General features: G+C 37.7%; 6 protein-coding genes and 2 long non-coding RNA genes across 21 annotated transcripts in view; 6 read left to right on the forward strand and 2 right to left on the reverse strand.

Annotated features, from left to right (window-relative positions):
- Window positions 1-271: 271 nt before the first annotated feature.
- On the forward strand, window positions 272-6,661 carry ppp2cab (protein phosphatase 2 catalytic subunit alpha b). Its single transcript, XM_052588496.1, has 7 exons — window positions 272-591; window positions 1,946-2,155; window positions 3,373-3,546; window positions 4,091-4,180; window positions 4,268-4,429; window positions 5,208-5,326; window positions 6,109-6,661. The coding sequence occupies exons 1-7, from the start codon at window positions 490-492 to the stop codon at window positions 6,179-6,181; spliced, it is 930 nt and encodes a 309-aa protein (XP_052444456.1). The 5' UTR covers window positions 272-489; the 3' UTR covers window positions 6,182-6,661.
- A 1,318-nt stretch (window positions 6,662-7,979) lies between these two features.
- skp1 (S-phase kinase-associated protein 1) lies at window positions 7,980-12,215 on the forward strand. Its single transcript, XM_052587769.1, has 6 exons — window positions 7,980-8,133; window positions 8,544-8,640; window positions 8,713-8,786; window positions 9,482-9,625; window positions 11,081-11,221; window positions 11,695-12,215. Exons 2-6 carry the CDS (start codon window positions 8,544-8,546, stop codon window positions 11,728-11,730), a joined length of 492 nt encoding a protein of 163 aa, XP_052443729.1. The 5' UTR covers window positions 7,980-8,133; the 3' UTR covers window positions 11,731-12,215.
- A 912-nt stretch (window positions 12,216-13,127) lies between these two features.
- Window positions 13,128-63,890, reverse strand: LOC127985702 (transcription factor 7-like 2). Of its 8 annotated transcripts, none has more exons than XM_052587761.1 (12): window positions 63,530-63,889; window positions 63,329-63,395; window positions 62,569-62,672; window positions 38,826-38,940; window positions 34,416-34,494; window positions 32,666-32,752; window positions 30,467-30,583; window positions 28,999-29,161; window positions 22,730-22,837; window positions 17,778-17,826; window positions 16,511-16,583; window positions 13,128-14,511 (listed from the first exon to the last, which is right to left on the reverse strand). In XM_052587761.1, the coding sequence occupies exons 1-12, from the start codon at window positions 63,707-63,709 to the stop codon at window positions 14,283-14,285; spliced, it is 1,371 nt and encodes a 456-aa protein (XP_052443721.1). In that variant the 5' UTR covers window positions 63,710-63,889; the 3' UTR covers window positions 13,128-14,282. The 8 variants fall into 8 exon arrangements, with proteins under 8 accessions (XP_052443721.1, XP_052443722.1, XP_052443726.1 ...); XM_052587764.1 differs by having other exon boundaries at window positions 14,388-14,534; window positions 63,530-63,887; XM_052587762.1 differs by lacking the exon at window positions 32,666-32,752 and having other exon boundaries at window positions 63,530-63,890.
- Window positions 63,891-89,060: 25,170 nt separating this feature from the next.
- Window positions 89,061-99,650, forward strand: LOC127986097 (voltage-dependent anion-selective channel protein 1). Of its 3 annotated transcripts, none has more exons than XM_052588309.1 (9): window positions 89,061-89,212; window positions 89,777-89,915; window positions 91,448-91,497; window positions 93,188-93,340; window positions 93,429-93,481; window positions 96,533-96,760; window positions 97,819-97,969; window positions 98,555-98,612; window positions 98,847-99,650. In XM_052588309.1, exons 2-9 carry the CDS (start codon window positions 89,849-89,851, stop codon window positions 98,936-98,938), a joined length of 852 nt encoding a protein of 283 aa, XP_052444269.1. In that variant the 5' UTR covers window positions 89,061-89,212; window positions 89,777-89,848; the 3' UTR covers window positions 98,939-99,650. The 3 variants fall into 3 exon arrangements, with proteins under 3 accessions (XP_052444269.1, XP_052444270.1, XP_052444271.1); XM_052588310.1 differs by having other exon boundaries at window positions 89,128-89,212; window positions 89,846-89,915; XM_052588311.1 differs by lacking the exon at window positions 89,061-89,212 and adding an exon at window positions 89,492-89,725 and having other exon boundaries at window positions 89,846-89,915.
- Window positions 99,651-112,154: 12,504 nt separating this feature from the next.
- LOC127986099 (uncharacterized) lies at window positions 112,155-114,466 on the forward strand. Its single transcript, XR_008160770.1, has 5 exons — window positions 112,155-112,373; window positions 112,646-112,704; window positions 112,793-112,858; window positions 113,532-113,674; window positions 113,788-114,466. It is a non-coding gene; the product is annotated as an uncharacterized LOC127986099 (long non-coding RNA).
- A 647-nt stretch (window positions 114,467-115,113) lies between these two features.
- Window positions 115,114-136,931, forward strand: LOC127986096 (keratinocyte-associated transmembrane protein 2). 3 transcript variants are annotated; one of them, XM_052588307.1, is made up of 5 exons: window positions 115,116-115,265; window positions 116,742-116,852; window positions 116,883-117,499; window positions 118,361-118,450; window positions 135,938-136,931. In XM_052588307.1, the coding sequence occupies exons 1-5, from the start codon at window positions 115,142-115,144 to the stop codon at window positions 135,974-135,976; spliced, it is 981 nt and encodes a 326-aa protein (XP_052444267.1). In that variant the 5' UTR covers window positions 115,116-115,141; the 3' UTR covers window positions 135,977-136,931. The 3 variants fall into 3 exon arrangements, with proteins under 3 accessions (XP_052444268.1, XP_052444267.1, XP_052444266.1); XM_052588308.1 differs by lacking the exon at window positions 118,361-118,450 and having other exon boundaries at window positions 115,114-115,265; window positions 135,848-136,931; XM_052588306.1 differs by lacking the exon at window positions 135,938-136,931 and having other exon boundaries at window positions 115,117-115,265; window positions 116,742-117,499; window positions 118,361-118,899.
- Window positions 132,126-144,179, forward strand: part of LOC127986094 (cell surface glycoprotein 1) — a 16,751-nt gene continuing 4,697 nt past the window's right edge. For 2 of the 3 annotated variants that reach the window (XM_052588303.1, XM_052588305.1), the window contains exon 1: window positions 143,750-143,914. In XM_052588303.1, coding sequence (XP_052444263.1) covers window positions 143,791-143,914 — 124 coding nt within the window. In that variant the 5' untranslated portion in view covers window positions 143,750-143,790. Of the gene's footprint in view, window positions 132,283-134,104; window positions 134,135-143,749; window positions 143,915-144,179 lie in introns of those variants that run through there. The other variant, XM_052588304.1, reaches the window with a different exon arrangement.
- LOC127986098 (uncharacterized) overlaps window positions 132,281-144,179 on the reverse strand; it is a 13,807-nt gene continuing 1,908 nt past the window's right edge. The window contains exon 3 of the long non-coding RNA XR_008160769.1: window positions 132,281-134,134. This is a non-coding gene — a long non-coding RNA (uncharacterized LOC127986098). The remainder of the gene's footprint in view (window positions 134,135-144,179) is intronic.

A 144,179-nucleotide genomic window follows, 5' to 3' on the forward strand; every position in this document is an offset into this window, starting at 1 on the left:
TCAACAAAATGTATAGTTTCCTCACTGACCAATTATGAATGTAATATGTATCAATTATTATATATAGAAAATGATGACGTATCATTACAAAATAATCCAAAGTTTTACATGAACATTAATTTAGCCGTTGACGTATTAATGAGATCCTATTGCAGTAAAGGAAAACGCCCAACGATGTATTTGAGAACCAATCGGAAAGCAAGACGAGATCCTTGCGCCCAATCAGAGCGGGGCAGGAGCTTTGAGCGTCCAATCAGCGTCGAGCCGGCTGATGTGAGGAAGGCTGAAGTGAAAACAACTGTGGCTCAGGGAGGGATTCTGAAGGCCGACGGCTTCTCCTTTCCTCACAAGATTCTCTTAATTAATTATTTCAAGATCCCTGGCCACATGTACGTCTCAAAGTAATTTTTTCGATAAAAGGCGGATATTCGTTGAAAGGAGGGTGAAGTTAGAGCAGAAATCAGCGTGGAAAGCGAGTGTGAAGCAGACATGGACGAGAAGGCGTTTTCGAAAGAGCTCGATCAGTGGATTGAACAGCTAAATGAGTGCAAACAGCTCTCAGAAAACCAAGTCAAGAGTCTCTGCGAGAAGGTAAGTGGGTGAAACAGCATCAAGATCGAGTTTGTTTGTATGTGGTCGAGAGTTTCTTGTTTATTTGAAAGCGCGACGCCGCTTCCTCATCGCTCACGCGCTCTCAAAATGGCGCCCGCGTGACTCTCTCGCACACACACCTGTATTATCCGACTTTTAACACGCTTACTCACTCGTCTAAAAGTGTGCATGTAGGTGTGAGCCCAGAGTTTGTGTTTTTGAAGATTCATGTTGAGTCGCTGGTTGCTGCAGTGGTTTTGTTAATTTAGTTGTGCTCGGTTTGCTCATGAAAAACCTCTTTAGATAAAGTAAAATAGCTATTAAGTCTCTGCAACTAATTCCAATAAGTGTCACCCTTCTCTTGCAATCAGTTATAATCATGTGGATTAATAGAATCAGCCATTTTTAATAATTAAATAATATAGGATCTCTATGGGATGAGTGATGAATCACTTTTTTGTTACGTTGCCCTTCATTGATTAGTAAAAGCTGTTTAACTAAAGCACTTCCTGGAGGTTTATGCCCATTTCTTGTTTTTATGTGCACACCTATAATTTTTAATCTGTTTTATTGTAGGTATAACTCTCATTCAGTGTGATCTTATAAACCTCTGGTGGAGCATCCGACTCCTGTTGACTGCGTTAGTTTAGTTTACCCAAAAAATGAGAATTCTGTCACTAATCACATTGAAGGAATCAGTTGCATTTAACTAATGTTAAATAAACCGTTTTTCAATTCAAATATAATTTAAGTGTCTGCTTTGTGTGTAGTTGGGACAAATCCTCACATTAACAAGGAAAAGATGTCTTATATTTTACAAGATACCTTTTTAGTTAGGACTGAACTCACGGCTCAGAATGGTTGGTTGGTGTTCTTGGCTTTATTGCAGATCTGTGTCACTCTTATCTTGTAAGAGAATGAAATCATCAGCATGTATGGACACGTTACATAACCTCAAGTTTCCTCGTCATATAGATGAAAATGGACTACTTTAAGGGCTGTAGACTCCTAAGCACAATGCGAAGTACACTTGGGCCCAACTAGTTCACTGGAAAGCAGGGTTGGTGTGGTTTATAGACCCAGGATCAGCAATGCCTGAACTCAACCGATCAGAATTAGGGATGCATCGATGCGATACTCGTGATGGGTATCAGAAGAGACCGATCCCAATCCGTGTATATGTAGTAGATTGTGTTTAACGTAGTAGATTGTTGTTGATTTACTAAATGAAAAGGATGGAACGAAACTTTAATTGTGTAGTGTTTATGGTTTGAGGTCAGGAGTGTAGCTCCTCCAAACAGAGCGTCTCTTTATAACGAGAATAACGAGATCTTGTTCTGTACCGTCTCCGCAGGCTAAAGAGATCCTGACCAAGGAGTCTAATGTTCAGGAGGTGCGGTGTCCGGTCACCGTGTGTGGAGATGTACACGGACAGTTTCACGACCTGATGGAGCTCTTCAGGATCGGAGGGAAGTCGCCGGACACTAACTACCTGTTCATGGGAGACTATGTGGACCGAGGCTATTACTCTGTGGAGACCGTCTCGCTGCTCGTCGCTCTCAAGGTACGGCCTGCTTTGGCTCATGTTCAACCCAGATCTCAGAAATATTAAAGACGTAGTCCACCTAAGAGTAAACGTCAGTATCATTTACTCCCCGTCAAGTTGTTCCAAACCTGTATTGAGTTATTTCCTAGTTTCTCAGCGTGTCCTTCTGTTATTAGTTCCTGCGGTGCGAAAGCTTCTCAAGAGACCGCTGCTAATCAAACATCACCGCTCTAACAAAGATTAGTCTGTAGTTAGGCTAACTCATGCACAATTACTGTTGTTTTTCACTTAATTGTTACATTTATGCACCTAAATGATATCCTACAGTTACTTTGTTGTATTCATCGATTCTTGTAATTGTTCTTGTTTTATTTCTGACTTTATTGGTTAAGCTAATAGATTCTGCTGGGGGTATAGAACTACTTGAAGCTATCTTAAAAAAAAAAAACAATGTCGAAAAATGTCTTAATCATAACATAGAGGTCGGATAGTCATGTCACAAAATTTGGCAGGATTTAAAGAACTAATTCGCAAGCTAAAGTTAGTATTTGTGTGTAAAAGTTAAACACGTTTGTTTGTTTATAAATTAGCATCTCGTGTTGCTCTGAGGATTTTTTTTTTTTTATATCTTTGCATTATGTTCTGTTATTTCTCATATATATCATTGTTTAAAAATGACTAATTTCTATATGTATATATTTTTTATATATGGGGTGTATTTGTAGCAATAGCCAACAGTGCATTGTATGGATCTAGATTATAAATGTTTATTTTATGCCTAAAATCATTAGGATATTAAGTAAAGATCACGTTCCTGAATATATTTAAGGTATGAAATTTACAAAATATATCAACTTAGTTTTTGATTAGTAATCTGCATTGCTAAGAATTTCACTTTAAAGATGATTTTCTCAATATTTAGATTTTTTTTGCTCCTTCAGATTCCAGATTTTCAATAGTTTCATCTCAGACAAATATTGTATGATCATAACCAACCATGCATCAACAGAAGGCTGATTTTCAGCTTTTAGATGATATATACATCTCAATTTTGAGAAATGGACTCTCCTGACTGGTCGTGTGGTCACTAAAGGAACGTGAAAGCTGTACAAGTGTCCTGCAGTCTGTACTCATACTCAATCACCAGACCATCTCCAGTTAGTCTTTATGCAGTTTGATGGCCAATTTTCTTTCTGATTTTTGTAAATAATTTGATTCATGTCTTCAAACTCTAGGTAAGGTACCGTGAACGCATTACAATACTTCGAGGGAACCACGAGAGCAGACAGATCACACAAGTGTACGGCTTTTATGACGAATGCTTACGGAAGTACGGCAATGCAAACGTGTGGAAATACTTCACAGACCTCTTCGATTACCTTCCCCTCACTGCTCTGGTCGATGGTCAGGTGTGTGTGTCTCCAGACGGGTTTTCTGTTTGTCTGTCTGTATTCCTGCACTTCTGTTTGGTGTAAACTACAGCCCTGTCAATACTTGTTTTTTGTCTCTCCCAAACTCAGTTTTTTTTTATCTTGTTTGTTTTTGTTTTTTGGATTCCATTTAAATTGAATTTAGTGATCAGAAAGCATGTTTAATTAATTGAGATCATCATGAAACGTACACAATTTAACAATTACATTTTCATAGGGCGTTAATGGTTTATTTTTTTATTTTATTTTTACTGTTTGTTTTTCTCCTGGATTTCGTTTGAATGTTTAGGTTCAATTGATTATACTTTGATTTATTAAAATCAATTAAATTTATAAAATTATTGTTGTTTTTTTTAACACTAATAAGATAATGTTTTTTATAATTTTAAAGTTAATTAAATGAAGGCATGCAACATGAAAAGTTGAATCAAATTAAAATGATTAAAAGTCAAAGGGTCCTCAGTAAACCCTTCTGTGAAGGTTGCATCTCATTTTTTTTAATCTATTTATTTTCCTCTTGCAGATCTTTTGTCTTCACGGGGGATTGTCGCCGTCCATAGACACTCTGGATCACATCCGAGCGCTGGATCGTTTACAGGAAGTTCCTCACGAGGTACAGGACTTGAGTCTAAAGGCAAAATAAAGCTATAACCCATGCTTTAAGCAGCACTGATGGCTCTGTCTGTGTGGTTTTCCTCAGGGACCCATGTGTGATCTGTTGTGGTCTGACCCAGATGATCGTGGAGGGTGGGGTATTTCTCCGAGAGGTGCAGGCTACACCTTTGGGCAGGACATCTCTGAGACGTTCAACCACGCTAACGGCCTCACGCTGGTCTCTAGAGCTCACCAGCTCGTGATGGAGGTCAGCTCATACTCCTCTCTCATTAGAAGAGGGATCATGAACATCGCTGAGTGGGACACGTTATTGACTTTGCTGAAAGATCAGTCGTGTCACACATCTTCAGCTCTCTTAGGAGCATGCGTGTTCTTTAAAGATCTAAAAAGCTCAGTTTTACCAAAGTTAAGGTCATAGAAGATCCTAATTTGAAGTTAAGAGGCCTTAAATTTGGAGATGGAAAAAACTGATTATGATTACACTTACAGGCTAGGATTTTATGAAATGAATGAGCTGCGTGTTCAAAGTCATATAATCATCAGCATCATTACTCCAGTCCTCAGTGTCACATCAGAAATCCTTCTCATATGAATTATGAATGTTGGAAACCATTGTGCTGCTTAATATTTTTGTAACCTGTGATACTTTATTCAAAGCATTCTGAAAAAAAAAAAAAAACTGTTTTATAACAAATAAGTATCACTTCACTAATCAATTTAACACATCCGTGCTTCACAAAAGTATTAATTTCTTTAAAAAAAACAAAAGAAGAGAAAAACATCTACCGACTCAAGATTTCCGTTTGAAATAATCTGTATATTAGATGGATTTCTGACAGATTGTGTGACGCTAGCTTTTTGTTTGTCAGTTTTATTTTACAATTAACAAAGCGAGCTCAAAAAGGCTTCTTGTTTTAGCACATCATTACTCTGTTGTTGGTTTCGGTTGTTTCCATTGTTCTCGTGTGTGTAAGTTGTCTTTGCTAAATAACTAAATGTTAATGTAACACACTTCTCTGGTCTAGGGTTACAACTGGTGCCATGATCGCAACGTGGTGACTATCTTCAGCGCGCCGAACTACTGTTACCGCTGTGGGAACCAGGCGGCCATCATGGAGCTGGACGACACGCTCAAGTACTCTTTGTAAGTCCAGAAGCTTGACCGAAGCAGATTCAGTTGCTGGGGTCTTATGAACATGTGTGTGTGTATATATATATATATATATATATATATATATATATATATATATTTATATATTATATATTTTTATTTATTTATTTTTTGTTCAAAAAGCATTCAGGAATCAAAAATTCAGGAAGCTACTACATTTTCACATCTATTAAGTTTAACACAAATTACATGATAAGGGTCCTGTGAAACTTTTTATTGTTACCTAATTCTGTGTTTTAGCATGGCTAATTATTTAAATGCATTTAAACAACTTAAACTTTTTCTTACAGTAGCTTTTTGTTTTTTGCTCAGAAATCCTGTTTTAAACATTTCCTATTTATCAAATGAAGGCTTAAAACATTAATTTATTTTAATAACTGAAAATCAAGCAAATGTTATTTTTTGGTAAACAAAATTAAAATTAAGTCATGGAAGAAAGGATATCTGATTATTCCTTAAAAATAATGTTTGTTTCTTTTTAGTACTAGTAGACAATGTACATTCTGCTGAACAATAGTAATCCAGTTTTGGCCAATACTTGTCTTTAAACTAAACGGGACTTTTATTTTGACGGGTTGCCGTGAATATCTTCACAGTTCTGTGTATGTGATGCTAGTTTTACTCCAATCAAACCATGAAGTCGCTCTCAGAGCAGCTCTGGAGATGTTGCTCATGTGTTTCGTCCTCATTTAGTGAGACGACAGAAGCTGAAATCAGTGTGTGTGATCTGATCTGTTGTGATGTGTTGTTTCCAGTCTGCAGTTCGACCCGGCGCCGCGCAGAGGAGAGCCACACGTCACCCGCCGGACCCCTGACTACTTCCTGTGAACCCAGTATCACCATCATCTTATAATCCTCATTCAGTTTAACATAAAGGAGAAAGGAATGGGCAACAGTAGAGAAAAGAGAAAACTGATCCAATGAGAAATGTCTGTGGACCAAAAGGTGTGTGTGTCTGTGCCATATCCGAACCGATCCACGAGCTCCAGATATTCCCAGCTGCTCCTGCTTCTGTCCTGCGCTCTTCAGATGAACACACCGTCTCCTTCATCAACCCTGTTGTGTTATGGCCTTTTTTTTTTTTTTTTCTCAACAGAAGTCCGTTTACAGTTTATTTCCGTTTTCCAAGCTCTACGGGTGATTAATGCTCTTCTATCCCAACAAGCAGGTGATAGTGTTTCCTACACTGAACTAGTGATGTGTGCAGACTGAGAGGCATACAGTCGTCTGAATCCTGGAGTAGCTTCATGTGATGACTCTGTGTCTGTATAAAGGGTACCAGTTAAGAATAAAGATGGATCTCGCTCATGTAGTTTGTGTGCTGTTTCTGACACGGGAGGGACTGAGATACAGTTCAACAGATTGTTCTGTTTAACTAATTTTTTACAGGGAAAAAAAAAAGTATACAAAAACTAATGGTTTTAAAAGTCAAGAATTGTGAAGACCTTTTATACAGTCTTTTTTAATTTTATTTATTATTTTTTTTGTCTTTTATACTACACAAATTGTTTTAAAGCAAATTCACAGTAGCAGACGGTAATATTTCAACAATTATGAAATGAATTGAACATCAGTTACAGAAGACAATCGTGTCATTATTCAGTTCAGTTGAGCCAAGTTCACTCTTGGTATAAAATATAACAATATTTTTTTTAAATAAGAGATTGCTCAATTCAATCATTTGGTATTAAAAACTACATTTTATTTAATAAAAAGGAGAGTTGAGTGGTTGTCCAGTCTGTCATATTGGGGGATCCGCCCCTTTAAGAAAAGCCCACCCTCTATAGTGACGTCATGACAGCAACAGATTTTTGGCGGGAATGAGGTAAATTTGTTGGCGACTTTTTAAGTAACAAGTTTTCTTTTGTATGAGTTCCCTTTCTTTGCCAGATCTTAACATGTCCACCCTGTTATGTCAGAATTGATTAGAATACAGTATTTTCAAAATATATACCAAATTATCTTAAATAATCGGACTAACTACTAACTGAAGGACTGGAGTGCTGTGGATTTATTATGATTATTTTATCAGACTCATTCTGACGGCACCCATTCACTACAGAGCATCAATTGATGAGACACTGATGCAATGCTACAATTCTACAAACTTGACAATGACACAAACTCATCCTAAAATGAAATCATTATAATCTTGATTCAAGCATTGAATACTACCGAAAGGTTAACTTGTTTACAGGTTTAAAAAAAAATATCAGTTGAAAACATTAAAGATTTAGAAAAGTAATCCAAAACTAATCAAATGTAATCAGTTACGTTACCGTAATAAACTTTTCATCACTTGAATTCAGATAATAATAATTTAATATTACAGCACAGCCTCCACAAAATCAGTTTTGTTTAGTTTTTTTACTTTGAGATCATTCTGAGGTTAAATACAGGTTTAAAATCATAATTAGTTTAATAGCTATTTAACTGTTTTTGAATCAGATATTTGTCTAGCTGTGACAGGAAACACTTGCCTTGGGAAGAAAGTTAGGATTCATGATCTTCAACAATAAATCATATATATATATATAGCTATAAAATAAGTTATAAATCAGAAAAAAGAGACGTAGTGCCGTTTGTAATCGTTACTATTTTAATTTTTAACACATTGTATTTTTTTAGTAGCTGTAACTAATGACGTTTATTTTGTAATGTAATTACGTCATTCCGTTGCACGTGGGTGTGGTTTAGTTTGCGCACGCGCGTCACTAGAGCGCAGTCTCACTCGGGCCTTGTTGACGTTCGGTTTCGTACCTTTGCCGCTCTCAGTCACGGTAAGAACGGGACGAAATCTACCTCATCAGCGAGTCATATGTTATATTCTGACAGCGAAGAGACGCAGCATGTGTAATATTGTGTGAAATTAAGTTTTATCCCGGTTGACGTGATGAATGCAGCGGTTGCTAAGAGAGGCCTATATCCGCGCGGCTAACGATAGCTTAGCATCACAAACAGCCCTTTCTTTATGTCTCTGCGGTGTTTTTAAAAAGTATCTGAATAAGCTCTGGGACAGTCATAATCTGGATGCTTCGACTGTAGCGGGTTTCTTGTTTTCCTCTCTTCCATTATACGGCCGTCTCTTATTGATATGTAACATCGAGCTATCTGTAGTTCACCTCATGTGAGCTAACACAGCTAGCATGAGTCAGTATTCTGAAACACTGTGTTGTTATTGTTCATGTAGATGCCGACTATTAAACTGCAGAGCTCTGATGGAGAGATGTTTGAGGTGGATGTGGAAATCGCCAAGCAGTCTGTGACTATAAAGACCATGCTGGAAGGTAAGCTGAAGTGATGTGTGTGTGTGTGTGTGTGTGTGTGTGTGTGTTTAATCCCAGCTCTCTTCTGCTCAGATCTGGGGATGGATGATGAAGGAGATGATGATCCGGTTCCTCTGCCCAATGTGAACGCTGCCATCCTGAAGAAGGTCAGACTTGTACATTAGTTTAATTGGGAGTTTCACGTGATTTTAGTAAATAGATGGTAGATATCTATGTCTGATTTTACCCTCAGATGATGATAAATGATACTTTGCATGTGTGTCGTTCCGTGTGACCTCAACCGGAGATCTCGAATATTTTGGATGAATATTTGGATCAGTTTTGTTGAGGGAGGTCAAAATGACAATCTTAGATGGAAATTACAGGGGGTTGAGCTGACTTCAGAAAGATGGCAGGATCGTTATTGATTTTAGCAATCTTTGTCTCATTATATACTAATGATAACCTTTCTCCATTTGACAGACAAGCTATAATTCTAGTTCCAGCTGAATTTATTAATTGTGTTTTAAATACAGTAAGTATCGGGTGTGTACAAAGTGGCCAACATTTAGGTTTTGGGCCTTGATAAGTGTTCATTTTAACAATTTACTCTCTGAGCCATATTAAGGTTCCAGTATCTCTGGAACCAAACCACACAGGGCCTTTAAAATTATGTTGCCAAAAGGAAACCCCAACATCTAAAAGGGCGTTAAGATATCTTAAATACTTCTTGAGTTTCAGACATACAGACTTTGGAGAACAACACTTGGGCCTACCAATCTTTTGCACATTGGTTGTTTTAATATAAATACACGTGTCTTAGAAGGGACTGAGTCTTACAGTGTGTTTAATGTGTCCACAGGTGATTCAGTGGTGCACCCATCATAAAGACGACCCTCCTCCTCCTGAAGACGATGAGAATAAAGAGAAGAGGACGGATGACATCCCCGTGTGGGACCAGGAGTTCCTCAAAGTAGACCAGGGCACCCTCTTCGAACTCATTCTGGTGTGTTAAACTGCTTCTGCTGTGACTGTCTGCCAGCGTTTGTTATAATGCTACAGAACTGAGTCGCAGGTCTGATTTCATGGAGGGAAAACAAAACAAAATGCATCCTGTTGGTTTTTAGGACCGGTCAAGTGCTTGAAGTTGTAGGATAAACCAATGTGGCGCCCTGCGTTTAATGAAGTGAAACCAGCTCTGAGTGCTTCTGGTGCTTGAGACCGCTGTTTGGGCAAAATAACCCCGCGGTTGAACATTTATCAAAGATAAATCTGAGATACAACTATTTGAAAATCTGGAATCTGATCATGCAAAAAAAATTAAATATTGAGAAAATCATCTTTAAAGTTGTTCAAATAAAGTTCTTAGCAATGCATATCACCAATCAAAAATTAAGTTTTGATATATTTACTGTAGGAAATGTACAAAATATCTTCATGGAACTTGATCTTTACTTAATATCCTAATGATTTTTGACATAAAAGAAAAATGAATAATTTTGACCCATACAATGTATTATTTGGCTATTGCTACAAATATATCCCAGAAACTTCAGACTTTTGTGCTCCAGGGACACAGATGTGATGTAACTGTTTTAATAGTACTAATCACAAAAATTATTCATTATACAGTGTTCATTTTTAAAATGGGTTTATCCAAAACACAATGCATATCAGAATACTTGTATAAGACAAAAATAAATACTTTGAAAATGGAGCAGTCTGATGCAACCCACAAGGTTCATTTAAACATTATTTCCCATTGTAAGATGTGGGTGTTGTAGCTCATCCGTGCATCACTACAGTGCAGGCAAGTCCCATTATCTTCATCAGTCTAGCCGTAGCTTTCTTGCTGTATGGTGTAAAGTTGATGTCGTCCTCACGTGTTGACGTCATCAAATTGAGATCAGTTCGTGAGATCGAACAAGTTTAGTGAGCACCGATCGAGTCCTAAAATCTGATTATCGTCCGATCGATCGGAGAATCCCTATAAACTGCTTAACTTTTATTTATTTATACGAATGCATGTTCAATCACCTAAAGCTCAGAGCAGATGGAGTTCATGTGGATCATTTATTTACATGGATGCTGAAAACACTGAGCTGCTGATGTGTAAATAAAAACAGTGCTGCGCTTCACTCAGAAACTTGCACTTATATATTTGTAATCAAATTAAGCCATTTTTTGTCTGCAGGAGGATGCTAGTGCTAAGAATCTCTTTCCTTTCAATGACATTTACCAGTATTGATCTCTATCTGTCAAATGTCAGTATGCACTGGGGAAACCCCTCAGAAACCAACCTGAAACTGCTTCGAAGCCTTTAGAATCAAGTTCTGTGCTGTGTTTGGGGACACGTGTCTGAAAGGCTTCTTTCACACGTCTGAGCAGCACTGTGTCGTCTCTCCACACGAGGGCCACGTCTTCGTCTCATCACGCTCTTTCATCTCTTCTCTTTGTTTAGGCTGCAAATTACTTGGACATCAAAGGCTTGCTAGACGTTACTTGCAAGACGGTTGCTAACATGATCAAAGGCAAAACCCCAGAGGAGATCAGAAAGACTTTCAATATCAAAAATGATTTCACAGAGGAAGAGGAAGCCCAGGTAAAGCAAGAGCTCATTTCCTGTCTCTTCATGCTTAACTGTAGTATCACTGAGATACGCTCTCACAGTTTTCTTAATCGTTTTAATATTCTTATTACAATCAAATGTAGTAGTTTTGTTGTTTTTGTCATTTTTAGTAACTTTTAGTGTCCGTAAGAGATTTGAAGCCTCTTCTGCTCATCAAGGCTGAATTTATTTGATCAAAAATACAGAAAAAAACTTTTAATATCGTGCAATTTAAAACAGCTGTTTTCTATTTTAATGTACTTTAAAATATTATTTATTTCTGTGATGCACAGCTGCATTTTCAGCATGATCCGCAGAAATCAGAATATGATGATGATGTATCTGCTTAATATTTTTTTAGAAACTGTTACCGTTTCAGATGTTAAACATAAGATGAACTGACACAGTTTTAAGCAGTTGTTGTTAGTTTTGTTCAGTAATAACTCGCCGGATGTTGTGTGTTGCAGGTACGTAAGGAGAACCAGTGGTGTGAAGAGAAGTGAAGATCCTGACACTTTAATACTACTTTTTTGTTTTGTTTTTTGGAACAATATGTAATTAAAAAATTGCACTGCACTGTTCATATTTGTTAAGATTTAACATGAACCAACGGAAAGACTCCCTTGTGATTCGCTAGCATGGCCATCCTCTTTGCTTCTGTGCTGTAAAAGCCTTTTTTAATGCCCTCGGTCTTCACCCGTGTAGAGAAAACGCTCCTCTTTCTACCAGGCTTTATTTGATTTGACTGGCAGATTGTGTTTTGTGTTCTTGAGAAAGGAAGGTTTATCTCCAGGTTTTCTAGGCAGCGTGTCCGTGCTGATGAAAGCTCAGTGTTGAGATGTTGTGAACTTGAAGTGCTCGTGTCTGCTTCCACTTCATCTGCTCGCCTCGGTGTATAGGACTGAGTCTTTCACGCTTCTGCTCCTAAACGGCAGGCCATTAGGATCATCAGTCTTTTAGTTCAAAAAATAAAACCTGATTATTGTCAGCTGTCTGTGCGGTGTCGTGTTTCTCTTTCTTCATCTGTTCAGAGACTGTAGGATGGACCGTATGTATCTTCACATCTCAGCTTCTCTAATGAATTAGGGTTTGTGTGTTTGAGTTTGCAAAGGTTAACAGTCAACGTGATCCACTGCTTTAGTGTCTTTCAATACTAAATCACTTCACACCTGACAAACTTTAAACTTAAAGTGTGCTCTTGCTATCTTTCAGACATTGTGTGACAAGTGTCTATACATTTTGTACAAACCAGTAATCATTACACCTGCTCTGAAAAACTACAGTGACACACTTGGTTATATTAAATGTTATTTGTTAATAAAAATACAGCTATTGCTTTGTAGTTTATATCAGGCCTGGTCATTCAGATTACTCAATGGAGCGGAGTTAACATGAACTATTGCAGCTTTTCTTTCCTTATAATTTTTTTACTTATAATTTTGAGTTGATATTTGTAATTTGCTGTGAATTAATATTTCTTGATTCATAATTTAATACTGATTTTTTTTTTCCTCAATTGAGAGATATAAACAGTTAATTCTTTGAATAAAATGTTATGTTGAGAAAGATGCTGTAAACATTTTGTTTATACTTTTGTTTTTTGTTTCTTGCAAAAAAATGTGATTTGGAATTGTGGGAAAGGAAGTTAGAATTAGGAGTTTCTCACAATTCCATTTTTTTATTTGAATTTTAAAAAGTGTTGCAGCTACCGTTCATGCATTTTTTAAATGTACTGCTTCAGACAATTTTCATTGTTATTTTATTAAGTAGTGCAGTTTACAGGATTAATTGTATCAGTGGATGTGAAGGGACAGTATCTTACTAAATATACAGTCGATAAAACCAGACTGGACATGTGCTGGTGAATGCACACACAAATAACAGTATGAACTCCAGGAGACAGATTTTTCAAAATATTTTAATAAATCTAGAGAATGATTATCATTACATCAAAAGCAAAAGAGCGAGCGATGAGTTAACACTGAAGATGTGGGGCAGGAGGTCACAGATGACACGATCGCTTCAGAACAGACCTGAGTCAACACTGAAAGACTTCTACGAAGCACACACACACACACACACACACATCATTTCATTCTGTGACGTGTGGATGGATGACAGGCATAGCTGACTACTTCAGATCTACACAACAAAAGCGATTCAGACTGGAACTTGTATCATTAAAAGTAAACAGCCAAGGAATGTTTTTTTTCTTTTTTCTCTCTTTACATAAAAACATATAAAAGTTTAGTTATTTACGGCCTTTCAGTCTATAAAAGATGACGTTTAACAACACTTATTTGATTGTACAAGAGTTATCGTGAGAACGGATGCACTCACACCATCATTTCTCTCCACACACAGTGACTGAATCTCATGAAGAAACATCCAGCTCTTGCTTTAGCAGAAAAAAAAACATTTACCAAAAAAGAAAATTAAGTTAAGACCATTTCAGATTTGTGGGATTGTGTTGACAGTTGAGCACATCTCCCCCAAAATTCACATTACTGTAATGCACAAACACACACACACATTAATAATTTCCACTACTGTAAAGATGGCTAAACTGCTGCTACCAGACAAATAAAATCAGAATCAGCCAAATTTCACTGCATGTCGATGCACAAACTGTTTAATGAAACAGAGGTGGCATTCAAGATCAAAGTATTGATTGCAGAATCAGATAAAATCCCATTCTCAATCGTGCTGATATTTGGGAAAACGGCACTCTTGCTCGTGTAATCTTTCTTAACTACTTAACTGTATCGGGATCTAAAAGTGTAAACGTTGAACCCTGTTTATGTGTGCTTTATATATATATATACATATATTTTCCATACTACAGTAACAAAAATGATCTTTTTTGCATTATTGGTAATGAAAACGATATGCTTGATTGTCATTAAAATGAGGATTCTTCATGAGATTCATCCACATGGAAATCTAATTCCATGACTTCCTAAAAGATGAGAGGACACCCCATGTGAACTTGATCTTGTGTTTTTGTTTTTTTGTGAAGTGAACTTGAAGAAGGTGAGATCGGTCTCCGTCGTGATCAGTCTGGGTTATTGTGGCTCTCTGTTTTAATTCTGCTGAAGTCGAGCGAGAGTCTGGGCGAGTGGGCGGGGCGTTTGGCGCTCTGTGGGAGGGGACTGCTGGTGGGGGAGGCGGGGTTTGGCAGGTGATTGACAGGTGAAGGGGAGGAGTCTATAGCACTTCCATCGGAAGAATGGGGGCTGGTGCAGCGTCCTCTTTGAAGGTAGCGAATGCACTTCTTTTTCCTCCTAGGAACAGTCAAGAGAGTTATCTGTGAATAAAGCGTGGATGTGAAACGTCACAAAGATGAACTCTGGACAACAATGATAAAAAATAAATAAAGAGCACACAAAACAAACAGTTATGCCAGAATGAATTTAGTGAAAGCAGGACGGCTTTATTTGACACTCCTGACTTTCCTAAAAAACACCAGTCGAGATTACACAAACTCAAAGCATAAATTCAACCTAACAGCCACCGTAGCCAATTCAAGATTTAAAGAAAAATACATTAATAAATTAATATCAGTCCATTTACACAAGCAGGAATGATGTTTAGTCCTGCATAAGTTTGTAGAATCTTCAAGATGTTCTAATCTAAAATGCACTAATTTGCATTGCATTAAAAATCTAATGTTTCATTTTGTCACTGAAGAATAAAACTATCTAAATCAAGTGAATGATGACCAAAATCCTCTGTAAATAGACTTAGGAATAAAACCGCTTAGTAAAGTTAAAACCTCTGTGTATTTTGGATGTTTTCCATCTCAGAACTGACTGAGAAACCCTGCTTTTGTCTGCAGCGTGTTGCTCTGGAGATTCGTTCTGAATGTGAAAGTTGAAAGCGATCGAGACACGTAAACCGCAGCGAAAGCAAACCACAGTGCCAGCCCCGTCAGGAGCCGCTGGAGATCAGTCACTGCACACACAAATCACAGTCTCACACACGCTTTCTCTCGGCCGCATCAAAGTCTCAGGAGCAGAGAAACTCCACTCACACCAGATACTGATCGACAGCTACTGGGGACTCGTTCGGATGAAGGAGCGTTCCCGCACAGCCATGCCACAGAACAACCACTTCTGGATCCACAAACAAGCATTCAGTCAATCGCTTCTCTTCTCTTATAATCTGAAGAAGCTCTGTCACAAAGAAGCTTTGGTGAAGCAGAAAGGTTCTTCAGATGTTGAAGGTTCTTCTGTGACATCATCACTGTGAAGCTCCTTTATTTGTTGAATTTTAGTGTTGATTATTGTAAATGTAAACTAGTATTCTTGCATAACGCTCATCTTAAAATAGTCATGCATTTCATACTTTGCATTTTATTCTATTCGTAGCCATGTATTTATATTTCTTTTTAAATACTAAATGGTGTATTGTTTTTGTTTTAATTGACATTTTAGTACATTATCAAAACATTATTTAAAAAAAACAAAAAACTTTAGTGTTATTAAGTTTCAATAATACATTAAAAAGCGTATTTTTAGATGATACAGATTAAAGAGCTGCACTATTTAGGGAGAAAAAAATTATTACATTTTAATGTCTTGTTTTTTAAGGCTGCACAGTTTGGTCCAAAGTTTTCGATTTTATCAGTATGGATATAAAATAATGTCATCATCATTAATAATAATAATTATAATGATAACTGCAAATATTATTGCAAAATATTTAATAGAATAAAAAAAAAGGAATATTACTATTGGTCTAATGCACAATTTAATCCAAAAGTTTGAGATTATATCAATATGGCTATAAAATATTAATAAAACCTATTACTTAAAACACATTAAAATTATATATATATATATATATATATATATATATATATATATATATATATAAAGAAAATAAATATTACTATTGGACTAGTGCTGAATTATTTAATATGGCTATAAAATAACAACAATTATGATTAATAACTAAAAATATCACAATTATTGTATATTGTAATATTTCAGTGTAAAACAATATTTAAGAAAATAATAATAATACAACAATGAAATCCTAAATGTAAAATTACAATACTAATATTTATAGCTTTTTGCATCATTCCTCAGATGTCAAAGGTTAGACAAACAGCAGTGTTTGTGACTCTATAATCACCCCAAGCACTCATCTTTCTGACGGACGAGTGTAGGCTATATTACTAATAACCCAGTAGATTAAAAGCCCTTGGTCAGACAGGAGCAGGACTCAGTGTTTGTGATGGAAGCGGAGCAGAGCGCTGTTAGTGACAGACTCACACACCTGCAGGGACCGCACCAGTCCGTCTGATGCTGGAGGCCGAAGAGAGCGCGGCATTTCTTTGGCGAGCCGGGGTCTGAGCGACAGGCAGCATGCGTGCAGAGAAAGAGAGAAGAAGAGGAGAAGAGGAACAGCCGAGGCAGAGAGGTTAGAGGCGGAGAGAGAGAAGCAATCACAGTCAGGACGTAAACCAAGCACACTGCTAACACATCCATGACATCACCCAGCTGCTCCAGCATGCACACCGACAAAGAAGATTCTCCCAATGGGTTACACCTCAATTTAGACTTTGTTCTTACAATTGGGAGTTTACTTTTTTTTCTTCTTTTTTTTTCAGAACAGCATGATGATGTAAAATCACAACTGAAAATGTTTTTTTCCTTTACTTTACAACTCACAATGGCAAGATTATATCTAACAATTATGAGAAAAGAAGAGGTCAGAATTTTAGGATGCAAGCGTGCAATTCTGAAAAAAAAAAAAAAATTCAGAGAACAAAGAATTGCTAGATACAAACTCGGAATTTTCAAAAAAAAAGAAAGAAAAAAAAAAAAAAGAATGGTGAGATAAAAACTTGGAATTTTGATGAAAAAAGTCAGAATTGAATGAGATGAACTCAGAATTGCAAGAAAAAAAGAAAGATAAAATGTCTTAATACTTATAAAAAATCTAAATTGTGAGATACAGACAGGTCAGAATATTTAGATAATTGCAATGACCTTTTTTATTTTTTTATCTTGTGGTGGTTAATGAGCTTCCATACAAAACGTTTTGTTGTATTATTACTGTTTTACAAAAAATAAAACTTCAAGATTTCAGTTTTATTTCAGTGTTGTTACTTCATCATTTTATGTGAAAGTGTAAGTGAAGTATATATTACACATATGTGCATTATTTATTAGCCAGCATGCTCTTCCCAGAAGTTATGGCTGATCTGGACTCGTCTGAACGAGAGTTGTGTGCATCTCTAAATCTCCTCACACCAGTGCTATTCAAACATCAGTGTTATTTTATTGTCTAGAGGATTGGTTTCAATTAGTTTTAGGTAACGATAATAAACCTGGTGCATAAGAAATGTATAAAATCATGTTAGTTTACACAGATGTTCGTCAAAAGTGGAGAGTCTGAATGAATAGTTTGATGAGCAGAATCCTCTGACTGCTTCAGAAGAGTTCAGTCAGTTCCTCTGCGGAGTAAGACTGGTGTGTGTCGCAGGTGTGTGTGATCATCAGTGTGATCTGTGTGTGAAGCATGATCAGAGATGATGTACCTGTGCCTGAGTCCTGCTGCTTGTCTCGTTTCCTCCGCTTCTTCTTGCCCTGCGGTGATGAGAGATCAATTCAATTCAGTTCAGTTCAATAATGCTTTATTGGCATGAATGTAAATGATACAATATTGCCAAATCTTAGTGTACATATATAGAAAAATAAAATAAAATAAACAATAACAAAAAATATTAACATCACAGTAATGGAACTGAATATTATAACATCTTAGAATATAAAACGAACAAATTATAATGTGAGATTATTAGAGAACACACACACACTTTGAATCATGTTAATCACTCGGTGTAAACTCCTGAATGTCTGATCTCTGCACATGTCTCTCAACACCCCCTGCTTTCCCAAAAACACTCTGTGTGTGTGTGTGTGTGTGTGTGGGCATGTTTTTGTATCATATCAGGACACAACTCTGTATAATGACATGGGTATGACACAGGTATTACAAGGAGAGGGTGACTTATGAGGACATAACCCATGTCCCCATTTTTCAAAACACTTATAAATTATTCAGAATTCGTTTTTTTGAGAAAGTAAAAATGCACAAAGTTTCCTGTGAGGGTTAGGGTTAGGTGTAGGGTTGGTGTAGGGCCATAGAATATACAGTTTCTACAGTATAAAAACCATTACACCTATGGGATGAACACACTTTACTCAAAAACAAACATGTGTGAGCGTGTGCGTGTGTGTGTGTTTGTGTGCGTGCATGTGTGAGCATGTGTGTGGGTGTGTGTGTGTGGACATCCTGCAGCGTTGCAGTTAATATCTCTGCGTGGGTTGTGTGTTTCCTGTTTACATGTAGGTGACGGCTCTAAATGCAGGTGAAGTTTGTGTTCATGTGACGGGTGTAAATCTCCGACAGAGAGAGAGAGAGAGAGAGAGAGAGAGAGAGAGAGAGAGAAAGAGAGAGTTACTTCCTGAAAATATTCAAATACTGAACTTCAGCAACTTCATGTAGCGGTGATAAACCAGTAAATCAGCATAAATCAGTGGATCTTTGGGACATGGTCTTGTTCAAATAATAAGATATAAGACTTTAATAAGTAATATTTAACATATAAATGTATAAATAATACATAATTTTATCTAATTAACTATCAAATATAAAAATGACAAACACAACCAGTTTTATCTTTGGAGTAACATGCACAATGAGCTGCAGCCCAAAAGAAAACAAAACTCTGCAAGCAGTGTTAATAAATCCCAATTTGTAGTATTTTTATTTATTTAGAGTGCTGACTTGTTATTTATGTTGGCTAAGCTCATTTTGGAAGTTTTTCTTTATTCGTTTCTAATTCACATGGTTTTATCTTATTTAAACTTTGTGTAATTTATTTAGGCCTATTTTATATTCTTACTCGTTTTAAAAACGTTCTAATATTGGCTAAGCTCTAAACATTCTATGGTTCGATTTTCATTTTTTTCAGCCTATACATGGTGATATTTTTTATTCGTTATGTAAATAAAGGTTCTGTATTTTATGACAGCGTTTTAGTGCCATGTTGAAAAAAATTATAATCTAAGATAACAAGACTAAAGTCGTAATACCACGAGAATAAATAATACCATGAGAATAAAGTCGTAATACCAGGAGATTAAAGTCGTAATACCATGAGATTAAAGTCGTAATACCAGGAGATTAAAGTCGTAATACCATGAGATTAAAGTCGTAATAACACGATAATAAATAATACTATGAGAATAAAGTCGCAATACCAGGAGATTAAAGTCGTAATACCATGAGAATAAATAATACTACGAGAATAAAGTCGTAATACCACCAGATTAAAGTCGTAATACCACAAGAATAAATAATACTACGAGAATAAAGTCGTAATACCATGAGAATAAAGTCGTAGTACCAGGAGATTAAAGTCGTAATACCATGAGATTAAAGTTGTAATACCACGATAATAAATAATACTATGAGAATAAAGTCGTAATACCAGGAGATTAAAGTCGTAATACCATGGGATTAAAGTCGTAATACAACGAGAATTAATAATACTATGAGAATAAAGTCGTAATACCATGAGAATAAATAATACTACGAGAATAAAGTCGTAATACCACGAGATTAAAGTCATAATACCACGAGAATAAATAATACTACAAGATTAAAGTCGTAATTCCACAAGAATAAATAATACTATGAGATTAAAATCGTAATACCACGAGAATAAATAATACTACGAGAATAAAGTCGTAATATTATGAGATTAAAGTCGTAATACCACGATAATAAATAATACTACGAGATTAAAGTCATAATACTACGAAAATAAATAATACTACAAGAATAAAGCCGTAATATCACGAGATTAAAGTCGTAATACCACGAGAATAAATAATACTACGAGATTAAAGTCATAATACTACGAAAATAAATAATACTACGAGAATAAATTCGTAATACCACGAGATTAAAGTCGTAATACCATGAGAATAAATAATACTACGAGATTAAAGTCGTAATACCATGAGAATAAATAATACTACGAGATTAAAGTCGTAATACCATGAGATTAAAGTCGTAATACCATGAAAATAAATAATACTACGAGATTAAAGTCGTAATACCACGAGAATTAATAATACTACGAGATTAAAGTCGTAATACCACGAGATTAAAGTCGTAATACCACGAGAATAAATAATATTACGAGATTAAAGTCGTAATACCACGAGAATAAATAATACTACTAGATTAAAGTCGTAATACCACGATATTAAAGTCGTAATACCACGAGAATAATCTCGTAGTATTATTTAAAGTCGTAATACCACGAGAATAAATAATACTACGAGATTAAAGTCGTAATATCACGAGATTAAATTCGTAATACCACGAGAATAAATAATACTACGAGATTAAAGTCATAATACCACGAGAATAAATAATACTATGAGATTAAAGTCGTAATACCACGAGATTAAAGTTGTAATACCATGATATTAAAGTCTTAATACCAAGAGATTAAAGTCGTAATACCATGAGAATAAATAATACTACGAGAATAAAGTCGTAATACCACGAGATTAAAGTCGTAATACCACGTTAATAAATAATACTACGAGAATAATGTCGTAATACCACGATATTAAAGTCGTAATACCACGAGAATAAATAATATTACGAGAATAAAGTCGTAATACCACGAGATTAAAGTTGTAATACCACGAGAATAAATAATACTACGAGAATAAAGTCGTAATACCACGAGAATAAATAATACTACGAGAATAAAGTCGTAATACCACGATATTAAAGTCGTAATACCACGAGAATAAATAATACTACGAGAATAAAGTCGTAATACCACAAGATTAAAGTTGTAATACCACGAGAATAAATAATACTACGAGAATAAAGTCGTAATACCACGAGAATAAATAATACTACGAGAATAAAATCTTAATACCACGATATTAAAGTCGTAATACCACGAGAATAAATAATACTACGAGAATAAAGTCGTAATGCCACGATATTAAAGTCATAATACCACGAGAATAAAGTCGAAATGTTTTGAGGATTTAGAATAGTAGAAATTAAAGTTATATTATATTGAGAGTATCCTTTGTTGTGCATGCAAATATCCCAGATTCAGAGCACCTGAAGAAGTTGCAGGTCACCGGGATTAATTTTGGATATAGTTGCGTCAGAGCGGCATCAGGAAGAATCAGTTTTAAGGACTCGCAGAAACTCAACTCACTAATATCAAGAACATGATATTTATTAACAGACTGATCAGGAAACACTCTTTATCTTAACATCAGCTCACACACCCAATCGACATTCCTTCAGGGGGCGCTGTAGTTCTCTTATTTAACACTTTTTATACACTAAATATATGTTGGATTGTTAGCAGAAATCATATAATGTGTCATATTCGCAGGGACAGTATGCTTGGAAATAATATTTCATATCTTCTGTTGCATTTGTTATTTGTAGTGTGGCAGCCAAATAGATTTGTGATTTTGATAGACCTACTTTTAACATCTCAGCTTTCAAAATCAGTTTTCTTGCGAAACACAAATTATGTGTTTTACAATAATGTGTTTTTCAAACTCTTTAATGATCAGATCGCTGTATTTATGTGAAACAATTCATTAAATTAAACTGTTTCTTGGTGAAAATCCCAAATATATTAAGTAGTATAACGACTTATTTTCGTAATATGTCAACTTTAATCTTGTAATTATCTATATATATGTGTGTGTAGCTAGTTTTCATACATAACAAAATGACCTTATAATAAATTATATATTAATATTTTGTATTTTTATGTATTTTGATTGTAGTTTATGTATGTCTTATCTGACACAAAATTGCGCACACTTTAATATTTTATGCTCATTTTAGTAATCACTGTAATAAAACTTTTTTTCTTTGGAATAACATGCACTACAAATCACATGCATAACAGTTTTATTTTGGTATTATTTACATACTATTCTTTATTTAATTTGCTTTTATTTTAATAATTTTATTTTTAATTTGTAATTTTTTTTGTCTTTTAATTTGCTTTATTTATTTATTTTAAAGACCATACTTTGTGTGAAAAGCAATAAAAGTTGTCAGTTTTTCTGTTTCTATTGTTCATTATAATTGGAGACCGCAGCGATTCGTAATTTACAAACGTTTTTACAGTTTTTAAAAAAATATAAATCTTGCCTTGGCAACTAGCTGAAGCTTATATCAAATATTTATATTTTATTTGATTGCAGATTAATTTCAATTACCAGAAATGTCTTGATCGTTTTAGTTGTAGTTAATAATAACCCTGATGCATAAGAAATATATGTAATCTACATATCAACAGATGCAGTCTGGAATAAATCTCATTGTGACTGAGCTGAGCTGAAGAGTTTGGATCTGCTTCTACGTCACATTTATATCCCAGATGTCAGATTGATCAGAATGAGAAGCACTCACGTAGTTGTCGCGGGCCGACCAGCTGGGATAAAGCTGCATGTGAAGCTGTCGCTCCTTCCGCGCTAGTTCATAGTACTTGGCCTGTTCCTCGCGGGTCAGAGCGTGCCACTGTAACACAAACACACACAAACACACACACACAGACTTCTGTTACTTTAATATTTTCTATCCCCTAAACCTACCCTTACAGAAAACCTGTGTGTATTCTAACACTTTCACATAAACATCATGTGCTATTTTGTATATTTTTTTCCTTGTGCAGACACACACTCTCACACACACTCTCTCTCTCTATCTCTCTCTCTCTCACACACACACACACACACACACTCTCTCTCTCTCTCTCTCTCTCTCTCTCACACAGACTCTCTCTCTCTCACACTCTCTCTCTTTCACACACACACACACTCTCTCTCTCTCACACACACACTCTCTTCTCTCTCTCACACACACACACACACACACACACTCTCTCTCTCTCTCTCTCTCTCTCTCTCTCTCTCTCTGTGCGTACGTACGAGTGTAGTGGGGCGTCTGAGCGTGCTGGTTAGAGCGAGCGTGTAAATTGAGCATTTTGAAAGTGTTTTCTTATTTATTTATTTTTTCCTCCTCTTTGTTCTTAATAATAATTGTTTTAAGATCATTGAGTATTTGAAGCCGCTCGCGGCTTTTGTCGCGTGTCGGTATGGCCTCTGAAGTTAGTCAGGGAGTCTCACACCTGTCGTTGCGTAATGGCTGCAGGTGTGTACCTGAACTTGGCGTGAGCGTGGAGGATGTTCTCGTGGTGGTGGGAGAAATTATAGGCTTCGACAATATTCTCTCAGCATCGCGGATGAACAAAGCAGTCATCGTGTTTTTAAAAACAGAGCAGTTAGTTCACCAGGTGACTGAGAATGGATTATGGATTAAGGAAATGTTTGTGCCCGTTACTCCTTTAACGGCTCCGGCAACTAAAGTCACTATTTCCAATGTACCGCCTTTTGTCTCGAATGAGGCGATTGTTAAAGAATTAACCCGATACGGTAAAATCGCAAGTCCGGTCAGAAACATTCCATTAGGATGTAAAAACACTGATCTCAAACACGTTTTGTCATTTAGGAGACAAGTGTTAATGTTTCTGACTTCATCGGAGCGCACATTAGAGATCTCGTTCCGTGTAAGTCATGGAGATGGATCATATATGCTGTATGCAAGTACTGACAATCTAAAGTGCTTTGCTTGTGGAAATATAGGCCACAAACGCTTCTCCTGTCCCAATAAAACAGCGGATGTTGAGCAGCAGCTGCCTGTTAATGCGACTGAAAACGGATCAGCTCATCGCAATGATACCAGTGATACTGAGGATAATACGACAGTAGCACAGGATAAACAACTACCTCAGAAACCGAACAAAAGGCCGTTAGGGGAGGTCTACGGGCACAATGAGGTGAGTGAAAGCGATGCTGGTGTGGATGTGGAGAGTAGTGAGCAGGCTGGATGCAGTTCTGCGATTGTTATAACTGAAAATGATGATGTTGAGGAAGCAAAAGAAAATGAGTGTGTATCTCAGACTGGTATACAAGTAGCTGAGCAATGCTCGGTGGATGATATGGATGGGTTATCTCAGTACACAGATGATAGTGTGAAAGATGATGGGCATTGGTCTGAAGGGTCAGAAATGTCAAAAGTAGACACAGAAGGATTGTATACTGTGGCACAAATTAATACTTTCCTGGATGAGACAAAAGGTAGAAGCACGGAAGTGAGTGAATTTTTCCCAGATCTGGATAAGTTTATCTCTTCTGTAATGTGGGCAAGGAAAAGTTGCAATAATGATGAGCTATCACAACAGAAACGTTTTAGGTTAAAAAAACATATAACTGATATTCGTAAAAAGTCTAAGACAGGGAAAGGGAAACCAAAAAGAGGAAAATATAACTAATTACTATGGCTAATACACATATCTTTCTGACTGTTCTTTTTCTAATCTTTTTCCCTCTTATGGAAACCTTACGCGTGGTATCCCTAAATGTTAATGGGATGAGGGATAAGAGTAAAGCTGATACAGTGATAGAATTCATCAAGTTAAAGAAATTAGATATAATTTTCTTACAAGAAACTCATAGTGATGTAAACAATGAGGTTGACTGGCGATTGTGGTGGAGGAATGAATGTGTGCTCACACATGGGACTAACCTGAGTGCAGGAACTGCTATTCTCTTTTCTCCCTCTATAAAAGCCAAAGTTTTGGGAAAAAAGGAAATTGAACCAGGAAGATGTTTAGCAGTTAAGGTTGATTTAAATGGTCTTGTCTTCACGTTTGTGAGTGTATATGCACCTAATATAGGAGCTGAGAGAATTATTTTTTTTAACAAATTGAAAGTGTTTTTAGGACAACAGCAAGGTAATGGTTTTACTATCTTAGCTGGAGACTGGAACTGCACACTTAATGCCTTGCTTGATAGAAATGGAGAAGAACCCCATTTTCAGTCATCAACAGTACTTGAAAATGTTATTAAAACCTCCAATCTTACTGATATATGGAGAGAAAATAATCCCTCTGTTAAACAATATACATGGGTAAAGGTTAGTGATGGGAGGATTTCAGCAGCACGACTGGATAGACTGTACTTATCTAATAGTATGAAAAGTAGAATTATTAATACAGCTATTGTCCCTGCATCCTTCACTGATCACAAATTAATCACTATTGACTGTACTTTGAATTCTAAGAAAAACAGAAGTGTTTACTGGCATTTTAATGTCAAATTGTTACAAGACCAGAGTTTTTGTGAATCTTTTAAACATTTTTGGGAGACCTGGAAAAAAGAGAAAATAAGATTTGATAGTGTTATTCTTTGGTGGGAAGTTGGAAAAGTTCATATAAGGGAATTTTGTCAGCAGTATACATCTCACTCTAATTTTAGTTTGAAACGGTCTCTGGAATGGCTTGAAAGAGAAATCCTTGCCATTGAAAAAAATATGATAGGAGATCTTTCTTCCAATGTAAATGAGTGGTCTGAGAAGAAATTAAAATTGAGCTCTATATTAAATGAAAAGGTTAAAGGAGCTCTTGTGAGAAACCGATTCCTATCAATAAAGGATATGGACAGTCCCACCTCTTTTTTTTTCAATCTGGAACGCAAGAGTGTGCAAGTTAACCAAATGTATAACCTGAAGAATGACAATGGACAATGTACATCTGAACCTGTGGAAATGCGTAGACTAGCAGTGAATTTCTATTCACATTTATACTCACCTGAGGACATAGACATTCCGATACAAAATGGATTCCTACAAGATCTTCCTTGTTTAAATGAAGAAGATAAGCAAGCACTGGAATCTGGATTAACCTTTGCGGAATTAAGTGATGCCGTAACGGGTCTTTCGTTGGGTCGTACCCCAGGCATAGATGGACTTCCTGGTGAATTTTATAAGCATTTCTGGACAACACTTGGATCTGATTTATTTGAGGTGCTAAAGGAATGTAATCGTACTGGTTTTCTACCAAAGAGCTGCCAACGGGCTGTATTAACATTGCTTCCAAAAAAAGGTGATCTTACCCTGTTAAAGAACTGGAGACCTTTGGCAATCCTCTGCACTGAATACAAACTTTTATCAAAGTGCCTTGCCAACAGATTGAACAAAATATTGTTCAAAATTATACACAAAGATCAATCTTACTGTATAAAAGACAGATGTATTGCTGATAATTTGCATCTAGTACGTGATGTTATTGATTATGCAATGTGTAATAATATAGATGTTGGAATACTGTCACTAGATCAGGAGAAAGCGTTTGATCGTGTTGATCATCAATATCTTTTTAAAGTATTAGAAGCTTTTGGGTTTGGAGAGGAATTTAGGAAAATGATAAAGTTGTTGTACAATAATGCTACATGTATGGTAAAGATAGCAGGAGGCCTAAGTGTCCCTGTTAAGGTACAGAGGGGTATCAGACAAGGATGCCCACTTTCTGGTCAGCTTTACAGCTTAGCTATTGAACCTCTTCTATGTAAACTAAGAGAGAGTTTAATGGGTTTGAAGGTACAAGGTGCTATTTTTAATGATTTTGTAAAAGTTTCAGCTTATGCTGATGACATTACTGTTGTTTTAAGGAATGTTAACGATGTTCAGGTTTTAAAAGAGATTTTATTAAGTTATGGTAAAGCTTCATCTGCAAAAGTAAACTGGGCAAAAAGTGATGCAATGTGGTGTGGTCTAGACCATAACACTCCAGCTCTCCCAGGTAATTTAAAATGGGGAAAATCTGGGTTAAAATATTTGGGGGTGTTTTTAGGAAGGGAGGATTATAAGAGACAGAATTGGGAGGGCCTGGTGGAGAAGGTGTGTGCTCGGTTGTCTTGCTGGCATTGGCTGCTACCCCAGTTATCCTATAGAGGAAGAGCCCTGGTCTGCAACAACCTTGTAGCCTCAACGCTATGGCACAAAATGAACATTCTGGAACCTCCTGAAGATTTGGTTGTAAAAATCCAAAAACGCTTAACAGACTTTTTTTGGTCCGGTAACCACTGGATAAGAGCATCAACTTTGTTTCTGCCCAGACAAGAAGGTGGACAAGGACTAGTGGATGTAAAAAGCAGAATTAAGACTTTCAGACTACAGACAGTAAAAAGATTACTCTACGGATTGGATGTAAGCTGGTCTGGAGTAGCTTCTGCCCTCCTTAGAAGAGCAGGAGGGATGGGGCTGGATAAACACTTGTTTCTTCTGGACATTCAACATGTTGATTTGACTGGATTAACTTCCTTTTATCACTCAGTGTTCAAAGCCTGGAGGACTTTTAATATCACAAGAGACATCACGGATGAGGGGGGTCACTGGTCAAGGGAGGAACCCCTAATATACAATTCTATGGTGGACTCAGCGATCCTAAAATCACCATCGATGAGGAATCTTTTAAAGGCTGCAGGAGTTGTAAAGATTGGACATTTAATAACTTCAGATGGATGGATGACTCCTGAAATGCTAGCTTCCAAGATTGGAATAAGATCAATTCGTCGGACACAAAAACTGCTAAATGAAATTCTCGAGAGCCTATCAACAGATTTTAAACGCAGTGTGGAAACAAATGAAGATATGGACTTAACTTTTCCTGAACTAAGAATAATTCCGGATGTGGGTATATTTGAAGAAAAGGAGGGGTCTTTGTTGACCTTCAAGACACCTAAACTGAACGGTTTCAGTAAAACTGAGAAGAAAGCACTGTACGCCACATGTGTAAAAGTTTCACACTCTCAGTCTTTAGGAGGAGTTAAAGAGTCGAAATGGCAAGAGCTATTCGGATCAGGCTCTTCCCCGAAGGGTTGCTGGAGGGCCTTGTATAAGCCTCCCATTGAAAAAAGGTCCGGAGACCTTCAGTGGAGAGTTGTGCATGGGTTAATAGCTACAAACAGATACAGAGCACACCTCGATCCCCAGGTTCAGGAGGGATGTCCTTTTTGTGGGATGACTGAAACTGTTTTTCATTTATTTCTTCAATGTGGGAGGCTTGTGCCATTATTTTCTCAATTAGAAGAATGGTGTACTGTTTTGGGAGAAGTGTTTTCACCCATGTTATTTATATATGGACCGAAGTATAACAGAAACAGAAAGCAGATCCATGTTTTGCTTAATTTTTTGTTTGGGCAAGCAAAAATGGGAATATGGATTTCACGTAAAAGCAAAATAAATAATGCTGTGTCAACTGATGCAATGTTAATTTTAAAAGGGTTAATTAAAACTAGATTAAAGGTGGAATATGCATACTATTCCTTGGTTAAAGACCTGGAGACTTTCAATCACATTTGGGGAGTTAACCAGTGCATATGTGAATCTGATTTTGATGGTGCTTTACAAATGTATATTTAATTGTGCTATTGCCTTCCTTTGTTTTCTGCGCTATTTATTATCATATGTTTGTGTTTTAAATAACTTTTTAATCTATGTAAGGTTTAACTAAACCTTGAATATTTTGTAATAAAAGGGGGGTTAAAAAGTCAAAAGTCTCTCACACACACTCTCTCTCTCTCACACGCACACACAAACTCTCTCTCTCTCTCTCTCTCACACACACACACTCTCTCTCTCTCTCTCTCACACACATACACACACACACACACACTCTCTCTCTCACACACACACACACACACTCTCTCTCTCTCTCACACACACACACACACACTCTCTCTCTCTCACACACACACACTCTCTCTCTCTCACACACACACTCTCTCTCTCTCTCTCTCTCTCTCTCTCACACACACACACACACACACACTGGAGCGCACCCGTCGTCCCAGGATCTGGTTGATGGCGGCGCTCTCCTTCAGCGTGCACTCAGCGATGACTTTGGCTCTCATCTCCTTCATGTAGAGCATGAACGCGTTCAGCGGCTTCTTGATCACCGGCTTCTTGGGCTCCTTCTCGCGCTTCATCTCTGCATGAGATTTGCTGAGGTACGTGATGAAGAAGAAAGAGAAAAACACTTCATTACATACAAATAACAATAATTCTAAACATGTTTTCAAAACAGAGTCCATGTTCATCACTCATCTATGAAGAGCATTTAAACCACTTATAAACTCATCTCATTCAACCATTCATTAATCTGTCACTTATATTATATTATTTTTCATTGTTATGATTGTGTGGTTTCATGGGATATATGTCTTCATGAGTAAGAGATAAGACGGACGTTATTGTGAAGCTCCATCACGAACCCCAGTTTGGGAAACTAACGTAATGTAATGTTTAATGCATGTTGATTATCTTATTTAAATCAACACGATCAATGCATAAGGTCAAAAGTAATCTAATAATCGTCAGATTACCTAAAGGCATGGCCTATTTATTATGAGAGTCAGATCTCTATCAAGTATTTCTATACGAAGGATTTATATTCAGGGTTGCAAACTCACAAGACACTTCCAGATCTCACTCGACCAAACAGAAGGTCATTTGCTCTAGAACTTCTAGAGAGGTTATGGAAGAAAAACACAGATTCAGATGGGATTAAAATCACAAAGTACGTCCTCCAGGAAAACTAGTCCTGTCCGAATCAAGGTTTCAACTCTGCTCAGACGTTGCCTTTCTGGTGTCGAGACCAAAATGACACAAAGAAACTACTGGAATAATATCTGTGTGTGCTTAAATATCAGAAAACTGACTTCAAGAGTTTCCAGGGGCCTCGTTTACAATAAGGTGTGTTTCTAAGAGGAAAAAGGAACGTGTTCACAATAACACAAGCGTACGCTTCTGTTCCAGATGTGGCATTTATAAATCACAAATGATCTTGAAATTGTTCGCAGCTGACTGTTGTCAGATCTCCCGCTAATTAATATCATTAGCATAAAAAGAGCATCAGTCAATGTGGAAAACAGTGGTTTGAGGATGACGAGCTTCAGTGAGGCCGAAGCTGGGCGTTTGTTAGTGTTCACTCACAATGAAATAACATTGTGTGCGGTCATTAGTAGCAGAAAGAAAACAGGAAGCAGTTCTAACCGTCTTGGTTCTTGTTCATTTATGAAGCGAATCACAGAAACAAACTGAAACTCAGCATAGCTTACTCGTCTCAGTTTTTTTTAAACATACTTTGTGTTTATTCATTTATTATATTTAGTAAATTTCCTACCATGAATGCATTAAAGCGTAATTTTTGATTAGTGATATGCATGGCTAAGAGCTTCATTTGGACACTTTAAAGGTGATTTTCTCAGTGTTTAATAAACGAGGCTCCAGGTCTGAAGGAGAACTCACGTGTACATGTTCCTGTCGAACTGATCGTGCTCCTGTTTGCCGGAGGAAGGCACTATCGCGGGGTGTGGGATGCCTGTGGGGTGCATGCCGGACTGAAGCATCAGAGAATGAGAGAACCTACACACACACACACACACACACACACACACACACACATATGCATGAGTTATTTCAGCTCACACAATAAGATTGTGTATCGCTGGATCTCTCCAACACATGATGCATTAGAAAAGACTTTGCAATAACAAAAAAAAAAAAAAAAAAAAAGTTTTTCAATCAGTTTTTGTCAAGATTGAATTTGTGTGATGGTTTGATTGGCTGTGTTCAAAAAAAGAAATCAAGATACTTCCTGATAGATCTCTGTGTGTTACAGAAGAACTGTGTTTTATGAAATTGAAAACAGAATCAGCGTATGGTTTAGTAGATCTGGTGTGTGCTTCTGCTGTCTGAGCGTCAGCTTTCTGAAAGATTGTGTGTAAGCAGTAGAAAACAGAAAAACGAATGAAGCATCAATGTGTCATGTGACCAGCAGCTGGCGCTCTCTCTGCACGCCGAAGCACGCGCTCGTTCTGCACGAGGGAAAACAAGCACACGTCTGAAGCACTCAATAAAAACTCAAATGTCATTTCACAGCAGTCCTGAAGGGAAAAGACACACACTCGGCTCCAGACTCTGGCTTGGATTTGAGAAGAACTGAACAAAGATCAATTGAGTTCTGAATAAAGCCATCTCCACAGCTGGGATTTATTACTGCATGTAAGCATATTAACATGATTTGTTCCTCTAATTCGGGTTTTGGGTTACAAAGGAAGGATTTGATCACAGTTGACGTCTGATGGGGAAAGCCACAGAGTCATGCAAGAATGTGATCTCAGACTTTAAAACTTGGGATTCTTTTAAAGAAGACTTTTCTGCTCATCAAGGCTGCATTTATTTAATCAGAAATACAAAAAAAAAAAAATAATATTGTAAAATATTATTCTAATTTAAAATAACGGTTTTCTGTTTTATTATACTTTCCTGTTTAATTTATTCCTGAGATCAAACGCTGAATTTTCAGCATCATAACATTGTTCTAATATGCTGATTTATTCTAGAAATCTTTTGTAACAATTAATTCAAAAGTTTTTGAAAGGAATTAAAACTTTTATTCAGCAGGAATGTATTAAATTGATGAGAAATTCAGATTTGATGACAAGAATAAATTATATTTTGAAGTGTATCAAAACAGAAAACCATTATTTTAAATTGTAATAATATTTAAAAAAAAAAATTTTAATCTGTATTTTTAATGACATAAATGGTGCCTTTATGAGTATAAAAAACTTCTTTAAAAACAATAATAATCTTACTGGTACCAGACGTTTGCATGGCAGCATATACAATTTTTACGAACTCCAGTTTTCTGTTTTTAACCTGAATATTTGCTGTTATTCAAACAATATTAAAATCTGTCACGGTGCATGATTTGACTCCCAACACAACCATAGTCTCCAAAACACACACAGGTCACAACCTTGCATGCACATTCATGACTAAACAAGAAAGAAATTCAAGAACAAACCAGTGTTTCAAGCAGTTTAAATATTGAAGATATCCAACTGACCCATGGTCAAAATTATCAATTTTTCTTTAATGCCAAAAATCATTAGGATATTAAGTAAAGATCATGTTCCATGAAGATATTTTGTACATGTCCTACCGTAAATATATCAAAACTTGATGTTTGACTAGTAACATGCATTGGCAAGACCTTAATCTGAACAACTTTAAAGATGATTTTCTCAATATTTAGATTTTTTTTGCTCCCGCAGATTCCAGATTTTCAAATAGTTGCATCTCAGACAAATATTGTTCAATCATAACAAACCACACAGCAATGGAAAGATGATTTATTCAGCTTCAGATGATGCATACATCTCAACTTCTAAAAACTGACCCTTATGACAGGTCTTGTTCTCCAGGGTCACATGTTTCCTCTGGAGTCACGATCATGTAAACCAGTATAATGCAGTGGACAGGTTTCAGCTGAATCGAGTGTGAATCAGAGCGAAGCAGAGCTGAACCGAAGCGCTCCTGTAAGCGTGGCTCAGTTTAGCAGGACTGGGGTCATGTCCGGGAGCAGCGACACACACACACACACACACACACACACGGCTGAAGCGTCAGGTGGAGCGCGGCTGAGGGCTGGTACTGTACCTGGGGAAGGACGAGCTGCTCTGGAGGCTGGAGGAGAAGGACTGTCTGAAGCCGCAGGAGGGCAGAGGATAGACAGGCTGATTGGGCCTGCGGGTCGGGGGACACAGTTAGACCCCCGCGGGGCTGAGCTGGACTTACTGAAGACCCTTTCCAAACACTGAACACCGAGTTTGAGGCGGGACTTACTGTTGGTCTGACCAATGGAGGCAGGAAACCTCTCCGAAAACAATTCTAGCAATGCACACGCTCAACTTTACTGGTGCTTTTTAAAAAAACAATTACGATGCACTCCAAATGAATGCACGCCTAAATGAATGATTTATGTATTGGAATTGCATAGAACATTTTAACCTGTTTGGAAGAAAAATCTTTGACAAACTTTTTATTATACGAACTACTTGCATCTGATTGATTTTTACTTTTAAGTGCATTTATTCAAATCAGAATCAATCTGTTCATTGTGATACTGCAGTCATTAACTGCATGGGATTGAAACTAACTGGATTTATTGCTAATAAATACATAATTGTATTTGGTGTAATTTGTGTACGATAAACAGATTAAGTTGATTTGTCTTTACTGAATTAGTCATGTGTAATCCAAATTTACATTTCTTCATTTAGCGGATGCTTTTATCCAAAACGACGTCCAATTGGAGAATACATCGATTCATCTTCAAGAGGGAGATATACACAGCAAGAGCTCCAAAAAACAGATGAGTTTTCAATTCATATGCAATTTAAAAACATAAATCTGAAATTTAGGCTTAAATATTTATTGATTGTTCTCTTGATGCTTGACGTTCGTGGTTACATTTCTAGGCTGGTCTGCTTCAGCGCTCGTCAATGTCTGAATGTTCCAGGCGACCAATCAGATCAAAGGAGGCGGGGCTTCACTGTTCACTGTTACAGAGCACGATTGTTCTCAAATCTTCACTTTACGGCAGAACAATGAGAGGTGAATTATTCATGCTTCCTGACAGAAAGGTTTTCAGGTGACATGATGCTTTCTCAAGCCTTGACAGACGTCAGGTTAAAACATGACACCATCAACCCCAACACACACACACACACACACACAGAATATACATCTATCCTCCGACACACTGCATGATGAAAACATCTGTCAGATCAGTCTGACACTCACAACATCAGCAGTTTCTCTCGAAATCAGCTCGACCGTTTATCACACACACAACAGCACAGAGAAAAAGTCATGTTTTAAAAAACTAAATAAAAAATGCTGTCTCTTTAAATCTAAATCTAAACTTAAACCACTTACTGAATACTTAAATATTCATGATTTATATTTGCCTAAGAAGCTTACACTGATGTGAATGTAATAACCTAATAAAGTTCTGTGTTATGCAATGATTATGCAATGGCAAACTAAAAGATTGGAGGAGATTAATATTATTATTATTCCATTGCATTAAATAACACAACTTTTTACATAAGTACAGTCATCACATTAAGTTGCTGCACACACACACACACACTCTTAAAAATAAAGGAGCTTCACAGTGATGATGTCACAGAAGAACCTTGTGTTCCATAAAGAACCTTCAACATCTGAAGAACCTTTCTGCTTCACCAAAGCTTCTTTGTGACGAGAGCTTCTTCAGATTATGAGAGAAGAGAAGAGATTGACTGAAGTGGTTCCTCTGTGGCATCGCTGTGAAGAACGCTCCTTCATTTGTAGGAGTGGAGATGTACAGTGGTCATGTTTGGGGAGAGACGTCTTGTCTTACCAGTTCATGGACGGAGTGATCTGGCCTTGAGGCAGCGAGTAGAAGCCGGAGATTTCCTGTGACTGATGTCTGTGAACACCTGGAAGCAAACCAAATACTCAAAGTTCAGCCGGTAAACTCAGATACATTCATTTATTTAGAGGAGATCAGAAAGTGATCAAATATGATTTCACAGAGATATTACTTGTGTTACTTTAGTATCACTCATAGTTTTCTTAATATTTTGAATCCGTTTTTATTTTTATTTTAGTCAGTCAAAGTTTAATAATCTTGTTGTTTTTTGTCATTTTTAGAATGTTTTTGTTTTGGATCAGATGTTTTTTTTTTTTTTTTTTTTTTTTGTCTCCTGCTCCTGCGCATTTATTTTATAAAAATACAGAAAAAAAAAAAATAATAATATTGTGAAATATTATTGCAATTTAAAATACTGGATTTCTATTTTAATATATGTGATTTCTGTGATTTGCATCTGTATTTTCAGCATCATTCCTCCAGTCTTCAGTGTCACATGATCTTCAGAAATCATTCATTAATAATTGTTTGGAAACTGTGCTACTTTTTTCAGGATTCTTTGATGAATAAAAAAAAAACTGCTTTTATTTAAACTAAATAATTTATTCTTGCTTTGTTAATAATAAAAAGAATAGTCTTTAAATTATAGAACAAAACTATGTTTTAATAGCCTAATGAAAATGCAATTTCCCCAAATTATATTTTATTTTTGACTAAATACATTTCTCTGTTTATTTTAAATTGTTTGATTTCTTTTCATTTGCAAAAAGCATGTCTAATCAATTGATTAAAAAACAATTACAATTTAACAAATTATTATTATTATTATTGCCATTACCAAAAATAAAGCCATATTAAGTTTTATTTATTTTTACAAATTCAGTTTTTTTTTTTTTCATTTTTCGGAATTTATGATTCAATACACATTTATTATTAATAATATTATCAGCTCTGGTTTCACGATTCAATTCGATAACGATTATCATTTTTATCAATTTGATATCACGATGCATCGCGATTACTTGTGCATTTTTATTAAATTATATAACCAGGCTATTTTTAAAATAATTATGTTAATTACTTAATGTATAATCATTGTTAAGAAATAAAGTATATAAAGCTTCAAACATATATATAATGTAATAAAGGGGGAACAAATTATTGCATGCAATAAACAAAAAAGCAGTGAGAGAGTTTTAAAACGTATTGTAATAATATATTTCAGACTTTATTTATGAATCATAATGTTTCCAAACTTTTGGCAAATACAGTATATGTATTTCTCAGCATTTGAACTCGTTTGATTCAGAAGTTACTGGTCATGACTGCAAGTTAACATTTCTTATAATAACTGGTTTTCTAAACATTCCCAGCGCAGCCGACAGAAGGTAAAATGAAGACACGAACAGCAAACAGACTGCCTTTAAAACAGTGTTTCAATATAAGACACGATCCACTGCGCGAAAGTGAAACCGATCAAACCGATGCCTGAGATGACTGGACCGCAAGCGCAGAGAAAACACCAACCAGATATCAAACAAAGTACAGTAAACCGTAAACCCTTCACATACAGTAAGTGTCTGAGGTTCAAACGTTCAGTGTACTTCACCTGGATGTACAGTCATGACACATTTCAGACCCGCCGGGTCACAGCTCACTGACTTACACACACACACACACACACACACACACACACACACACACACACACACACACACACACACACACACACAGAAGCAAGGACAGGTGTCTGACCAGTCAACCTCCCGTCTTTCATTCTGTACTGTTCTCTGAGGTCCACTTCTAATGCAAGCAACATTTTTACATCAAAAAAGAGTGTGTTTATAAACGGATGCTTCTGTGATTTAGGTTGAATACGTATATAACGCTCAAATCAAACGATCTGTTTAACAGACAAGGCAATAGTGAGCATGCAATAAAAGCAGTAACTCACACTTGTGTTGTGACATTACGGTCGGATCCAATATCGTCGCCACAGCGTCATCGTTAAGTTTCATTGTTTCTGAAAAAACCCACATCAAAGTGCCAACGATTTGGAAACGAATCCGCCGTAAAATGAAGCCAACAAAGAGGAACACGTTCTTACTGACGCATTCTGGATGTTCATTCAAAATAATATTCATTCACTCGTTCTTAACGTTAGGATCAGACGGTTTCTGCTTCGGTTTCTGTTCGCCTCTCTCGTTATTTACGCTACATGTGCAAATCAGTGGGCGGGGCTAAACAGGCAGTTCTGTAGAATCGGTGGGTGGGGCTAAACAGAGATATAAAATATGTGGGCGGGGCTAAACAGAGTGAAATAAAATAGGTGGGCGGGGCTAAACAGAGTGAAATAGAATAGGTGGGCGGGGCTAAACAGAGTGATATAGAATTAGTGGGTCAGGGCTAAAACCGAGATGTAGAAAAAGTGGGCGTGGGCGGGGCTAAACAGAGTTATGCAGAATTGGTGGGCGGTGCTAAAACAGACAGTGCTGTAAAATAGGTGGGCGGGGCTAAACAGTTATGTAGAATCGGTGGGCGGGGCTAAGACAGGCAGTGCTGTAGAATCAGTGGGCAGGGCTAAACAGAGTGATATAGAATATGTGGGCGGGGCTAAACAGTTATGTATAATTGGTGGGTGGGGCTAAACTTAGTATGATGAGCACTTTCTGTGTCTATTTGTCTCATTAAGATGAATCGCTTGATATACTCCCCAATTTTAAGTCCCTTTGGATAAAAGTGTCTGCTAAATAATAAATGCAAATGTGACACACCGCAGCGCTGTATGACACAAGCATTGCTTTTATTTAGTTTTTTCTTTTTGTATCAAAAATATTCACAAACATGTTCACTAGATTATGAAATAGCTGATATTCTGATTCTCAAATACGTGAAAGTAAATGTATTTGGTAGTTTAAACACCTTTATGATGACCATGTTAGCTGATCTATAACAGCTGATGGGCGCTGAAACCGAGCTGCGGGTTTCACAACACGTAAATTCATCCTCTCCTCCCGAAAGACATTCAAGAAAGTTTCCAGTGAACGAGGAGAACAGTAGACTAAACAGACGACTAGTCATCCAACAAACAAGGCCAGGTTTGCTTATGATTTGGTGTTTTCATATGAGACCCGTCAGGCTTTTATCGCTGAGTATTACGACATCGTGAGAGGATGGAAGAAAAACAGCGTCGTTTTTTCACAGATCAAATTGAGCAAAAATAAATAAATAAATGATGCAATTTTGTGAAGATGCTAATATTTTTATGGAAAAAAACATATTACAGAGGACTCTTGCTTTACATTAACATCTCATGTCATGACTAAAAACAGCAAACAGCAGAAGTAAGTGTTTGTGCTTCAGCGGAGGGGAAGATCATCAGTCAACAATGACTCAAACGCAGGTCTGTTCCTCACAAAAAAAAAAGGCCACTCTTATTATTAGTTAATGCTGTAAGTTTTAGTCTTCCTGAACATTAGCACAATATCGATTTGATACAATAGTTCAATAAACAAGAAGTTAATCTTATTATATTTTAGACACAGTATTGTCTGTTTTTAGCTCAGTCTCTGAGCAACACAGTGCTGATTGAAACGAGTCCCATGATTCACCGACTCCTTCATAAAGACTGTCACCTCTTCATTCTGGAGTGAATCAGCTGTCTGAAGATATTAGTTGTGTACACACAGCAGTGAACACACACACACACACACACACACTCACTCTCGACAAAATCGTAACTCCACGATTAAATAGTACATAGTTCACAGTCTTTGTAACATGCTTCATCAATACATTTCTAACATTCATGGGTTTAGAAACTATTCTCAGAAATGACTTTACACAGACTTTGAATAACAAGCCTCAAATGTGTTCTAATGCCACAACTGATGAAGATTGTATGATCTTCGAATAATATTAAAACGGGCATCCCAATGAGGCACAAAATCAATTTCACAGACTTTTACATTAACTGTTCCCTCCTGGTGCAATGACCTGCTCATTCTATTCTATTCTATTTTTAAAAAACAACAACAACAACAACAAAAACTAACACTGGCTTCTCTATTCTTTTTGCATTCTATCTAATTTTGTTTTCTTTTTAGTTTATTATATAATAAAAAAGAAACTTGCTATGTGTACAAAGTTAAGCGAACTAAGACTTACAGTACTTGTATATCATTGCTCTTTTGTTGATTTTGATTGCTTCTATTCTATTCTATTCCATTCTATTCTACATGACTAAATGTAAAGTGACTCAATGTAAATGTAATCTGCATGATCCGGAGCTCCCTGGTTCGGATGTCATAGAGAATAACCCAACACTGGTGTGTGTGCATCAGTTATTAAACGGTGTTGAATGCAGCCGGTCCAGAGAGATGCTAGATCGTGTGTTACCTGGTTTCTGGCTGACGTCTGTGGGGATGTGTGGAGGACTGGGGTTGAAGTGATCGTAGGGAAGCAGCGGCGTCAGAGGATGCATCCCCTGCTGGACCACCGACACTTTGTTGGACTGAAAGAAACACACACACACACACACACAAGATGCTGGTCAGTTGCTTGAAAGCGGCGTGCGAGCGTGTCAGATGTTGAAGGAATCAATGGGAAGGAGCCATTTGATCGATACGCCTTTGATGATCAAGGCCAGCAGCACAAGAGCTTGTTTGCTTTCATGTCTGTGTTTACAAATGGCCTTCAATAACTCAAGTGAAATCCAGTTTGCTAATGCTAACAGCATGTTGTTTGACACGATGCGTCATGGCGGTTGCATGGCTGGAAGTAGCTGCATTTCTTGGCCAAACTTCTGACTGCTGTGCCTTTCATATGAGCGTCTTTTCATCTGTGCACATGTGTGCGAGACTTCCAGACTGCGTTTCCAACAGAATCGGACAGATTTGCCATGTGTGGTCACATTTATGTATGTGCAAAGTCTTCATGTGCGCTCCCCATTAAACACCTGTAATCAAACCCAGTCATTTAAGCCACAACATTTTTTCAGATTAATGCTGTATGCAACTTCATTAATGACTCAAGACTAATATTATTTGCTATGGTCAGCTTGCATAACGTTCAATATGTTTTCACTCTATAAAATAATATTTTTTGCAATGCTTGGACATTTTTTTTAGTAATGCAAAAGTAAAGTAATGCAAAGTAATACTTTTTAGTGCATCTTTAAAATACAACAGCAACAACATTAGTGTTTTGTTTTAAGTGAACCTCTTAATACAAGAATTACAAAAAGTGCACTTCTTGTGCATGTCACTAAAGTTCCCGTCAGACAAATCATATTCCTGAAGCTTCACTACACCTGATTCAGTCATTATTGCTCTTGATATTGTACATACATCTTGTTAAATCATTTAGCCTCCATTTCTGCCCCAAGCACAATTTATTTCTCACACATGACCACAGCGACTGAGAACTTTAACACCGGACATCTCCATCCACCAAAGAACTGATTTCATGAACGCACACTTACACAGAGATAAAACACTACAGGAAAAGCTTGTCTTATCTTATATTTCACACAACATACTTGTATTGCAAACTGTTGCATCTCAAAAAGACCAAAAGAAATCTTGCTGAGAGGATGCCAGTGTTAATGAATTCAGTGCATGACAGTCAGATGAACACGGCTATTATATCTCAGAGCACTAAACCTATTTGCATGTGTTTCTTTCCTTTTATCCGGCGTTTCTTTGAATGACAATGCAAGCGTGACTTGTTCTGAGGGTCCGGTCCTTTATTACTGACCACTGATGGACACGAAGATTCGCCTCAAACGCCGTCCCGTCTAATGTATTCTTTGCTTTAAAAACCTAAGTGCTTTTTTGAAGCGGAAATTAGAGGACCTTTGGCAAGCGAGCGCTTTGAGTGTTACGTCTTTAATCTGCTGTTTGAGCACTGATGTGTTTGACGCGTCTGAACGTTTTATGTTGCCATTGATGTGGTCAAGAACGCTGAATCAGATGAAGCTCTGGTCTCTGTGATGATGATGATGATGATGCCTGGAGGAAGTGTTTTTAGGAGCTGACGTCGTCTCAGAACGACCCCATAGAAAACCCAAAACACCCAACACATCACATGCATGAACGTCCCTAAACATCCCTGCGCTATTATGTTCTTAACAAAACAAGCCGAACTGAAAAATGAGCATGCATTTCATATTTTGTTAGTATTTAATCAGCCACAGGAATTAAACGTGACACTCATGTTCTCCAAAGAGCATGCAATTTACTTGCAATCGATTATCCACCTAGAGAGTCCCTCCAGAGACACCAGAACGCTGTTTATTTCCATATTTTAAATGAAAAAGCATCTCATCGTGATATTTTTGGACATCACAGAACACAGGAAGTAAACTGACGCCATTCAAACAGTAATGCAACAAATCTAAAGTTTATTTAAAATGTATTAATTATAATACAGATTACTGTAACTGAGAAAAAGCTCCATTTCCTGACTGAGTGAAAGTGAGACAAGCAAAATTTCCACAGTGGTCTTTAAAGGCTGTGTATCTATTCCTGTTGTCTTGAGGGTAAATGTGGGTGGGTTCATTAGAAACGAGGTCAATTTGATTTCGATGCCTCTTTAAAGCATCCGTGAAGAGACTAAAATCAGACAAGAGCTTCTTGTGATGCTGCTGGAGCTACGCCTGACACAATCTGGAATCTGGAAATAATTCTGCCAGATCTGTGAGACGGGGAAAATGAGTGCCACTTAGTGTGAGGTTTGAGGAACTTCAAAGGAGACGCAGACATAACAACAGAGGCACGTTTAAACACACTCCGCCCCCAGCGTGAACACACCGAACATCTCACAACTGCTCATGCGTTGTGTTATTACTCGCCAGACAACACAACACAAATGGTGTCATTATCTGCATTTACATATATGCATCTAGCGCATGCTTTTATTACAAAAGAGGAACAAAGCCATTCATCAACGCCAGGTTTATTCAGACAACTGGATTGTAAAACAAGTCTTATTATTGTTTGCATTCATTTCAGTTGGACTCGATTTCTTGCAAGTCACCAGAAATTGCAATTGCACAGTGGAATAAGTGCAATGAATTTATCTCTTCAGCTTATGTTTTCAATGCATTAGGTTGTTGTTTTTTTACAGAGTAGACTAAAGCACACACACACACACACACACACACACACACACACGCATGCTTGCACGCTTTTTCAACCATCTAACTGGGGAAATTACATAGACTTCTATTGTTTTTATAAACACTATGACCTAACCCTAAAAGAAAACATTTGACATCTTTACAATAAAAAACAACCACCGCTGTATTTAACTGTATTCTGTTTTTATGAAAGAGGACGTCCACAAAAGAAGGTTTTGACAAGTTTAGCTCAATTCTTGTTACAGATGTGTCCACAAAATATGGTTAAGTATACATTTCCTACTTTTATAATCATATACACTACCGTACAAAAGCTTGGGGTCAGAAAATATGAGATTTTTAAGTGTTAAATTGATAAAAAGTGATAGTAAAGACTTATATTGTCAGAAAATATTTTTATTTTTAATAAATGCGGTTCATTTTAATTTTTTGTTCATCAAAGAATCCTGAAAAAAAGTAGCACAGGTTCGAAAAAAAATAAAAAAAATAACAATAATAATAGTAAGATAATAAATCATCATATTAGACTGATTTCTGAAGAGACGTGATGCTGAAAATACAGCGGAGCATCACAGAAATAAATTAGATTTTAACGTATATTAAAATAGAAAACCAGTATTATAAATTGCAATAATATTAAACAAAATTTTAATGATGTATATGTTTATATATGATTAAAGTAGATGGACACACACACCCATATTAAATGTATTAAAAGCAAATTTGTGTAAAAGTCTATGAACAAACATAATTGCACAATAATTTATAGGCAGCAAAAATCTGGTTCTGTGCGTGATAAAGTCCATCAGAAATGGCTTTAATTATGTGCTCTTCAAAATAACTGAACAATACTTAGCTTGCTAAAACCAGATGAAAACTGATAAAGTGCCAAGAAACAGAGAAGAGTGTTTTCATGACAGCGTGACAGCTCTGAGAAACCGTCTTGTTTACAGCGTATGAAGACAAATAACTACACACAACTGTCCCGTTTCTATCCAAAACACTGTGTTTGTACGGGACGGGCGCCTTAAAACAACTCCGCCATTGTTTGGAGGAATCTGACACAAGCACGCTTTATTACTGAAATAAATCACAAAAACACAGTCGCATTAAAACAATCACTTTAAAACCAGACAAAGCCATTTACAGAGAAGCCAAATAAAAAACAGCAGCACAACAAACAGACCGTAAATACAGACGAAACGCCCGTCGCACATCAAACGTGTGTGACAAGAAAGATAAACCTAACACAAAGTCAGTGACTCAAAATGAAACTTCACTTTCTGAAACGCTTTGAATTTGCCGGGAATTTCTGACATGGGCCTCGGTGCCCGAGGGAAACACCTCGCCCGAGCAAAAAAACCCATCTCCACGCTCAACCATACTTGGAAATGCAGAAAAAAATGAATTTGCTTACGCACAGACATGCGTTTAAAAGGTTTGTGACAAAAGCGATGATTGAAATAGTCTACGGGGTTTTTCTCGAGGGTTTAGATTTACAGCAAAATCTCTAGACCTGAACTGACATTTTTTTCTTGTTTACCAACTCATGATCTGTTTTCGTGAGATTTTTCAGGAAGAGTAAAAAAAATAACTGCTAATAAATTGCTTTAAAATCCTCAAAGGTCAGATGTTTGATTCATTTATTGGGTTGTTTCAAATATTAAGCATTGCATATTTGAGCATTAGCATTTCTGCTAACACTTTATGCATAATAAAAGTAGTTTTAATGCAATGCATATGCCTTCTAATACAATGCATGATCTCATGAGTAACAACAGATGGAATATATAATACTCCTCTATTTAGTTTATATAATGCATTCAAACATATAAAGCAAACCTGCAAATATTTCATGCATTTTAATAATCATTCATGAAAACATACAATGCATGTGTAGTGTTAAATAAAGTGTCATCAAATGTGTTTTGCATCCAGTTGCAGATGAAATGCACGGACTGTCATTTGGTAGTTTAATGAGACAAAAACGACACAGTTTCCCATCATTTTTGGTCACTTTGTTGGACATCCCCAATCATGGCTGGAGCGCGTCTCATAATTACACCGTGTGGCGAGACCCCTAGCTGTTTGGACTTATCACACACACCTTTCCTTCACAGTTACGATGATGATAATTACAGCATCACAACAGCCACAGATGAAAGAGAGCAGAGACTGCGGAGCTGAGGTGAGGCAGACGGGAACGGTTGGTGGTAGTGCCTCTGGGAACAGGAGTGTGTGTGTGTGTGTGTGTGTGTGTGTGTGAGCAAGTGTCATTGGAGGCTCTTTACTAATGGCTACAACATCAAAGGTTTGAGCCTGAAGAAGGACGGGGTGTTTTGACAGAGAAACAGCAAAGTTTAACACTGAACTCAGATGAGGCATGATCACGCTCCATCCATACGCTCAGCAAATCAGAAGTGCAAGCATAAACATATCCCTTCCTCTGTCCACTTACACATTCACGTAAATAAAGTGCTTCATTGCAATGAATGTGCACTTGTAGTATACTTCAGATCTTAAGTTTAGGTTTTAAATAACTGTACTTGCAGATAATATGTATTTTTGTTAAATTGAGATTTATACATCATCTGAAAGCTGAATAAATCATCTCTCCATTGATGTCTGGTTTGTTATGAGGACAGTATTTCTCTGAGATGCAACTATTTAAAATCTGGAATCTGAGCGAGCAAAAAAATCATCTTTAAAGTCGTTCAAATGAAGTTCTTAGCAATGCATATCACTAATCAAACATTAAGATTTGAGATATTCACGGCAGGAAAAACTAGTCTTAAAACATGACATTAAATTAGGTTTTAGTTAAATGCTTCTCAGTAAATTCAACTTGAAACACATTTCAAAGACAATACAAGTAATTATGAAATTACATAAAAAGTTGTACTTAAAAGTGCATTTAATATCAATTTACAATTTTCACTTAATTGGAAAACAAGATGCAATAAAGTTTCCCGAAAACAGTTCACACTTAAGTATGTTCTTTTAATGCACATTATTTCCATAATTATTACTTTTTTTAAAAGCACTTTTCACAAGGGTCTGATCATTGACGGTACTAGTATTTCAGATTCCCAATCAAGACAAAAGCCTTTAACCCCTTAACTGTCACTCACATTTTTGAACATTGACTTTGTAGTGCACCATCCAAACTTACATTTTTATAATTCATGAATAAAAATATTTTGTAACATGATTTTGATGTACCATTTACATGGAAATGCAATGTCTGATTTTAAAATGGGTTTTAAAGGATGAATTTTGAGAGTTTAAGTTTTCAGTCGATATATAACTTCTGATGATTTCTAAAATGTGATCGAGAAAAAGGCAACAAACAACTCTTCTTTTTTTATACAAAGGTCAAAACTCCAGTTATATTTTAGATTTTTGAGGGTGCACTCTTGTCATAATTTAATCTATTACTTTTCCTACATAATTTTTAGCAAAAAACACTGGTAAAATATATATTTGGGAGTCTTAGACCTTTCCAACGATATATAGTTTGTCAAGATTAGATTAGATTTAATTGTAATATAGTGAAGTAAATATAGGCATCCCACAGAGTGGATGGGTGACAGTTAACAGATGAATCAAACCTGCAGAAAAAAATCTCCTACATTCAAATAAATATGACTAGCATACTGGCTGTTTGCTAGTACTCATAAAGCACATATTAATGTATCATTATGCATTAGTTTCCTTAATCCACCCCTTGCTAACTATTAATAATCAGCCAATGAGGAGTGTATTGTATCGGAGTTAGTCTGAGTTAGCAGTGAGAATAATAACAACATGATGTAACGAGCGTTATGAACAGACACCAATAACCGCTAGAGACATCACATCAGAGCACGTTATGAGTGTGTTTCCAGCGGTCAGGTTTGTCCGAGCTTGTGAAACTCATGACCAGAGCGGTCAGGACAGTCCCATGCAGACACAAGGCTGCTTTGATCGTCTCGCAGCGGAATCACATCATCGAGATGGAATCACGAATGTGTTCGGAGCAGCACAGACTCAAATATGCATGGACGGGGATGCAAGCGCTTTCATGTAGTAATTTATTCCCTCTGATTAATTCACGTCGCTCTGCTGGATGCCCCCCACGGAGAAGGCCCTCGCACCCCCACACGGCCCCGTTCCCATGACTACAGCCGTCTGTGGGGTCCGTCCTCTCTCACACAGCACTTACAGGAGAAGCACTGTTAAAACTCCGTTTATACTAGTGGTGGGCCGTTATCTTATCGGGCGATAAAAAAAATATCGCCGTTAATCTATTCTCAAAGTTGGGTTGAGATCTGGGTCTATACTAAGCAAGCTATGAAGACTTTCACCTTGATATTTTATAACTAACTCGCTGAGGACAGCCTAAAAAGATGCTCTGGACAGTGTACGGGCCACTGCTGCACATCGTCACGAAAGCTTATCTTTTTCACATGTTGTTAAGCCGTACCGCTTGTCGATTTAAACATTACAGCATCCAAACACAGCGACACTGAACCGAGCTCTCTTCTGCGAAGAGAAAGGCGTCTCAAAACACTAGAACATCGAATTTGCTTATTTTTGCTCTTGTGCCGAGAAATACATACAAAATATGTCAAAATATCCACCTTGGAAACTATGCTCGAAAATACTCTCAGTTATTTCTTAAGTGAAAGTAAACAGTTGAGGAAAAGAATGGGATGTGTATTATATTGGATGCGTTCATCGTCTCTTAAAGAGACCGCGCCTAATTTAGCTACTGGCTGCTGTAATGTTAATCCAAGAAAATGAAAATGAAAATAGTTTTTGTAGTTGTAGTTTTAACAGTCAACCCAAAAAACTATTCAGACACCAGATATATTTTTTGATATATATAGAAAAACTGTAATAATGTGAGAAATGCTGAAGGTGTCTGAATAAATGTAGGTTTGATTGTATATTTCATTTTTACATTGAATACTATCCAGTGCTATTTTACATTTAATTATTTGGTTTCTGTACCTTGACACTTACAAACTTGAAAAAAACTTAAACATTGGTGTGAAACAGGTGTTAGGTTGATTGCACCTTGTGAAATGTGGAACTAGTTTACAGCTCTTTCAAGCACTTTGTGATACATTTTGGAAACAGGAGATGAGCCCCTTTTCTAATGCACCACCTAGCTTGATAAACCCCTTCTCAAAGACTCACTGTTTGTCAGTTTTATTTGGGTAACACACATATTCTGAATGCCTTCGGCAGAATTAGAATGAGACATTTTAATCTAGATTAATTTCAAGATCACAGTGAGATTTATCTAGATTAAAAAAATGTATCTATGCCCACCTCTAGTATGTAAAAAAAAATACATTTAAATTTAAACCCAATAAAATATTTCAGATCTTGGCTTATTCTTAGTTTTGTTTTGTTTTTTTAGACTCAAACATGTTTCACAAAGACTATGACTTGCCCAGATGTCCATGATTTACAACATAAGGATTTATTTATTTATTTTTACTAAATTTATACCCAATAAAATACTAAAACATGTGTGTGTGTGTGTATATATATATATATATATACATATATATATACATATACATATATATGTGTGAATTTTTAAAAAACAATTTAATGAAATATTACAAAGCTTTGCTTAATTTTTTATTACACTCCAGCAGGTTTCACCATGACTTATTTTTTATCGCATCGGGGTTTTAAACAAATATTTCACTCAACTTATTAACAACAAAATGTTTATAAAACTAGAAACATGCATCATTTTCATTCAGTTTTTTTTTTTACAAATAAAATATTTTAGATCTTGTAGAACTAGAAAAATCCATAACTTGTAATCAATTTATAATTTTTATAATTTAGAGCTTGGCAAAAATAAATCAATTATACAAAATGTATCAATTTATACAACATTTTAAGAGCTTGGCAAAGCTAAAAACATTTTTTTCTTTTTTTTTTTTTTACTCAATTGCTACCCCATACAATATTTTAGAGAAATAGAAAGATATAAGCCTTTATTCAAAGTCTTTTTACTAAATTTATATACAATATATTTTAGAGCCTGGCAAAACTAGAAAGAATATTTTACTTTTAAACTTTTTAAGCATTTGTTAAAATCATTTTATGCCTGATAAATTCCTTCAGAATTTGGCAAAACTAAAAGCATATCCATTATTTTACACAGTTTCTACTCGCTTAAGTATTTCAGAGCTCAGCGAACAGAAACTCATGTTGTTCTGTCTCAAAGGCAAAACAAAATAAGATTTTAGCAGAAAGGACAAAAACGGTTCAAAACGGTGGAAACATGCGGTTTATTCATCACATGCACCACAACCAAACGATGTTTGACCGACATCACACTTCACGAGGTCCAATGAGAGGGAGATCTGAGTGAATAATGGACGGTTGTTTTAGTTATGGGTTTCAGAGCACATCATCTTCCACTGAGCAAGAGTCTTTGGGTCAAGAGTGCTTTTAACAAATAATGAAGCACTGATCGATTAAAAAGATTTTAGGCCCAGCAGTGGACATGAAGGAATAAACTGCAGGATGCATTACCCAGAATGCATTGCAAGGTGACATTATTTCCTCTTGGCAGACGTGAGTCTAATCATCATCACGGAGCTCAAACCGTCTCAGATGTGGCTGCACATATCAATCATATTAAACCAGAGGAAAGCAGCTGGAAGCGGCTGGATCCTGCGGCTTCTTTATCAACTCAATATTTTTGGATGCTTTATATGTTTGCTAACCCAACTCCCAAAGACCCATGTTTTTTGATTTATACTGCACAAGTTAAAAGACTGTCGTTATGAACAGGATAGAGAGGTTAGGTCATTATATGTATAACTTCACACGTAAGTGTCATTATATATATTCATATACATTTGAAGTGAATCAAAACCTTTCATCAAAGATGTCCTAAAAACAACTTCACTTCAAATGCTGACTACTGTAAACTGCTGATTAAAAGGTACCAGGTTTCTTTAAGTACCGGTAGTACCGAGGTCCCGTTCAAACCCGGTTCAGCGCTATGGTTTCCGCGAAGCAGAAAACGAGGACGGAATCTCAAAATCCAGTCATGAAAATGAAACTTACATTTTAATATGGACAGTCATGGAATTTGTCAAAGTTAGCATAAACTAATCAAATCAAATCTCCATATGGACCGGTATCTGTAAACGTAAGCTGGAAAAGTTGTTTGAAATATGAATCCGTGTTCTGCGCGTCTCTGTGTGAATTAATGCCATCGTCTCACACATGCAAAGAGAGAGAGAGAGAGCGAGAGTCTTACCACGCTGAATCGACACGCTATATGTAAACTATTCTTTGTTGTCTTATCCTGTCAAAATAATGGAGTTCATTTAGAATTATTCATTATTCATTAATGCGCAAATTACAATTTCATTGGCTGGCGCTGATTTAGTACGTCCCTGTTTTGATTTCAGCAAATCAGTTCGACCGAACGCAGACAACGTGATTAATATTCATGAACCCAGCAGCTCATCAATTCATAGTGCGTTGTATTTACATTAGTATGATAGTAGAATTAGTAGTAGTATTATCTTTTAATAATAATTAATATGATCTATTACTATTTTTTTTACAGAAACCCTCAATGACCAAAACTATATTAAGCATCACCATCAGTGTTAAGTTCAGTTAAAATGACAAATATGCATTCATTAGGCCTAAATGTTAAGGCAATGTGCTAGAAATATTACTATTATTTAGTAAAATGTATGTGATACTGCTACTACTGTTGAAAACATTTACAAAACTTTATTTTTAAAGAAATAAATCACAATTTGTATTCCATGTTTTAATTTTAACGGCAAATCCCCTTTATTTACCAAAAATAAAATGTGTTTAAATTTCATAAATTAAAAGACAAATTAAATTTGGGTGAAACTTGTTTATGGTTTTTCATAATTATAGAACTTGTAGAAAAACTTTAAACACAATTGTAAATAAGTATAAAGAATGGCATTGGTTTTATTTTTAGTGCTAAAACGTTTTTTTTTAATTAGCATATTTTTGTGTTTTGCTTTGGTACCGAAATTGGTACGGAGAACCGTGGATTTTCACTGGTATCGGTACCGAATACCAAAATTTTGGTACCGTGACAACACTACCTTTAACCCTTTTTAAAAAAAAAAAGATTTTCTGCTCATAAAGGCTGCATTTATTTGATCAAAAATACAGAAAAAAAGGTAATATTGTGAAATATTATTGCAGTTTAAAATACTGGTTTTCTATTTTAATATACTTTAAAATATTTCTGATTTATTTATTTCTGAGATTAAAGTTGAATTTTCAACATTGTAACATCATGACTATATTTATTTATCTATTCAATTTGTATTTTTTTGGGAACATTTGATAAAAAAATTTTCAGGATTCTTTGAAGAATAAAAAAAAGTTACAAAGAAAAGCATTTACTAAAAGTAGAAATGATTTCTATCAACATTTTTACTATCACTTTTGTCTAAATTAAAACACATCCTTGCTGAATAAAAGTATTAATTCCTTCCAGAAAAATCTAGTGACCCCAAACTTTTGAACAGTAGTAAGAAACCATTTCTATTTTAAATAAATACCATTATTGTTTTACGTTTTTATTCATCAAAAATCCTAATTTGTTTTTATATGTATAATAAAAATAAAATAAATAAAAACTGTTTCCAACACTGATAATAAATCATCATATTTTCATGATTTCTGAAGATCATCTGACACTGAAGACTGGAGGAATGATGCTGAAAATACAGCTGTGCATCACAGAAATAAATTACACTTTAAAGTATATTAGAACTGAAAACTGTTATGTTATTGCAATAATAAAAATTAAAATGCCTATGATATATTGTAACGTATATATATATATATATATATATATATATATATATATATATATATATATATATAGACAGTGTTGTAAACCTAACAGAGCACTGAATCTGATCAGGTGGGAAGAGGAAATCAAGTCACAGGAACTTTCATCTGTGACATCACTTCCTGTTACAGCATGAGATAATGCATGCTGACAGGGTTATTATCTGTGTCTTTGTGACAGACAGTAGATCTGGACTGACGTCAAACACCCACACGCTCAAGATCAAGACCACCATCTCAGACACGACAGACGAGCGTTCGGAGGAAATGTGACGCATCTGGTCTGGATCCATCAAACTTCTCTTAAAAAGAAGTCTGACGACGGGTTGTAAGAAGACTTGATTGCTGATCAACTCGATAACAAATTCTCTTGGTGACATGCAAGGCTTGATGATTTTTGATGACTATGAATTTAGCAAATTTCACGGTACACTCTCAAGACAAAAAGGTACAAAAGCGGTCAATGGGCCGGCTCCTTTTGTACCTTTTAGATACTAATATGCACCTTTAAGGTACTAATACAGAAACTTTAGGTACAAAAGTATAACTTTTGAAAAGATTCCATCTCAGTGACAGCTTTTGTACCTTTTTTTTTGTTTTTTTTGAGAATGCATCATCTTTATTTACATTATCAGTCCATTTAAGAGCACTTGTTCACATTGCTAGTTATAGTTATATTTAGCTAGTGTTATGTTGTAAGGATTTACCTTTGAAACAAGCCATTCAATTCATTAAATGGAGATTTAAGACAAGTCGGAGGATATTTTAACTTTAAGAGGTTATGATGAATTACTCTGGAATTCAAATCCTTCTTAAAGAGACAGTACACCTAAACAATTCTGACATCATTTATTCACGCTCGTGTTATTCCACACCAGAATGAGTTTCTTTCTTCTGTTGAACACAAAAAAGAAGAGATTTTGAAGAATCTGGGAAACCGAGCAGTTGCTGGATGGAGAAGATGATTAAAACAAAACAAAAACACAATACTATGGAAGGCCATAGGGACCAGAAACGGTTTTGTTACCCAACATTTCCCAAAACCTCATCTTTTTGTGTTCTGCAGTAGAAACAGGTGTTTGGTGTGAAGAGAGTCCTCTGTGGTCTTCTGATCTGTAGATGTGGTTCAGGTTAAAGGATCTTTTCACCTGTTTTATGTTCCAGCAGGTGAAAATTCAACATAAAATAGTTTGACTGAATATCAAACACCACACACAAAGCTCTAATGTGTCTGAAGAGCAGTTTGATTAAAGGAGCATGGTGAGCTCTCTGAAGATCTGCTCGTGACCATTAGAACACCTTCTTCACATATTATTCTGGCTCGCATCAATTAAAGCCTCGTCCGATTGGCTCTCGTGTGGTCTATTAGCACGCTGCAGCCTGATCCTCTGCTCTTTAATCTCTCCTCGTGTTTTTATCGACTGGAGCATTGATTTGATGTTCAGACTTTCATCTCACACAGATCTGAGGGCTCGTGCTGTGGAGCTTCTCTCAGCCTTTTTATGTTGTGGAGGTTGGCTACATTAGATCCACGCAGCTACACGATGATGAAGACAAGCACATCTACTGTATATGTGACCCTGGATACAACCAGAATGGGTTTTTGTGGTCCAGGGTCACATATATGGCTATAACGGACATGATTGGCGGGGAATCTTTACTAAACCCAAAGGGTAGAAACTTTATTAAACTTGTAAATCATTAATTATGACAGTCAGCTCTGCTCCTCAAATCTGATTGGATGATTGTTGTTTTTGAGAGTGTTTATGTAATGATGAATTTTACATAAACGTTGCAAAGTGAAATGCAAAGCTTGATACTTTGGCTTCTTTTGATGGGAAGAGATGAAATATATAAACTACCTGGCCAATTTTTGCCTGAAGCAGGGATGTAGATGGTTGTTATCATACCAACAATTCAATAGTCAGAACCAAAGCCAATAAAATATCACGCTTCACAATACAATATGAGTTAGCAAAAACTATTTCAGTATTTGAAAAAAGAAAAAAACTTGCATACATAATGCATTTAAAATTAAATCAAATATTTAAACGTTAGCATGAAGCTTTGAAATAGTTTTCAGTTGAGTAAATATTGATTTAAAAATAAATAAATAAATAAAAAACAATTCTGGCCTCTGATTGGCTACTGCGTTCATGTGTTCGACAAACATCTCTGTGATTGGTTACAATGTTCAACGCTGCAAACAGAAACCTATGACGCTCTTCAGAGCACAAAAACAAATACGCACAGGAGAAAGCCCCATGAAATCGGTTTTATTTTTTCCCTGATTCAGCTTCATTTTTCCAAATTGGATTCCAAAAACATGTATAATCAAATCAAAATCCTAAATCTTTAACAATTTATTAACATTTAAACAACAATAGGCCCCAAGTAAAAATAAGTTTGATCTTTTCAGAAAAGTTGTGCTTTCATATTTTATTTATTTTGTGCTTAAATACAAAAAGATTACCAAAAACTAAAATTAATGCAAAACATTTTAATTAATGCTTTAAATGTAAATGCATTTAAAAACCGTTCCTTTACTAATTCTGCATAACAGAGATTAACTATTAAAATTAAAACATGGAGCAAAAAACTGTGAACATTTTTAAGAAATTGTAATAATGTTGATATTAAAACATTAAGAAACACACAGTCATTTTTTACTTTAATATTATTATTATTATTTTTTTACAATTTTAGTATCGACTAGGAACCAAAGTAACTGTACTTTTGAAAACAACAGATTACAAATTTAACCTTTTGCATGCGAAGTCTTTTTAAACTCAACTTGATTTTTTTCAAAGTGGTTTTAATGTAATTTAACTTGAAATGACTTCTACAACCAAGTTGATTTGCATAAAAACTTAGGTTCAGTTGCAGCCTTAAGTTTTTAAGTTAAAATTGGAAGAATTTTTTACAGTGCATCAACTTTTTCAATAATTTAAAAACTAATAATTTTAAAAGTGGGTAACACTTTAGAATAAGGTTCCATTAGTTAATGTTAGATAATGTATTAATTAACATGAACAAACAATGAATAATACATTTATTACTGTATTTATTCATCTTCGTTAATGTTAGTTAATGAAAATACAGTTATTCATTGTTAGTTCATGGTAATTCACAGTACATTAATGTTAACAAGCACAACTTTTGATTTAAATTATGCATTAGTAAATGCTGAAATTAACATGAACTAAGACTTATAAATGCTGTAGAAGGATTGTTCTTGCTTAGTTCATGTTAATGAAAGTAGTTAACTAACATTAACTAAAGGAACCTTATTCTAAAGTGTTACCTAAAAGGGTTTATCCGGAGCAGATGAAGTTGTGTGTAACATTCTGTGGTGTTTGCACTAAAATATCCGTCGACTGAACTCAACACTGCATGGGGATTGGAGAAGGACGCATCAATCCAATCGATCGTTTGGACAAATATCACAGCCAGCCACTTTACCATATAGTTTTTGCATAGAAAAGTCCCTATGGACTGCAGTCTATTGAAATATGTTCCCCCTCCCCTCCAGTCCCGCTTCCCAACACTGCGTCTTATTTGTCCTGTGGTCAGGCACATAGTTTGATGATGATTTGTAATGTAAATATGAGGTTTTCTGCCTCCTCCGAGCGAACCGGCTCTGGATTCTCCTGCCCCTGCATCCCATAATTACCAGTGACTTCCACGAGCGGCATCCCGGAGCCGAGACGCTAAAGAAGAGCAGCTCTGAGCTGCCAGTAAACATCTCTGTCTGACGATCGAGTGCAGTTTCATTAAAGGCCATAATATCGAGGAATATTCTGTATTGCTTTTTACAGGCAATTTACCCATATTTTAAATTATTAATTGAATAATGCATTTTAGGATTGAAAGTAAAAGTGTTGCTATTTTTCTGCAAGGACATTATCCATTTTTAAGCCTTCTTTTAAAAAAAAAAAAAAAAATATATATATATATATATATATATATATACATACATACACACACAGATAGAGAGAGAGAGAGAGAGATTTTTTTATTAAATAATTATTTAATCAATTTAAAAAGTATTTTCTTTTCTTTTACACACACACACACACACACACATATATATATTAGAGAGAGAGAGAGAAATTTAGCTATTTAAATTACAGGGTTTTTATTATTATCTGAAATTGACACTTTAAAATATATTTTTGTTACTTGAAATAAAATAAACATTAATAGGAATAGAATATGAATATATATATATATATATATATATATATATATTATAATTTAAAAATACTAAAACCTTAACTATAATTTAAAATGGAAAACAAATTATTAATAAACACTATAATATCATCTCAGTGATACCAAACATTACAATAAATTCTACAGGAATTAATTTGAATTGAAATGGAAATATTTCACTTTTTAAATGGCAAAATTTGTCTTTATTCCCACATCATTAGACCATTAAAACATTCTAAATGGGAAGGACACAAAACATTTATTGGTAATATTGCAGGAAAACCTGTATTTTCTGTCCAGAAAGGAAATATAATGGCCATGAAAATATTAAACTGTAGGAGTTATTATAAAACTTTGCTAGTGAATTTCACAAATAATTACAAAAGAAACTACAACTTTAAGAAAGCTGAAATAGTATTTTCTCGAATAAACAAACACTAGTTTTAGTTACAACTTCAAAAACGAGTTGAGCATTGCAAATGACATGATAAAAACAGCACAGTTCCCTTACAGTGACCGACGAATGACAAAACACGTTCAACAGCAGAACTACTGCTAGAACAGAGTCGCTGCTTTGTTTTTCAGGTGAGGAGTGAAGGCTCATTTTCCATGGTAAACCACAAGATCTTACCACACACAACTGTACTCAAACAACCAAACACACACAAAACACACCCACCCACCCTTTACACCCCTCAGACCGACTCAACCGTTCTGTCCCAGAAGCCCCTCTGCTTTCCTTTCATCGGGACATTAGGCTGCAGAAGATATAATTAAAAGCAGGAGTCGGCATGAATTAACGACGAGAGTGAGCTGGGGTCTGAATCACGAGCGAATCCGGTCATAGTTTGGATCTGACACAGCGCCGTTCCTCTGAGAGCCTGGATGAGCTTCATCAACAGGGAGACTTTACAACCCAATCAGCTCTGAATGTATACGGCCAAAACGTGCGATGCAATGCATGTTACTAATCAAATATTACGTTTTGTTATATTTACGGTAGGAGATTGACAAAACATATTCATGGAACATGATCTTTACTTAAAAATTGATAATTTTAACCCATGCAATGCATTGTTGGCTATTGCTACAAATATACCCAGAGACTTCAGACTGCTTCTGTGCTCCAGGGACACATATACAGAAAAATTAATTGTTTAAATGAATGCACACAATAGTTATTTATGTGCAGTTAACAAATGTACAAATTTCGAAGTCTATGCATGAAGAATTGTTTATTGGGTTGACATCCACGAAAGCTTTCTATCCCTGGTTTCCAGTCAGAAGACACTCTCCGGCCGTGAAACGGTTAAGGCAGAGAGCGAGCGCCTGTGACTGTTTAAAGTCGTTCTCGTCAAGGTGCACCAGGTGCGCTGCGTGGTTACCAGCCTCGGTGTGTTTACTGCTGACTCCCTTCCGCAAGCAGACCGTGTTTACTCCACACCCTCCACCCACACCTCCTCCAGCATCAGATAAGAGCAGACGGAGGGAAACACTCGCGCTCCTCCTCCAGACGCTGCGTTTGCATTGTAGTGAATGCACAGTTGCACAAGTACTCACGCATAACCACAGCACGCCTCACTCTCACTGAAACACAGAGATGTAGGACGCATGTCACGCACACATGATGAAAACAAACCCAAGCCCCATCATCATCATCACGCAGCAGGAGCCCGGAGCGGGGGTTACCCTAAAAACGGGGACTTCTGAGAAGAGACGTACTTTTATGTTTGGCATTAAAACGTTTTTTTTTTTTCTTCTTCCTCGAGATCCAAGACCTCGGTCCCATAAGCGCAAGGCTATTTTTAGCAGCGAAATGCTTTCCAGTTGGATCAAAAGGGAAGGGAAAAAAAACGCATGGAAAACCACGTTCCATAACATCTGAAAGTCAGCGGGCAGCAGATCTGGGATGTCCCTACTCTTAAAGCACTCGATTTGTGGTAAAGTTTGGCCTCCGTCTGTGTTTCCACGCGCCGCAGGTAGAGCGCCGTCCTCTCTAACGATCCACAATCCCGAAACCAGATTCTCAACTTCTGAGCAGCGCCCGCTCGGCTCATTACTCAAAAACGTCTTTTATTACTCATTACTAGTTACTCCTTTTACACTGCACAAGGTGCACACTTTTAGAGCCATGCTATCGTAGTAAAGTACCTGAATTATTTTGTTGTGGTTATTCTGTGCCTGCTGTGGTAATACAACAACTATAGTAATACTATAATATACAGAGTCGTGAACATTGTGAAAATACATCTAGGAATTATTGGTATGTTGGACTGATGCATCAAAAGAAAGTATCGAGCGGTTTCATTGATGGTAACTGTGTAATAATCGTATTAGTTATTAGTTACACTACTAGTTTCTGACCAACACTGGTTCATCTCAAAAAACTATTTTACGTAATGCCCTTCAAGTTCCCAGAATGCTTGGGAAAACAGTTATGTGTTATCTGTTACTAAACGAATTATGGTAACACTTTATTCTAGGGAGCAATTAACTAGTTGCTTATAAGCATGCCCTTGGCTGTTTATTAGTTCTTATAAAGCATATTTAATTAATATCTTATTGTGCATGATCATATTTTAGATCCACTTATCCACCGTAATGATGTAGCTGATGGTTAACAATCAGCAGCAAATTAGTAAAGTTGTAGTATAGTGAGAATTCGTCGCTAAATTAAAGCGTGACCAAAATTGCTATTTAATTTGGTTCATATTTTTACTAAATGAACATCGGTTTATCAATGATGAACAGATGGATGTATATATTCAGGGTAATTGTGTATGTGTGCCTGTAGCTTTAAGAGTCAAATCGTGCTCATATCAGTAGAGGGCTTTTTTAAAATCAAGATGAAGAGCGAGCTAAATGCTACTTCCACAAAAACCTTTAAATTCAAATTAAAAAGTTCCACTTTCAGATTATTATTATTTGTTTTTTTTATCAAATGAATGCATAATATTTGACACCAAATTTCTCAAGGTCCAAACCTTCCAGACAGATCCTTTAGCTTTACAAATAAATGACATGATCCAGTTGAGATCGATTATCTTAAAGGGACAGTACACACAGAAACCAACGTTCGGTTCCAGACATGATGTTTCACCCCTAAGACAAATACAATAGAGATACAGGTTAAATCACTCGTTTTTCAAATACAACAGGTTTATTTAACATGTATAAATAACATATTTTGTTGTTTGATTAACATTAATGACAGACTTGTACTTAATTAGGCTGCTGTCCCTTTAAAACCACACACATGCCACATATTCACCCACGTTTATGTTCACTTATGCCACAACAGACACAGTTTTTATGCAAGATACTTCACACGATGGACATTTGATGAACCACTGTGTGTGTATTTGTCAATTCAGGCACAAGGTAACTAATCGCACATGTTAATCAATAATGAATTGTGATTGGATGGTAGTTTTGGCTTGGTTATCTTAAAGAAGCCTGTTCTGGCTTAACAGAGCACTCTCTCTCCGATCTCGTAAAGAAATGTTTAAGCACGGGACTGTCCCGGGAAAACAGAACGTCTGGTCACCCTGCATCATTCAGACCTGTCCTTTATGGTCTTTGTCCCTCATTAACACACAACCAGAGCAAAAGAACAGGAGCTATGAATTCTGGGACACATGTTGAGTTTGTCCCGCAAGAGCTCCCCACAGTTGGGGTCAGACAACGCCCCCAGCACCCCGAATTAGTGCCGGGCCAGACCTACTGGAGCCTCAGCAGCCACACATGGGTGTGATCACACGGACTGATCCTGCTCCCATCTGATCCCCATCTACCAGCAGCACGACACACACACACACACACACACACACACACGTTATCACAGGAGCCTCTACGGAGGTTTAAGACTCGTCATTTCCACTGAAACCTTGCTCAAAACAAGTGCAAGACGTCTACGGAGCAATCCACAAATGACTGCAGTGAACTCATCTAGGACACAACAACTGAGTCAACAGCACACAGGACTCAAACCTCGTCCTAATTCAAGAAACATGGATGGTATCAATCGATCTTCATTTTGATATGTTCTCTTAAATTCCAAGGTCCGTTTTCAATAGATGCATGAACAAAACTTCACTAATATTGTTTGTAGCTCACCAGCAAATAATCTCAATGAAACACAGCTTTCAAATTCAAATCTTCCAGAAGAAAAACAGCGGGAAAACGTATCATTAAAAGCCATTCGATGTCCAACAAACTTGTTAGTTAGCTAGAAACATTTAGTTAAATATATGCAATTTATGCATTTAAACTGTATATTCTGTATTACAGTTTTTATTATTGTAATTATAGTATTTTTATATTAATTATATTTAATTTTTTTAATCCTCACTTGAGCTCAAGGGTGTTATTGCATTTGTAGGTTTGTTAATTAGCAGAAGAATTTTTTTTTTTTATATATATATATATATAAACAAGTTTATGACAGCCACAATTTAAATGTTTATATTGTAACACCAAATTGGATTAGAAACATAATTATATCATTAAATATAAAACTAAAAAATATTTGTTCTTAAATATATACATGCATGTGTATGCATTTATATATACTGTACTCATAACAAATATACACAGCACACACACACACATACATATATCCAAACGAAATGAAATGGTAATTGAATGGAATCAAGAGTTTGTGAATCCAGTGGTTTCCTCATCAGAACACAATGTGAGCGTCTGGGTTCAGCAGCTCTTTAAATGACCAGACTCTGGTGTGACTCTAGACTCTTCCCACCACGAGCATCTTCACACACACCTGTGTGAGAACGAGCCGACACACTCCTGTCTGCTCCACCAGACAGAACACCTGCTCACATCACACATGCGTCACTCACATCGATGACTGTCACAGGCCTATGGACGCCTTGAAGTGGGGGATTTTCTTTCACTTTTACTGAGCTTTAGTCAAGACAGGGAGCGGGCTGATTCATTAAGAGAAAGCCTTGACGACAAGCCGTACAGTGACATAAACACCCATACGAAATACATGCCGGGCAACAGTCTAATAAAAGTTCAGAGCGCTGATTTTAAGAAGTAGGAGTTTTCAAATAAATCCTTCTTTGCTTCGCAGATTGATTCATCAGTGTTTCTCCATCGAAGCTCGGTTTCCTGCACTTTATTAAGGCCAAGGTTCAGCCAGAAATAAACATACTGTCATCACTGATTCTGTAGCCTGTTCTTCTGCAGAACACAAAACAAGACATTTTGAAGAATATTGGGAAGCAAAGTTGCCGGTAGGCATTCACTGTATATTTTTTTTTCCTCTTCCATACAATGCAAGTCAATGGATACCGGCAGAATGTGGGTAAGAAACAGTTTCTGGTCTCTATTGACATCGACTGGACCCATTAACCATATTATTTTATTTTCACAATTTCCATGGAAGTCAATGGCTACCAGTAACTATTAGGGTAAATGTGGGCATTTTTAAAAAGATCCTTCCATGCTATTTTAAGCCCAAACTATGGATGTCAACGGAAAGCACCAAAGATCATTTGTAGAGATCTTGAACAATGTGGGTATTTTTAAGAAGATGTTTTGCAGAATGTGGGTAAAGCAAACAGTTGCCGAACTTCCACAGTATTGTTTTTCTCCTTACTATGGAAGTCAATGGCTACAAGCGTTCTTCAAAATCTCTTCTTCTGTGCTCAGCAGACGACAGACACTCATACAGGTGTGAGGGGGAGCGAATGATGACACATTTAGCAGTTTTGGGTGAACCATCCCTTAAAAGGTGAAGTGCCTCAAGCCTTCACCAAATACGATCACACAATGAGTTTTCAGACGGGAAAACGGTTTGAATCAAATCTATTTTTGAACAAACTCCTTTAACGGTCCAGACACTCTTAGAGCTCCAGCATCTGAGAAGAATCTGCTCGACGGTTCAGATCTGGCCTGGACGTGCTGGAGCAGGACTGTGAGACGCTTTTAAACACCTGTCCCTCTCTCTCTCTCTCTCTCTCTCGCAGAGGAACAGACACGACCACACCAATAATTACAGCTACAAACACCTGAGGGGATCCACGGCTTTTGATAATTTCCCAAACATTTCCGGCTCCATAAATAGCAGTGCGGATTGGTCCGCAGGCGCTCACTTCAAAGACCGCTCAGATAGGTTCTCTCATCAATATGTGGATTTCAACATGATTTGGTTTTCTTAAACACCAGTTCCCCTCGGGATGAATTAGATGGCAGCGATCGCACATCATGCTTTCTGTGCAGTGTGTTTCCCTTTGGTTTTCCAAGACGAGAAGGCTTCCAGTGGCCCATTGTGTCCTGATTGAAGTTAAAGAGCTTTTTTCTTAAAGACGGTGTAATCCAGTGTGTTACTTATCGCTGTCAGTCAGAGAGCTGCTCTGTTGGATTATGACACAAAGCCCATGTTCTTCTATTGTGTACTCAAAGACTAAAGGCGGCTTGAATCATGAGCTCACGTCGATCGGGCCCTGCTTTAACTTCAATCAGTCGCGTCGTCTTTGGGAATGAAATACCCTTGGAGTTTAAATGATAAACATATAAAGGATCCCCGATTACTGTGTGAAGTCAACAGCTTAGCTGTGCATTGTGGGTAAAGAGATGTCCTTTACACGCCTCGGAGTTCGAATGCAGTGCACGACTATAATCTATAGCTTCCACTTTTTAGGGACTAAGCACAGTTCTTGAATTTGGAAGATTTGATGGTTCCCGTTTCAGCTGGGATGTTTACAAATAGCATTAAATGATTGTAAAGGACTAATGGTGTCCACCGATCAGGCCGTGTCCCACAAGACATCTCTGAGCCTTGAGCACACACATTCAACTGAGCAGCGCTGATGTTCAAAGAATAGTTCACCCCAACATTAAACACAAAAGAAGATACTTTGGAGAATGTTGGTAGACGAACGGTTGACGGTAGCCATAGTGTTAGTATGGAAAAACAATATAGAAGTCAATGGCTACCGGCGACTGCTTTGTTACAAACATTCTTCAAAATATCTTCTTTTGTACTTAACACGAGAAAGAAACTCAGGCAGGTTTTGCACAACTCGAGGGAGAGTAAATGATGAGAGAAGTATCCCATTTAAGAAAGATCTGGAAGATGCTTCAAAAAGTGAGACATGCTTTCATTTCACAGACCTTCAGAGCCGTCATCCCCGATGATTATTAGAAACGCACAACATTTGAAGTGATTTGTCCAGTGCATATCTGTGCACTTTACAGTCGACAAGATTGCCAAGTCCAAAAAACTAGAACATAACTATCTACAGCTCGATTCTATACATCTCATATTTTTGATAAAACAAGAAACATCTGAAAATATGATTAAAAACTGGTGTTTTCAGCTCTGCATTAACAACAATAAAAAAAAAAAAACATTTTTCAAGAAGGAATCTAACTATTTTGTGAGCTAAAACCTGGGTTAAATTACTGTACGCACATTTTTCTTTATAAATACACTTACATTCATAATTTCCACACAGTCACAGTGCCACAGCGAAACACATCAGATAAATGACAAATAAGACAATGAAGTCATGTAACATCATCAAACTGTTTTTGATTTGTTGATTAATATAATGCACCATTGATGTGCGGTCAAAAGCATCAGTGATAAAGTACATGCACACAATCAGTGACATCTAAACAATGACTTTAAAGCTTCATCTGACTTATATGAAATATCCAAATATTTCTGAACAGCACATGCATCGCTGTAAGACCTAACAGATCTGATGTATGACCGTCTATAGTGAGCTTGAGATTCAGAGAGCATCGAGCGGGACTCTTTACTGGAACTGTGCTGTAGTGCAATTACAGGCCTGTCTCAAACTAACCAGAGCTTCAGCGCGGTTACACACCTGGACTCTACCGATCGAACGCTGGAGAAGAACTTACAGATGGAGAGACGGGTCCGTTCGGGAGATACGGCTCGGGCAGCATCAGGAACGGGTATCCAGAATAAGATGCTTTATACATCCCACCATCTTGATGTTTGGGCACTTGAAGTCAGAAAGCGAGACAGAACAATAAAAGTTAGCAAATGTGCAAGGTGTGCAGTTAAACAACAACAACAAGAAGAAGAAGAACTTCCGCTGTAGTAAAGCCCTCATACTGAACTGTTTAGCTCTGTTGTATTTATAGACTCCCTTGTAAATATATAATGATGATCAATCACAGATCCTCTTCAAAGAGGTTTCAGTTCTGGAGAGCAAATGAAGGAAACCGATCAAAAAGGCTATATATAAAAAATAAAGTTTATTAAATGATGCAGATTTCAGGTTTTCCCCAAGAAAAGTCCATCGGTTACATATCAGACACAGATGAAAGTTTTTAATTTCCCCAATTCAACTTTTATCAGGCTGCCAGAGACACATTGTAACAGTGAAAGTTAAATGAAGTACTTTGAAATATTGTCGGGTTTAGTAGGCGTCCGGGGTCAGTGTTGCACCCAAACTTAGCTACACACAGATTTGTGTTAATAAAGACACACAAACCAGCGCGTGCTTCTAGATAAAGGTAAAAAAATAGCTATAGCAGAGTAAAAACTCTCCGCTCAAGAACTAAAAAAGAAAATGCACATGGTTTGAGGGAACTTTACATCATGTTGAGCACTTCTGGGGACTGAGTGTGTGTGTGTGTGTGTGTGTAGTCTCACCGTTGTCCAGATGTTCTCGTTTATCGGTGTAGATCCTCTGATCTTCCTGCTGTCCTCTTCTGATCACCTGCTCATCACAAACACACTTTATTTCACGCACACGACCACACATTCACAGCATCTGCACGCGCGCGCGCACACACACACACACACACACACACACACACACACACACACACGAATGCGCTGACGGGGTCTTACAGCAGAGTTTGAGTTCTGGCTGATCTCGGATTCATTGACCAGAGATGATTTGAGATCAGCCAGGTCGCTCTCCGTGAACGCGCTCTCGCGGATCTTCTCGTGATCCTCTTCATCTTTAAACGCGATCATCTCATCATTCGCCCCGAGATCATCTCCCCCTCCACCGTTCAGCTGCGGCATATTCACGCGAACTTTATTAATGTACTTTTGATTGTTGTCGTCGCTGTTTTCGGCGCTCAGAAGAGCGTTTGAGACTCGCGCGAGAGAGGAAAAGTTCTTTATGCTGTGACGATCCGCGCGACTTGAAAGTAACAAACAGTCGCGCTTTAGAAACAGCGAAGATCAAAGAGACCGACGCGTGATTGACAGCTGCGATGAACCGAGGGGAGTCCGCTCTTAAAGGAACACGACACTCTTTAGTTCGGGGGTTTTTGATGCAGGACGCACAACTTTAGAAAAACTATCATATCCGTCCCAAAACAGTTCACGACAGAATACTTTCAAATAAAATATGTGACCCTGGACAACAACCAGTTGTTATACATCATCTGAACAAATACGCTTTCCATTGATTAATGGTTTGTTAGGATAGGACAATATTTGGCCGAGATACAACTTTTTTTTTTTTAATCTGGAATCTGAGAGTGCAAAAAAAAAAAAAAAAAAAAAAAAAATCAAAATATTTTTTTTCGATTTAAAATTGTACAAAATAATTCTTAGCAATGCATATTTATAATCAAAAAGTAAGTTTTGATATATTTAAAGTAGGAAATTTAAAGAATATCTTCATGGAACATGATCTTTACTTAATATCCTAATGATTTTTGGCATAAAATCATTTTTATTTTATTTTGACCCATACAATGTATTTTTGGCTATTGCTACATAAAACTGAAATATAAAGTGGAGAGTTTAGCTCATAAAGAATTCTGTTAATTGGAAATAAAATAATAATAAACCAAGAGGGAACCCATAATCAAGGCTTATTGTGTTTTCGCAAACAAACAATCAAGTGTTGGGAAGTAAGTACTGTTAGTGAGAAAAAAATGTGTTATTAAATTACATTTTCTTATGAAAATTTTAAAGATCACAAAGGGTGTTATATCTGAATTTAATTTCCTATCTGGTTTTATGTATAAGCTTTATTTATTTTTAAGATTAACTGTTTATTCCAATCCATTGTTAGATGCCAGTCTTTCCTGTCATAGCTATGCAAATATTTGATTTCCAAAACAGTGTCTTAGCTACTAAACCATTTCTTGTTATGGTTTTAAAGCTGTATTTAACCCAACCTCAAAGTAAAAAGAGCTGCTAAAGTCAGATTTTGTGGCGGCTGTGCTTTAAAATTAAATGATTAAAAGCTTAATTTAAGTAATGAAGGGTTTTGAAAGTCTGACAGTAATCAGTGTTGAGTTCTGCATGCCTGCTTTAAATGTTTCAAAATGATTAACCATTGAAAACATTCATTAGAAATGTAGAAAAGTAATCAAAAAGTAAGCTAATCAAATGGAATCAGTTGCATTACATTAATAAAGCAATTGAAATAGTTGCATTACTTATGACATTTTAATAACCTATTAGATTTCCAAACTAACCTTTACTAACTAACTGACTTACAGTTTTTTTTTTGTTTTTTTTTTGCATGCATTGGACAAATGCATATTAACCAATTCACTAAAACATAAATAGTAACGAATTTCGTAGTATTGGATGAGAATGATAAATAAAGAATTTTCAGAAATAAAATCAATTGTAGTGAGAAATGAAGTTACAATAATGAGAAATAAAAGTGCAATAACAGTTACAAGCCACAATGAGTTAAAAAAACACACACAAAAAACGTTTTATTATAAAATAATACTAATTAAATATTTGAATAATAAAAAAGCAATTACACTGACCAAAAAGCTATTACATGTTACAGTAACTAATTGTAAAGTGTGACATAGCTTTCTTAAACCACACACTTGTGGAATTGTTTGTAAATTATTGAGCAATCGCCTTCTTGTGCATGACTTATTTCTTAGTTTTCTGCTCTTTTGGTGTTTTGAGTTTTAACTGAAAAAATCTGTCATATTTGAGTCCATTTCCTTAAGCTGGGAATAAAAATTAAATACAAACAAAAAATTTGTCTATTTGCATACGGCTGCATATTTATACAACATCTTCCATGCATATTAATAAATGGATTAAAAATGTCCTGTTTAATGCATGCAAATCTAAATTATAAATGAGATGTTGTTTATTTGCCTTGATTAAATATAGACAGCTGCTTATCATGGAAGGAGTTTTTCTACATCATTTTCTTAACCATTTCTCAATGTTTTCCTACATTTTGCCATCCTGAGCTCATATTTGCATGCTGTTAGACACTAAGCGCTCTGGTTTTTCTCTTTGTTTCAGACTGAACAAGTCAGTTTATGTGTTAGTGTCACATTTAGGGGCTGGCTTAGACCATTTCTTTCTCTTTAGCATCTGTCTTTTGTGTAACTTCAAATGTCAACAGTGTATTTTACCATTTTTTGAAGCCACAGGAGCAGGAAACGCAGAGGTAACACGTTGACTGAGATACTCTTAGAGAGCAAAAGTTGTTGTTACATGTTTGCAGTTACCTGAATTAACCCTCATGTTTGCTGAAAATGCTAGTTAATGTTCCTGCACTGGACTGAAATCAACTAATTCTGCTCACAGAGGGAATAACAAGCTCCAAAACTGTGATAATTGTTGTACTCTTCAGGGATTGTTTTCCACACATTGTTGCACTCGTTCTGTTCCCTGTCAAAAATGACTGGCATATGTTTTTTGTATATATGTATATTTGGATTCAATCTTTCTTCAAGTATTTCTATTTGGAGCTGATCGATCGAAGGCCTCATTGATCTGAGCCTGTTCACATTGTCAAAGTTATCCACAAATAATGCTTTTTCACTCAAAAACCGAATCAGGTCAAACAACCTGTGCTATACGGAAAGAAAGCAAGTTGATAAAGAGATTGAATCCAATATTTGGGGATAATATTGCATTGGTAATTTTTTAGTCACACCATAATATTCACCACTAGGGTTGATTTTGATAGGTGACACATTTGGCAAAGCCTAGAAAGAGAAGAAAAGAGGAACAAGAGAGAAAGAGTGAAATGCTGTTTAGGAGCGGAGTGGAATAAAACACGTTCCTCTGCCTCACTTCAATGACACTGCAAGCTTTGATGGTTTGGAGGATAAATGCAGTTCCTAAAAATTACATGCTACACTTCCTAAATAATCTCCAGGCACATTCAAGTAGCAAACTAATTAAATCACATGCTTTAACTGAGGTCAGGCCACATCCAAAGGAACACAGTTAAACTCAAGCCACTTGTGTGTGTTTTATTGGCCGCACCCTTCGAGAGACGAGGCGGTCTGCTGTCAGACACACACCGGTCAGTGCATGCTTGAACAACATGACAACTGCAGTGAAGTTTGGACATTTCAAGGCCGTCATAATGGTGCTAATGGAGGCTTCACGTGCTCAGCTCAGGAGAGACCTGTTGTTGTAATCTCTCTCTCTCTCTCTCTCTCTCTCTCTGGCAGGAAACAAAGGGGCTTGTTAATGCAGAGACTTGCCTTTGAAGCACAACCATTCAAGCCTCTGTGCTTCACACACGTAACACACACACAACGCCCGAGCCCTGCACACAAACCGACACACACAACACACAGCACACGCTCATCTGCACACGCGTGCATAGCACATTAATGAAAAAGCATAATCTGTCTGCGTTCAGCCTGTAAACCGACACGGGCTTCTATTTTAAGATGCGCGAGATTTGATCGTGCAAACACATGCTGCACTGCTGCAGCTCACCTCAGTGGAAAGTTCAGTTTATAAATGTTTCTTTGTGAGCATTAGCAGAAACATTAGTTTCCATCCAATCTCAACTTTTTTTCCACGAACTTCACGAGGAGATTTCTTAAATGGAAAAAGGGGTTAATTGACTGTTTTTGGGTTATGAATTACTAAATCAGGTGGATCTCAACTACTACCCTTAATTTTACAAATGCAAATGCATTTTTTAAAAATGGAAATCTGCTTCTCCGCTTGTTTGGCTCCAGGGTCATGAAGTGACGGATGAGTTTGAAGCAAAAGACTGTACTGTATGATCAGACACTGACAAGTGTTTCTCCTCCTTCTAAACGGTATTTTATACCATGCATAGTTATATTGTTAATTGCATTTTATTGTTTGCATTTATCATTTTCCCTCCGCTGTCCATGCACTGATCAGAACAGACTTGAGACGTGTTTTTGAGATCTCCAAACCTGAGGTGGAAAGTCTTAATAAAATGCAACATTTTAATGCCTTTTAAAAAAGCACACATTTTACTATAAGGAAAAACCTAGCAGGAGTATGCCATGCTTGCTTGTAAAGAAAAGAAAGCACATTCATGTCATGCACGCCACAAAATGATCAAGAAAAGGAAAGTCTGTAAAAAAATGTTGTTAATGAAGCAATTTCTTGCACAGGTGTTTCTGAATGGTGACTGTAGGGTTAAACAGTTAAAATGAATCGTCTGGAAGAAGAAAACACATCACATAATGTCTGTTTTCTGTTTTTTTTCTTACAGTAGAAGAATAAAAGAGGATTGTTTGGCGGTAAAGTCTCCTGGTTTCCCAACGCCTCGCTTCTTAAAAACAAACAGAAAAGCAGAAATAATTGAAATGCTCTGTTGTGTTTGGCTGCATGAACTATTAATGCCAGAAACAGTTTGACAGCAGAAATGAAATTAGTTTCCACCCTGGTGCTTACATCACTTCAACACAGATTGAGAGAATAAATCCCTCTTCTTATAGAGACGCTGCTTCATGGCTCTGGGGATCAATGGTTTCACTACAGGACTTTCAGACAGAAGAGAGATCCTCTCTGGGTTCATCAGATATGACCACTTCACACTTTTTTTTTTTTTTTACCTTGGCAATACAAAAAATCAGTTTATGGTTGTGTTTCCATCAGCACATCTGTGAAACTATAGACCGCAGCTACTGTTTCACCGTACAGACATCTGACTCCTGATTCTGATCATGTACAGTATACGATCTGGTCATGACACTGGATTCTTATCAGCTCTTCACACATCAGCATGCATTAAAATGATTCAGTTGTTCGCAGAGAGCATTCATGCATATCATCACAGCATTATAGTGAAGTAAAACTGAAACTAAAATTAAAACCACTAAAAAACATTTCCAGTGCTGGAAATAAAAGAATCATGAAATTACATACAAAAATAGATGTTTTATTTTAATCTAATTTCCTAAGCCACATTTTTTCTCTTAATTTAGTTTAACTTGATAAACTAAAACAATGAAAACTAAAAGAAAAATGTGGGAAACTGTAAGTATAAAAAAACATAAACTACTGAATATGACAAAAGCACACAACAAAATGACTACAATTGTAAGAATTTAAAATCTTATTGATACTAAATTAACACGGACATGCATGTGTTTCTGACTTTAGTATTATAACATTGCTATTATAATATCTATATTATTCTAATATTAATATGACAAGATTTGGAGAATGGATACATTGCATTCATTATTGCCATCTGGACTTGAAACACAATTTTACAATGTTCATTTTGTAATTGGAATACATTAAAACAGTTTAGCACTAGCTGGTTGACAGAACTTCATAGTCAGTGCAATACTTCATTTTTATAATCAGTGCAATTAATTCAAACAGTTGTATATTTTTGGGAATTCATTTTTTCGTTTATTTTAAATCTTGATGCAGCATCACATCTAACCTCATTGATTCAGACATTACTGTACCTAAATGTCTTTCTAGTTTCATTTTAATATTGAGATTATTATTATGATTGCTCAGTTTGCTCCGGGTTGATCGTGGGACTCTAGTTCACTGCGTTAGTCGCTAACTGGTTGTTGTTTGTTTGGTGGGAGGAGGCTGAAGAGCCGTGTTGAGCTGGTGTGGTGTGTTTGTAGTGGCTTCGGGGCCAGTGTTTCCAGAGCACAGGGACACTGATGTGGCATTGGACAGGATGTAGATTCTTATGATGGATTACTGTTTGGGTCTGTGAGTGAACGCAAACCACGTGTGTGTGTGTGTGTGTGTGTGTGGATCAGGTTTATGTCTTCACTGTGAAGACTTCATGTGATAATAAGAGCTGAAATCACCCATCAGCTCCATCAACAGCTTTACAAACCAGTTCATGTCTTCTGAAAAAAGGCTTCTTGATTGAGTGTTTGTGTTGGTGGGCTTACGGGATAGAAAATAACATACCAAAAAAACACAAGTGGATGGAAAGTCCCCTCCGTGACAGAAAAGCACGTGTGTGAACATGTCTGTGAGCTGGTGTGTTCACGACTGATGTTAATTATGCCTTCTCCATCTGATGATTATTAACTGGGAGTCAACAGAGCTCGTGTTTTTAAACTATAACTGTTGCTCTCATTTCACAGAAAATGTAGCACAGATGCAATATTAGTTTTTTCTATTTCTGATTTAGGAACAAGAAAGAAAGAAAGAAAGACAGAAAGACGGAAAGAAAGAAAGAAAGAAAGAAAGAAAGAAAGAAAGAAAGAAAGAAAGAAAGAAAGAAAGAAAGAAAGAAAGACAGACAGATAGACAGAATATTGTAATGGGGTAAGTATTAAATAAAATTCTCCCTTCATTAAGCAGGAAAGGCAAATCGATTTTTCTATTTGTTTCTATTTCTGATTTAAGAATGATAAAAAAGAAAGAAAGACAAGAAATGAGAAGGAAAGTAAGAAAGAAAGAAAGAAAGAAAGAAAGACAGACAGAAAGACAGAAATAAATAAAGAAAGAAAGAAAGAAAATTCAAAGAAAGAAAGAAAGACAAAGAAAGAAAGAAAGAAAGAAAGAAAGAAAGAAAGAAAGACAGACAGAAAGAAAGACAGAGAGAAAGACAGAAATAAAGAAAGAAAGAAAGAAAGAAAGAAAAAGAAAGAAAGAAAGACAAAGAAAGAAAGAAAGACAAAGAAAGAAAGAAAGAAAGAAAGACAGAAAGTAAGAAAGAAAGACAGAAAGAAAGAAAGTAAGAAAGAAAGACAGAAAGACAGAAAGTAAGAAAGACAGAAAGACAGAAAGAAAGAAAGTAAGAAAGACAAAGAAAGAAAGAAAGACAGAAAGAAAGACAGAAAGACAGAAAGAAAAAATAAATAAAGAAAGACAGAAAGAAAGAAAGAAAGACAGACAGACAGAAAGACAGAAAGAAAGAAAGAAAGAAAGAAATAAAGAAAGAAAGAAAGACAGACAGAAAGAAAATAAGAAAGAAAGACAGAAAGTAAGAAAGAAAGACAGAAAGAAAGAAAGAAAGACAGAAAGACAGAAAGAAAGACAGAAAGACAGAAAGAAAGAAAGACAGACAGACAGAAAGAAAGAAAGAAAGACAGACAGAAAGAAAGAAAGAAAGAAAGACACAGAAAGTAAGAAAGAAAGACAGAAAGAAAGAAAGAAAGACAGAAAGAAAGAAAGAAAGACAGACAGAAAGAAAGAAAGACAGAAAGAAAGAAAGAAAGACAGACAGAAAGACAGAAAGAAAGAAAGAAAGAAAGAAAGAAAGAAAGAAAGAAAGACAGACAGAAAGACAGAAAGAAAGACAGAAAGAAAGAAAGACAGACAGAAAGACAGAAAGAAAGAAAGAAAGAAAGACAGACAGAAAGAAAGAAAGAAAGACGGAAAGAAAGAAAGAAAGAAAGACAGACAGAAAGACAGAAAGACAGAAAGACAGAAAGAAAGAAAGAAAGAAAGAAAGAAAGAAAGACACAGAAAGAAAGAAAGAAAGAAAGACAGACAGAAAGACAGAAAGAAAGAAAGAAAGAAAGAAAGACAGAAAGAAAGAAAGAAAGAAAGAAAGAAAGAAAGAAAGAAAGAAAGAAAGAAAGACAGAAAGACAGACAGAAAGAAGGGGTAAGACTTTCGAATAATTAATGTTAGTTAACTGCTTTAGTTTAAGATGATGGAAGCAAGAACAAACCTCTTACATTCATCTCAGTGATGTTAACACATTTACTAATGCAGTATTCAGATCAAAAGTTGTGCTTGTTAACATTTAGCATTAGCATGAACTAACTATGAATAACTGTATTTTCATTAACAATAACAAAGATGACTACATACAGTAATAAATGTGTTGTTCATTGTTTGTTCATGTTAATTAACTAACATTAACTAATGGACCATTATTCTAAAGTGTTACCAAAGAAAGAATAGTGTAATGTGGTAATTATTTATTCAAACTCTCCCCTCAATAAGGCAAATAAAAAGAAAAAGATAAAGAAAAAAACAGCAAAAGCTCTGGGGAAAAAGCTGATGCTGCATGTGTTAATTCATGCACCCTTGATTTCATTTGACATTTATTAATAATCCAGTTACTAAAGCATCAGGAGCCAGAAGAACTCAGAGATGTTCTGCTATTGAGCAAAACACTAATCCACTGAAATCCAGATTCATTTATATATGAATGCTGGAGATTTCCTGAAAATGAACACTAGATGAAAGAGTTAATGGATGTTTCGAACAGACAAACAAACCAATGATTAGATCTTCATCTAAATGAACTGGTTTTATTCAGGTCTGAAATAATATTAAACATCACTGAACCAAAGAACACATCGATTTAAACACTGTTAGGAAACAGTTCCTGGTTACTTTTCCTGTTTAGGTTCGGCATGAAGTAAAGACATCAAATGAAACATATATTTGATCTTATTGTTCATATAATTATGATAATAGTTGTCCCTCTTATAAGTGTCCCACAGTCTCAGGGTAAGAATAAGGACTAAAGCTCTTCTGATTCTGGTTCTGAGAGCAACCCTGAATGTGACTGACCTCTTTAGGTGCAGAGCAGCAATTTCAGAAAAATAAAGCCTTTTCACAGGAAGGAACCTTTTCTGGCTTCTCAGAGAGCCTTTTTGTGAACCTTACTCTAAAAAAGAGTGAAAAACATAAAAAAAAAATCTAAATAATTTTTTTTTTTTCCTCCAATATAAAGAAGCTTTAGATTTGGAACCATAATAATAAAATACAACCTTAGAGAATTCAAAAGGAAATATCAAGATCTCTCATTTAAAATCCAAAGAACAGAACATTTCTTAAAAGAGAAACCAAAAACATGATGCACATTTACTAGAAGATAAAATAAAACAATAACAATAATAAAAGAAAAGAAAGAAATGAAAGGCTAGGTATTGTTCTGGGTGTTTTGTCTTCACTGAACAGGATTTGAGCTGTGTTTTATTGCCCAACACTGTCTGGAAATAAGAGTTCATCTGTAATCTTTAAGAGCTTGTACCTGATCTAACACATAAACATTAGATCTGTTCATGCTGATGTATGTTGGTTGCTTCACTGATGTTCATTCTCATTCTCATTTTAAGCTACCATTCTTCTCAGCTCACTAAAACATGCTGCTTTTGGCGTGCTGTCATTTCTTCTCCTTTTACAAAACAAAACATTTTCTCAGCTGCAGAAATTCATTAAAGAATGATGCAGAGAATATGGACTCGATGATTGTTCTCATTTGTATTTCAAACAGAAAGAGTTGGTCACCTGAAACTGTTCATGATCTATTTCTGCTGAGATGACTTCCTTCAGTCAAACAATTTATGAAGGTTGATAGAGTCACACTGATTAAATCAATGAATCATGTTATCACAAGTATATTTTTGTAGCATGCACTGTAAAAAAACATTCACTGATTCATGTTAAATTTAATTACATTTATATATAAATCCAAATCTGTTGATTTTAATCACTTTATATGCTGTATTTCTCCGTGTGATGACAAGCTCATCTAGTTTAGTGTTAGTTAATTAGATCATTTGGACCCAGTGTGGCTGAAACCATTCTAGAATGAAAGCGAAACAATCATTTTTTTACCTAATTATAAAACAGAACTGATTATATTCAGAAGAAGCACTTCACTGTGAATGTAATTTAATTTATTATACATGCTTGTCAACATTCAGTAGTGCACTATTGACAAGACAAGTAAATGCATTTTAATGAATTCTATTCTTTCTATTTATTGCATTCTTTTAAAGTATATTATATCTAAGTTCATCTTTTAAAAACAGAAGTCATTGCTGGGTTGTAATGTGGATCTATTACGTAATCAGATTCTAAAACAATAAGTATTTGTAATTAGAAAATATTACATTTTTTAATGCTCATAATCAGATTACAGTAACTTTTTTAATGGATTACTTGATTATTAACACATTGGTAGTAAATTATTCATAATTAATAGATTCTCCCTAATTTTTTTTCTTCTCTTTTTCTTTCTTGTTTGTCAAACAATTTAGCTTGAAGTATTCTCAAGTGTTGAGTATGAATGTAGACGGGGAAAGCATCTCTCAAGCTGTTAGACCACGTGTGAAACAAATAATTACACAAGTTACTGACCAGAAATCAGGAATCTGGACAAAAATCATTCAGACCCGAAGGCTTTGGGCGTGTAATGGCATTGCTGTTTCCATGTTTATTAATGTCTGATCATGTAATGCAATGATTCCTATTTAATATTAACATTATTAATATTAACAATCTCTCTGGTGAAGTTAATATTCCAATAATTAAACCGTTTGCCTGTTTACAGTTTTCTGACGTTAATTAATGGTCACACTGACATGCAGGTAAACAAATGAAATATTTACATTTTGAGTGTTCGAGTGTTTAAATTATTTTTATCTTACATTTGAATGATTTAATTAAATATTAGTTTTTTTTTAGCCCACAGACCCTGTGCTGTTCATACATTAAACCAAGTTTGAGAAAGCCCGGGTTTAATGATGTTATAAAAAAAAAAATAACAAAAAAAAATCTCTTTGCTTATGTTATGATTAGTAAATTTAGAACAAGTTAGATACAATGTAATCTAAACAGTAACCAGAATACATGAACTAAAATGAGATTACACTGTTTCCATCATGTACAGTAATCTGTAATAAGAAACAATTAAATTAGTAAATAATCTACCCAGCGCAGGCCATTACCAACATGAATAAAAAAAAGACGAAAAGACTAAATACATTTTGTCCTTGTCTACAACAATGAACAATTTTTTAAATGTTCAAAAGTTTTTTAGGAAATGTTTTGTGTCTTTTCAGAATAAACAGCCTTATACTTCCTTCATATAAACCTCTTTATTAATACAAGAAGAAAATCATTTTCAGGCTCAAATCGAGCCCTCGTCGCTTCTGTTCACACCAAACCGCTGAAACATCCACCATATTGTTTTCCCATGACAGCACTCTTAGCGCTGGAAAGTAAATGTACACATGAGTGTGGGAAAACAAATCAACACATCCCTTCCCACCATCCATCTCTGGCTGTGGATCAATGCTGGGAACAAACACTCGTATCATTCCCAGTCGTCACAGCCTCTAAATGCCCATCACACGCTTCTCTCCTTGGCACTGATTACAGAGCCGCTATAAAGATGGAGACACTCGGCTCACCACAGACACATCAGTCCTTCACAATAATGCTTTGATTTGTACAACGCGACGCTCAAGTGTAATCGGTTCATCAGTGAACGGATCTAATAAACCAGAGATGATGTCACTTCTGATGGCATCCCAGATGCTTTATTAGCTCGAGTCCCACATGTTCATTTGTTTGTGTTGCGTGTGATGCTGTATGGTCAACTGTGTGAGCTATAAAATGAAACACAAACACTTGCAATATACATTTGGAGACATGATGACCCTCAAGAAGTATTTGATTGGTTTTGCACAATAAAAGCAAGTTTTGTAGATCTTTGTTCCTCTGTTTTGTAGTCCAGCTCATCGGTTCCATGACTCTGAAGGGATCGACTGAATAAATAACAGCCACTATGTTAAGACTGGGTCTGAAGAACTAGATTGAGCTGAGAAGTAAGCACTCTTACTATTAAGATTCAAAACTGACTAAACTACCTTTTTATGTAACTGACTAAAAAAAGCTATGACCAGACTTGCAGAAAAAAAATTAATAAATCAATAATTTTTAAAGTCCCCATGAAAACAAAATGAAAGTTTCTTGGGTGTTAGCTTCAATTCAAGTTTATTTGTATGGCGCTTTTTACAACAAATATCATTGCAAAGCAACTTTACAGAAATGTATGTTTCTAGAATATTTAGTAGTATCTTATCAGTGGTGACTGTCAGTTTATGTGCATATGGCAGAAATGTACAGAAAAATCCATTAAAGATCAAACAGACGATGAACGCTATTAACAGCAATTATGATTCAATCACACTTGTAGCACTATTTGTCAGTTCTGTTTGTTGATTCAGTCACACGGGGTTAGTTTTTATGTTAGGTGTATGGAATTTATTTTTACTTCAGATGTTATTGGCAATGTTTATGGTCTTTTTGAGCAGGATAAGTGATATATTTAAATCGTTAAGGCTGGTGTGTCTTAATTTACCATGCATCATCTTGGAAATAAAGCTTTATGTCTTTAAGTCCATACTGTATGTAAAATTAGTCAGTTATTTCTCTGAATAAATTATGATGTGTATATTTTTAATGTCCTGATTGAGCAACATCTATTTCAGACTCCAAAATTGTGCAAATATGTTAACTAGCATTGCCGTTTCCATGTAAAATGTTATGTGTATGATAAAATTAATTGTAAAGGTTTGATAGAATTGGCTGGAAGACCTGCAGAGAGGGCATTGCAATAGTCCAGCCTGGACAGAACAAGAGCTTGAACAAGGAGTTGTGCAGCATGTTCCGAAAGAAAGGGCTTGATCTTCTTGATGTTGAATAAAGCAAATCTGCAGGATCGGACAGTTTTAGCAATGTGGTCTGAGAAAGTCAGCTGATCATCAATCATAACTCCAAGGCTTCTAGCTGTTTTTGAAGGAGTTATGGTTGATATGCCTAACTTGATGGTGAAATTGTTATGAAACGATGGGTTTGCTGGAATCACAAGCAGTTCTGTCTTGGCAAGGTTGAGTTGAAGGTGATGGTCCATCATCCAGGAAGAAATGTCTGTTAGACAAGCTGAGATGCGAATAGCTACCGTCGGATCATCAGGATGGAATGAGAGGTAGAGTTGAGTGTCATCAGCATAGCAGTGGTATGAAAAGCCATGTTTCTGAATGACAGAACCTAATGATGCCATGTAGACAGAGAAGAGAAGTGGTCCAAGAACTGAGCCCTGAGGCACCCCAGTAGTTAGATGTTGAGACTTGGACGCCTCACCTCTCCAAGATACTTTGAAGGACCTATCTGATAGGTAAGACTCAAACCATTGAAGTGTTGTTCCTGAGATGCCTTTCGCCAGTAGCGTTGATAGGAGGATCTGGTGATTAACCGTGTCAAAAGCAGGATAAGTACTGAAGATTTGGATTGTGCTCTTGCCAGTCTTAGGGCTTCAAAGACTGAGAACAAGGCCATCTCATTTGAATGTCCACTTCTGAAGCCAGACTGGTTGCTGTCAAGGAGGTTGTTGTGTGTGAGAAAGGCAAAGACTTGGTAGAACACAGCTTGTTCAAGTTTTTTTTTGCAATAAAAGAAAGAAAGGAAACTGGTCTGTAGTTCTCTAGAGATGGGTTGAGGGTGGGTTTCTTAAGTAGTGGAGTTATACGAGCCTGTCTAAATGATGAGGGGAAAACACCAGTGTAGAGGGAAGTGTTGATGATGTGAGTGAGTGCAGGTACAACTGCCGGAGAAATGGATCAAGCGGATAATTAGTAGGATAATTAGAAAGGATGATTTTGGAGACTTCTGCCTCGGAGAGTGAAGAGAAGGATGCGAACAAGTGTTTGTTTGCTGGTAAGATGTTCTTGACAGATTGTGGGGTGGAAAACAGTGCACTGAAGGTTTTAATTGTATTAATGAAGAACGTGGCAAAGTTGTCAGCTGTTAAAGTTGATGAAGGAGGGGAGGAGAAGAACAAAGAAGGCAGGAAAATGTTAGCACTGTTAAGAGATGATAACTCTTTAGGTGGAGGAAGCACCCACCCCTACATTATAAATAAATGCTGAAGCCGCACTGAGATTGTACGGTCACTTGTTCACAGTGTAATAATTACTGGACAGTGAATTGCTCATAGTGCACAAAGTAGGCGACAGGGAAGGATTCAGACAGTGTAGATATGCTTTCGACTGGGGCAAATGAGGTCTGGTTTCAAGTTGTGTCACGCGAACCGCAGATACAGTCTGATTCAGACTGATTCAGCTCCAGAGCGGATCATATATGCAAGATGACATATAATAAACACTTTTAAAACTACACAGCCTCGGCATGATTATGATCACTATTTTGTTTCACTATATTAAATCTAGGGGGTAATCTATTAGACTGTGGCTGTCAGATGTGGCTTTACTGAGCTCAACGGCTCTGACCCATGCAGATATAAACAAAACGCTATTGGCTATTTTAAAAAGGAGGCGGGGCTACTAGATATGTCCTGCCCTGTCTTCCTGTTTCAGTTGAAATTACGTCACCACATAGAATAATGCAGTTTTTTTTTTAAGCGCTATATAAATAAAGGTGACTTGTTTCAAGACACTTCAGGGGACCTTTAAGACTATAAGCAGTTTATGCAGCTGGCCACAGACTCTCTCTATCCTGAACAATCGAAATGTTAAAGGTGTAGTTGATTATGATTTCACTTTTTGAACTTTAGTTAGTGTGTAATGTTGCTGTTAGAACATAACAGTTCAATTCAAAGGGAGATTTTTTTTTTTTTTTTAAAGAAATCGCTTTTTAAGTATCAGCTGGTAGGGACTACAACAAGCTTCTTCCTGGGTTTGTGACATCATTAACCCTGATGTTTACATAAACCCCACCCCCCGGAACATTCATGACGATTCTGGACACAAACACACTGAGCCCGCTAACCAATCAGAGCCCATTGCCTATTTCTGAGGGAGGGGCTTCATAGAATCAGGAACTCAAAAGACCATTTTGAGGAGAATGGAAACAGAAGTTTAAAATAAAGGTAAAATAGGTGAAAATAATGCAGTTAAAAAAAAAAAAAAACGAAGCATGAACATGTTACACTGCACCCCATAAATACAATCAAGCTTTCTAAATAAGCTGATCAACCAGCCCTTTAATGATCTTTTAAACAGCCCTCTGCAGGACAGATACAAACCCTATTTAGGGTGTCTCATATATCTAGTGGACTAAATTAGCTGTTGTGTTGTTTAAATGAATCGCTATATAATTTGGCACATTTAAGAAACAACACAATTAATACAGACATTGTATAATTCAAATGATCATATTTTATATGGATCAAAAAGGTTTTCAAGCATCAGAAAAACAAAAGTTTAATACATCTTTATTTGTTTCATACGTTAGAATGCATTAGCACTATGGGTTTTAGAAAAGTGCATTATAAATAAAGTGATATATCATTATTATTATTATGTGTCTTGCATAATAAATTTTTTTTCTGAGCCAAACATTATGACAATCAATAATTCTACCATGATTTAAAGGAAAAATGCCATTTATCATAACAATAGTTTGTGTGTGTGTGTGTGTGTGTGCGTGTGTGTATGCATCACAGTGAAGCCCCTAAAAATGTATTAATTTAAATCTTTACTAATCTTTGCTACTTTTCATTCAGACCACTAGATTTTTACCCATTTGTCAGCAAGAAATTTTATTCATTTAAAATATATTAAAATCAAGTATGATCAGTTATTGTTTTATAATATTTTAATAAGTACAGGTCTGAATAAGTATGTTGCTTCACTTTTACAAACATACATCTGTTAGACTGAATGATGATTGAACATTACTTGAAACATTAAAGTAGACACTTTACTTATATTTTTATTTATCTTATAAAAAAAGGTATTTCAAAATTAATCCAGATAAAATATCTTGTCTCATGACATCTTGGCCAGATCAAAAACATGTTTTACAGACAGATAGTACTACAATACTGACATTATGGTGGTTCTTTACCCTTCAATAAATGCCAATGAGCCTGTCTACTACAGTCTATACAACAGCTTGTATACACAACTATATATATATATAGCTCTTGAGGTCCAAAGGCGAGATTTGACACCCACTCATCTTTCTGTAACAGCTTTTTTTGTAACTTTATCTGCTCATTTTCAATAAAGCAAAATGGTGTAAGACTTTAAAAACAGCTAGGAAACTGCAGGTAAATTACACAAATGATAATAACAATAAAAAAGGGAATGCAAGACATTGGATTTGAAATAGAAAGACTGAAAGTTTTAACCCTTTCAAGTTAAAAATTTCATATCAAATTTTAAGTGAATTCCTGCAGTTTTTTTGTTATTATTTGTGAAGCTTATTGGAATTTCTAAGTGAAGATTACTACTTAGCTTTTTTCCCCAAGTAAAACTTTTCCTTACATTTTCTTTGGAAAAGTCCATGTGAATTAAAACTGTTTGGAAGCAGGGCGTGACACACTAAACTCCATCTGCAATTGTTATTGTTATTATTATTAATGCAGGTTTTATGAACAATCAAGAGACTGCATGGAGTATTTGCATTAACAAAACTTATGTTGCATTTAAAACAACTACTGAAGAGAAACAAGTGATTGTGAAAAACTCAAATCTTTTGCGATATACCCTTGCATTTTTATATACACTAAAATCCATCCACCTGCAAACCATCCAAAAATGTTTGATTTTTGCCAGCTTTGTTTTTTGAGTGAAAAAAAAAAAGAATCTTAACAGTGCATAAAAAAAGGTTCATAATTTTTGAATGCGGTGGAAAATATGAGCTATTTTTTGACCGGCACTTGTGCCCTAGATTGGTTAGTTGCACTAAGCTCTGTGCACGATGTGCTCTTGGGGAGCGAGTGGAAAATGTTGACGCTGCTGTGCCGGGTGAGAGTTGAGTGGGTGTTGAAGACCTCCACACATGTGCTCAGACTCTTACCTGCATGGCACTGAGCGTTTCCTGCCTGCGACTCTTGAGCAATCTCAGAAAACTAACGGCAACGACCTCTGTGACCCTACAACGGCATGCAAAGAGATGCATAAACAATAATACAGCGGAGTAACCAAAAAGCATGACATTTTGACTAGCGATGCTTGCCAAACAGTTCTGTGACTGTGGAGATATTGTGTACAGGACTGATGCACAGAATGCCTATCGCCACACATCTCTCCACAGGCAGCGCATCTTCACGTTCGCTCGCGTTTGATAATCATCTTTCTCGCTAGAAGCAAAACAAAAGGCAGCCGAACAAAGATGCTGAAGTGTGCGGTGATTCACCTCATTTAGAGACAAACCACAAACGTTTGACATTTGTGATACCTTTCAGAAGACAGGAAGCAAGCTGTTTCTTGCTCTCTTTGTGATGTCAACAACTTGTGTAATGTAGTGGAAAAGCATTATCTGACGCTTCAGATCAAGAGGTGGACTGGATTGGTGTGTTGTTCACAGCAGATGTGTGCGCCACATGTTGCTTCTGAAACCCTGAGCAGACCACATCACGGCTGATGGCAACAGAATTATGTTTTTGTAGCTGACGTAACTACAAATTAACGGTGAAGAGCTGATGCTAAAATGCACTGGATGTGACTATAGATGTGGTTCTAAACACAATCCTTTATTTTTCCCCTCCTTTTCTTTTTCATGACAGTGTGTTATTAAAATGCATTGATGTTAGGGTTATAGACAGGGATGCACGTCAGTTTTTCAGTCTGGTTCTCATGAGAGCACATGCGGATTGGAAATACAAGCAATAAAATAACGAATGATTCATACCAATAGCAATAATGGTGTTATTCCACTTTATGTATTTATTTATTTTTATTATCAAAAAATACCGTCAGCAAAGACACCCTTTGAAACTTAATGCAAATGTTTATGGTTGCATGCATTAAAGTTGTGAAATTAAATTAAAGCATGAACTTCATTTTTAATAATACAGAGTTTCTGCAAGTTCTTGAAGACCTTTTAAGACCAATTTATGAAATTATTAAAAGGGAATTTAATATGACAGTATATACTCGATATTTCCTAAATGTATTAGCAAAACATAAGTTTTTATGCCGCATTGACAGGTTTTATTTCTTGTTTTAAGCATGAACTCACCTAATTAGGTTAATTTTTTTTTTTATTAAAATAAAAAATGTTTGACTGAAGAATATTTATTAGATATTTGTATTGGAAAACAAGTCAAAAATATTAAAAATAGCTACTTTTTGCAATTTACTTGATACTTGATGAATTTGATTTTTTAAGCCTTTTAAGTCTTTGAATTGTGGAATAGCAGATTAAAATTTCAAAGACCTATAGATCTATTCTTCTACATAATACTGACATATTTAGAGAGCTTAATATTAACCCTTACAGCATGACATAAGGTTTAAACCTATAACATTTACCATAGACTAGATAGTAGTGATTTACATACAAGTGTTTGTGTCCATCACACCTTTAGCTATTTGTACAGACCTATTTCTTACTACTGCTTTTACTATAATGGCTGCAAATAAATATACACTTTATATGCAAGTCATATGCTCAGAAATGTGCCACCTCTTGTTTGGGCACTGCAGGTTCTTGTCACGGTCTTACGCTGCCTGAAGGAATACGGAGTCGAGGATAAACGGAATAAGGTTTTTAATATATCCAACACAGGGGATATCCAACATGGAGCACAGAGGTAGACACACGTAAGTAGCAAATGATCACAAGTGAGTAGCTAGTGAGCACAAGTGAGAAGACCCAACAAAACAGAACTGAAAGGTAAAGGCTATGTACAGAGGATAAATTGGGCAAACACAGGTGGATGGAATCATTAAATTAACAGGGACATGGAACACATGAGGAAGATAATAGACACCTGGGAACTAATCAAACTAAACACGGAAGACAGAAACTGGGTCACGGGCAAAAACAAGCTAAATGAGTCCAGGTGTGTGACAGTACTCCCCCCTCCCGGTAGGTGCGTCCTCGCACCGTAGAAACAACAGAGGGAGGCATGGGTGGGAACCTGGGAGGAGGTTCCGGTGGAGGACGGACTCCCAGGAGGGGGCCAGCAGACAGGGACCACAGAAGGAGGAGCCAGGGAGGAGACGACGGAGGAAGGAGCCAGGGAGGAGACAGGAGCAGGAGGAGCCAGATGGTCCACCAGAGACCAGCCAGGACGGAGATCCAAGGTGGGGTCGACGGCGGGAGGAGCCATGGTGAAGGAAGGGTCGACGACACCAGGGGGCCGACAGGCGGAGACTACACCGGTGGGTGAGGAGCCCAAGATGGAGCAGCAAAGCCGCAGAGCCAGGGTGACGTCGAGGATCCGGAGGGCCTAGGTGGAGCTGAAGGCTCAGGCGACCAAGGCAGAGGCGGGGTCCTGGCAGACCGCTGTGGAGCCGGAGTGACCGAGGATGGAGGTGGAACTGGAGGGAAGGAGGAGCCTGACAGAGCCGGAGGGATGGAGTGACGAGGTGGAACCAGAGGAGAGGAGTCCCGAGGTGGCGGATGGTCGACGACTGACCAAGGTGGAGCCGGAGGGACGAGGGAGCCCGGTGGAGCAGGTGGGATGACAGGCCACGGTGGAGACGAGGGAGCTAAGAGCCAAGGCGGAGCCGCTGGGTCGAAGGACCGAGGAGGAGTCCAGGGCTCGGAGGCTGGAGGCGGAGACAGGGCCTTAACACGCCAAGGCGGAGCTGGAGACTGGCAGTCCAGCGGCGAACCACCGCGCCCCGATGGCGCGGACTGAGGGTGAGCTGCGGGACTGACTGGCACCAGCAGGGATGACGAGGAACTGGATGGTCTAGGAGGAGGAGAGAGGAGAAGGATGGGAAGGACAGGAGGATCAGGGCTGGACAGAACCAGCGAAAGAGTAGAGGGACCAGCAGGTTTGGGAGGAGGCGGGAGAGGGAGGCTGGGAGGGAATACAGGAGACACAGAAGATTCAGGGCTGGGCGGAACCAGCGGAGACACAGAAAATTCAGAGCTGGGCGGAACCAGCGGAGACACAGAAAATTCAGGGCTGGGCGGAACCAGCGGAGACACAGAAGATTCAGAGCTGGGCGGAACCAGCGGAGACACAGAAGATTCAGAGCTGGGCGGAACCAGCGGAGATACAGGAAACTCAGGGCTGGGCGGAACCAGCGGAGACACAGAAGATTCAGAGCTGGGCGGAACCAGCGGAGATACAGGAAACTCAGGGCTGGGCGGAACCAGCGGAGACACAGAAAATTCAGGGCTGGGCGGAACCAGCGAAGACACAGAAAATTCAGAGCTGGGCGGAACCAGCGGAGATACAGGAAACTCAGGGCTGGGCGGAACCAGCGGAGACACAGAAGATTCAGAGCTGGGCGGAACCAGCGGAGACACAGAAAATTCAGGGCTGGGCGGAACCAGCGAAGACACAGAAAATTCAGAGCTGGGCGGAACCAGCGGAGACACAGAAGATTCAGAGCTGGGCGGAACCAGCGGAGATACAGGAAACTCAGGGCTGGGCGGAACCAGCGGAGACACAGAAAATTCAGAGCTGGGCGGAACCAGCGGAGACACAGAAGATTCAGAGCTGGGCGGAACCAGCGGAGATACAGGAAACTCAGGGCTGGGCGGAACCAGCGGAAAAACAGAAGATTCAGAGCTGGGCGGAGCCAGCGGAGATACAGGAACCTCAGGGCTGGGCGGAACCAGCGGAGAAACAGAAGATTCAGAGCTGGGCGGAGCCAGCGGAGATACAGGAACCTCAGGGCTGGGCGTAACCAGCGGAGAAACAGAAAACTCAGGGCTGGGCGGAACCAGCGGAAATGGAGCAGAGGAAATGACTGGAGGAGGTAGGAGTGGGAGACTGAGAGGGTATACAGGGGAATCAGGGCTGGACGGAACCAGCGGGGAAACAGGAAAATTGGGGATTACCTCCATAGACCAGTCCATCAGATCCAGAACTTGCTCCATACGATCTTCAAAGACTGCATATAGCTCACCCTCAGTCGCAGGAGTGTGGGCAGGGCTTTCCTCCACGCCCTCGATCTCCACAAGGACTCCCACGATGCACGGTGTTGCCGGCTCACACACCTGGTCAGTCGCGCTCTCGAGTTCCGGCTCCCTGTCAGTGGATGGCTCGGGCTCTGCGGCTGCGGTGGGCTCTGGCTCCGTGCGGCGTGATGGTGGCTGGCTGGTCTCTGGGTCGGGAGTGGGACTGGCGAGGTCCTCTATGGGGCAGACGGTGAGAGATGAGCCATTTATCGCCAGAGTCCACTCCACGAATGCGGCGAAATCCTCTCGAGGACCATCTTCGGACGACAACGCTCTGCATTTGGAGTTCAGGCTGGTGTTGTAGAAGGTGCAGAGCGCGTCGTCCGGGTAGCTGGTGGCATTAGCTAATAGGAAAAACTGTCTGGTATGGTCCTCGAGAGAATGTCCTTCCTGCTTCAGCAGGAGGATGAGGAATTCGGGACGATAGAGGGGATCCATAGACACTAAGAAAAGAAAAGACTGTGAAAAAACAAAAGCAAAACGGAGGGAAGAACACGCAGTTTTCTATCTTCTCTTTTGAGGTCGGGTCTTCTGTCACGGTCTTACGCTGCCTGAAGGAATACGGAGTCGAGGATAAACGGAATAAGGTTTTTAATATATCCAACACAGGGGATATCCAACATGGAGCACAGAGGTAGACACACGTAAGTAGCAAATGATCACAAGTGAGTAGCTAGTGAGCACAAGTGAGAAGACCCAACAAAACAGAACTGAAAGGTAAAGGCTATGTACAGAGGATAAATTGGGCAAACACAGGTGGATGGAATCATTAAATTAACAGGGACATGGAACACATGAGGAAGATAATAGACACCTGGGAACTAATCAAACTAAACACGGAAGACAGAAACTGGGTCACGGGCAAAAACAAGCTAAATGAGTCCAGGTGTGTGACAGTTCTCACATTATTAAACATGAAACTTACTTAAACTTCACAAAATGCATGATGGAAATGTGTGTAACATTGCAAACGCAGCAAAACATTATTTTTTTAACTCAAACTCTTGCTTAGCTTTAAAATTAATCACGATGGGGCCTAAACAATCACTATAGCTTATTCCCATGCATCCTCTTTTCTCATCTACAAGCGAGGTTAGAAGAGCATGAGACATCTGTCTTTGACTAATCAGATGCCCTTGCAGATGAAGCCAACATAAATCATATCTCAATACTCCTTTCATCCCAGAGCATCAAAGTCAAAGCACCAGCTACCAATCACACAAAACACTAACCAACAGGAAATCAGAGCTCAAATCACAAGAGCAGATCACATCCACTCAGACTAAACCATATCTAACAGTGGCACATAACAGTGGATGCATGCTTTGACGAATGAAACCCATTCAACTGCATGGAATATAGATTTGATTCCATCTTAAAAAAAACAAAAACATCATTTTAGAACAGCTTATTATACACACTTATTTGTTTTGGAATTGTCCACACATCACATGCATCTCATAAATTAATAGGATTGCATCACTGTAACTTTCTTTTTCGAAAGCTCAGTTTGAGTCCAGTTATATTCGACATGCTGCCATCATCTGGACGCTTTTCACAATAACAGCATGCATGCACTCTACACTTTTTAAAGGTTTTTTTTTTTTTGATTTTCCTTTTGGTACATGAGCTGGGCTTACTTAATAACAAAATTTTTTTTTTTTTTTTTTTGAGAAACTATAAATTCACACCAAAAGCGAAATTATCACAACAAACATTTAAAGCCTTCCTGAAACTCTTGTGTCTTGATGTGTTGTGAATGATACAGACAGCTTCAGGAGTTCACACAAGAGAAGAAGAAACATACACAGGTATGAGGGCAAACATAAGCAATTTTATTTCATTTTAAATTTAGTTTAATTTTTAAATCATATTTAAACAATAAAAACTGTACAAATACCTGAAGGAGAATACAAAAGAGCTAAGGTAACATGAGAGTAAACATTAGCAATGCATAAAATTGTAATCATTCAAACAATTAAATAATATAATATAATATAATATAGACTAGAAATTGACATAAATAGTTATGAGAAGAGGTAAACTCATAAGCAAGTCCTCCTGTATTGGAAAATGTTGTTTAAACATATAATTAATTTATTTATATATAATACACATCAAATTCACATATAGTTCAATTATCCATGTAACTGGATAAAAGAAAGATTATACATTTTTTTGCATCTTATTACTGGAGATATGTTGAAATTTGGAGTATCCGACATTAATTCTCATATTAAAATACTGTATTCACAAATGTAAAGTTTTGATAACAGCTCCCCTTTTAAATGTCTTTTATGGAGGTCATAAGAAATTATAAGAAATCATTTGGTCTATTTAATAAGTGTGATTTTGTTTAATCCCCAACATTGTTTATGGCTGAGCCGAGTTGAGTGTGATTTTGGGAGATACATGATTACTGAGCTCCCGCTGAACAAACAATCTGTTGTGAGGGATTTAGAATAATAACAAATAAAAACAAGATCAAATAACAAATAAAATAAGAGTTAAATACAATGACGATTATATCAAGGACTAAGTAATAATAATACATAGACAAATAATAATAAAAAATATACTTTTCGTTTTGACTCAAGTGGTATGAAGGTTCATCTAAAAACTATATCAGATGATTCAAAACCTTGATTAAAATCTGTGATGTTTTAACTGCTTTTTAAAAGACTGTCTTAAAGAGTGATTCAGCAAAACTTTTTAATTAAGAGCAAGATGCAATAAAATTAGGGTTAGAAGCTGTAACTTGACACTTATGAAAATCAATAAGGTTATTAAAGGATGTAAAGATCAAACTGAAATCTCATTCCAAAATGGTCCTGTAAGGGACTTTTAAAGAACAAATGAAACACTGATTCATTGTCAGATCCACAAAAAGTGCATTATTGCTGAATATCCATAAATTTAGATAAAAACAACTTGCAGGGGTAAAAAAAAATGTTAAGCATTTTAAGGTGGATTTCTTTAACTTTGTTTGATATCACAAAGTTATTATGAACAGATCAATATAAAGAAGGATAAATCTGTTTCCATTCAGAAATTGCTTTAGGAGCAATACTGCTTATAGAGAGTAATGTTCTTCTGATATGAATATTATTGCTTTTTTTATTTAACAAGTCAATAGCACTTATCATTAATCAAGGAATGTCTTAACTTAAAAAAAGACTATTGTAAAATTATTAACAATTAAACTAACAATTGAAATTACAACTTAGCAAAAACTTTAAACCACCACAATGGTTAAATATATAATAAGTTTGGAATGAAAAACCAGGGATCCTTTCCTCCAAGCATGCATTTTTTTTTAACCCAGTTGATTTTAAACACCTTGGGCAAGTTCAAGCTCAAACCGGTGTGCACTGTTTTGCTACGGGTTCCGGTTTGAACGACATGTTTCCTGTAAACGGTGTGCAATGGGGTTTGAGATCCGGTTTCTCTTGTTTTGTTGGTGTGTCAAAAATGTCAACACAATAGTAAGAGCAGGTTTATTGTTTGCATGTTTACTTACATTAAAGGCAAAGTCTGTCTAAATATAATTATTTAAATATAAATTTAAGTAATTGCACTGTCTTCTGGTCCATATCCTTTCATTAGGAAGGCGTGCTAGACACTGATTAATGTAACATAAAAATAATAGGCTATATTTATATATTTTATTGTGGAGTGACACTTTTATCAACTTTTCTAGACTCCTCTGATTATATAATGGTAAATATTACAATAACATAGCACAACCACAGTGATCAGCAATAAAGATAAGCCTAATGCTCACAATACAAATAATAAAGTCACATAGATCATAACACAGTCTCAGAGAAGTGGATTATTCTTCACCTGAAATGTTTGCAAGGCAAATGGATCACAATGATTAGGAACCACAGATCCACAAATCTCTTCACTCGATTGGGATGTTCTCTTTTATTCTGGAGGGCATACGAGTATTTTGCAGTATTAAACATGTATTTATACCGATTTCATCAGGCTCTGAAAATTCTTTGAAAAGAACACCAAGAATGTAATTCTCAGCTGTCATAGTTGCAACTCTTATGTCATCAGAACAGAGTGATGAACGCAACACCGTTACCGTTTAAAAACCGTTTTTGCACAATTTTGTCTAGGCTGAACGCAGCCCTGGGTGAGAGTTGTGAAATCAATAGCATTAAAGCATTGTTTTCCTTTTGATTTATTACCTTGAAAAATGCTACCTCACGAGCAGGGACACTTTTTTAAATCGATTGGCTTTTTATTAAGCTTCTAATGGACCGATGCAGTGCAGCACCCGCTGAGTGACATCAAACAGCTTGACTATATATATATATATATATATATATATATATATTTATTTTTAATTAGAGCAAGCAAATTAAACCTTGTTTAATATATCCAGATGTAATTTCATCTCGAGGTGATGAGTAAATAATAACTACGATTTAAAAATAATGATACAAAAAAACAACAACAACAACTAGATTTAGACGGAAACATTGATAAGAAAATGTATTCAAATTAATGTTAATCAAAAAGAAAGAAATCCAGATAGAGTTTGATCTCGAGGTGTGGAATCTGCTGGGGTGATGCTCAAGATTATTACGTAGAGGCGTGGCGTCGCTTGCGCACGTGACGCTCTTGCGTGAATCTGGCGTCGTCCTCTGCCGCACGTCTCTCTCTCCTGCCCTGCGCTGTCCTCACGACTTTACACAGGTGCGTACAAAAGTGAGATATTTATTCTGCATTACACTTTAAAGGACCGAGGCTTCGCGCTCTCCTCGCGGGAGAATCTGTAGTGATCTGTAGAGAGTGCGCCGGAGATGCAGCGCATCAATGCGTGAATGTTAAATGCCCTTGCCGCGTCTGTGAATGTGCATCGAGTGTCTGCTAGCCTCATCAAACGTGCAAGTGCTGTTTAAACGTACGACGCTGTCATCAGCTGATCGAAACGAAATATTGCAGCATTGCATGAGTTTTATAGATGGTTCTGTGCTCGATCTGCTCTGATGGTGGCCTAAACCTGCGCCATCGGGCTCTGTGCAGTGATCCTCATCTCATGCATGCAATCACGCCTGGATCAGCATTTGCATTGTGTTTGGCTCACTCATATAGTTTCTCGGAGAAATGTTCGCGTGCATGATGTTGATGTCTACATGCACGATCTGTCTGAAGACTTGAGAGCAGGGGGAATGTCATTTGACCTTCTTACATGTTGGAAACGCAGTAGTATGTTCCTCATCAAATTCAGTTATTTTTTTATATGATGTTGTTGATTAGGGTTTGCTGACTGGAGTCCATCTGTTCGTGAGCGTGACCTCTGGCTGACCTTCTTGACCTCTGTTGCAGACAATGGCCATTCCTCCAACATATGTAGACCTGGGCAAGTCTGCCCGCGACATCTTCACCAAAGGATATGGTATGAATTCATCTGGGTTTACATTAGAGCTGAATAAACACACAAACCTATGCATGCAGATAAATAAATGTTAAAAAAAACAATGCATATATATATACATATATGTGTGTGTGTGTGTGTGTCTGTGATACAGAGACATTAATATGTAGAGGACGTCAAGTTAAACCTTTATCCATCAAATCAATAACAAGCCCTCATATTGTTTCATTCATTTAATTCTGTTAGATGTATTTATATTTTCAATCAGGATGATTGACATTTGTGATTTGTTCACTTTGCTGCTGGCATATGTATCAAGCATTTCAGGAGCCAATCATAAGAGAACTAAATGTCATGTGACCAGTCAGTCATTATTGAATAGCCCGCCCACTTCATCAGCAGCTTCTGTTTCAGAATTATACCATTCATCCAATAAAGAAAAGCCTTAAGACATGATCCAAACCAACCATCTATGAAGCCAATCACAATGTTACAAATGTCGATTTAAATCGGACAACACTACAATCCCATAATCAAAATAATCTCAACAGAGAAATATAAAACTATTTATTCTAACGATGATGATTATGCTCAGTATATAGGAACATGATATTTTACATCTACTGCAAATTCTGGATTTAGATAGGTTTGAGAGTGCAGGGAGACTTGATTTCATCATTCATCAGTGTTTTATGGCAGTGGGCGGAGCTAAAGAGTTCTTTTGGTGTTATTTCGCTTCTCTGATTGGTAGAGAGTTCATCTTTTATGTCAAATTCAACAAAAGTATATACGCTTTTTAACATTTCTTATTAAAACAAAAGAATAAAAACAAGTAGAATAAGAAGTGGAATAAAAATAGGTTACCAATCGAATGAAATCAGTATTTAAAAAATACATTTGTATTACGGAATGGCTTATAGGTGTATTTCCAGACGTTTAATGAGGCTTAGAAGCAGCATGAGTGCAATTCAATTAATAAAATCATATTCAGGTTAATGTTTTAAATATACAATTTTTAATATTGAAATATTACAAGTTAATATTTACATTTTAAATAACAGAAAATATAGTTTAAACATTAAACAAGTCACTGATTTGATCACTGAATCGTTCATTCAATTGATTCGTTTGAACGACTGATTCATTCAGGAACAAAGCACGTGACTGCGTCATTGAATCGTAGACTCACTAGATTCATTTAAAAACGCAGCTCATGCATAAACGAAACACCGCAGTGTTTGAACGGAGATGCGCAGTGGCTCGGCTAAGACTTTGTTTGAAACTATTTTAGCAGACGAAATAGAGGCAATAGAGTTGTAGTCAGACAATATGAGTCACGTAATATTCAATTCTTTAATGAACTCGATATCACATTTACAAACTCCCTTAATAATCACTAATTCATTTCTTCTTTGGGACCCGACTGTTGTTCTCTATGCAGCAGTCATGGAATAACTCAAGACTATTTCACACTGTAATAAAACTGATGGGCTTCTGCCATGAAATGCAAATGCAGTGTTTTGTGTGTTGGTGATGTTTGTCTGTTATTGCAGGTTTTGGTCTTATCAAGTTGGACTTGAAAACGAGGTCAGAGAATGGATTGGTAAGTATCCAGTGGATTTCAGTCATGAACGCAATCAAAACCGCTATCTTTTTGCCAAACTTGACAAAATATTGACATGATTTCTGTCCGGATGTGAACATTTCACTCACTGCTGATGTGACGATATGCAAAGCCAGAATGTTTAATGTTTGCTTTTTTTGGCTATAGTTTAATGTAAATGTTTGTGTATAAAACACCTGATTTTATGAATCAAATTGATTTGTTTAGATTAAGGAAATTTAAAATCTCTCAACTAAAGCTGTAAACTATACAGAGAAGCATTACTGTAATATTAAAAATTAAAATTAACAATAGAGCCACAATTTGAGTAATCCGCACACAAAGTTATAGGCAAATATAAGTCGGGTTGTGTATTTAATATAATTGTTTCTAATCCAATTTGTTTTTTTAAATATAAAAGATTTAACTTAAGTGTACGTGTAAGCACAAACATATAAAAAATAAACAAACATATAACATTCATATGTAATATAGTGTTGTTTTAGTATTTTTGTCATCCTTTAATATTTTTAATTAGTGTTTCAGTTTTAGTACATAAAGTTAAACATACTAAAGTAAAAATGAGAAATGTTACTTTGACAGCTATCTCAAATTAAACATTTTAATGTTTGTTAACTGTAATAACCCTGGGGCACACATTTAGCAAAATGCATCTTTCTAGAGCTCTTATTTTCATGAAAACTAGCAGAATTTGAAATCCTTGTTTCATATTTGACTAAACCCAAAGCTCAATGTGATTATGGGATGACAAGTGCTACAAATAATGCTCGTGAAGTTCTGTTCATCAACAGAAAACAGCTCAGAGCAGGAATCCAGAACATGAATACTGATTAACTGATGATGGCAGAGATCATAACCCAAAACTACATCATCATATGCCTCAAAGGCAGATATTGACCAGCACACGGACATGGAAGTGCTCTGTTTTTTCATACATGTTTGCACTAATTGACCCATGGATGTTTATTTTGGGCAAAGTGTGTGTGTGCTTTAGTGCTGGATGTCCTCGTCTGACACCGTCATCCATACACAGACAGAAATATGACCAAACAACTGGAGTTGTGTGAATTTTAATTCTAGACAAGTGGCAGCAAACTTATAACATTACAATGCATTTTATAGTTTTGAAGTACTCAAATTCTGTACATTTGGTATTTAACAAAATATAACAATGTTATGGGCATTTTAATAGATGTGTATTTTCGAATTGCAGATGTTTAGTTCTGCAAGTATCCAGTTTTTAATAATAAGCTTCAAGATGATGAATTTAGAAATACTAAAAGCAATAAGCCCCAAGAAGCTGTGGTGTTATAAATTTACTGTAAACCACGGCTTCACGGGGATTGCTGCTTTTATAAAACGGTTATTCTATACACACAGTACCGCTTCACAAAATAAAACAACATATAAAGTGTACTGATATGAATAAAAACAGTATTCTTCCACCAAACAATGAAGCTCCCCAGAAACTGCTGTGGTTGCTACAAAGTTGTTGCTGAGCAACACACAAACAAAGGTGTGTGTTTGAAGAGTTACGCTTTGAACGTGGCTCAGCCAATCAGAATCAAGGACCGGAACTCTCGGTTTTGTAATTCACATTTAAAAAATTTGAAAATTCTAAAATTGTAACTAACTGCAGTGTGACTCCTCTGTTGTCGTGCTGCTGTAGGAGTTCAAGAGCTCCGGCTCGGCCAACACTGAGACCAGCAAGGTAGCAGGAACACTGGAGACCAAGTACAAGTGGGCAGAGCACGGCCTGACCTTCACTGAGAAGTGGAACACGGACAACACTCTGGGCACGGAGATCACTCTGGAGGACCAGGTACAGGCCCCCGAACACTGAGCTACACTGGATCAGACGTGAATCAGATTCTTGTGATTGAACACCAATGCTGCTTTCTTCTCCTCAGCTGGCTAAAGGGCTGAAGTTGACGTTTGATTCCTCCTTCTCTCCGAACACTGGGTACGTGATGTCTTTAGTGTGTCTGTGCTCCAGTATACTCCATGCCACTGGATTGGCATTTCCAGTGAAGATGCAATATATAAAGGGAGGGATGTTTTTGGTTGCAAGTCTAAATTACAATGGCACAATTTGTATAATTGCAATTTTACACACGTATATATATATATATATATATATATATATATATATATATATATAAAATTGCAATTATACAAATTTATTTTATATAAAAAAATATATTTTATGATATGCTTTAGGATTTACAGCATCAAAAGTAACAACAATAATAATAATCATTATTTATTTTTAATAATAAAAAAAAACTACTAAAAATAAATATCTCGATATTGACAACTGCAATATTATTTTAAATATGCATTTTATTCTCCTGATAAAAATGGTAATTATTTATTTATTTTTTTTCTGATGCCATTTAAAATATTTTTAGGGATTTAAAATTTGGCCAATATTTTGTGGTTTGCTTTAGGATTATTATATGAAGATGATGATGATGATGATGATGATAATTTTGATAATGAATATTGTTATAATTATTATTTATTTACTAAAATGACAAAAAAAGAGAGAAATATTACTTTGTAGTATGTGTGTTATTACAAAAAAATACAATTATTTAATAGAAAAGATGGCATGATTTTTGTAAAAGGACTAATATCTTAGTATTGTCTTTTTATAGCTAAACCTCCAAACACTATTTTTCCAGTAAACTGCCTGGAGCCCAATCTTTCATTGATACGCACCTCTCATTAGAAGTTTGTGAAGAAGGTTGGTGCATGTTTAGTCTGCAAATGCATGTTAAAACAGATGCAGATGGAGTGTGGATCATTTACATTTAACTGAGACGCTGAAAACACCTTGAGCTGCTGATGTGTAACTAAAAACAGTGCTGCGCTTCACTCAGAAATACACATGTGAATGATTTGATGATCACACTAAGCCACATCGCGTTTGCTGTTTTGTTCTGATTAGTCGTGCAGCTCAAGTTAAACGAGTGCTGTATTAACACTCTTTCAGCTGATGACATTTTTACACATTGAAAAATAAAACACGACCCCATGTTATGTATAAATCACGTCTACACTCCGAAACTTGCATCCTATATATCTCAGGATTGAATGGACTCTATATTTCTTTACTTTTTGTCTTTTAAAGAAGCAAGTCCTCACAATCTGGCTTCAGAAATGGACATTCAACTGAGACGGACTTGCTCTCAGTTGTTGAAGCTCTAAGACTGGCAAGAACAGAATCCAAATCTTCAGTACTTATCCTGCTTGATCTGTCCGCTGCTTTTGACACGGTTAATCACCAGATCCTCCTATCAACCCTACTGGCAAATGGCATCTCAGGAACCACACTTCAATGGTTTGAGTCTTACCTATCAGATAGGTCCTTCAAAGTATCTTGGAGAGGTGAGGTGTCCAAGTCTCAGCATCTAACTACTGGGGTGCCTCAGGGCTCAGTTCTTGGACCACTTCTCTTCTCTGTCTACATGTCATCATTAGGTTCTGTCATTCAGAAACATGGCTTTTCATACCACTGCTATGCTGATGACACTCAACTCTACCTCTCATTCCATCCTGATGATCCGACGGTAGCTATTCGCATCTCAGCTTGTCTAACAGACATTTCTTCCTGGATGAAGGACCATCACCTTCAACTCAACCTTGCCAAGACAGAACTGCTTGTGATTCCAGCAAACCCATCGTTCCATCACAATTTCACCATCAAGTTAGGCACTTCAACCATAACTCCTTCAAAAACAGCTAGAAGCCTTGGAGTTATGATTGATGATCAGCTGACTTTCTCAGACCACATCACTAAAACTGTCCGATCCTGCAGATTTGCTTTATTCAACATCAAGAAGATCAAGCCCTTTCTTTGGGATCATGCTGCACAACTCCTTGTTCAAGCTCTTGTTCTGTCCAGGCTGGACTATTGCAATGCCCTCTTGGCAGGTCTTCCAGCCAGTTTTATCAAACCTTTACAATTAATGAAGAACGCGGCAGCAAGATTAATTTTTAATGAGCCAAAAAGAATACACGTCACACCTCTGTTTATCAATTTGCACTGGCTTCCAATAGCTGCTCGCATAAAATTCAAGGCATTGATGTTTGCCTACAAAACTACCACTGGCTCTGCACCCATTTACATAAATTCATTACTTCAGACTTATGTGCCCTCTAGAAACTTACGTTCTGCAAGTGAACGTCACTTGATTGTTCATCCCAAAGAAGCACAAAGTCACTTTTATGGACTTTTAAATTAAATGTTTCCTCCTGGTGGAATGACCTCGCCAACTCAATCCAAGCAGCCGAGTCCTTAGCCATCTTCAAGAATCGGCTTAAAACCCATCTCTTCCATCTTTATTTGACCCTCTAACTTTAACACTCACTATTCTAATTCTATTCTTTAAAAAATCTACCTTTCTAATCTTTTTGTATTCTATTTTCTTTTCATTTATTATGCAATTGTATATGAATGTGTGTGTGTGTGTGTGTGTGTGTGTGTGTGTGTGTGTGTGTGTAAAGACCTCTAACTAGCTTGCTTTTTCTTTTTATTTATTATTGTGGCAAGTGGGGCGGGGCCGAGAGGCGTGGGAACGAGGAGTGAGGCCAGGTGTAGCTCATCTCCAATCACTACACCTGGCCTCACTCCTCGTTCCCACGCCTCTCGGCCCCGCCCCACTCGCCACAATTATATTATTTAAAACCCCATGCTACGTGTACGGTGTTAACCTAACTGAGACTTGTTTTAGCACTTATATATCATTGCTCTTTTTGTTGTTTCTGATTGCTTCCACTGTCTTCATCTGTAAGTCGCTTTGGATAAAATCGTCTGATAAATGAATAAATGTAAATGTACTTGAAGACACCAGTCAGTACTGAATTTTTTTCTAACGGATTGATTAAAACTCATTGGGCTAAGTGTGCAAGGATTCTGAGCATGATGAATTTTAAGGGTGATGCATACGGGCTCCGTGTGCACTGATGTAAACTCAGTTTCGCTGGCTTGTCTCCTGACTTCCCACAGAAAGAAGAGCGGAAAGATCAAGAGCAGCTTCCAGCATGAGCACATCAACCTGGGCTGTGACGTGGACTACGACATCAATGGCACCGCGGTGCACGGAGCCGTGGTCGTGGGCTTCGAGGGCTGGCTGGCCGGGTACCAGACCACTTTCGAGGCTGGGAGGAACCGGGTCACTCAGAGCAACTTCGCTGTGGGCTACAAGTCCGACGAGTTCCAGCTCCACACAAACGTGTATGTACCAAACGCAGTATCGTCAGACACATTAGCTACTGTCTCCAGTAGTCGCACGGTTAGAAAGGTGGCTTATTTATATAAGCGTTTATTCCCTGGCGATTGGATTTGAGAAGGGCTTTGCAGCAGGAAAGCCCATCACTGAAGCTCAGATCTTAAGGAGTGAGTTAGTTGTGTTTAGGGCTCACTCCGATGCACTGCAGCCTTTTTCATTTTTTTTATTTTTTATTAATCAACAGATTTGTCTATTAGCTAAATAGTTAATTGCCGTTTTATATTCTTACGCGAAAATCTGTTGATATTGGATTTGGTAGAAATGGCAAGACATTGAATTAGTGTTTACTTGTAAAAATACTGCAATCCTACTCTGGATAAAAATACCTGACCCTAACATCAAAAAATTATTTTTAAACTGCATGCATGGTTTATGTGGGTCTTGAAGTCTTAATTAACTCTTCCTCAAATTAAGGCCTTAAAAAGATCTCAAGATGGAACAGAAAGTCTTAAATTCATAAAGTCTTGGCATTAAATGTTGCATGCACTACAAAAAAATTTTAATCTTTCTCACTGGTTGTCTTTTTTCCCCAATACAAATATCTAAACTTCAAATATCTCCTTCAAGACCCTCATTCCTGTACAGTCTGAATTTCTGCATTTTGTGTTTTAGAATTTTAGAAATTAGCATTTTTAGTAAGAATTTAGCATTTTGAGTTTTAGAATATTTAATTTTTGTGTTCCAAATTTTTTCATCTTGAAAACTTGAAGCCTGTTGTTAAAAACTAGATAATTTAAATCTGCTATTTGAAACTACATATCTATAAAATTGCCAAAAAACATCCTACTTTTGAGATAAAAAATTAAAGATATGAGGTGTTGTTTTCTGGGACTTGTGGAAACCTAATTAAAATGGAAATATCCTTAGGAATCGAAGTATAGTCAGAGTTTTGCTGTTATGTGATTTAGTGAAATTCATTGTTCAAAACTAATGGTCGCCTATAGAAATTTTTGTGTAGTTTATGCATTTCAGATCATTTTACTGATGTATTTTCAAATCACAGGAATGATGGAACAGAATTTGGTGGCTCCATTTACCAAAAAGTGAACGATAAACTGGAGACGGCGGTCAATCTGGCATGGACCGCTGGTAACAGCAACACCCACTTTGGTATCGCGGCCAAGTATCAGATCGATGCTGATGCTTCCTTCTCGGTACGTTTAAAGTTAGCATTGCCCCTTTTCAGCATTTTTCACTGCTCAATGCAGTCATTTTTCTGGTGTAATGATGACCGGTTTGCACCAAACCTTTATATTTGTACAAATGAAATTAACAACAGTGTTGACGAATGTCAAGCTTTCACAGTGTGATGTAGCCTAGCAGAATGCAATCAGAATTTAACCCAAAATTGATGTGAGAATAAAAAAAAAAAGCCCTATGGAAGCATTAACACTTATTATGAAACTACTATTTATTATACATAATAAGGGTATTCTTAATGCATGCTTTTATTATTATTATTTTATTACTGCCTAATAACATATTGTATAATCTGATAAATAATCATAGCAACAGTTACAGTGTAACATTATAATACGTACCTATTCGTGGTTTTAATGCACAATAATATAATGCATTGTAACACCAGATAAAGCCTGCCTTTATAATACATCATAAAGGTTATTTTTCATGCATTATAATGCACACTAATAAACTGGTAATGTGTTGTGATCTCATAATCATAACAGCAGTAATGCATGTAATCAGCTGAAATCTAGTGCCGTTGTGTTTGTCTTCAGGTCAAAGTGAACAATTCTAGCCTCGTCGGCCTGGGATATACCCAGACCTTGAAGCCTGGTGAGTATGTGTAAAAACAAGCATTTTAAATGGCAATAATATTTCTCAATAAAATGGTTCTTTCTATATTTTTGATTAAAAAAAATCAGCCTTGATGAGCAGAAGAGACTCCTTTCAGAAACATTAAATCTTACTGATGCCAAGCTTTTGAAGAGTGGTGTATATGCCATTTTCAGTAAGCTCTTATGGACATGATCGTTCCATGTCTAACTTTCCCCCCTTCCCTTGGTTCAGGTATTAAGCTGACCCTCTCTTCTCTTCTGGATGGGAGGAACATTAACACAGGTGGCCACAAACTGGGGTTGGGTCTGGAGTTCGAGGCATAGGAAGCTGAGGATTGCAATAATCCTAACTTAATTTTTTTTTTTTTTTTTTCCTCACACACCTTGTTTCTCTTAGATGCACTGACCAAGGAAGCGCACTATTGTATACTCGGGTCAAATAATGCATTAGTGATTGTCCACTACTTTATTAGGTCACAGAGAATGAAAGAAGAGCATTTGAAAAGTTATAAATGGCTTGATTTATAATGCACATGGCTTCATTTTCACCACACTCAATGTTATTTATTACAGTGTTGATCATGCCAGAATATTTAATTTTTGGGAAGGCGTTGGGTAGAAACTGAGACCTTTACATCTGACAACACTAATATTAGGCCACAACATTCCTGATCTGTGGTTTTCACCCCACCAAAGCTTGAAGCAAAGGACCCGTATGTATCTGATAACACTTGCAGCCCACCACGTCTTTAGTTGTAGACCCCAGACTTTTGGGTGCATTTCATATTTTTTGTCTTGTCTGTGTGAGTGAAACCACACCTGTATCTTGTCTGTCATTGTTTTCTTTAATGGCAAAACTTTTTCAGCTTTCCCTGAACTAAAGGAGATTGGAAACAAGCTTCTGACAAATTGGGGAGAGCAGAAAAGATCTCCACTGGTGGATGTAGTCTTCCGTTTTTAAGTGTAGGTTTAGAATACTGTGTATTTAGCAGTATGGGTACTTTCAGTTGAATAAAACATTTCAACCTGGACCACATTACTCGACTGTGCAGTTTGGTTTCTTTCTCACTTTTTAAAAGGTTGAAGTGCATACACAAAGACTTTTGCATTGTGCCATTGTCTATTTATTTATTTTTTGTCAACTGCAAGATGCATATTGTCACATGTATACATTCTACAGCATCTCATTCTTCAGTTTCATCCATTGCACCAAAAAAATAAAAATAAATAACAGCAGTGCTTTACAACTATAGGACAGGAAGAGCTAAATAAACTTATCTCTGAATCTAAACCAACAACTTGTTTATAAGATCCTTTACACACTAATTTACTGAAAGCGTTGTTACCTGTAGAACCGCTTCTCAATATTATCTCATTGTTATCTTTAGGTCACATCCCAAAACCATTCAGGCTGGCGGTTATTAAGCCTATTATTAAGAAACCACAACTAGATCCTAGCGAACTGGAAAATTATAGGTCCATTTCAAATCTTCAATTTATGTCTGAAATTTTAGAAAAAGTTGTGTCTGCTCAATTGAGCTCCTTCCTGCAAAAATGATCTGTATGAAGAATTTCAGTCAGGTTTCAGACCTAACCATAGCACAGAAACTGCACTTGTTAAAATTACAAATGACCTGCTCCTTGCGTCAGATCAAGGCTTCATCTCATTGCTAGTTTTACTTGATCTTAGTGCTGCCTTCGACACCATAGATCATGACATAAGCCGCGTTTCCACCACAGGAACTTTACCCAGGAACTAGGGACTTTGGCCTGGTACTTGGTGTGTTTCCACCGCAGGAACCAGGAACTAAATAAAGTTCTGGGTAAAAAATGCCCCTCAAGCCCCTTTCACACTGCCATTCCGGCAAATACAGGGGTAAAGTGTTCCTGTAATTGTTCACTGGTCGCTAGATTTGGCACTTTCACACTGCCAGTGATGACCCGGTATATGTGCGTGCTTTCACACACAACCCTTGAAGATCCTGTAACGACACGTGACATCAGCGCGTGACGTATAATGTACGAGTCGACAACGCTTGGCACGTTATACTTTAACTGAAGCAAGCAAACGATCTCTGCGTCAGCGCGGAAAGTGAGGAACTAACTGATCTCTGCTTCATTACAGTTTGCACATATGTTTTCGTCGCGAATGTTGATCTTCCTTCAAAACAGCCGGTAAAAGAGTCGCGCGATAAAGCGCGTCATCACTTTGATACGGAATTAGATCCGGCTTTTGTTCACACAGCGCTCGTTCCGGATCGATTACCGCAATGTTACTATGTCCCCGACCCAGGTTCGATTCGGTGATCAATTCCGGGACGTGGTTGCTTTCACACAGAAGGCGACCAGGCAATGTTACGGGAATATTGCGGGTCCGACGTGCAGTGTCCCAGCCAACATTCTATCGTGGGGCCCATATGGGCTGTAAATATGGGGCCTACATGGGTTTGTCCATGGGTTCCATGTGGGCCCTATCTGAATTAACCCATATGAATCCCAACTGGGGCCTAACTGGGGCTAATGTGGGGCCCAAGTGGGCAACACATATAAGACCCATATTTGTCCCACATATGACCCAGGCAACACAACAGCTGTGGGGCCAACGTGAGCCCCATATGACTTTAAACATGGGGCCCAGATGGGTTTGTCCATGGGTTCCATGTGGGCCCTGTATGAATTAGCCCATATAAATGTCATAAAGAACCTAAGTGGGGCTAAACTGGGCAACATTCATAATAATACATCTTCTTGACTATTCCACTGGTCATTCATCTACAAAAAATAAATAAAATTATATTAAAGGTGCAATTTAAAAGTTCAGTATATCAAGCACTTTAATATAATTTAGACATTTTCAATATAAGTTTTTCTACACCAAAATTAAAACCAAGTGTTAAACACCAAAATTACCAGTTTATTTTAAAACAAGGTGATACTATCCCAACAGCTGGTTTTACATAACCAAACGTATGTAAGATAAAAAAAAAAAAAAAAAAACACATATACATACATATATTATATATATATACACATATATACACACACAGTACAGAGCAAAAGTTTGGACACACCTTCTCATTCAAAGAGTTTTCTTTATTTTCATGACTATGAACCTGAACCCAGTCGAGATGGTTTAGGGGTGAGCTGGACCGCAGACAGAAGGCAAAAGGACCAACAAGTGCTAAGCATCTCTCGGGGAACTCCTTCAAGACTGTTGAAGACCATTTCAGGTGACGACCTCTTGAAGCTCATCAAGAGAATGCCAAGAGTGTGCAAAGCAGTAATCAAAGCAAAAGAAGAACCTACAATATGACATATTTTCAGTTGTTTCACACTTTTTTGTTATGTATAATTCCATATATAATTCCACATGTGTTAATTCATAGTTTTGATGCCTTCAGTGTGAATCTACAATTTTCCTAGTCATGAAAACAAAGAAAACTCTTTGAATGAGAAGGTGTGTCCAAACTTTTGGTCTGTTCTGTTCTGTACTATATATATATATATGAAAATTCATGAATAGACTTTATATGGAGAGACAGAAATATCTTAATTTAATTAATAACATCACTTGTGTTTCAAAGATGAATGAAAGGCTTATGGGGTTTAAAGCAGCAGTGTCAAACCCCTGGAGGGCCACAACCCTACGTATTTTAGTTACAACCCTGTTCCAACACACATTACATCTAGTTTTAAAATAATCCTGAAGGGTTTGTTTAGCTGGATCAGGTACTTTTAATTAGGGTTGGAGCCAAGTTCTGTCCTCCAGAATCAGTTTGACACCACTGGTTTAAATCAATAGAAGAGAGAGAAAAGATTTTTATATTTTGGGTGAACAATCCCTTTTAAACACTTCAACGACAACATAAAACACAAAAACTGTTCAACTTACAATACAGTATTAAAATACTTGGTCTCAACAATTTGTATGGATGGACACACAAAACTGATCACAGTCCTGAAGACTGCTGTGACCTGATTGCTCTCTTTCCGCCCCTGTCTCTAGCCCCCGTGAACAATTTTGAGAGTCCCTTTTTTTGAGAGTCTTTCTGGTTCACAGTCTTGGTCATTGTGTTCTTCTTCAGTCCACCTATAAAAACAAAAGTTTACACATTTAATCATATGAAATGTCCAGTTTTAAACTTGGTTTACATTTTATTTTATAGTGTCCTTGTCACAGTCTAGGTGTACATATCACTACTTAGTAATGTTAATTAACAACATTTTACTTACTACAGCATTAAAATGTAAATTATCCCCAAAATGAAAATTGTAATTTACTCACTCTCATGTTGTCCCAAACCCATAAAACTTGTTCGTCTTCTAAACAAAATTGATTCATCTTCTGTCCCTCCACTGAAATTAATTTTTTGTAGGTTTGCACTGACAGGAGGCTAAGTATATGATGAATTAACTAAATGAACTAAATTAATGTGGAGTTTATTTCAACAATATGTAAAATGTTACAAACACTGTAAAATAGTGTTACCCATATGTTAATATTTACTGCTGTAGATAAGAGAATGACTAAAAGCCAAATAGTAAAAAACTCATGCTTTACATACATTACAAGCTTTATCAAGATATAACTTTGATGATCCAATCAAGATTTTTAGCCATGTATTGAGGGCCTGAAATTAATTACTCTCTTAGGTGACTCTTGTTAGAGGGATGAGGGGCATTTTATTTTTTTGACATTTTAAAATATATATATTTATCTCACCTAAATGTTTAATCATGCACTGCATTTTTGTTTTGACATTCATGAAATTGTTGCACAATAGCTTATAGACAGCACAAGCCTGATTTCATAAGCTTTATGTGAGGCAGTGTTACACCAGGTTCACACATACTCCGTTTGCAGTGTGTACGCAGATTATGTGCAGTATGTAATTGTGCAGAAGCAGCACAGAATCTCCTTGTGCTTTCACACAGGAGTCTGCAACTGATCCGTGGCTGTTTACTACAGACAGTACATTTATCCATTATTTTGATTTCAAATCCAAACATTGTTCCTGAAAATGCTTTTTCAGCTTTGTGATTTTTTTATTATTATTATTATTATTATTTGTACAGTACAGCAATACAATCTTTCATAGACGTGTTTAAATGAAATACAAGAAACACATTATTCAATGCTTTTTACTTTTGCATTTACTCCTAGATTGATATATTAAAAGGGATAGTTCACCCAAAAATGAAAATTATGTCATTCAATTACATTAAATAACATTAAAAACACATTTACCACATATGACGTCAAAGACGAAAATCTTTTCTTGCCAAGACGGCCAAAGAGATTGTACTGGATCGCCAATTCATTTGAAATCCGGAATCTCATCCTCCTCCTCGTAGCATCATCCAGTGAAGAACCACCAATATCTGCTACCTTTGCAGCCTAAGAACAAACACAAACAAAATCATTTGTAGATGACATGCATAAATCAGTTCATCTGCAGAGTAATCTCAGAACATGAAGTTCATTTGAGATTTTCTCTTTTTTAAAGCGTTGGCAATAGTACCTACTTCGGAACTGATATTCTTTTATAATAGTAATCATTTTAATAATAATAATTATTATTATTTTTATTTATATAGCGCATTTCCAATGGCCAAAATGTGGCGATACCAGCATTTCCAGCACTTGAGTTCATGCATTTAACAGATATGTCTGATACTACAATCATCGCTTCACCCTCCTCACTGAGCACTTACACCGATATACACAGGACAATTTGAAAGCAGCATTTCAGAGGATCTGTCTATGAGCAGATATATTAGGGATCCGCTGACAGATCTGCTGATAGATGTGGCTTTCATATGCTCCCGTGTGTCAGTGTAAGTGCTCAGTGAATAACATTAATCGGTGATCATTGTACCCAATCACAGAGATATCTGTTGAGCACATGAAAACAATGGCCAATCATAAATGCTTTAATCTGCTCAAAAGTGCACAAAATGCTTGCAGGATATTGCTGGTATAGTAATATTTTAAAAATTTCTATAACAACTGATATCGAAGTCCCTCCCCATTATAAGCATGAGCACATTACTGCGCAGTAGCAGGCCATCAACATAGCAGCCACGCTAAGTGGTAAATGGACTGCATAGTAATGACGTCACGACGCCCAAGCACTACACCTGAATCTGGCAACACGGAGGCTGCACCAGCGCCCTTCCTAACAACGCTTTCAAGAGCTGATCGTTCCTGCAGCGTCTCACAGAGAAAATTTTCATGCCATTCTTGGAAACTAAACTGAATTATACATGTCATGCAGACATTCATAAGAGGAGTTTGACAGCAAAGGTGTCATTCAGATGACAAATTATGTCTGTGAACATGAAAAAATTTATCGAGGTACTTTAACCTTATGGAACTGATGACCTAGGTCTGTCTACGGCCTGCGCGCACAGAAAAGCCTAAACAATGGTAGACTCAAAACTGTTTGAAATCCACCCCACCTGCCGTTTTTAGGAGCAAGTTACTTCAAATGTATTAAAAACTAAGTATTTTGCCATTCAAACGCGGTTAATACTATAAATTGTGTGGAAATTCAGTTTCCACTCAGGTGGAAAAAATGGCGGCAAGACGGCCACAAAATGCACAAGTGAAGCATAAATGAACAACAACCGAGAATCCTACTTCATTAATGGCAGGCAAGAACAAAACTACACCTTTAAGTCAACAAAAACATCACAATTTTAAAGGCTACATTATGTTATCGGTAATTTAAACGTTCAAAACAATGTTCCCAATACTTGAAACCGTGGATAATTAATCAATTTCTTGAAAATATGCATTTACCTGCTTATTTCCGATCCGTGACGGCCGCTGAGTGCTGCTGACTGTTAAGAACTCCTGCGTCCTGCCGTCCGTCCGTGCTGCCGCACCACTGTGCTTAGAAGAGACTGTGCGCGGGAATTCCTTTTATTCTAATATTAAAATCTTTACAGCTATAAATTTAAATGTACGCTTATTTTCAGCCAAGATCATTGACATATGATATTATATGATATAATATTATGTGAAATAAAAACGAACTCAAATTTTAATACAACAGCACTACTTTGTCAAGCGGAAGGTTGTGAGAACATTTGAGAGTATAGAGGAAAGTCCCATGTGAGACCGATGTAATTCTACTCTAGACGCTAGAGTTAAAATAAAAATAAAAATAATTTAAAAGGGTTGTCCCTGCTAACATGTGTGCAATAAAAGGAAAATGTATTTTTGCTTAGGCAGGGTAACATTTTAATATTGATAATTTTAATTTTAAAATACTTTTTAAAAACATTCTCTTTATTCGTTTTTTTTTTACGTTGGCACAAAAACAAAACAACATTACAATACAATTTTTTTACACTTTTATACAAATCCTGATTTAGCACTAGATTTAATATCATAATAATATACCAGGTATGGAAAAAGAAAATAAGGGTTTGGGGTGTACTTAGAATTCAACTACTGCTTTCTTATTAAAATAATTGATAAAAGGCTTACATGCTGCAAAATTTTTTATATATTTTTTTGCTCTATTTTATCACTGACACCAAAAACAGCTAAAATTGTGTCTGGATCCAACTGCTTTCCCAACACTTCTGACAGCAACTGAAAAACTGAAATCCAATAATTACCAATCTTAGGACAACTCCAAAATATATGATGCTGGTGTTAGACCACACCTATCACATAGTGGGTCTACAAAGGAAAATATATTAGAGAGATTTAGTTTAGACAGGTGAAGTCGATGTATACACATGGAAGAAGAATTAACTTGTTCTTGTGCTTCATCCCATTGCCAATCTTCAATATTTATTCCTAAAAAGTGGCTTTTAACCAATACAGTTTAAAGGTGTAAAGATGTAATTAAGTCTGAAAATCGTTTTGCCCACACAGATCCCACAAATGTCTCATATCTATATCTATATGGGACCCACATTGTGAAACACACATGGGACCCACGTAAATTGCCCAGTTGTGTCCCATGCCCACATAGATCCCATGAAGGTCCCATATGTTCAAACCTAAATGGGACCCACATTGTGAATCACACATGGGACCCACGTTAATTGCCCATCTTCAGCCCATGCCCATATAGATCCCATGAAAGTCCCATATGGTAAAACCTATATGGGACCCACATTGTGGAAAACACATGGGACCCACATAAATTGCCCGTCTTCATCCCATGCCCACATAGAACCCATGTTGCCCAGGTATAACCCATATGGGGCCCACATATCAATGTTGGCTGGGGTGAAAGGGGCTTCAGAAAGTCCCTGCTGGCGAGGTGGTACTTTTTCAAAGTTCCGTAACTTTCGGGGGCGGGACTTTGGCGCTAAACATGCTGATTGGTTGAGTTCACGCAGCATTGGTTGAGTTCAACCACCATTTATTCGGATCAACATTTTCAAAATATTACTGTTATTGTGTCATGAAATCTAATTTTAAAAGTATTTCAGGCGAGAATGTAGTTGTTTAAAAATCAAATCTGTGGTTTATTTATAAAGACAGCGCCTATTTAAAAAAAGTGTTTCTCCGATTTTGGAGATGGTGAGCTCCACACGATCAGCGGGAGCTCAGTGATCATCTAACCGACGAGAAGCAGCCTCACCTCGGATAGATCTTCTGATATGTGCCGCTGGCTCTGATGTCTCTTTAGTGGTTAAACAAAATATAATTCAGCTGCGGGGTAAATCTAACCGGTTTTCTTTGGTCTGTATTCAATTTATCTAGATGTTAAAATGAAAATAAAAAAGGCAAGTCTATATAATATTTAGTTTCATTGTAATGGCTGTATATAACGTTACACATATCCCTGAACTAAGTACATTTCTGCAGCTGTTATTATGCTTAAATGAAAACCAAAGGAGGCAGTGGTATTTGATTTCCTATTTCAATTTATTGTAAATATACAGTAAGGAAATTTGCAGTAGCCAAGACGAGCTGATCTGAAGTTATCAAGTACGCTGCTGTTTATGGATTTACCGGACTTGCGTCGTCGAGGACATCACACTCCCGAGACGAATGCAAAAAGTCTGAACTAACTACGTAGGATGCACGCCCAAAATTAGGGTACTTTTTTTTTTTTTAAAATCAGCGGTACTTTGTATTGAGAAACGCGTGCAGACCTACTTCACCAGTCTATTTGCCTAATCTTCCTGGTACTTTACACCGCGGTGGAAACGCAGAAAGCAAAAGGTCTGGGGGTAAAAAAGTTCCAGGTCCAAATGTTCCGGGTAATTTCGGTGGAAACGCGGCAATACTCATTGATTGATTACAAAACTATACAGGTATTCAAGGGCAGGCTTTAAGATGGTTTAGGTACTACCTTTCCGGTTGTTATCACTTTATTTGAACAGGGAGTCATCTTAATTATCACCAGTAAAATATGGAGTGCCACAAGGATCTTTCCTAGGTCCTCTGCTATTTAAAATATACATGTTTTCCATTTGTAATATTATTTTTAAAAATACAGGATTAGTTTCCACTGTTATGCTGATGATATATACGAGACCAGATGAAACTTCTAAATTATCTAAGCTAGCATAGTGTGTTAAAATTGTAAACAACTGGATGACCAAGACAGAGATATTACTTATTGGACCAAAAAACTGTACACATAATCTAGTTCCAAACGGTAATCTACTAGATGGATGTACTGTTACTTCTTCTACAGTCAAAAATCTGGGTGTTATATTAGACAGCAACTTGTCTTTTGAAAACCATATTTCCCATCTTAGAAAAAAAGCATTCTTCCATCTTAGAAACATTGCCAAGCTACAAACATTACCTGTTTCTGATGCAGAGAAGTAAGTTCATTCATTCATAATCTCTAGACTGGACTATTGTAATGCACTTCTAGGTGGTTGTCCTGCATCTTCCAACAGTCTACAGGTAGTCCAAAATGCAGCGGCTAGAGTCCTAACAGGGCAAGAAAATATGATCATATTACCCCAATTTTACAGTCTCGGCACTGGCTACCTATTAAGTTCCATATCAGTTACAAAATATTACTACTTAAGGCCCTTAATGGTTTAGCTCCTGTGTACCTAACTAGCCTTATACCACGTTACAATCCATCATGCTCCCTAAGGTCACAAAACGCTAGACTTTTGGTAGTTCCTAGGATAGCAAAATCCTCTAAAGGTAGAGATTTTTCACATGTGGCACCCAAACTCTAGAATAACCTTCCTGATAATGTTTGGGGTTCACACACTGTTTGAATCTAGATTAATCTTTAGCCAAGCATTCCACATTTTAAGGGATGAGTGGCAAAACACACTACAGAAACCCATATTTTAATGGTTAAAAGTTGATAGTTTGTAATGGTTTTTAGTACACTATAAAAAATGCTGGGTTGTTTCAACCCAACTTTGGGTTAAATATGGACTAACCCAACTGTTAAGTTAAATTTTTACATTAAAATTTTAACCCAAAAGTTTGGTAAGTCTAATTTTGACGCAAAGTTGGGTTGAAATAACCCAGCATTTTTTTTTAGAGTGAGTAGAAATCATAAAAATTTGATTTTGATTTTGAAATTTGAAAAAGTGATGGTTTCTATTGTGTAGTTTTTTTTCTTCCTGTGGCATAGTTTTTGTATCGATTGAGTCACTTTTCAAAAGTTGCCAAACACGTTTTAAAATATGGCTAAATTTGTTGCTAGATCTAGCATCAAAATTAAGTTGGTCACACTGGGAGACTTTATGGTGCGTTCAAGGCCTGGGAAGTTCATACGCAAGACGTGGGAAGTCGTGCTTACGACGGCATGTGCGTTCAAGTCACTTTCGTCGGAGTCCTTTCTCTTAATTAAAAACAAAAATACAGCAATGTTCTTAAACTTTTGTTCTAGAAAACGAAGAACAAAGAAATGTGCGTTAGGTATACTTCGTTTTTTAATGTTTTAAATTAACTTATGAAGCTGCTGACAACTTTATTGTTACAAGTTGCATTGTTATATTATAATGCCATCATATTATGCGTCGTCGATTAACTTACTGCGCAGTAAACAGAAAATCCTGACAATATCACAGCTAAATACAATCTTGTATATTCCGCCATGTTAATCCCTGACACGACCCCAACTCATACAGATCGGGGTTTAAAGAAAATCCCGAGCCCCCCACTTGCTGGTATTTATGATATTGTGGTGGCGTTCATGTGCATTCAACTCAAGTGTAGCGTTTATCCCCTTATGGGTGTTTTCAAACTGCTTGGGTGTTTCTAAATCATGCAATCAAATGATCCCCCTTACCCAACCCCACCCCTAAACCAAACGTCACTATGACGTCAACCAATCAGGTATCATGGTGTAAAAACACCCTGATCCCAATAGTATGTTCCTGCACAACCGGAGGCTGCAGATTCAGGACCGCAGATCTGGGCCGCAGTTCTAGGACCCTAGTTTTTTCTGACAGCGCCACCTACCGTACTGGACGATATAGCGATGGCTGCAGTTTCAGGAACGCGTTGTAGTATCCTGTTGTAAACTGCGTTCCTGAAACTGCAGTCACGTTTGCAGTCACGTTACTTTGTATATAGCATCAATATATTAATCTCAGTAGCATGTTTTTAAATGTAAGCTTCAAAATGCAGCAGAGTTAAATTACTAAGTATGCTTTGAGTCACAATTTTAAATTTAAACATGAATTTACACAAAATATAAATGAAATATAAATTTTGTAAAATTGATGTATATCAATGTTAAAACAATTGTAAAAAATGAAGAACCTTAAAAGTCTTGAAATGTCTCTTGAATTATAGTGTATATTGATTCACTTCCTTAAGGTGAATTAGCTCATTATCAGGTAAGTTAAAGTTGGAATCAGCATATGGAGTCACTAAATTACTGCCAATATTTTAAAAGTTGTTGAGAAGCAAGACAAGACACAAGAATGATTCAAGAATGTTTATTTATATACATATTATAGAGTCACACTGAGGGCATCAAGGGCTATTTGAGCAAGAAGGAGAGTGATGGGGTGCTGCACCAGATGACCTGGCCTCCACAGTCACCGGACCTGAACCCAATCCAGATGGTTTAGGGGTGAGCTGGACCGCAGACAGAAGGCAAAAGATCCAACAAGTGCTAAGCATCTCTCAGGGAACTCCTTCAAGACTGTTGAAGACCATTTCAGGTGACGACCTCTTGAAGCTCATCAAGAGAAAGCCAAGAGTGTGCAAAGCAGTAATCAAAGCTAAAGGTGGCTACTTTGAAGAACCTAGAATATGACATATTTTCAGTTGTTTCACACTTTTTTGTTATGTATATAATTCCATATATAATTCCACATGTGTTAATTCATAGTTTTGATGCCTTCAGTGTGAATCTACAATTTTCATAGTCATGAAAATAAAGAAAACTCTTTGAATGAGAAGGTGTGTCCAAACTCTTGGTCTGTACAGAATTTACATGTCATTTTTGTGACAACATCACAACAGCACCAAAGTGAACCCCTTTTCCCTTTTCCATCAGTTGCTGCATGGATAGAACGGCTGTAGGCTTCAACTCTAGAGAAAGAGAGAGCGAGAGACAGAGAGAGATAAATAAGAAACATTTGTTTAACATATTCAACTGGAATATATATATATATATATATATATATATATATATATATATATATATATATATATATATATATATATATATATATGAAAAGTGAAAGTCCTTGCAGCATGTGGTGCATCTCTTCAATTCGGGCAGGGATCTCCCTTTTTGGATTGTTATATGCATCTTGGAAAAGAGAGAGTGTACTTGTTAGAATATTTTGAGATCATGAAAATATCCCTAGTGCCTTTTTTAATCATCTGTCCTACAATGAGCCTAATCGAATCCATAAAATCACTTCATATTGGCCATGCAGAACATGACAGAAACTAAACCATGATAGCAATGTATAACTGTATGTGGAATAGACCTGCAGATTAGGCCAAATTGTAACAAACTATTAAAATTGCCAAATGCCTAATTTATCATTGCAAAATAATGCCAAAACAACAGGCTATCACATACTGCAACTAGGCAGTCAGTGAAGTTTAATTATGAAATATATTTTATACCTAAATATGATAAAACAACGACTATTAAGCCAGTATTCACACTAATACATTAAGCTGCAGGTAAATCTTACAAACCTTACATCAACCATGCTCTTGTCATCTGATAAGTTTAATTAATGTGCAGGCTAGATTCACTTATACTACTTCGTTAATAAAACACAACAAGGATTTATGAAATCATGGCCACGAATTAACGTCGTAGTAATTAATAAAACTAGCTCACAAATTCTTAATTTGGTGGGAATTAATTATTAATTCATAGGTAGCAGTTCTCACTATGTAAACTTTGCACCGTTTAAACGTTATAAAATAAAACTTAATTAAATATCGATACTCACCGTCTGGTTGCTGTCCACGTCGTCCATCTTTAATTAGTGTTGATTCAGTACAGTAGGTGGCGCTGTTACAAAAATACTAGGGTCCTAAAGCTGCGGTCACAGAATTGCGGTCCTGTAACTGTAGCCTCCGGTTGTGCAGGAATACCCTTCTCCCCTGATCTGGTGAGTAACCCCAGAGTGCAGTCTGGACGATGGGGCGGGGCGACACTTCGAGGCGGAGCGACACGTGTCGCCCCGCCCATATTTGTTTTCCCCGCCTTTGACATTTTCCTCCGAGCCAGCAGGGGGCAGTTTGCGTTGAAACAAACAGAACGGTGGCAACTACAGCAGCAGAGTAATAACGCTATTCCGTTGATTGCTTGAGGTGAGTAAAGGTGGTTGTGTAAATATCTTATAATATGAAATGCGATGTTCGATCATTTATTTATCCATGGTACGTTCAATTTGAATAATTATTGTTAATAATTGTTATAAATTGCTCATTTTATTGTTCTTTGTGGATTGTAACAGTACACTCTGTACATGGCTTTAGTTCATAGGTTCGATTTTACAGAGGTATGGCATCACATTTGTCAAGTTATTTGAACAGACATGCATGATTTTTATGTGTATATTATTATTATTATTATTATTCAGGATGACATGATCAGGAGGTGGTGGTGTTCTGTTCTCCTGGACAGCTTTACTCCGCAAATGTATGTAGCTGTTTGAATGTTGCTACATGAAACATTACTCTGTACTATATCTAGCACTATACCTACCTCTTGACATTTGTTCTTTTAGAGCTCAACCACTGAGGGGAGGAACTTCACCATTCACCATGTCTTCAGGCAGAGTCCAGCAAAGCAGGTTATTTGTGCACATACATTCATTAAGAACTAATAATTACATATGTGTGCATGCAGAGGTATTTTATTTATTACAGCTACATAGTTGTTCAGATGTGAAATTGGTATTATGTACAAGTACTATATTGGTCAATACTGTGGATTATTTAATATATAACTATCAGTTAACATCAGCATCAAAGACATTTAAAAACATTTCAGCTTAATTCATTTTCAGACAGCAGCAAGTTTTTTAAATAACTTCTGTTTGCGATCTAATGTGGATTTTGTTCACCATATAAGATAGAAATATTTATATTCAATGTAAAAGATCTTCATGTGGATCATGCATACAAATATATACAAATATCTCACTGGATTATTACAATTAATGGCAAAATGAATGTGTGGAAATGTAAACTAATATATCCTACTGACACACAACAGCAAAATATATAAATAATTGGCTTAAAACAGTTTTTTTTCAATGTGAAAATACTAACACTAATACTTCTGCACAGTACTGTATATATTAACATTTTACTAGTGTTATTATAAAATAATGAGTATGCAGTTGTGACAACAATCTATAGAGTTTGTTTAAAGCAAGGTTGTCTGTATTCAGTGTTTTTATAATGTTTAATAACTTTTATATACATGTATAAATAAACCTATGTATGTTTTTGATTCAACAGCTTCCCCTGGAAATCCTCAGTGAAGGTATTTTGTCGGCGGGTGACTCTGCATATTTGACACTTTCTCTGGTTTGCAGATGGTTTAGGGATGTGCTCACTCAAGAAGTTTTTTCGGAAAGTGGCACAGTTTGCCTGGCTAGACAGTAAGATTTCCCCGTTTAATGCTCATTCTCCAATTGAATTTTGTAGTAAAAGGCTGTTAAACTTTTTTTATTATTATTATTATCTTTCCTGTATTTTGTCTTTACACTATAAGTTGTGGCCAACTGGAAGAATTGTCCTCCTGTCTCCTGACCGGAACGAGTTCAGACGGATGTACAGCATCAGGGAATGCTTGCAGTGCAGAGCCCTTTTCAAGTTTAACCCAGGGTACAGGGAAGAGACCGGCGTGGTGATTTTCTGGGCTTTTGTTTACACAGGATTTTGTTCCAAGGACTGTTTTTTTTGTTTTTTGTTTTTTTTTTTGCGGCATGAAACACATTTGTGTGTTAAGTTCATTGAAGGGAAATAGAGAATGGGCTGAGATCAACTGGTTTTGATTATTAATTGATGTAATTTAAAGTTAAACTTTGCACTGTATAATGTTTTAATAAAACAGCTATGGAAAACACGTGCATGACAACAGGTTTCAGTCATTTACATCAGTCTATCATTCTTTAAGGTTTCTCATATTTGATGATAACATGATTTGCTATGCATTGCTCATAATGGATTCTTAGTTTAGTTGTGACAGGATTGTGAGGATTAATGAGGTTTTCAGTAGTGCAGTTCAGAAAACAAATAACAGAAAGTAACAAGTGTTTTTGGGCAAGTTCTTTAGAACCTGTATTGTTGCTTCCTTGCAAAAAGTAACCATGGATTTATTGTAGTAAAAATATTTGTTGGCACATTAATTACTGTGAGCTGTAATTATAAAAACACCATAGTTTTACTATAGTTACTGTAGCAGAACCATAGCAAATTTTCGTAGGGGCCAAGGGAATGTTCAGAATATTATTGGTGACGTTCAGAGACTGGTGACAATTTTTTTACACACACACACACACACACATATATATATATATATATATATATATATACACACACACACACATATATGTATGTATATATTATTTGAATATATAAATCAAGGTACTCCATGACTATCTACGTAACCATACTTCGCATAATATTGCCGTGTCATTTTCAAACCAGCGAGTAATGCCGAGGTAGCGTCTACACTACAGCCATTGAGGGAGTAGACCATTTATTTTTATTCTGTTCGTCGTAATCCCAAACTCTTTGTATTTATACGGGATGTTGTGGAAATGCAACAATAAATGCAAAAACACAACATGTATATTCACTTTTTAATTTTATTAAAAGTTTATTCATCTTAGTGTCTACTTCCGCATTCCAATCCTGCTAATAGCGTCATAATTCTCTATACCAATAAGCTGTAAAATCGTCACTCATCTGTACACCAATAAGCTCATCTTAATCATAAACCAATAACCGCTGAGGTGGGCGGGGCGACACGTGTCGCTCCGCCCCAACGTGTCGCCCCGCCCCATCGTCCAGACTGCACTCTGGGATACTTGGATCTGGTAACTCCCATTACTTTCCTGCCGATGACGTCAGCGCGGAAGATGGCGGCGGCAAGGAAGACGGGATCTATGAACTCCGCGATGCGAATAATGGCAGTTTTACTGTCACTGCAGATCCTTTCTATGAACTGCGCATCTGTAGCGAAAGGTTAGTGGTGGATTTCCCATATAAACATTAACAGCTTGTTCCCCCTGGCCAGTGGTGTCATTTACTCTTGGCAAAAAGAGTTCGTGCTCCGTTGTGAAACTTCGTCTGTCAGTTAACAACGTTAAATGAATCCCATGTAACGTTAACGTTACTCTTCAAGCGTCTTTCTCATCAAAAGTGTCGAGGTCACGATAAATGGCACGTTTACATAACGTTACATAAATACTCCACAGAAAACAAAAAGACCTCTGTTGATTCTGAGACCGGAAGTCTCGTGCTGTTGTGACGTGGTCAGTTTCTCAACTGTCAACCTTCTGTAAACACCACTGATCTATATTATAGAATTGTTTACATCTCACATTTCTGTTTATATCTCCAAATTCGGACTTTTTTTGTCGGAATTGTGAGATAGATTCTGAACTATGAGGAAACCAAATTTAAATAACCTTTTATTTTTATACTGTGACGGAAAAACAGGCTTGCATACATTTCAGCTTTTATTTTATTTCATTACATATTAGTCCATGATGAACCATAATAGTGTTATTTATTATAGCTTTGGAAATAGAAGTGTAATACGAGATCAAGTTAAAATCCGGTCAATCCGGTTTGGGTTTCTGAGAACATAGATCTATAGATCATCTTGTCAAACTGTTGATCTGCCTTTTTATAGACCTAATTATAACCTTATGTATTCAGTTTGTGTTCTTATTACCTTTTCACTCAGAAAAATATCTAATCATGCTTTAATGTGCCAGAATAAAGAGCTTGCATCATCGTCTAATGTTGTTAATGGGAAAGACATCCAGTCTTACCAGAAACAGGAATAAAACTTATGAAAAATGATCAACAGAAGGATATGAAAAGCAGAGGCAGAGAAATCATACAGTGTATACGTGAACCAAACTAGATTCTGAAAGATAATACATTATTATGATATTAAAGTTTGTTCCTGATTAAATAAACACATTGGGCAAAAATTGGTATTCCCAACTGTTCATTATTTATGTCTGTGGGAAATGCAAAAATTGGTTACTTTTGTTTGAAAAATTATAATTTATAAATGAATTATTTTATCACTAAGTTGACTATTTAACCATATATTTCTGTCTCTTTGGAAGGTTTTTGTCTTTTTAAAATTAAAATTAAAATTTTTATGATGTAGTTAAAATATCAGATTTTCACCAAACTCACAAACTCCAATCCTTGACACAATGTAATGTTTATCGAACACGATATATTTTCTTTCAGTTTTGTATTTCTATATCAATGCAGTACAAGATCATCCTGTTGAAATCCATGTGATAGTTGAGTTGGGAAATCTAAAAGCAATCAGAAAGTAGTACGATTAGGTTATGTAATCGATTGTTACTAACTACAACTTCGTCATGTAATTTGGAATCAGTAATGGAATACAATTTGTAATCTAAAGCATCACAGTAATTGCTATTAATGTGGTTTGTTGTTCATCCACAGCTGACGCGACTAATAAGACGAGCAATAAACCTGGAAAGGACACTCTCAACATCAGCACCGAAGCAGCTGACACTCCCACCACTCCAGACCAGACTACTGACAAACCACCAAAGCCCACCGAAACACACGCAGACCAGCCCGAGCCCACCACAACACCTGCAGACCAGCCCGAGCCCACCACAACACCTGCAGACCAGCCCAAGCCCACCACAACACACACAGACCAGCCCAAGCCCACCGAAACACACGCAGACCAGCCCAAGCCCACCACAACACACACAGACCAGCCCAAGCCCACCAAAACACACGCAGACCAGCACAAGCCCACCACAACACCTGCAGACCAGCCCAAGCCCACCACAACACCTGCAGACCAGCCCAAGCCCACCGAAACACACGGAGACCAGCCCAAGCCCACCACAACACCTGCAGACCAGCCCAAAGCTGTGTCCACCCCTGCGGCTCACAACACTGAGAGCACCTCCGATTACACAAGCGACCGCACCACGTGGGCTTTTGTCTTTGGAGACGACGATGATGATGATGATGAGCATTCTAGTGAAAACCTCACTGAGCCACCTCCAAACATCAAGGATGAGGATGAGAGGAAAAACCCTATCCTCACTGAAGAATCTAATGATCAAAGCAAGGTCCCAATCCACACCCCACAGGATGAAGATTCCCATTTCTTCTTCCATCTGGTCATCATCGCTCTTCTGGTGGCCATCGTGTACATCACCTACCACAACAAGAGGAAGGTGAGCGTCACAGTAGTTTGATCTAATCCGTTTCTTCAGATCACTGCCATAGTTCTGCGAGTTTACATTTCAGTTACATTTTTTCCATGTGAAGAAATGCCACGATTAACTGAAAAATTATTTTGCATGCACCAAACAAACTTATAATGCAAATCACTTGTCAATCAAAGAGAAGCTTTGCGATTTACTGTCAAAATAAATAACATTTAAAAACGATGTAATGTTTTTTCAAAAAGTGCCGTAAATATTAGTATTCTACAGCTGTAATGTGAAATTAAATCATTATTATTTTTTCTTAAATACTTGATTTTTTTTATTTGGCAGTAGTAGTATTTATTTTGTTTTCCAGTATAATAAATAAAAACTATAAATAATATTTTCTATCCATAGTGAAGATAATACTTTTAGCAATTACTCTCACTCAGGGATTAGTTTAGAAAGAATTGACCAGAAAATATTTTTTTATCATGCGTTAATTTGAAAAGCCTTGCGTAATTCAAACTGCTGTATTTTTTCAGATTTCTTTGTTTTTATTTTGTGTTAATTTAACTGTTGTATTATTGCAACTGAAAATAGCCTTAGATGCTGACATGGAAATAAAAATAAATAACTATTCACTGCATTATTACAATTTACGGCACAATGAATGTTTGGAAATGTAAACCGTAAACAATAACTGACTTGAACCCATGTTTAGCTGCTGGAAATACTGCTGTTCTCATCATTTTGGCCAGCGCTGTATGTTTATCTAAGATCACACAGTATGTATAGTGAAGGAGATGAAGGGCAGATTAATGAGTGTTGTTTCTGACACAGGCAGACGTCTGGTGTGAATGATCTGTCCTCTTCTCTGTGTTTCAGCTGATGCTGTTGGCTCAGAGTCACCGCTGGAGGGACACTTTCTGCTCTCGAGGGGTGAAGTATCACCGGCTCGACCAGAACGTCAACGAGGCCATGCCCTCGCTCAAGATGACCGAAAATTACATCTTTTAAAGAAGTGCAAAGAGTTGATAACTTGATTTTGTCCACACTTTGTGTCTTATTTAATCAGGGGAAGAGGGATTGTGCTTTAGTAGTGTGTTTGCTGTGGCGCCTTTGTTCGTGTTATGACTTCAGTGAAGTTGTTTTATAGGAGATCTATGGGATATTAGTATACAACTGTTTTTATTCACTGTATTCACTGCAAGCATTGCTCCATCTCAACACGACTGTAGCAGCAGCAGACGGACGCGTCATATATCAGTGCATTTGTGTAAATCTGCTCCAGCTACAACACATTACAGCTTCTTCATCTCTGATTTCCATCAGAGCACATGGAGGTTGTGTGTGTGTGTGTGTGAAGATTTCCTCTTCAATCAGTAGAAATTATGTTCAACAATAAAGCAAAAGTGTATCTTTTATTTATTATGATATTGGATTTTGTTACGCTTTATTGCACATGCATATCAACAGATGATTCCATATTCATGAAACAAAACCTCAGCTTTTTTGTTATAAATCACTGTTTAGCCATATTTTGGATGATTATTATTCATCTATGCTTGCATACATCAGAGCACGGTTTTAGGTGATAAAAGCATATATTCAGATTTGAAATTATCCAGGTGCTGGTCATATAATTAATATCATCAAAACGTTGATTTATTTCACTAATTCCATTCTAAAAGTGAAACTTGTATATTATATTCATTCATTACACACAGACATAGATATATTTCAAATGTTTATTTCTTTTAATTTTGATGATTATAACTGGCAACTAAGGAAAATCCCAAATTCAGTATCTCAGAAAATTTGAATATTGTGAAAAGGTTCAATATTGAAGACACCTGGTGTCACGCTCTAATCAGCTAATTAACTCAAAACACCTGCAAAGCCTTTAAATGGTCTCTCAGTCTAGTTCTGTAGGATACACGATCATGGGGAAGACTGCTGACAGTTGTCCAAAAGACGACCATTAAGGTGTTTAAGGATGGCAAGACACAAAAGGTCATTGCAAAAGAGGCTGGCTGCTGCTTTTTGAAGCGTCTCACTTCAAAAAGGACTGGACTGCTGCTGAGTGGTCCAAAGATATGTTCTCTGATGAAAGTAAATAAGCATTTATCTATGGGGTTCAGGTCAGGAGAGTTGGCAGGCCAATTGAGCACAGTAATACCATGGTCAGTAAACCATTTACCAGTGGTTTTGGCACTGTGAGCAGGTGCTGAAAAATGAAATCTTCATCTCCATAAAGCTTTTCAGCAGATGGAAGCATGAAGTGCTCCAAAATCTCCTGATAGCTAGCTGCATTGACCCTGCCCTTGATAAAACACAGTGGACCAACACCAGCAGCTGACATGGCACCTCAGACCATCACTGACTGTGGGAACTTGACACTGGACTTCAGGCATTTTGGCATTTCCTTCTCCCCAGTCTTCCTCCAGACTCTGGCACCTTGATTTCTGAATGACATGCAAAATTTGCTTTCATCCGAAAAAAGTACTTTGGACCACTGAGCAACAGTCCAGTGCTGCTTCTCTGTAGCCCATTTCCTGCACACACCTGTGCACGGTGGCTCTGGATGTTTCTACTCCAGTCCACTGCTTCCGCAGGTCCCCCAAGATCTGGAATCGGTCCTTCTCCACAATCTTCCTTAGGGTTTGGTCACCTCTTCTCATTGTGCAGCGTTTTTTGCCACACTTTTTCCTTCCCACAGACTTCCCACTGAGGTGCCTTGATGCAGCACTCTGGGAACAACCTATTCTTTCAGAAATTTCTTTCTGTGTCTTACCCTAAGCCTTTAAATGGTCTCTCAGTCTAGTTCTGTAGGATACACAATCATGGGAAAGACTGCTGACTTGACAGTTGTCCAAAAGACGACCATTAAGGTGTTTAACAAGGAGGGCAAGACACAAAAGTCATTGCAAAAGAGGCTGGCTGTTCACAGAGCTCTGTGTCCAAGCACATTAATAGAGAGGGGAAGGGAAGGAAAAGATGTGGTAGAAAAAAGTGTACAAGCAATAGGGATAACCGCACACTGGAGAGGGTTGTGAAACAAAACCATTAAAAAATGTGGGGGAGATTCACAGAGTGGACTGCAGCTGGAGTCAGTGCTTCAAGAATCACTACACACAGACGTATGCAAGACATGGGTTTCAGCTTCACATTCCTTGTGTCAAGCCACTCTTGAACAAGACACAGCGTCAGAAGCGTCTCGCTTCAAAAAGGACTGGACTGCTGCTGAGTGGTTCAAAGTTATGTTCTCTGATGAAAGTTAATAAGCATTTCCTTTGGAAATCAGGGTCCCAGAGTCCGGAGGAAGAGAGGAGAGCCACACAATCCACGTTGCTTGAGGTCCAGTGCAAAGTTTCCACAGTCAGTGATGGTTTGCAGGGTGTTGCCGGTGTTGGTCCAATGCGTTTTCTGAGGTCCAAGGTCAACACAGCCGTATACCAGGAAGTTTTAGAGCACTTCATGCTTCCTGCTGCTGACCAATTTTATGGAGATGCAGATTTCATTTTCCAACAGGACTTGGCACCTGCACACAGTGCCAAAGCTTCCGGTACCTGGTTTAAGGATCATGGTAGCCCTGTTCTTAATTTACCAGCAAACTCGCCTGACCTTAACCCATCTATAGAAAATCTATGGGGTATTGTGAAGAGGAAGATGCGATATGTCAGACCCCAGAATGCAGACGAGCTGAAGGCCACTATCAGAGCAACCTGGTCTCTCATAACACCTGAGCAGTGCCACCGACTGATCGACTCCATGCCACGCAGCATTGCTGCAGGAATTCAGACAAAAGGAGCCTCAACAAAGTATTGAGTGCTGCACATGCTCATACTTTTCATGTTCATACTTTTTAGTTGACTAAGATTTCTAAAAATACTTTCTTTGTATTAGTCATAAGTAAAATTCTAATTTTCTGAGATACTGAATTTGGGATTTTCCTTAGTTGTCATTTATAATCATTAAAATTAAAAGAAATAAACATATGAAATATATCAGTCTGTGTTGAATGAATGCATATAATTTGCAAGTTTCACTTTTTGAATGGAATTAGTGAAACAAATCAACTTGATGATATTCTAATTATATGACTGGCACCTGTGTATATATATATATATATATATATATATATATATATATATATATACACACACAGGTCCTTCTCAAAAAATTTGCATATTGTGATAAAAGTTCATTATTTTCCATAATGTCATGATAAAAATTAAACTTTCATATATTTTAGATTCATTGCAGACCAACTGAAATATTTCAGGTCTTTTATTGTTTTAATACTGATGTGTTTGGCATACAGCTCATGAAAACCCAAACTTCCTATCTCAAAAAATTAGCACATTTCATCCGACCAATAAAAGAAAAGTGTTTTTAATATAAAAAAGTCAACCTTCAAATAATTATGTTCAGTTATGCACTCAATACTTGGTCAGGAATCCTTTTGCAGAAATGACTGCTTCAGTAGGCGTGGCATGGAGACAATCAGCCTGTGGCACTGCTGAGGTGTTATGGAGGCCCAGGATGCTTCAATAGCGGCGTTAAGCTCATCCAGAGTGTTGGGTCTTGTGTCTCTCAACTTTCTCTTCACAATATCCCACAGATTCTCTATGGGGTTCAGGTCAGGAGAGTTGGCAGGCCAATTGAGCACAGTAATACCATGGTCAGTAAACCATTTACCAGTGGTTTTGGCACTGTGAGCAGGTGCTGAAAAACGAAATCTTCATCTCCATAAAGCTTTTCAGCAGATGGAAGCATGAAGTGCTCCAAAATCTCCTGATAGCTAGCTGCATTGACCCTGCCCTTGATAAAACACAGTGGACCAACACCAGCAGCTGACATGGCACCCCAGACCATCACTGACTGTGGGTACTTGACACTGGACTTCAGGCATTTTGGCATTTCCTTCTCCCCAGTCTTCCTCCAGACTCTGGCACCTTGATTTCCAAATTACATGCAAAATTTGCTTCCATCCGAAAAAAGTACTTTGGACCACTGAGCAACAGTCCAGTGCTGCTTCTCTGTAGCCCATTTCCTGCACACACCTGTGCACGGTGGCTCTGGATGTTTCTACTCCAGACTCAGTCCACTGCTTCCGGAGGTTCCCCAAGATCTGGAATCGGTCCTTCTCCACAATCTTCCTTAGGGTCCGGTCACCTCTTCTCGTTGTGCAGCGTTTTTTGCCACACTTTTTCCTTCCCACAGACTTCCCACTGAGGTGCCTTGATACAGCACTCTGGAAACAGCCAATTCGTTCAGAAATTTCTTTCTGTGTCTTATCTTCTCGCTTGAGGGTGTCAATGATGGCCTTCTGGACAGCAGTCAGGTCGGCAGTCTTACCCATGATTGCGGTTTTGAGTAATGAACCAGGCTGGGAGTTTTTAAAAACCTCAGGAATCTTTTGCAGGTGTTTAGAGATAATTAGTTGAATGAGCTCACTCAGCTGGTTTCTGCTCCTGTGTGAGTGAAACCACACGTGTATCTTGTCTGTCATTGTTTTCTTTAATGGCAAAACTTTTTCAGCTTTCCCTGAACTAAAGGAGATTGGAAACAAGCTTCTGACAAATTGGGGAGAGCAGAAAAGATCTCCACTGGTTGATGTAGTCTTCCGTTTTTAAGTGTAGGTTTAGAATACTGTGTATTTAGCAGTATGGGTACTTTCAGTTGAATAAAACATTTCAACCTGGACCACATTACTCGACTGTGCAGTTTGGTTTCTTTCTCACTTTTTAAAAGGTTGAAGTGCATACAGAAAGACTTTTGCATTGTGCCATTGTCTATTGATTTATTTTTTTTCAACTGCAAGATGCATATTGTCACATGTACAGTATTGTTCAAAATAATAGCAGTACAATGTGACTAACCAGAATAATCAAGGTTTTTAGTATATTTTTTATGGCTACGTGGCAAACAAGTTACCAGTAGGTTCAGTAGATTGTCAGAAAACAAACAAGACCCAGCATTCATGATATGCACGCTCTTAAGGCTGTGCAATTGGGCAATTAGTTGAAAGGGGTGTGTTCAAAAAAATAGCAGTGTCTACCTTTGACTGTACAAACTCAAAACTATTTTGTACAAACATTTTTTTTTTCTGGGATTTAGCAATCCTGTGAATCACTAAACTAATATTTAGTTGTATGACCACAGTTTTTTAAAACTGCTTGACATCTGTGTGGCATGGAGTCAACCAACTTGTGGCACCTCTCAGCTGTTATTCCACTCCATGATTCTTTAACAACATTCCACAATTCATTCACATTTCTTGGTTTTGCTTCAGAAACAGCATTTTTGATATCACCCCACAAGTTCTCAATTGGATTAAGGTCTGGAGATTGGGCTGGCCACTCCATAACATTCATTTTGTTGGTTTGGAACCAAGACTTTGCCCGTTTACTAGTGTGTTTTGGGTCATTGTCTTGTTGAAACAACCATTTCAAGGGCATGTCCTCTTCAGCATAGGGCAACATGACCTCTTCAAGTATTTTAACATATGCAAACTGATCCATGATCCCTGGTATGCGATAAATAGGCCCAACACCATAGTAGGAGAAATATGCCCATATCATGATGCTTGCACCTCCATGCTTCACTGTCTTCACTGTGTACTGTGGCTTGAATTCAGAGTTTGGGGGTCGTCTCACAAACTGCCTGTGGCCCTTGGACCCAAAAAGAACAATTTTACTCTCATCAGTCCACAAAATGTTCCTCCATTTCTCTTTAGGCCAGTTGATGTGTTCTTTGGCTAATTGTAACCTCTTCTGCACATGCCTTTTTTTTAACAGAGGGACTTTGCGGGGGATTCTTGAAAATAGATTAGCTTCACACAGACGTCTTCTAACTGTCACAGTACTTACAGGTAACTCCAGACTGTCTTTGATCATTCTGGAGGTGATCATTGGCTGAGCCTTTGCCATTCTGGTTATTCTTCTATCCATTTTGATGGTTGTCTTCCGTTTTCTTCCACGTCTCTCTGGTTTTGCTCTCCATTTTAAGGCATTGGAGATCATTTTAGCTGAACAGCCTATCATTTTTTGCACCTCTTTATAGGTTTTCCCCTCTCTAATCAACTTTTTAATCAAAGTACGCTGTTCTTCTGAACAATGTCTTGAACGACCCATTTTCCTCAGCTTTCAAATGCATGTTCAACAAGTGTTGGCTTCATCCTTAAATAGGGGCCACCTGATTCACACCTGTTTCTTCACAAAATTGATGACCTCAGTGATTGAATGCCACACTGCTATTTTTTTGAACACACCCCTTTCAACTAATTCAACTAATTGCCCAATTGCACAGCCTTAAGAGCGAGCATATCATGAATGCTGGGTCTTGTTTGTTTTCTGACAATCTACTGAACCTACTGGTAACTTGTTTGCCACGTAGCAATAAAAAAATATACGAAAAACCTTGATTATTCTGGTTAGTCACATTGTACTTCTATTATTTTGAACAATACTGTATACATTCTACAGCATCTCATTCTTCAGTTTCATCCATTGCACCAAAAAAAATAAAAAAAAATAAAAAATAAAAATAACAGCAGTGCTTTACAACTATAGGACAGGAAGAGCTAAATAAACTTATCTCTGAATCTAAACATACAACTTGTTTATAAGATCCTTTACACACTAAATTACTGAAAGTGTTTTTACCTGTAGAACCGCTTCTCAATATTATCTCATCGTTATCTTTAGGTCACATCCCAAAACCATTCAGGCTGGCGGATGTTAAATTTTAGAAAAAGTTGTGTCTGCTCAATTGAGCTCCTTCCTGCAAAAATGACCTGTATGAAGAATTTCAGGTTTCAGACCCAACCATAGCACAGAAACTGCACTTGTTTACAAATTGATTACAAATGACCTGCTCCTTGCGTCAGATCAAGGCTGCATCTCATTGCTAGTTATACTTGATCTTAGTGCTGCGTTCGACACCATTAGATCATGACATACTCATTGATTGATTACAAAACTATACAGGTATTCAAGGGCAGTCTCTAAGATGGTTGAGGTCCTACCTTTCCAGTTATCACTTTATTTGAACAGGAAGTCATTTTAAATATCATCAGTAAAATATGGAGTGCCACAAGAATCTGTCCTAGGTCCTCTGCTATTTTCAATATACATGTTGTCCATTGGTAATATTAAAAAATACAGGATTAGTTTCCACTGTTATGCTGATGATACTTAGCTATATAGCTCAATGAGACCAGACGAAACTTCTCAATTATCTAAGCTAACAGAGTGTGTTAAAATGGTAAACGATTGGATGACCAATAATTTTTAAAAGACAGAGATATTACTTATTGGACCAAAAAAATTGACACAGAATCTAGTTGCAAACTGTAATCTATTAGACGGATGTACTGTTATTTCATCCACGGTCAAAATCTGGGTGTATAATATAATATAATATCTTCCAACTTGTTTTGAAAACCATATTTCCCATGTTAGAAAAAAAAGCATTCTTCCATCTTAGAAACATTGCCAAGCTACAAACGTTACCTGTTTCTGATGCAGAAAAGCTAGTTCATGCATTCATGACCTCTAGACTGGACTATTGTAATGCACTTCTAGGTGGTTGTCCTGCATCTTCAATTAACAAGCTACAGGTGGTCCAAAATGCAGCAGCTAGAGTCCTTACCAGGTCAAGAAAATATGATCTTATTACCCCAATTTAATGGCTACCTATTAAGTTCCACATCAGTTACAAATTATTATTACTTACCTATAAGGCCCTAAATGTTTTTAGGGCCTTATAACATCATCATACCGCTACAACCCATCACGCTATCTAAGGTCACAAAACTTTTGGTAGTTCCTAGGATAGAAAAATCCTCTAAAGGAGGTAGAGATTCCCTATCATAGGTCACTTCGATGCTGCGGTGACGTCACCACGTATGGGAACACCTCCGGTGTGACGAATGTCTGAAGCCCTATACCATCCCGCCAATCCTATTGGCCAAATGGCGCATAGCACCACCCTACGCATGCGCACGCATGATATACCTGGGTGCAGCGCGCCATTTCGCTCAGATTTCATTCCTTCAGGAATAGCGAATCATCTGTGCCCTATCATCTCGCGTTCTCCAGCGATTTTCTTCGAGCAGTGTTAACTCCTCTTTCGCGGACGCGATGAGTCAACGAAAGGTAAGAGCCGTATATGGGTTTATCACAGGGAAGCACTCATGAGAGATTCGTTTGCAGCCTCTCTCATGTTCTCTCTGTGATAGCCTACGGCTATGGTAAAATAAGAAAAGTAATCCGCGCTCTGGAGTCTATTTCTTCAGTCGCCTCGCGTCTAACCCCCACCGTTCGCTTCTGCGGTCGCCGAGGCCCCGCACGAGGTGTTGGTTAGGGGCGATATGTGCGGCTTGACTATGAGTACAGTGATGCACTGGAGTTTCCACTTGCTCGCTCTCCCCTACTCGAGCGCGTTAATCAGAGCAGTTTTGCTTTATACTATGTTGTCTAACCGCAGCTTCTACTCAGAGTAGGCTCTGACCGGCATAAGCGGTTCTCTCCCTCCGAGCGGACAGGAGAAACGCGCTTCCCCTTTCTCAGTGTGCTAATATGTGGCTATCCACGCGGTGGATAAACTACCCTTCTCACGGACCTCCACCAAGAGGTTCGAGGTCCTGGAAGCAGCCTTATCAGCGCATATCACGAACGGCGCGGGTTTTTGCCACGATTAAGTGACATGCTATTATATAGCGATGCCGTTTGACTACCTCTCTAGCCGAACGGATCGCGCCAAACTCCGCCGCGACCTAGTCTCGTCTAGACGTATCGAGTCGTGTCTATTTCGGGAAAAATTTCATTCTCTTATTACGGTTCTTTACGAGAAGCCTCTCGTTCTTCCCCTACGCTCTAACATTGACTGTCTCGCAGCACAAGCACTTCGAGCGTCACTGAACTGAGCTGTTATTTGAGCGCCCCTCAGACACTGCACAATTCAGTCTTCAGAGTTTGAGGGACGGCACAAGAGACTGGCGAATTTGGCCAGTTTATGACGGCTCACACAGCTGCCGCGTTCTCGCTAGCGGCGTGGCCCTATGTTTATCTTGTTGGTTTAAATCCTGCCGTGGACACGCTTCAGGATTATACACAACGAAACACAGCGAGTTTGACGCATGCATTTCCTTCTATGTTTGCCGGGGTCTGTGCCCTCCACTGAAGAGTGCTGTTGGACTGCTAATGCACATCCAACCCTCTCACTGCAGTCCCCACGCTCTAACATTGACTGTCTCGCAGCACAAGCACTTCGAGCGTCACTGAACTGAGCTGTTATTGGAGCGCCCCCTCAGACACTCTGCACTATTCAGCCTTCAGAGTCTGAGGGACGCCACAAGAGGCTGGAAAATATGGCCAGTTTATGACGGCTCACACAGCTGCCGCGTTCTCGCTAGCGGCGTGGCCTAATGTTTTCTTGTTGTATTAAATCCTGCCGTGAACACGCTTCAGGATTATACACAACGAAACGCAGCGAGTTTGACGCATGCGCTTTACTTCATGTTTGCCAGGGTCTGTGCCCTCCACTAGAGAGTGCTGTTGGACTGCTAATGCACATCCAACCCTTTCACTGCAGTCCCCACGCTCTAACATTGACTGTCTCGCAGCAAAGGCACCTCGAGCATCATTGGATTGAGCTATCATTTGAGCGCCCCCTCAGACACTCTGCACTATTCAGCCTTCAGAGTCTGAGGGACGCCACGAGAGACTGGCGAATATGGCCAGTTATGATGGCTCACACAGCTGCCACGTTCTCGCTAGCGGCGTGGCCTACTGTTATCTTGTTGGATTAAATCCTGCCGTGAACACGCTTCAGGATTATACACAACGAAACGCGGCGAGTTTGACGCTTGCGCTTTCCTTCTATGTTTGCCAGGGTCTGTGCCCTCCACTAGAGAGTGCTGTTGGACTGCTAATGCACATCCAACCCTCTCACTGCAGTCCCCACGCTCTAACATTGACTGTCTCGCAGCAAAGGCACCTCGAGCATCATTGGATTGAGTTATCATTTGAGCGCCCCCTCAGACACTCTGCACAATCCAGCCTTCAGAGTTTGAGGGGCGGCACAAAAGGCTGGCAAAGATGGCCAGTTTATGACTGCTCATACAGCCGCCACGTTCTCGCAATGGCGACGTGGCCCGATTTTTATCTTGGTGAATTAAATCCTGCCGTGGATACGCTTCAGGATTATACACAACGAAACGCAGCGAGTTTACGCATGCGCTTTACTTCATGTTCGCCAGGGACTGTGCCCTCCACTATAGAGTGCTGTTGGACCGCTAATGCGCATCCAACACTCTCACTGCAGTCCCTACGCTCTGACATTGACTGTCTCGCAGCAAACAGCGCTTCGAGCAGCATTGGATCGGGCTGTGACGCCAGGCATAAATAATAACTAATAATCCCTCAGACACTGCACAATCCAGCTTTCAGATTTTGAGGGGTGATTCTAGGGTCTTACACAGACGACCCATTTATGACGGCTCGCACAGCCGCCGTTTTAGTTAGCGGCAGAGCCTGATGTTCAATTCGTTGGTCTAATTCCTGCCGTGGACACGTTCAGGATTATACACAACGGGACGCAATAGCTCTTATGCATACACTTCCCCTGTGCACGAATGCCGCAGGCTTTTCCGTGCACGGACATTATGTGTATGACAACGTTGCAGAAAGCGGAAATTTGAGACTGCTAGTATCGTTTTGGGTCGCGTGTAACGCTTGCCCGGCATTTCTCAATGGGTGTTACGCACAATTGTCACGGATACACCAATTCGCTTTTTAGAGGCCCGCCTCTTTCCGCTGAATTCTTTCCACGGTGGTAGACTGATGGTAATAGCAGTGTTGTGACAGGAGATGTCAACTCTGCTGAGCAAAGGGGCTATAGAAGTCGTAGACCCCGTACTTCTCAATGCATGGATGTAGCTCTGGCCCCGTTGCGGCTCCAGGGCGTCCGTCTGTTAACCACTTGGACGATTGACAGCGGCATTCCCCGTAATTTGTCTGGGGTTACTTCACATGCGCCCCTTTTCAGTGGAAAAGTGGGCGGAAAGACGAAATATTTCACCCCGTTGTCTTCCGCATCCGACGATTTCGGTGACACGGAGTTGTGTGATGTCGTTAAAACTATGGATGCCAACCGAGTTTCTCCTACCGGGGTTCGGCTGGGGATTTGAGCTTTCCCAGAGACCGTCACGACGGATGCGTCTTTGACCGGTTGGGGAGCTGTTTGTCAAGGGCTACCAGCCCATGGAGTGTGGACAGCTGCACAACGCAGTTGGTATATAAACCGGTTGGAATTACTGGCAGTTTTCTGGCTCTCCAGTAATTCGCGAATCTGCTGATCGGCCGTCTTGTGCTGCTCAGATCAGACAACACAGCGTTTGTCTCATACCTGAATCATTAGGAAGGATTACGCTCTCGCCCCCTGTGCAGGCTGGCGAGACATGTTCTTCTCTGGTCTCAGAGAAAATTTCTGTCGATCCGAGTTGTTCATGTCCCCGGACGTTTGAACTTCGGAGCGGATATGCTATCCAGACAGGCTCTGGAACAGGGAGAATGGAGATTACACCTCCAGACGGTGAATCTTTTATGGTGGATATTCGGCAAAGCGAAAGTGGATTTATTCGCGTCAAACATGACTACGCATTGCCCGCTATGGTTCTCCCTATGCCCCCCATCGCCCCTGGGCATGGATGCATTAGCTCACAGCTGGCCCAGGACCAGTCTGTATGCTTTTCCTCCGATTCGTTTGATCCCAGCGGTATTATGCAGAATACGGCGGGACAGAGTGGAACAGCTGCTGCTGGTGGCTCCGCGATGGCACACGCAGCCGTGGTTTGCGGATCTATCAGTCTGCTAGCGGGCTCTCCGTGGGAGATTCCCCTCAGACAGGATTTATTATCACAAGCACAGGGGCTGATTTGGCACCCGAGGCCGGATCTGTGGAAACTGTGGGCGTGGCCACTGAGCGGAGTGCATTAGTATGTCCCGGTCTTTCTGTTGGAACCACTGAGACTATATTGAATTCTAGAGCAGCTTCTACGAGACGCTTATATGCTTTCAAGTGGAGACTGATTACAGCCTGGTGTGGCAGTCGTAATGTGGATCCAGTTTACTGCCCAGTGGCTTCAGTGCTGGAGTTCCTCCAGGATTGTTTTTCGGATGGCGTAACACCAGCCACTTTTAAGGTTTACGTGGCAGCCATTTCAGCTTACCACGAATACATAGGCGGTGCCTCTATGAGGCGTCATCCACTAGTTTCTCGTTTCGTACAGCGTGCGCGACGGCTGAGGCCTTTCCGCCCTGTGCGAGTTCCTTCATGGGGTTTATCCATTGTGTTGCTAGGTTTATCAGGGCATCCGTTTGAGCCCTTGGAGCCCGTATCGGATAAATTCTTGACACTGAAGACATTTCTTCTCATGGCTTTATCCTCCCTCAAGAGAGTTGGGGATTTACAGGCTCTTTCTGTTTCACCCTCATGCATGGAATTTGCACCAGGCTCTGTGAAGGTGCTGCTGCGGCCCAGGCCTAACTATGTTCCTAGGTCGCATCTAACCTCTTTCGCTTTCAGTAAGTGTTCCTGGAAGCTTTTTCACCTGCTGAGGCTGGATCAAGAGATCTAAGTCTTTGCCCTGTGAGAGCTTTAAAGACTTATGTGGATCGTACAGCCCCTTGGCATGAATCTGACCAGCTGTTTGTCTGTTTTGGACATATAAGTAAGGGCCATGCGGTTACAAAGCAGCGCATGTCCCATTGGCTGGTGGAGGCAATTTCTTTGGCCTATGAGGCGCGCGGACTCGCTTCGCCCTTAGGAATTGAGGCTCATTCCACTTGAGCTGTGGCTTCTTCTCAAGCTTTTCTCAGTGGATCTTCTATGGATGATATCTGTGCTGCGGCAGGATGGTCCTCACCGAGCATTTTTATCAAGTCCTACAGTCTGGATGTGAGGATGGCTCCTGGCTCCCGGGTTCTCTCCGCTTGAGCAGATGCTTCCTCGGATCTCAGTTATCAGGTACGTCAGGCGTTTTGGTATATCGTTCCCATACGTGGTGACGTCACCGCAGCATCGAAGTGACCTATGATAGGGAACATCTCGGTTACGTATGTAACCTTGGTTCCCTGAATAGGGAACGAGATGCTGCGGTTCTGGCCGTTCCGTACCTTGATAATTTCTTCATCTTCAGTCATGAAATCTGAGCGAAATGGCGCGCTGCACCCAGGTATATCATGCGTGCGCATGCGTAGGGTGGTGCTATGCGCCATTTGGCCAATAGGATTGGCGGGATGGTATAGGGCTTCAGACATTCGTCACACCGGAGGTGTTCCCATACGTGGTGACGTCACCGCAGCATCTCGTTCCCTATTCAGGGAACCAAGGTTACATACGTAACCGAGATGTTTTTCACATGTGGCACCCAAACGCTGGAATAACCTTCCTGATGATGTTGGGGGTTCAGAGACTTGTTTAAATCTAGATTAAATCATCTATAAAATCTTTAGCCAAGCATTCCACATTTTAAGAGACGGGTGGCAACCCTGTCCAAACCCAGGACTTTTATAGTGTAGTAGAAATCATTAGAAAAAAACTAACAAATACATTTTAAAACACAGTTAAATTTGTTGCTAGAGTTGGTGACACTGGCGGACCATGCGCGCCGATGACGTCAGCGCGGAAGATGGCGGCGGCAAGGAAGACGGGATCTATGAACTTCGCGATGCAAATATTGGCAGTTTTACTGTCACTCCAGATCCTTTCTATGAATTGTACACCTGTAAAGAGAGGTTAGTGGATGATTTTCCTATAAACAATAATAGCTTGTTCCCCGCGGCTAGTGGTGTAATTTAATCTTACAAAAAAGAGTTCGTGCTCCGTTGAAACTTCGTCTGTCAGTTAACAACGTTAAATGAATCCCAAGTAACGTTAACGTTACTCTTCAAACGTCTCTCTCATCGAATATGTGGGTCTAGGTCACGATAAATGGCACGTTTACATAACGTTACATAAATACTCCACAGAAAACAAATACTTCTGTTGATTCCGAGACCGGAAGTCTCGTGTCGTTGTGACGTCGTCGGTTTCTCCACTGTCAAGCTTCTGTAAACACGAGTCATTTCTGTTTATATCTTTAAATTCTGACTTTTTTTCTCAGAATTGTGAGATATAAATTCAGAACTATGAGGAAACGTTTAAATCACCTTTTATTTTTTATACTGTGAGGGCAAAACAGGCTTGCATACATTTCATCTTTTATTTTATTGCGTTTTATATTAGTCCATGATGAACCATAATAGTGTTATTTATTATAGCACTGGAAATAGAAGTGTAATACGAGATCAAGTTAAAATCCGGTCAATCCGGTTTGGGTTTCTGAGAACATAGATCTATAGATCATCCTGTCAAACTGTTGATCTGCCTTTTACAGACCTAATTTAATTATAACATTTTGTATTCAGTTTCTTGTGTTCTTATCACCTAGAAAAATCTCTAATCATGCTTTAATGTGCCAGAATAAAGAGCTTGCATCATCGTCTAATGTTTTTAATGGGAAAGGCATCCAGTCTTACCAGAAACAGGAATAAAACTTATGAAAAATGATCAACAGAAGGATATGAAAAGCAGAGGCAGGGAAATCAGATCGTGTATACGTGAACCAAACTAGATTCTGAAAGATATTTTTATATTATATTATATATATATATATATATTATATATTATATTATATTTTATATTATATAGATATTATATTCAATTTTTATGATATAGTTAAAATATCAGATTTTCACCGAACTCACAAACTCGAATCCTTGACACAATGTAATGTTTATCGAACACGATATATTTACTTTCAGTTTTGTATTTCTATAGATGGTTTCAACGGCATCAACATAAACAATCGTTACTGCGCATGAACGCTTTTGTGGACCTAACTTAACTTCCGGTAGACTTCCAAATAGAATCAATAACAACAGCCAAGTCCCTCCAGAGTAGATATTTTTTGATGATAAACGAAATGTTTGCTGCGTGGATCAGGCGGACTTATTGAAAATGTAAATTCATTATTTGCCAGCAGGAGATGTTTTAAAGCATAGACATAAAGCGCGAGAAATAGAGGTTTCCCCAGTAACAGCTGTAAACAAAGCAGAGCTGCTACGCTCACACGCTGCTATCAGGCATATAACATGCAAGTCTTCCTTCAGAAATACAGCGATATAAAAACACCTGTGCCTCGTTTTGATATTTAAACATATAAATGTAAGGAATTATTATTATTAAACGTGCAGTAAGTAACGTTACTTATGTTTATTCAATGAAGCCTTTTTGAAAAAAGATCAGTTTTAAAATTGTGGCGAGTCTCCAAAAATAAATAAATGTATGGGAAACACACCCTCTATAGCAATGCAGTACAAGATCATCCTGTTGAAATCCATGTGATAGTTGAGTTGGGAAATCTAAAAGCAATCAGAAAGTAGTACGATTAGGTTATGTAATCGATTGTTACTAACTACAACTTCGTCATGTAATTTGGAATCAGTAATGGAATACAATTTGTAATCTAAAGCATCACAGTAATTGCTATTAATGTGGTTTGTTTTTCATCCACAGCTGACGCGACTAATAAGACGAGCAATGAACCTGGAAAGGACACTCTCAACATCAGCACCAAAGCAGCTGACACTCCCACCACTCCAGACCAGACTACTGACAAAACACCAAAGCCCACCGAAACACACGCAGACCAGCACAAGCCCACCAAAACACACACAGACCAGCACAAGCCCACCGAAACACACACAGACCAGCACAAGCCCACCGAAACACACACAGACCAGCACAAGCCCACCGAAACACACACAGACCAGCACAAGCCCACCGAAACACACACAGACCAGCACAAGCCCACCGAAACACACACAGACCAGCACAAGCCCACCGAAACACACACAGACCAGCACAAGCCCACCGAAACACACACAGACCAGCACAAGCCCACCGAAACACACACAGACCAGCACAAGCCCACCGAAACACACACAGACCAGCACAAGCCCACCGAAACACACACAGACCAGCACAAGCCCACCGAAACACACACAGACCAGCACAAGCCCACCGAAACACACACAGACCAGCACAAGCCCACCGAAACACACACAGACCAGCACAAGCCCACCGAAACACACACAGACCAGCACAAGCCCACCGAAACACACACAGACCAGCACAAGCCCACCGAAACACACACAGACCAGCACAAGCCCACCGAAACACACACAGACCAGCACAAGCCCACCGAAACACACACAGACCAGCACAAGCCCACCGAAACACACACAGACCAGCACAAGCCCACCGAAACACACACAGACCAGCACAAGCCCACCAAAACACACACAGACCAGCACAAGCCCACCAAAACACACACAGACCAGCACAAGCCCACCAAAACACACACAGACCAGCACAAGCCCACCAAAACACACACAGACCAGCCCAAGCCCACCAAAAAAGCTGAAGAATCTAATGATCAAAGCAAGGTCCCAATCTACACCCAGGATGAAGATTCCCATTTCTTCTTCCATCTGGTCATCTTTGCTCTTATGGCGGCCATCGTGTACATCACGTACCACAACAAGAGGAAGGTGAGCGTCACAGTAGTTTGATCTAAAATGTTTGAACATTAAAAACGATTTAATGTATTTTTTTGAAAAGTGACATAAATACTAGTATTCTACAGTTTTAATGTGAAATAAAATCATTATAATTTTTCTTAAATACTTTCCAAAATACTTGATTTTTTTTATTTGGCAGTAGTAGTATTTATTTTGTTTTCCAGTATAATAAATAAAAACTATAAATAATATTTTCTATCCATAGTGAAGATAATACTTTTAGCAATTACTCTCACTCAGGGATTAGTTTAGAAAGAATTGACCAGAAAATATTTTTTTATCATGCGTTAATTTGAAAAGCCTTGCGTAATTCAAACTGCTGTATTTTTTCAGATTTCTTTGTTTTTATTTTGTGTTAATTTAACTGTTGTATTATTGCAACTGAAAATAGCCTTAGATGCTGACATGGAAATAAAAATAAATAACTATTCACTGCATTATTACAATTTACGGCACAATGAATGTTTGGAAATGTAAACCGTAAACAATAACTGACTTGAACCCATGTTTAGCTGCTGGAAATACTGCTGTTCTCATCATTTTGGCCAGCGCTGTATGTTTATCTAAGATCACACAGTATGTATAGTGAAGGAGATGAAGGGCAGATTAATGAGTGTTGTTTCTGACACAGGCAGACGTCTGGTGTGAATGATCTGTCGTCTTCTCTGTGTTTCAGCTGATGCTGTTGGTTAAGAGTCGCCGCTGGTGGGAAACTTTCTGCTCTCGAGGGGTGAAGTATCACCGGCTCGACCAGAACGTCAACGAGGCCATGCCCTCGCTCAAGATGACCGACAAAACCTGTTAGCCTGCACCAGAACGCCCTCGTCCTCAAAGCCTCTAAACTCGCACGTGTCAGTGTTTAGGAATAGATTAAATCAAACAGGTCAAATTTAATCTTGACAAACTATGTATCATTATAAAGATCTAAGCCTCAAGCATCGACGACAGATCCCTGTTTTTCAATGGAAAGCTTATAAAGACTTTATTTGCTACATTTGTGTAAGCAGTACACATAAAAAAATAAACTATGAAAACGCTGTAAATCCCGGTTTAGTTAGGAAGGTGAGGGTCCACTGAACGACATATAACGAAGCAATAACGTTAATAATATGGATCATAATTCCTTTGTTTACATTTCAGTTCTTCAGCGACAGTATTGTTTGCGTCCGTTACGGAATAACTTACGGTCGTAAAACTGCGTCTTGGTAGTAAAAACACGGCATGGTTTTGCAGTTTACAGAGTCACAAACAGAACGAGGAGATGGTTTATTTGAATTTGGCGTTTCTCCTGGGAGCTGGTGACACGCTCTGCTGCACCTGTCAGCTGATGGAGGCGGAACTTACAGCGATCGTCTTTTTCCTTTCTTTCTTTTATTTTTCAAAAGTTTTTATATATGTGAGACTGTGTTTTATGTTGAATGTGAATGTATCTGCATGATTACCATCTGTTTTATTGCAAATGAGCCCAAATCAGCTCGCTATCACTGTATGATGACGGCTATCAAAGTGAACGCGTCTAAATGAATAGAGAGAGTGGATTATTTACTTTATGGCACATTTGGGTTATTACCATCTGTATAAGTGGCCATCAGCACATCAGCACTTATTTGCATCGGAATTCATTGTGAAATATGCATTTCTAACAATCTCAGGATGTTCTATATTTTCAAACATTTTATTTTTCTTATTATTCTTATTTTTCTTACTCAAATTATTCTTACTGTATTTTTCTAGTGCTCAAATAAATCATTTATATGATGTCTAAGTTTCTGTCTAGTGTTTTATAAATTAAGAAAAACTATGCAGTGGTATGTTTACTGACTAAATAGTCTGTAGAAGCCTTCAATACTCTTGGGAAATATATATTTTTTTATATTTGTGGGGTGGGGGGTGTAGACATAGTCTCACAAAAATATTTGCAGGAGTCTCATTTTTCATGATATTTTATTCAGATTTAAAATAGAAACTCGTGAGACATGTGGCTTTCAACCCATTACTTTTCTAGATTGCTCCAGGACTCATTTTTATGTATTTTTATATCAAATAAAAAAATATTTAAGAGTGGTAAAAAAAAATGTCAAGGCACTTCAGTGTCTATATCTTTTAATATTTTTGAGCATTATCAAATCTGGTTGATAAAAAGTGAAGCCCAAAGGGTCTTCTTTCTAAAGACACCACAATTATGTTTCTAACACACTGAAGTAGGGAACTATTACAATTATAAGTTTGGTAGAGCACTTTCATCTGTGAGTCCCATAATGGGGGGTCAGGTTAACAGGTTTTCAAGAAGTGCAAAGAGTTGATTACTTCACACTTTGTGTCTTATTTAATCAGGGGAAGAGGGATTGTGCTTTAGTAGTGTGTTTGCTGTGGCGCCTTTGTTCGTGTTATGACTTCAGTGAAGTTGTCTGTGTCCAAGCACATTAATAGAGAGGCGAAGGGAAGGAAAAGATGTGGTAGAAAAAAAGTGTACAAGCAATAGAGATAACCACACCTTGGAGAGGATGGTGAAACAAAACCATTAAAAAATGTGGGGGAGATTCACAAAGAGTGGACTGCAGCTGGAGTCAGTGCTTCAAGAACCACTACACACAGACGTCTGCAAGACATGGGTTTCAGCTTCACATTCCTTGTGTCAAGCCACTCTTGAACAACAGACAGCATCAGAAGCATCTCGCTTCAAAAAGGACTGGACTGCTGCTGAGTGGTCCATATTTATGTTCTCTGATGAAAGTAAATAAGCATTTCCTTTGGAAATCAGGGTCCCAGAGTCTGGAGGAAGAGAGGAGAGCCACACAATCCTCGTTGCTTGAGGTTCAGTGTAAAGTTTCCACAGTCAGTGATGGTTTGGGGTGCCATGTCATCTGCTGGTATTAGTCCACTGTGTTTTCTGAGGTACAAGGTCAACACAGCTGTATACCAGGAAGTTTTAGAGCACTTCATGCTTCCTGCTGCTGACCAATTTTATGGAGATGCAGATTTCATTTTCCAACAGGACTTGGCACCTGCACACAGTGCCATAGCTTCCAGCACCTGGTTTAAGGATCATGGTAGCCCTGTTCTTAATTGACCAGCAAACTCGCCTGACCTTAACCCATCTATAGAAAATCTATGGGGTATTGTGAAGAGGAAGATGCGATATGTCAGACCCCAGAATGCAGACGAGCTGAAGGCCACTATCAGAGCAGCCTGTGCTCTCATAACACCTGAGCAGTGCCACAGACTGATCGACTCCATGCAACGCCGCATTGCTGCAGTCATTCAGACAAAAGGAGCCTCAACAAAGTATTGAGTGCTGCACATGCTCATACTTTTCATGTTCATACTTTTTAGTTGACCAAGATTTCTAAAAATACTTTCTTTGTATTAGTCATAAGTAAAATTCTAATTTTCTGAGATACTGAATTTGGGATTTTCCTTAGTTGTCATTTTTAATCATCAAAATTAAAAGAAATAAACATTTGAAATATATCAGTCTGTGTTGAATGAATGCATATAATATACAAGTTTCACTTTTTGAATGGAATTAGTGAAACAAATCAACTTGATGATATTCTAATTATATGACTGGCACCTGTGTATATATATATATATATATATATATATATATATATATATATATATATATATATATATATATATATATATATATACACACACACAGGTCCTTCTCAAAAAATTTGCATATTGTGATAAAAGTTCATTATTTTCCATAATGTAATGATAAAAATTAAACTTTCATATATTTTAGATTCATTGCACCCCAACTGAAATATTTCAGGTCTTTTATTGTTTTAATACTGATGATTTTGGCATACAGCTCATGAAAACCCAAACTTCCTATCTCAAAAAATTAGCATATTTCATCCGACCAATAAAAGAAAAGTGTTTTTAATATAAAAAAAGTCAACCTTCAAATAATTATGTTCAGTTATGCACTCAATACTTGGTCGGGATTCCTTTTGCAGAAATGACTGCTTCAGTAGGCGTGGCATGGAGGCAATCAGCCTGTGGCACTGCTGAGGTGTTATGGAGGTCCAGGATGCTTCGATAGCGGTCTTAAGCTCATCCAGAGTGTTGGGTCTTGCGTCTCTCAACTATCTCTTCACAATATCCCACAGATTCTCTATGGGGTTCAGGTCAGGAGAGTTGGCAGGCCAATTGAGCACAGTAATAACATGGTCAGTAAACCATTTACCAGTGGTTTTGGCACTGTGAGCAGGTGCTGAAAAACGAAATCTTCATCTCCATAAAGCTTTTCAGCAGATGGAAGCTTGAAGTGCTCCAAAATCTCCTGATAGCTAGCTGCATTGACCCTGCCCTTTATAAAAAAACAGTGGACCAACACCAGCAGCTGACATGGCACCCCAGACCATCACTGACTGTGGGTACTTGACACTGGACTTCAGGCATTTTGGCATTTCCTTCTCCCCAGTCTTCCTCCAGACTCTGGCACCTTGATTTCCAAATTACATGCAAAATTTGCTTCCATCCGAAAAAAGTACTTTGGACCACTGAGCAACAGTCCAGTGCTGCTTCTCTGTAGCCCATTTCCTGCACACACCTGTGCACGGTGGCTCTGGATGTTTCTACTCCAGACTCAGTCCACTGCTTCCGGAGGTTCCCCAAGATCTGGAATCGGTCCTTCTCCACAATCTTCCTTAGGGTCCGGTCACCTCTTCTCATTGTGCAGCGTTTTTTGCCACACTTTTTCCTTCCCACAGACTTCCCACTGAGGTGCCTTGATACAGCACTCTGGAAACAGCCTATTCGTTCAGAAATTTCTTTCTGTGTCTTATCTTCTCGCTTGAGGGTGTCAATGATGGCCTTCTGGACAGCAGTCAGGTCGGCAGTCTTACCCATGATTGCGGTTTTGAGTAATGAACCAGGCTGGGAGTTTTTAAAAACCTCAGGAATCTTTTGCAGGTGTTTAGAGATAATTAGTTGAATTAGCTCACTCAGCTGGTTTCTGCTCCTGTGTGAGTGAAACCACACCTGTATCTTGTCTGTCATTGTTTTCTTTAATGGCAAAACTTTTTCAGCTTTCCCTGAACTAAAGGAGATTGGAAACAAGCTTCTGACAAATTGGGGAGAGCAGAAAAGATCTCCACTGGTGGATGTAGTCTTCCGTTTTTAAGTGTAGGTTTAGAATACTGTGTATTTAGCAGTATGGGTACTTTCAGTTGAATAAAACATTTCAACCTGGACCACATTACTCGACAGTGCAGTTTGGTTTCTTTCTCACTTTTTAAAAGGTTGAAGTGCATACACAAAGACTTTTGCATTGTGCCATTGTCTATTGATTTATTTTTTTTCAACTGCAAGATGCATATTGTCACATGTACAGTATTGTTCAAAATAATAGCAGTACAATGTGACTAACCAGAATAATCAAGGTTTTTAGTATATTTTTTATTGCTACGTGGCAAACAAGTTACCAGTAGGTTCAGTAGATTGTCAGAAAACAAACAAGACCCAGCATTCATGATATGCACGCTCTTAAGGCTGTGCAATTGGGCAATTAGTTGAAAGGGGTGTGTTCAAAAAAATAGCAGTGTCTACCTTTGACTGTACAAACTCAAAACTATTTTGTACAAACATTTTTTTTTTCTGGGATTTAGCAATCCTGTGAATCACTAAACTAATATTTAGTTGTATGACCACAGTTTTTTAAAACTGCTTGACATCTGTGTGGCATGGAGTCAACCAACTTGTGGCACCTCTCAGCTGTTATTCCACTCCATGATTCTTTAACAACATTCCACAATTCATTCACATTTCTTGGTTTTGCTTCAGAAACAGCATTTTTGATGTCACCCCACAAGTTCTCAATTGGATTAAGGTCTGGAGATTGGGCTGGCTACTCCATAACATTAATTTTGTTGGTTTGGAACCAAGACTTTGCCCGTTTACTAGTGTGTTTTGGGTCATTGTCTTGTTGAAACAACCATTTCAAGGGCATGTCCTCTTCAGCATAGGGCAACATGACCTCTTCAAGTATTTTAACATATACAAACTGATCCATGATCCCTGGTATGCGATAAATAGGCCCAACACCATAGTAGGAGAAACATGCCCATATCATGATGCTTGCACCTCCATGCTTCACTGTCTTCACTGTGTACTGTGGCTTGAATTCAGAGTTTGGGGGTCGTCTCACAAACTGCCTGTGGCCCTTGGACCCAAAAAGAACAATTTTACTCTCATCAGTCCACAAAATGTTCCTCCATTTCTCTTTAGGCCAGTTGATGTGTTCTTTGGCAAATTGTAACCTCTTCTGCACATGCCTTTTTTTTTAACAGAGGGACTTTGCGGGGGATTCTTGAAAATAGATTAGCTTCACACAGACGTCTTCTAACTGTCACAGTACTTACAGGTAACTCCAGACTGTCTTTGATCATCCTGGAGGTGATCATTGGCTGAGCCTTTGCCATTCTGGTTATTCTTCTATCCATTTTGATGGTTGTCTTCCGTTTTCTTCCACGTCTCTCTGGTTTTGCTCTCCATTTTAAGGCATTGGAGATCATTTTAGCTGAACAGCCTATCATTTTTTGCACCTCTTTATAGGTTTTCCCCTCTCTAATCAACTTTTTAATCAAAGTACGCTGTTCTTCTGAACAATGTCTTGAACGACCCATTTTCCTCAGCTTTCAAATGCATGTTCAACAAGTGTTGGCTTCATCCTTAAATAGGGCCACCTGATTCACACCTGTTTCTTCACAAAATTGATGACCTCAGTGATTGAATGCCACACTGCTATTTTTTTGAACACACCCCTTTCAACTAATTCAACTAATTGCCCAATTGCACAGCCTTAAGAGCGAGCATATCATGAATGCTGGGTCTCATTTGTTTTCTGAGAATCTACTGAACCTACTGGTAACTTGTTTGCCACGTAGCAATAAAAAAATATACGAAAAACCTTGATTATTCTGGTTAGTCACATTGTACTGCTATTATTTTCAACAATACTGTATACATTCTACAGCATCTCATTCTTCAGTTTCATCCATTGCACCAAAAAAAATAAATAAATAAAAAATAACAGCAGTGCTTTACAACTATAGGACAGGAAGAGCTAAATAAACTTATCTCTGAATCTAAACATACAACTTGTTTATAAGATCCTTTACACACTAAATTACTGAAAGTGTTTTTACCTGTAGAACCGCTTCTCAATATTATCTCATCGTTATCTTTAGGTCACATCCCAAAACCATTCAGGCTGGCGGATGTTAAATTTTAGAAAAAGTTGTGTCTGCTCAATTGAGCTCCTTCCTGCAAAAATGACCTGTATGAAGAATTTCAGGTTTTAGACCCAACCATAGCACAGAAACTGCACTTGTTTACAAATTGATTACAAATGACCTGCTCCTTGCGTCAGATCAAGGCTGCATCTCATTGCTAGTTATACTTGATCTTAGTGCTGCGTTCGACACCATTAGATCATGACATACTCATTGATTGATTACAAAACTATACAGGTATTCAAGGGCAGTCTCTAAGATGGTTGAGGTCCTACCTTTCCAGTTATCACTTTATTTGAACAGGAAGTCATTTTAAATATCATCAGTAAAATATGGAGTGCCACAAGAATCTGTCCTAGGTCCTCTGCTATTTTCAATATACATGTTGTCCATTGGTAATATTAAAAAATACAGGATTAGTTTCCACTGTTATGCTGATGATACTCAGCTATATAGCTCAATGAGACCAGACGAAACTTCTCAATTATCTAAGCTAACAGAGTGTGTTAAAATGGTAAACGATTGGATGACCAATAATTTTTAAAAGACAGAGATATTACTTATTGGACCCAAAAAATTGACACAGAATCTAGTTGCAAACTGTAATCTATTAGACGGATGTACTGTTATTTCACCCACGGTCAAAATCTGGGTGTATAATATAATATAATATTGTCCAACTTGTTTTGAAAACCATATTTCCCATGTTAGAAAAAAAAGCATTCTTCCATCTTAGAAACATTGCCAAGCTACAAACGTTATCTGTTTCTGATGCAGAAAAGCTAGTTCATGCATTCATGACCTCTAGACTGGACTATTGTAATGCACTTCTAGGTGGTTGTCCTGCATCTTCAATTAACAAGCTACAGGTGGTCCAAAATGCAGCAGCTAGAGTCCTTACCAGGTCAAGACAATATGATCTTATTACCCCAATTTAATGGCTACCTATTAAGTTCCACATCAGTTACAAATTATTATTACTTACCTATAAGGCCCTAAATGTTTTTAGGGCCTTATAACATCATCATACCGCTACAACCCATCACGCTATCTAAGGTCACAAAACTTTTGGTAGTTCCTAGGATAGAAAAATCCTCTAAAGGAGGTAGAGATTTTTCACATGTGGCACCCAAACGCTGGAATAACCTTCCTGATGATGTTGGGGGTTCAGAGACTTGTTTAAATCTAGATTAAATCATCTATAAAATCTTTAGCCAAGCATTCCACATTTTAAGAGACGGGTGGCAACCCTGTCCAAACCCAGGACTTTTATAGTGTAGTAGAAATCATTAGAAAAAAACTAACAAATACATTTTAAAACACAGTTAAATTTGTTGCTAGAGTTGGTGACACTGGCGGAGCATGCGCGCCGATGACGTCAGCGCGGAAGATGGCGGCGGCAAGGAAGACGGGATCTATGAACTTCGCGATGCAAATATTGGCAGTTTTACTGTCACTCCAGATCCTTTCTATGAATTGTACACCTGTAAAGAGAGGTTAGTGGATGATTTTCCTATAAACAATAATAGCTTGTTCCCCGCGGCTAGTGGTGTAATTTAATCTTACAAAAAAGAGTTCGTGCTCCGTTGAAACTTCGTCTGTCAGTTAACAACGTTAAATGAATCCCAAGTAACGTTAACGTTACTCTTCAAACGTCTCTCTCATCGAATATGTGGGTCTAGTTTACGATAAATGGCACGTTTACATAACGTTACATAAATACTCCACAGAAAACAAATACTTCTGTTGATTCCGAGACCG

This window comes from Carassius gibelio, chromosome B21 (assembly GCF_023724105.1).
Source record: "Carassius gibelio isolate Cgi1373 ecotype wild population from Czech Republic chromosome B21, carGib1.2-hapl.c, whole genome shotgun sequence".
Taxonomy (NCBI): Eukaryota; Metazoa; Chordata; class Actinopteri; order Cypriniformes; family Cyprinidae; genus Carassius; species Carassius gibelio.

Excerpts from the sequence above, each read along its gene's own strand:
- ppp2cab (XM_052588496.1), top strand. The coding sequence starts at position 490 with ATGGACGAGAAGGCGTTTTCGAAAGAGCTCGATCAGTGGATTGAACAG. Across the intron at positions 592-1,945 it reads TCAAGAGTCTCTGCGAGAAG|GCTAAAGAGATCCTGACCAA; the intron begins GTAAGTGGGTGA and ends CCGTCTCCGCAG. Across the intron at positions 4,430-5,207 it reads CTCACCAGCTCGTGATGGAG|GGTTACAACTGGTGCCATGA; the intron begins GTCAGCTCATAC and ends TCTCTGGTCTAG.
- skp1 (XM_052587769.1), top strand. The coding sequence starts at position 8,544 with ATGCCGACTATTAAACTGCAGAGCTCTGATGGAGAGATGTTTGAGGTG. Across the intron at positions 8,641-8,712 it reads TATAAAGACCATGCTGGAAG|ATCTGGGGATGGATGATGAA; the intron begins GTAAGCTGAAGT and ends TCTTCTGCTCAG. Across the intron at positions 9,626-11,080 it reads CCCTCTTCGAACTCATTCTG|GCTGCAAATTACTTGGACAT; the intron begins GTGTGTTAAACT and ends CTCTTTGTTTAG.
- LOC127986097 (XM_052588309.1), top strand. The coding sequence starts at position 89,849 with ATGGCCATTCCTCCAACATATGTAGACCTGGGCAAGTCTGCCCGCGAC. Across the intron at positions 89,916-91,447 it reads CATCTTCACCAAAGGATATG|GTTTTGGTCTTATCAAGTTG; the intron begins GTATGAATTCAT and ends CTGTTATTGCAG. Across the intron at positions 98,613-98,846 it reads TACCCAGACCTTGAAGCCTG|GTATTAAGCTGACCCTCTCT; the intron begins GTGAGTATGTGT and ends CCCTTGGTTCAG.
- LOC127986096 (XM_052588306.1), top strand. The coding sequence starts at position 115,142 with ATGACGTCAGCGCGGAAGATGGCGGCGGCAAGGAAGACGGGATCTATG. Across the intron at positions 115,266-116,741 it reads CTGCGCATCTGTAGCGAAAG|CTGACGCGACTAATAAGACG; the intron begins GTTAGTGGTGGA and ends GTTCATCCACAG. Across the intron at positions 117,500-118,360 it reads CCTACCACAACAAGAGGAAG|CTGATGCTGTTGGCTCAGAG; the intron begins GTGAGCGTCACA and ends TCTGTGTTTCAG.
- LOC127985702 (XM_052587761.1), bottom strand. The coding sequence starts at position 63,709 with ATGCCGCAGCTGAACGGTGGAGGGGGAGATGATCTCGGGGCGAATGAT. Across the intron at positions 63,396-63,529 it reads GCCAGAACTCAAACTCTGCT|GTGATCAGAAGAGGACAGCA; the intron begins GTAAGACCCCGT and ends TGTGATGAGCAG. Across the intron at positions 34,495-38,825 it reads AGACGTCAGCCAGAAACCAG|GTGTTCACAGACATCAGTCA; the intron begins GTAACACACGAT and ends GTTTGCTTCCAG.